Below are 144,179 nucleotides of genomic sequence, written 5' to 3' on the forward strand. Positions count from 1 at the left end.
ATCACTCCCAATGTGCTCATTTATTGTCAGTAGATTTTCAGAACAACATACTTCAAAAAATATGAGCTCCTTTTTTTCAATATTTCTTCACACCATAGATAGGAAAAATAATGCAAGCATTATCAGCTGAAATCAACTGAAAATACTTTATTTTTGCGCTACAGCTTCAAAACCACAATTTATGCACTACTGTAAAGTCTTGGAAATCGGTGGGATAATGAAAGACAATGTTTTGCTCTATTGGGTATCCCATATAACAAATGACTTTGATGTAAGATAGGTATCCATAGAGCTTAAGCTTGAAACCACAAGACAGTAGGCGTACAATTGTACAATTATAGAAGCATTAAAAGACTTTTCCTTGCTTTATCTAGTACATGTTTCAAGTGACTTTGTTTAAATAAAGAAGTCCATCAGGCTTAACAGTCTCAAGCTTGAAAACCACAGGATAGTATTTGCACACTTAGAATATTAAAAAAGACAATGTTTTTGCTCTATTGGATATGAATTTGATGTATGGTAGGTATCCATAGAGCTTAAGCATGAAACCACAATACAGTATGTGCTCAATTGTACCATTTTTGGAGTATTAAAAGACTCTTCCTTGCTTTATCTAGTACATGTTTCATGTGACTTTGTTTAAATAAAGAAGTCCATCAGGCTTATCAGTCTTAAGCTTGAAAACCACAAGGTAGTATTTACACACTCAGAATATTAAAAGACAATATCATGCTTTAAATTACATACCGGTATCAGAAATGACTTTGTTGTATTATAGAGATCAAATGCAGGGCTATTCATCTTTTAAGCTAGAAAACCACTACAATGTGTTCCTACTTTCCTCATCAATCACGTTCCTATCTCTTTCACCCTTGATTAGTCTCTATCTTACTTGACTGATCCTGTCGAGATAAGGGTAGGGAAGTTCTATAAGCCCAGATATCCTGCCATTGACTTGGCACCAAACCACATTCGCCAGAGTTTTGTCCGATTGCGTGCTTGTGGGGAGGTTCTCTTCACGAAAACAATTACCCTGCTGAATTGATAACAAACCTTTTTCAGTTTCCAAAATAGAAAAGGAGGGTAATTAAATTAATCTTGCAAGTTGCAGTGGTATTGGTAATAAAAGAATTCCCCGGTTTCCAAAGTTTGACAAATTGGTAGTTTTCATCAGCAAGTTGAAAAGACGAGATATCAATTAAGGGAAGTTTTGTATGTTTCAAGTCATATCGATATCATGGCGCTTAAAAGAAATATAGAAATTAATGATATCTTTGCACATGACAAATGGGAGAGTTATCTGCCAATGTGAGATTCGCGTATTCTTAATAGTGATCTCATATTTGAAAAATTCATTACTCTTTTATTAGTTGTCTAATAATTTCTTTCAAACGTTCACCATTCTATTTCTCCTACTTTTCTGCTTTCATACAAATTAACTTAATACAAGGGATTGGTTGCCCTTTAAAGATGGTAAAGGAATGTTACAAAAAAAGGTTTTTGAATAAAAATAGGGCCATATGTGGAAAAAATGACATGAAAAAGAATGAGAGGAGACTGAAATACCTTAGGTTGCTTTTATTCATAACATTTTGCCTCAGGCTAGATAGATAGAAAGGCATTTTATTGCAAAAAGCATCTGTAAAATGGAAAGCAGATGTGAAGAGCATGCAGACGCTGCAAATCCCCAGCTACATACTTAACCAGTTGCGAGAGTTCTCAGTCATGCCTTGTTAAAGCTCACAGATTTTTGTACACATGGGACTGTAGGATAACCCGGAGAATGTGACCCTCTCTCGCAGGGTAAACGCGGGTCAAGTGCGAAATAGATCATTATGAGATACAGCTGAAAGTCGTTATGTGTGGAATTGAGAAACAATAATGTGGATGTAGCTTCAGGGATACCTTTTCACACCCAAGATCGGAACAGAGGGAAAAGTCAAAATCTTTTTTTTTTCATTTCAATTTTGACAAAATGATCATCAATCTGGTTCGAGATTCCCTGTTCATTTCTCTTTATTTAGATAGTATTGATACTCTTTTTTATCTTTATTTAACATAACAATGACTTGCTTGAAGATAGAAACATTTATTTCACATATTGGATAGGTATGCCATTCAAACTCCATAGATTATAATTATAATGCTGTATAAGTACATGATGAAAACATGGTTTTTGCTAGTCTGAAAGGGGGGCATAAAGATGAAACAAAGAATATTTATTTCCCATATTGGATATGCATGCCATTCAGATCGAGTCAATGGATATAATGGTAATGCAGCACATCTTTGTATGATTACCACAGATGTTCCTCTTGTCTTGGAGAGTTCAAGAAAAGTTTACAGCTGAATGAAACACATAGTCAAACAGCAAGTGCAAGTGACCCACACCAAATGACAGATATCAATTGTGCTTAAGAAACTAAACAGTTCATGTTTCATGGGGAATTTAATTTTAAAACTGTATTCCTTGCACGAAAACACTTTCCAAGCCCTAGGGCTGAATTGGGGTGGAAATAATTGCTTAAAGAGTACCGTACATGATTATCTGTTGTCATATCTTTCTATATAGGTCTTTGAAAAAAATTGATTACCTGTCGTCAATATTTAGAGTACGATTTAATTTTCTATAAACTTAAAAAGAGGGTGATGTCAGTCTCTTGCTAAAAGGCCAATACCACCATTGACAACCCATACATGTGGCACTTCCAGTGTTCTTGCGAGCAGCCAGCGAGAATAGAAATGTTATTTTTAAGATTGGCTGTGAATTTTTTGAGCCATTCTTGAAGCAGTTTGTGAATGGAATTGATAACTGTCACCCAAAGGGTAAGACGGAACTTGAAAGAAGGCGGTAATAATGTTTAAAAAATGAAGTGCTGGGAATGTAAGAGCTATTCTTGAAGCTGTTTATGAATGGATATGATAACTGCATGACACCCAGAGGATAAGAGCTAGGAACTTGAAAGAGGGCGGTAAAAAATGTTTAAATAAATGAAGTGCTGGGAATGTTTCAGCCATTCTTGAGGCTGTTTATGAATGGATATGATAACCATAGCCTGAGGGGTAAGACGGAGACATAGATACCAAAGAGTTCATCATCTTTATCCCGAGGGGCTTAAAAGATCTACCACTATCGCATCCAGATGCCTTCCTAAAATCAAATTGGCAACATAATGGAGGATCCATTACGCCCCTAATGGCATAATCACCTTCACTTAACATGGGAAAATTATGATTTGTAGAATGGGCCGGGAGCAGGTGAAGTTCGTTTGGTGTTTATCATATCTTGCTCCTGCTTGACTGATCTTTGAAACGTTACCCTGGAGGGCATGGGCCATACGTAAGAGAGAATCTGTTCTGTTCTGTTCTGCTGGCAGGCAAAAATACATGTCTGTTTATGATTTGATCCTGATGATGTTTATATAAAGAGTTTTTTTTTTAAATGCAAGTTTTTTTAATAAAACGTTGACAATGAAGAGTTGTTGAGTGGATTTCAGGGTCAAATTTGGGTCATATTTGAAATATATCTATTGATTGAATATGAAATTGTAATGGCAAAACTTTGGGATTGTTTTCTGCACTTGGTTGTTAACTGCCTTTAAATAATTTGCTCTGCAAAATTTAGTCAATTTGTGCAATGGTAAAGACACACAAAATTACAGAATGCAATTTGAATGCCCTTGTCCATAGATCATTAGATCATTTGCCATTGCAGTTGATTTCTTGGAAGTCTGTGCAATCATTTTAATTTCCATTGAATTAATTAACATTCAAGCTAAACTATTTGTTATTTAAGGCAAGTGAGGGTAGAAATATTTCTCCCAGAATACTGAATTTCTCAGACTTTTAAAAATTAACATTTTTAGAATTTATATTTTTAGAATTTAGAGATAAAATGGTAAAAAAAGAAAAAAAATATCCAGTCTGTAAACCATGAGATGGGAGCTTATTTCTATCTCAATGTTTGAAGCTTTAGGCTGCATATGAGAGATAGAGAGAACTGCCTTGAAGGCATGCAGGAAATACTTCCTAATCGTGATGGATTTATGTCAGGAGAGTATTTCATTTCTTTTGAGTCTCTTCTGCTAGAAGTAGGAAGGGGTACATTACTTTATACGCTTTAACAAGGGGGGGGGGGTGATCAGAAGGGCATTAGCTTGTTATCTTTAGCTCCTACCTAATGTCCTTTTTGCTCTCAATATACTATGGGGTGTTGGGGTGGGGGACAGGGGGCATTGGGAGAGCGAGGGGGGGGGAGTAGATCTGAATAAGCACACACACTCTGTTGGCTCTCGATAGAATATGGGGGTGGGTCAGGGTTTTTTTTTTGGGGGGGGGGGTAGGAGTAAGGGTAGGGATAGTGGCTTATAGAATGTATGGACTTGTGACAAGGCCATAGAAATACAACAAGGTATATCTAAAGCAACAAAGAATGATAAAAATACCCTCCAACGAGTGTATTGATTTCCAATGAATCCCTCCAAACCTATATGACAATTAATAAACCTGTATTTTTTCTTAAATTTTATTGTCATCATCGCATATCAATAGCCCCTCAAATGCAGGAACGAAATAAAATCATAAATTTGTCAGCGAACCATTTGAGTGTGATATACCTTAACTTTGACCTTCATGTGCCCTTTTCAATCTGCCTTATCGGCAACCATAGGCATAGGGGAACATACTTTTCATCAAAGGCACATTTGCCACACATAACGGGTTGATGAAGTGCTAATTACGGTGCGAAGTATTAGCAGCGTTTGCCCTGCACTGATACGACTTTCGACCCCGCCCATCTTTTCCTATTCCAATCCAAACCAATTTCCCCCTCCTTAGGAAAGGTGAGCTAGAAAGTTAAAGGGGGGCCAAGAGAGTCTATATATAGCACAACATTTGACAGGTTTTCACAAACATGCCACTACTACCTGCCAGCATGACCATGGTGTTTAATTATGAATATTTGATTAATTTAAAAAGGCAATGATGTGTCCTTAGTAGTACTGATCTGCAGGTGTTTTTATCAGTTTTTTAAACGTGGATAAATTTTAGTTGAAGTGTACTAAATCTTACTTCTTCTGAAGCTGAGGCTGTCAAGTTTTTGAAGCAGAATTAAACCAGCAAATCTCCTTTCGATTAATTACCATGTTGATACATTTCATCACAAAAATAATGGAGAGTATCGATCAAAAGCATTCAAATTATTGAGCTATATCATGAGGATTTATTCAGTTAATTACTGTATGTTTCACTGGCCGCTATGATATGTTCTAAATTGCCCCTTTTCACTTTATGCCACCACTTTTGATAATTTTTGTTGTTGCTTACACTCACAAAATAAATGAAAAATATGCCACCAGAATCAACAGATTATAACCGAGGTCTGCGTCAGGCTTTTACGTTTCAGAGAGAACCCTTGGAGCATCGGTTGCATAAAAACAGGAAGAGTATTAAATCAAACTGAGGTCAAAAGACTTGCTGCTCTTCTAGATTTGAAAAATAACAATTTCACTGTGCTGTCATTTTGGAAGGCATTGATACAACCATTGAGGATTTGGAAGTGAGAAAGCATTTGTGCTAACAAGTTATTGGGTTTTATTTTAAAAAAGGGGATTGTTATGTAGGAAATGTTTGATTGAGGAAAACAAGATTTTAGCAATCACATTTTTAAAGTATTGAGAGATACGGAGAGACCACCATAATGGTTGATGGGAAATGGCATTCATCCACCCAGGTTGCACCATTTCGACATGAGCATCTAGCTATTCTGACTTGTAACAGAGAAATGATGGAAGTAAATAAAGTGAGAGAAAGAGATAGATAGAGAGAGAGAGAGAGGGGGGGGGGGGGGTAGGGAGACATAGAAAGTATAGAGCTGGAAATATCGGATTGTATGAAAATCACATTCGTCCATACTAGTTACTCCATTATGACATGAGCATCTAGCAATTCTAAACTTTTAACAGAGAAATGATGGAACAAAATAAAGTGAGAGTGTGTGTGTGAGAGAGAGAGAGAGAGAAGGGGGGGGGGACATATAAAAAAAATATAGCCTCCAATATGTGATGATCGAAGGAAAATCACATTCGTCCATACCAGTTGCTCCATTATGACATGAGCATCTAGCAATTCTAGACTTGTAACAGAGAAATGATGGCACAAAGTAAAGTGAAATTGAAAGAGAAAGAGAGTGAGAGGAAGAGGGAGAGGGAGAGGGAGAGGGGGAGGGGGAGGGGGAGGGGAGGGAAGGGAAGGAGGGAGGGAGGGAGGGGGAGAGACAGCTTAAAATATGTGATGATTGTAGGAATATCACATTCTTCCAGACAAGTCACTCCATTTAGACATGAGCATCTAAATGTACCAATACCTGATTTGAAACAGATACATTTTAGAAAAAAATATGTAAGAGAAAGAAAGAGAAAATAGATGAAAATTTGAAAATTAATAATGAGAAAGAAAGGTGACAGCTAAAATATCTGTCAAGTAAACATGTTTTAAATGTTACATGAGAAAAAGCAATGAAGACTGAGATTATATAAAAAACAACTTGGAGAAGATACTAAAAACTTTTCATAGATTTATAGCGTTATAACCAAAAAAATTGGAGAGCTGCAGTACATGTATTGTTTTGTGTGTGTTGCTCAAGCTCATGTCTTGCATAAAATTGGTATTATTGCATGATTGATGTCTGTTGTCTTCAGCTTACGACCCTTGAACTAGACCTTTGACCTCGTGATTGATAGTTTGAATTCCCACACCTAGCTGTTCTACTTCTTGCCCAGATCGCATGCAGGCCCCACCTGCAGATTTCAACCCCAAAGAATTCAACATGTGTGTTTTCTTGGCATGTCTTCTAGTTTTTCGCTGCTCCAAATTTCACTAGCCATATCTTTGAAGAGATGAATATTTATTTATTGATCATCATATTATAGGATGGAATAACCTGTGTAAGCTATTAGAATAAGTTGTTGTAATGGTATTAAAAATCATATGTATGCAAGATTTTCAGTAAGATATCAAAAAATTGACACATGAAAGAAGGTGAAACTTATATGAAGTGAAGTGATTTTTTTTTTACGTAGCCATCCACCCCTCCCCTGAAGAGAAAAAAAGTGGCAATAGGTGACATAAAGCCCTTCCCATCATAAGTAAGATGGATAGGCCGGATGGTTTCTTGCATGAGGAAAAACACTAAATATGTTTTTGAAATCGGATTAGAAGGAAATATCCATCCAATAATGAAGATCCTAAAAGAAATGAGAACCCTAAAAGGAGTTTTATAACACTCCACCCTCTTTAGCATCACAGCTGGAAGCTGAGGGCTGAGTAAATTACCACCAAACCTTTTCCAAGATTATATTTCAAAACTTGTGAAACTGGTCCCACTTCCCCCAACACCATCACTTGTCTAGACCACCAAAAAATGTTATTTGTGGTGGTACTTTGTTTTCACACTGGGCAAAAATATTGCTCCTATACGTCATGCCCTAAGTATGGGAGATAGTATTACCTGCTTCCAGACTGCTTTGTTGGGTGTTTGTCTGTAAATAACAAAAGGTCCCTAATACCGGTCAGATTGGAAAAGTACCATGTCCGATGTTTCTCTATACCTGTACTAAGTAGCACAAAGTCATTATTTCAAGGTTTTGTATTAAAGAAATTGATTCTTTTCAGGGGAAACATGCTCTTTGAGTCTGTAGAGATAGAAATGTAATGTTTGTAAAAAGGCAGTATTTCTTTAAGCATTGTTGAAGCTGAAAACCAGCAGTAAAGAAACAACTTTGCAAACAAAATGAATTGGATTTTATTATAGCTGCATTTTACATTGAAAATATGATTGGTTTGAAGATTTTTTCTGTAAATGCCACTTGTCTTACCAGGAAAGCAAGCATATTTGTGCATTGTTGAGTGGTGCTTGAACTTTAAGGGCATTTTGAATTAAACAAAAAAACTATCATCAAAGAAAATTTCGCTTAAAAAAATACACAATTTCCTGTATTTTAGTCTGTGATTTCCTTTTGTTTCAAACCAATAAAGCCTTTGCACAATGCTTAGATATGCATGTACACAACATCTTTTCCCAGCACATGCAGTACGTTATAAAATCAGTCTTTCTCTTTCTCTCTCTCTCTTTCTCTCTCTCTTTTTCTCTCTCTCTCTCTCCAAAAAACCCAAGTAATCAAATATTGTAGTTGAACTTCAAAGAGCTAAAGAAATTCCAATGCTAAAGCCAACTTCCGCAGAGCCTTAACCAGAAATATGAATTCAATTGTACTCATTTCTTGGGGTCATTTACCGATTAGAAGCAGCTTAGGTGGGATACCCCCGGAAAGTCTTTGGTAGGCCAGGCCAGAGAGGGAAAAAGATAGGGAGGGGGAGGGGGGGTCGTCTTACAAGGGGGAACAGGAAGGTGAAGGTGAGGTTTGCACCTGCCGCTCGCAAGAAATACAACACCTCAGCCCTTGATCCCCTTCCGACAGAAGGAGAGATGGAGAAAGAGAGAGAGAGAGAGAGAAAGAGAGAGAGTGAGAGAGGGGGAGGGGGAAAAGATGGAGAGAGAGAGAGAGAGAGAGAGTGTGTGTGTGTGAGAGAGAGAGAGAGAGAGAGAGAGGGACAGATGGAGGGAGGAAGAGAGAAAGAGAACACTAGCCAAGAGAATCTGAAAGTTACTTGTAACTGTCTTTTTTAAAATGATCTTTTCCTCTTGGTATGTGCTTTTCCCTTGCTATGTGCTTGCTCACTGATTTATCAAATAAATTCCAGTTGCACTTATTTGTCTTTGTGAACAATTAGTTTGCAGAAATTCATGAACGGATGAGAAAGAAAGAGGGTGGGGCTGAGGGTTTTAATGTGTATTTGTGTACTAGACTGAATGAGATAGAGAGAGAGAGAGAGATAGAGAGAGATATAGAGGAGAGAGAGAGATAGAGGAGAGAGACAGAGACAGAGAGAGAGAGAGACAGAGACAGAGAGAGCAAGAGCAAGAGAAACAGGAACAGGAACAGAAAAGTTACTTGTACTTATCCCAATGTAATTGTTCAATCCTATGCCCCATGCTTGGTATTGATTGATGAGATGTGTGTTGTGGTTTCAGAAATATCTTGCCACAACAATTCCACAATAGTATCACATTCGTAACCACCAGAGGAAAGAATCATTTTTTCTCTAGTAACTTTCGGGATAAAGCCTTCATGATCAAAGAAGAATGTCTGAGCTTCTAGAACTGTGCTTCTTTTTTCACATTTGTGCTATAAACAACCTCACAGAAAATTATGATATTCCAAAAAGAGTTTTAAGAAATGAATTAAAAAAAACTGGTTATTGTTTATTACGCATCGGGATTGTTCGTTCTACTAACACACTATCTAGAATATCATAATGTAAAGAAGGAGAAAAGTTTACCGAGATAATTTATGAATTTTTGCAGGTACACAGACAGATGATTGTTTGATGATCAGGCGTGGTAAAGGTTTATAGAGAAGGAGCGAAAGGAGAAAATCAAATGGGTTTTAAACAATCTTTTAAACAAGAAAGTTTTAATCTTCTAGCGTATGCATAAAAAATGAGAAAATATTGCAAGAGAAAATTGATGAAATTTTGCAAATTTGCAAACACAGCTCACTGTGTATGACATTGGTTGACAGAAGAGGACAAAATCAGTCTGACTACAGCGAGAGGAACAATAAGGATTTGCCAAGTTTTGAACAACTTCATGAACAAAGTGCTAATCTTCCAGGATAACTTTATATCTCCTAGGATAAAAGTTTGTATCTTTTAGTATATTTGGAGGATAAATCATCCTGCTAAATGGTCTACGTGCTTGAGACGGCTCAGCGTGACATGACGTAAGTCTGTGAAAAGGGACATTTTTAGTTTTACTGAAACTCCAAGGGAGTTGAAGAGACTTCCAACGATAACAACCTTTGTGTTACCCACCACACCTTGGGAGGGGTGAACAAAAGGAAAAGAAACTTTGTCATGGCTCCATATAGTTTCACTGGAGAACATCTATGTCGGTCTGGTGTTGGTCTCGTTGCATGATGTAAAAGCCCTGTATCTGTAATGAAATTTAAAAAAGAGAACATTTGTCACTAAAGTAAATTCTGGATTATTTGGAACACCTTGATTAGGTAAAGTGGTAGAACGGTAGTAAAGTTTAAATTCAGCCAGCAAGTTCTTTGGCTTTAAACTGTGAGTGCATCCACCTCCAAGAGCACCAGCTGTTAGAGCTAGGCCCTTCTCCAGTTTCCCTCGGTCCATTTCTTTAGAGGGATTCTACCATAAATCTCCTTTCTCTCATATTAGTTTCCATGAATGTGACATTGTGCCCACCTCCCATCCCTCCCTCCCCCAGTGGACTCTCCAAACTTTCCTAGGTCGATTGTAACTTCTTTTACAGCCATGTCCTCCTACCGTTCATTTCTAAAGTTCTATTGATTTCACCTACTTGAACTTGTCGGCACAGGAGCTCCCTAAACTGTAGATACAGAAGTTCTTTGAAGACTCCTCCCCTAGTAATCTTCTGTAACAACGGTTGATTGCTTGCCAATTTTGCTTGGGTTATTAGGAAAGCAAAATATACGCTGTTAATTAAATTTCTGAGGACCAATGTTTTTTAATCCTGTCCGTGGGTCTAGAAGTAGTTGAAGATAATGTCTAAACCACAGGAATGGACTGATTTTGTCTCGAACTTGGGAAACCCTTTATTTTCAACTGAAAACCAAATTACTTAATTCACTGATCCTATATCACCACTGTGAAACTGTAGAGGTAGGATAACAAATATTGAAGACCATCATGACCTGCTTTAGATTTGGTAAATATTATTTTCTTGAAATATATATATTTTCTGCTGATAGCCGGAAGAGCATTAATTATATGTAATGTCCTTTCATAAAAAGTGTAACACCCTTCTGGCTGTCGACAGACTATGTGTTATGATGAAGTTAACTTCAGTTGACACTTTGCAAAGAGAAGGTTAATGTGGAAATGCCACATGAAATGTCAAAATAATATCCTTTTTCTTTAGAGCATCTGAACATAATGAACCATTAACTACCCGCAACTTTCTCCCACAATATCATCAGGTTTCAAATTGCGAACATCCGCTTTTCTCCAACTTCTTGAACAAACTCCATCACATGCATTTCTTATTCTTATGACACATGGCATCTCGAGTTCCCTACCATTTTCCCCCTTCCGTTATAATTCCATCACCAATTCAGTGATCATCCGCGGCAGGGCTGATGGGAGATGACATATCCTCATGATATAGCATCAACTTCTGAACCATTTGCACTCTTGAAGTATCGCAAGTGAAAAGTTCAAGGCTCCCTGCGGAAACCCGATCTAACTCTGTAGACAACTCTGTAGAGATAGAATGTTCCATGCAGCGAGATTAAAAACCGATAGCCTACATTGGGGAGAAAGTTCGACAAGACTGCCAAAAGGAATAGCGAGATATTAAGTTAGTGGGGTGATGGTCACTTGTAAACAGAAAATCTAGTCCTTGAATACGATCTGATGGGCTAGATGTATTGATACATTGGGAGGTGGAGCAAGATTGTGCAGTGAGTGTGATGCTTATAAACAAAGTGTCATGGCGATAAATAGAAAGGAAGTGTTGTGTTGATTAAACGAGAGATTTGGAAATAAATGATCAGTGATTGAGCTTGAAGTTATGTACTTAGGGGTTTGTCACATTCTCTTGTATGATTCCGAGTTTCATTTCTTGATGTGACAAATGCTTTTAAAACCTGTGCTTCAATTAAAAACACCCTCTTTTCCCGAAATGAAAATGTCTCTCAAAAATGATGTAATAGAGAAATCATATAATCAATTGCCCTCTTCATCTATTCCTTTGTCTGTATATATGATGCATATTTGTTTTCAGTGCATGTAACATCAAAGTTAAAAAAAAATTAATACTAGAATATCACAGCAACATATAATCATTATAAGCACAAAAAGTGAAGAGGGAGATGTTCACTACATGTAGGGATATGAGCAGTTGCTAATGGCAACCCATCATAAGTGATGCTTTGAATCATTGATACTTTTGACACTCCAGCCATACCAAAACTAGCATTCATCAAAATCACCTCAAACAACAAGCTTAGTGAAACATAGTTTGTTCAAATTTGGACAACACCTGAACACTTTGCAGAAGTTATCAGTACTAATGTACATCATCGTAGCTTTGCTAACATAAACTTAGAGTTAGAAATTCAAGTTTTTGCAAATGTCTTTGGGGGATGTCATGGTGGTATCTATAATGGGTGGCCCACACATCACATGACATTTTCTTGTCGTCACCTGAACAGCTAGAGCCCTGAACCTGAACAGTTTTACGTTCTGGATCCACCCAGCTGACACAATTCTTTTGAAATAAACCTACTAAATCTACATGGTCCCCTACTGCGACAAATACTACATTTGAACCTGCTTCCCTTCTTTCATCTCTCTCTCTCTCTCTCTCTCTCTCTCTCTCTCTCTCTCTCTTGCGACTTGCCTCTTTCTCTCCCTCTCCCTCTCTCTCTATCTCTCTTTTCCCCTCTTTCTCTCTTTTTCATTCTCCTTCTCCCTCTCCCTCTCTTTCGCACATACTCCTGTAGCCTTCTGTGTATCTTATTTTGTTTTTTGTAATTCACCAGGAGAACTGCAACATTAAAATGTGTACAACTTTTAAGTTCTAACCAATCATAAGATTATCTGTAATAGCATTTTTACCTGCACTAGTCAGGTGTGCCAGTAAGTAAAAACATCAAGATATTATTTTCCCAAAGTTATGATATAAATATATTCCGATAGGGAATGGGTTACATGATGGCATTTAACTAACCTTCTTCTCTTTTCTTCTCCTTCTTTTTATCTTCCAGATACCAACGAATGTCTTTTCAGCAATGGAGGTTGCAGTGGTAGATGCTGTAACACCATTGGTAGCTTCTACTGTAAATGCGATGTTGGATTTGAACTTGCCATGGATGGATTCAGCTGTAGAGGTAATTGAAATATTCATTCACTAACAACATTTTTGCTGTTGCTCATTTATTAAGAACGTTTATTTTGTACTGTTTAGAGAAAATAGGACAGCCAGTACAAGGAAGTGATCTGATTTCACATTTGTAGATGACTTTATTGCAGAAAGAAATTTGAATGAGGTAGTGTTTGAAGTTCACAAAGAAAAAAAGTCACGCTAAGACCTCTCACGCTTTTTCTCTCAAAAGTGAGATAAAGTCATGCAAAGGTTGGAAGCCATTTCTATCATGTCCAAATTCTCACCCCGCAAGCGGCAACGAATGTGAACAGCATCCTCCACTTCTACCATAGGTCCTTGGTCGCACATTTTCATTTTCCTCATTCAGTTTAAATCAAAACTCCCCTTGACAATCTTTGCTGACCATCTTTGAACTTCATCAAAGATCAAAATTGATACAAAAGTTATGCGATAGAAGAAAAATCATTAATTTCAATTTCTCATTTCACAGATATCGACGAGTGTGAACAGAACAACGGAGGCTGCCAGCACACCTGCCGTAACACCCACGGAAGCTTCACGTGTGAATGCCCCTTCGGAGAGCGACTCAACCCCGACGGTGTCACCTGCACTCGTAAGACCGCTCAAAGAATCTCCTAAAAACTCTCTCAGGGGGGTGTTTCACAAAAACCTTTTTTCAATGACAATGACAAATATCAGTCACAAATCTGCTGTTAACCAATCAGAAGCAAGGATTTCAGTAGCTTATAACAAAAACTGTCATTTGTCACTGATGACAAGTTTTGTGAAACTCTCCCTGGTCAAAACAAAAGGTTGCTTGGTCAATAGAACATTCCATTTACATATATATATATATATATATATATATCCATTTATCTACTGATGTCGTAAAAATATTCCTTTAATTTAGCTCTCATTTAGATGTAGAGTACTGTATTCTGAAAACTTTTCATTAGTATTACTATTACTTGATTGCTGTGTTGTGGTGAACCATGGGTAGAATATTCTAAACCCTCCCAAAAATGAAATATCCTTTATCTGTACTCTTCTGCAACACATATATATTTATATATGCCAATATGCTCTAGGCTGTGGTATGTTGTAGCATTTTCTAAAAGCTTTTCATATTCCTTTCTCAACCATGCTTTAAGTCTCTTTCAAATCAAAACCCTTATTGTTGGTTAGCTTTCTATATATAGTCCAAACACTCTGCCCCTGAAGACAAGTTTCCATTTTATATTTCTCATTCTCTACTTTCTAGAACTGTGGCATATTAGAAAGTGTGTTTAAAAAAAGACATATACCTGCCTCAAGAATTTTTACTATCCATGCTATGAAACCAAATGCTATTTGTTTTGTGTCATTATGAATTTCTTACATCTGTATAATTACTTCTTGCAAATCTGCTGGTCCTTTTGCAGTTATCTATATGTATCTGTATTCTTTAAGCTATCCATAATTCTTCATGCAAAACATGGAAGTATTTTTCTAGCTTTATTTTATAGAAAAGTTCACCTCTTTTTAATATTCCATATAGATTTGAGCTTTCATTCTTGTAACTTTTGATATAGATTAGTATCATTTGATAGAAGGAGGGAGAAGGCCTGCTGTATATTATAGCTTAGGCACTTCTTGCACTAAAACAATTATTATTATCATTGATTCATAGTCTGAAAGAGCTTTGTTTTCTAGACAAAGTATATATACTTCTTGTATCCTCCATTCTATAGACAAGCATGTTTGAAAGTTACTTTTTGATCATTGAAAAATCCAGTCTTTATTGATATAATTAACCTATAACAGTTCAGATTTTCATTATTTTCTCAATTTATTTAGTTCCCCACCTAAAACTGGTAAAAAAGAGAAATATTCATTGAATGAACCAGCGTGAAAGAATTGTATAAAAAAAATAAAAAATTGTCAATTTGTACCCCCCAAAAAATTTATTCATATTTAACACCGCCTTGCCTACTTAGAGACTTTAATCACTAGTTACAATTAAATCTCTCTTAATTAACGACACAACAAACTGCTTTGGAAATAGACTCAAAATTTTCTGTGATCATTACTTTTTCTGCTCATGTGCAATGTGTAATTCTCAGCATGCTGGATCAAAAGATAAAGCAAAAACATCTGATATGATAGGGAATTGATAGAAACAAATTCTTGATAGGAATATCGAGAGCCATTTCCAAAAGGACAGACCTCCAAAATAAAACTTTCAAACATGCTTGTGTTTTTACAAAAAGAGAATACTCATTCATGCTGTGTCTAACTGTGTGTCACCACCAAACCATGCTCTATAATTGTACTTCTTCTGTCTTCCCTATCAAACCCCCACCCTTCTGAATATTGATAACAAAATCATTATTAAACGACGACAGCTCAAGACGGATGCGCAATCAACAACGGCGGTTGCCAGCACCAATGTCTCTCGCATCCTTACGGTCACTTCTCCTGCCAGTGTCACGCCGGTTATAGACTGGCCGGAGACGGGAGGTCGTGTCAACGTAAGTCCGACGGAGTTTCGTCAGCACCTCTGATACAAATGCACGCCCATTAAACGCCCCTTACAATTTTGTTTAATGATTATATAATATCTCCGTGCATGTATGCAAGAACATCGAAAGTTAACATCAAAATTTAGAAGGCAAAATCCAGAGGAATGATCAAGCAAAGAAGGTTTTTTCCTTGTCTGCATTGATTTTAAATTCCTGTTCAAAATTGGGTGCAGTTTGGGATTTGATTTTATTGGGGATAAAATCAAAATCAATGATTTGCTATAAGTTTGTTTTAAAAAAGGTAATCAAAAATCCCTTCTTCTATCTGATGAACTATATGATAACCAATAAAAATTATTTCCAGGTTGATGAAATCAATTATGTTCTTTATACACCTGACTCCTGTCTGTTAGCAGTTAGAATCATACATGATTTTATATATACACAACCTTTATCAAATCCTAACACAATTTCATTTTTTATAAAATTTTACATGAACTCTGTGCATGTTTTTGCTATGTTTTTTTGTTTCTATGACCCCAAGTCTTTGTAATGTCATATTGACATTATCCCTCTCTCTCTCTTTGATATAAGTGTTCATCATATGTCATATTTGCATGATTCTCCACTATTTGTTGCAAATTAGACATGTATATTTGTACTGCATGCTACATACAAAAAATGAAAGTATACCAATCTGTTATGCAAACAATATCTATTTTATGATTTAATTCTCTCTGCGAAATATCATACTTCAAAATGATAATGAAGCATTTATAATGAATTTATTTAACCTCCCAATTTTTTTTTATCTGGCATGTATACTTTGTTTCGCTTGTTCTTAAATATTGTTACTCGTTATGATTTCAAATGGTACCTGGGATTTGATATTCAAATATCATTAAAATAAAATATATAATTTAATATATGTATTATGTATGCACATGTATGGGCCATGAACTGCAGGCATATACATTTACATTTAAAAGAAATTGTATAAATGCCAATACTATGTTTATTCTTTTGTCGGGTATTGGAAGCATTTTTTCATAAATGGAAAAATATATATATTCCCTCTTTTTGTCTCTGTATTTGCTTTCTTTTACCCAAATTTAATGCACAATTTTATATATTCCTGTCTCTGTACCTTATCCCAAATTATAATTGTTTGGTGTCTTGGTTGACTTACACAAAGTTTTAATTAACATTGTAACATTTTTCAAACGTGTTCGTGCTGTACATGTGTCTCGGACAACCCCCCCCCCCCAAGATGAAATAATCCTCAAGAATATAGATTTATTTTCAAGATAAAGAAATATTTGTCCTCCTAAATATCCTGCCTGGGAAATTAGGGAATTTACACTGAGAATTTACTGAAAATTGAGATTCTTATATATATATATGAGCTCATGAAATATTTTATATCAACAGAAATCCACATTGGAACATAGTGACGGTTCAAATGCCTGATGGCCCAGATTTTATCCGATATTCCCCAAAAAGGAAAATGTAAAGCGATTTATGAAAGTTGTCAATGTTTTTAGATCAATGTTATGAAGGACTTTAGATATACAGTTAAGAACTAAATTATTCATACCCTTACCAAGATTCTGTAACTTTTTATGTACATGTTTGGGAACTTGTGTGTGTCCTGATTTATGTTTCTTTAGAATGTAACATTGAATGCTCCAACATTGACTCTGATGCCAGCTTGTTTAGGGCTCAATGTCATCAAAGCTAATAGTACATGTCAAGGGTTAGGGTAAGGGTTAGGGTCACAGTTTGGCTTTAGGTTAGGTTCAAGGGTTAGAGGAAGGTTAAGTGTCGTGTTTGGTCCAAGGTCGACGTTAAGAAATCGGTTAGTGTAGAATAACGGCTGTCGAGCAAAGCACACCAGAGCATAATGTTGTCCAGTCACCGATAAATTAATCCCATCTTTTGCGTCCTTTTAGCTTCAAACCCTTGTGCCATCAACAACGGAGGTTGCGAACACACCTGTCTCAACATGGGTGATAGAGCCTTCTGCAACTGTAACACTGGTTACAGGTTAGCGCAAGATGGGAATAACTGTGAAGGTACGTACAATAGAGGGCCTCAATGTTCCTTAAACTCTACTCTTTCAGTCAAACCTGTTATTGTATGTTAAAGAAAGGAAAAGCTTGTATAGACTATAGACGCTGGTCTAACACCCTCTTTAAAATTTGACTTTACATCAAGCTTAGACCCAGCATTGGGTTCAAACTTAGCCATAATGAAATATCATATTTATAAAGGGGATATCACAAATATTTTCCAATGTGCTGTATAAATGGAGAAAAGGAAAGAAAAAGACAATCTATATTTGCCACTCTCCACCTTGGTGTAGTAAATGGGTACCTAGTAAGAAAAAATGCTTTCAATGCTCAAGTACCTTATCATGGAAGCTCAATTGAAGCTGAGATAACAATATGATCGTAGGGCCCTCGGGAAACAGTATTGATACTGATGAAGCTACCCTGGGTAAACAGGCATAGTATCACTGATAGTATTATTATTGTTGTTGTTGTTGTCATTATTGTTATTGTTATTATTATTAGCTTCAGGGAATAACAAATTCTTTGTTGACCTTTTTTAATAATAGATATTGATGAGTGTGCTACCAGGAACCATGTATGCCAGCAGGAGTGCACCAACACCGTCGGATCATACCGCTGTAGCTGCGTCACTAACTACATGCTTGAAACAAACGGCAGGACATGTAAACGTGAGTAGAATGCCAGGGTTCCCACCCGGTTGTATCGCTTTGTATTTTAAGGCGTAACGCCTGAGCGTTGGTATAGTTAAAAAATGACTACCTGTTCAAGAACGTTTTCCCACAAGACATGATGCTCTTGATGCGTGAAACAGTGCATAATGGGCTCCAATTTTGCCCTTATTTTGGCTTTGTGAGTTCACATTTATATAAAGTACACTATTTTTTGCAAAAACATGTACATACACATATATTTCTATAAGTATTTATATATATATTATATATTTTGTATAAGACTAATGATGCATGTTTTCATTTGTTTATAACAGGATCTATCCGCTCTTTTTGAGGCTGCTTATGCATTCAGCCTGACAGCTTTGTAGGATAGATGCATACAGCCTCAACTCAAGTGCAGATGGATCTTATAATGAACTCATTTATTGCATCATTTGCATAACATGTTTAGATACTCACATATTACATATAGTACATATAGTACAAGATCTATCCACTCTTGCTGAGGCTGCTTATGCAATCAGCCTGACAGTTTCGATCGATAGATACATACAGCCTCAATTCAAGTGAAGATAGATCTTATAATGGACTCATTCATTTGCATCATTTGTATAACATGTTTAGGTATTCATATATTACACAGTATTTACATAGTATTTACACAGTATTTACATAGTATTTATATAGTATTTACATAGTATTTACACTGTATTTACACAGTATTTACATAGTATTTACACAGTATTTACATATTGATCTATCATATGCATTGGTATATTTAACTGTGTATTTACATATTTTTGATGGTGACACATTTGCAGTGCAAGCAATCATCGACATCGAGCCCATCGACCCGTGTGAGAACCACCAATGCCAGTTCAACTGCACCATGAAATGGAACAGGCCTGTCTGTACCTGCCCTATAGGTTTCGAGCTCTCACCCGATCAAAGAAATTGCCAAGGTAAGGATATGAAGGATCAATGCTTGGGTGGTGTGGTCATTCCTGTAATACATGATGTAATAAACAATGTAATAAATGATGTAATAAATGATGTAATAAACGATGTAATTAAGGAATGTAATAGACAAAGTAATAAATGATATAATGAACGATGTAATAAACGATTTCATGAACTATGTAATGAACGATGTAATAAATGATTTAATAAACAATGTAACAAACAATTAGTACACAATGTAATAAACGATGTAATAAACGATGTATCAACTACTCTGAAGATTTCTTATAAAGATAATTTTTTTTTTCTTTCTTCAAATTTTAAATAAACAACAGTTTTCATAGAACTTGGCCTTTCTTCTTATATTTGATGTTGTAGATGATTCCAGAATATACAGTTAACAACTAAATCATTCATACTCTTACCCAAGTTTTGACAATTTTTTATGTATGTTAAAAATGTATTTGTCCCCATTTATATTTCTTAGGAATATGACACATTAAAGCTTACATCTTAAAGGTACTATGTCCCATGAAAAAGTTAAATTCCAACTGCATTTGAAAGATAATACTAATTTAGAACTTCCCTGAAAAAGGTGGGGCTTGAAAATGTCTTCAAGTGGGAAAATAACGACTATTAGTTGTCAAATCGACTTTAGGGCTATAGAGCCCAAAAATAATAGTCTTGATTTTCAGACAATTGTACCGAATGGTCATACGTTTTATGCTGCGCAAAGATTCAATCAGTTTAATCTTGGCCATCACAAGTAGTGGGTTATTGATGTAGACAAATGCTCATGTACCCTTTACAACTCTTTTCATGTATGTTATTACCAAAGAAGAAAAAAAGCCAGTCAGTCACTCAATAGTGTCTGACAGTGAAGCCTAGCAAGTAAACGGGTTTCCTTGCATAATTTGAATATTAGGTCACTGCTGAAGTTTGAATTTCACAGATAGGACATACAAGACATATTCATTATTCCTGCAAAGTTCTACAAAATTTGAGGTTGGCTGCAAAAGGGACATAGTACCTTTAAACTATTCAACAAAGGCCCTAAATCAGCTAGTCCCCCTTTCATTCTTGAGTTAAATACGAACAACCCCAAAAAACATCAAATTTACAAGGTGTATGAATAATTTAGTTGTTAATCATATGTAGTTTCTATAACATGATTTCATTTTCTATTGTTTGTTCTAGATAAAAACGAGTGTAACATTGGCCAGAGTTGCTGCGCGGCCACTCACCAGTGTATCAACACCGAGGGCAGCTACACCTGTCTCTGTCGTCCCGGATTCTTCCTGAGTGATGATGGATGCAGTTGTATCGGTAAGAGAAACTTTCGGTAAAATGAATTAGTTTTTTTCATGCATTGTTAAAGGAAATGCAAAGTTTGGGGAAATTTTGAAAATTGGATGGATAGTAATTCTTTAAATATTAATATATTTGGATGCCCCTGTGGATGTATTATAACTTCTGCTTTCGAGAAATTTAATAACAAAAAGTTTCCATTAATGCTAAGTTTTACGCAACTGGGGCACTCGGTATTAACATTCATTCTTTATTTGAATGTTGAATATTTTGTACGATTAAAAGGATTGATAAATATGGGTGCTTTCTTTATTAAAACCTAGGACAGAATTCAGTAGTCAATGGGTTCAGAAATAAATGAATAAATGGTGTTGTTTGATTTCAGATGTTGACGAGTGTGCACAGCGTAGCAGTAACCAATGTGATCAGACATGCACCAATACGCAAGGATCGTACCTGTGCGGATGCAACAATTCTTTCCAACTGGGCGACGACGGTTTCTCGTGTCTTAGAAGTAAGTCTTCCTCTCCTTCGTGGTCCGATATTTTTCTTTTTACAGCTCACTCTCTCGTGACCAAATAATAATAATTAATAATTACAGTGCTTATATAGCGCCTAACACTTACTTTGTCAGAAGTCTCTAAGCGCTCTACAATAATGCAGCATAATTACCCTGGCTTTAGCAGTTAAACACAGTCTCGTGTGATTCATTTTCAGAGAATTTAGGAGTAAAAATTGTTTTTAAATTGTTTGTCTTTGTCTAAAAATTTTAGGAATATTGTGCCCCCTCTTTTACAAACTCTGTGATCTGCTCCTGACAATGTATGATATTATTTTGCATTGAAGGTTGGTTATTAAAATATAAACTTTGTTACACGCATTGAATATAAAATTATGAAGTGATCATTTTTGTATTTAGATAAAAATTTAGATTGATTGATGAAGAATTGGAGCTTAATGTTATATTCAACCTCTCTCCCCCACCAACCTGGGGCTTTTCTTCCCATTATAGTGTTGCAGACACGCCCAACTCCGTCATCTCCAAGCTTCCAGTTCCCTCCTTTCCAAAACAGTGAGCTAAGTACAGGCCAGCTGGAGCAGGGACCGCAAACAAGCTGTAAGTATTTAAATAGTGAAAACTGTATATAAAGACTGCTCGAGTGAAACATGAAAGGTGGTCTTTATAGGCAGGTGGTCTTTATGCACAGGTTTTTAATGAGAAACATTATTCTATCAGTGAAGATAGTATATAAAGACTGCTTGAGTGAATATGTAAATGCATGACCGTAACTCGACTTTATCTTTGAAGAGTACCAATAATTTTCCTCTAACTAGCTTCATTTCTATCAGTGAATCAGTTTGTAGTGAGGCTAACTTTGGACCTCAGTGCCAGTCACTCGTATACTGATTGTTATTGAAGTTTCAACACACCAATGCAGAGTGAAAATATTCTTTGGTGATCAAACATCCTTCGAAGTGACTCAGAAACATTGCCTCAGATTCTGAATCAGTCAGGAATCCCATGACTTTTACAAGCCGATCGCCTGTCTGATTATCAAGATATTTATGATTGAAAATCAAAATCAAATTTTGTGTTTTCCTAACGGTTTTCATAACACTACAGTCTATTGGGGAAAACGAGTATAGTAAAACTGGTCAATCAAAGATTTTTACTTTTTTGAAGCACTTCATGATCATTTTGAATCACAATTTTTTCAGGGCTTCATTATTACACCATATTACAGACACTGATATCACGTAGGGCCATGCATCTCAGATTTAACATTGTGAAACGATGCATTTAAGATTACAGATAACTGACAATCTGGAATATTATTGTTCACACTAACTAGCTTCTTTTTTTTCATTGAATCAGTTTGTCGAGAGGCTAACTTTGGACCTCAGTGCCAGTACTCGTGTACTGACTGTATGAACGGGGCCAGCTGCAACCAAGATCTCACCGGGTGTGAATGTCTACCCGGCTGGCAGGGCACCATCTGCAACGAGAGTAAGTCGGAAACCTCCATTCTAAGAATTTGTTTTCCTTTTTTTAATTTTTATATGGAAACGGCATTGGTTAATACAATAACGAGAAAGTGGCTGCATGTATAATGTAAGGGGGATGATAAAAGTGGTGACGTGACATGTGTGGGACCCGTTTCACAAAGCCTTTTTTAAATGACAAATGACAAAAATCAGTGACAAATCTGCTGATAGAAGCAAGGATTTCAATAGCTTATAACAAAAACTGTTGTTTGTCACTGATGACAGGTTTTGTGAAATGAGGCCCTTAATCAAGCACATGGGACACTGCCCTTATAATATTTTTCTGAACTGAAGCCACGTCGAAGGTGTAAACTTATTAGTTCCCAGAAAGCAAAATTGTGGCGCGCTCCTCGAGAATCGATAGCCAAGCGATTCCAACGTGACGATAATATTGTTGAGGGTGGTTTATTACTATAATTCTTTGAAGTCTGACTTAGACCCTCTCAAAATCATATTTTGTGACAGTGACTCCCTCTTTGTCAATCAAATTTCTTTGGTTAGAACTGCCGGCAGACACGTTCTTGTGATAATGGAGGAACCTAGCTGTACATATCACTGGTGATAGGGCTACCCTTACTGAATCGTAGCTTATTACATGACCCTCTCCACATCATAGCTTGTAACAGTGACTTCCCCCTTTCTCCCAATAGCTTGTCCATCCAACTTCTTTGGTGAGAATTGCCAGCAGCCATGCCTTTGTCAGAATGGAGGAACCTGTAACCCCATCACTGGTGACTGCACCTGTCTACCAGGAATCGAAGGTCCTCGTTGCACTGAAGGTATTTATTACAAATTATATTGTTTTACATTAGCATTAACTCAACTCCTTAATTGTCAGAAGAAAATCCCATTCTGCTGCCCTTCTTCTTCTTCTTCTTTTTCTTCTTCTCCTTTTTTTTCTCTTCTTCTTCTCCTTCTTTATTTCTTCTTCTTCTTTTTTCCCCTTTTTTCTCTTCTTTTTCTCCTTCTTCTTCTTCTTCTTTACTTCTTTATTTCTATTCTTCTTCTCATTCTTCTCCTCATTCTTCTTCTTCTTCGTCATCGTCTTCTTCTTCTTCTTCTTTTTCTCCTTCTTCTCCTTCTTCTCCTTCTTTTCCTTCTTATTGTTCTTGTTCTTGTTCTTGTTCTTGTTCTTCTCCTTCTTCGTCTTCTTCTTCTTCTTCTTCTTCCTCTCCTTCTTCTTCTCCTTCTTCTTTTTCTGTCGTCTGTTGAGAGCCAGAAGGGTCTCAAATCCAAAGTACTGAACATGAGTTAACCCTAGCTCTCAACAGAAAATACGTTCATAAGTCCAACTATCTATGACCATAGTTGATTATTGATATCTTTTGTAGATGATATCACTACTTGATAAACATTTATCTCTCTAATCTTTAGGTTGCCCTCCCGGATTCTGGGGCAAGGACTGCGTCAAGGAATGCAACTGCCCGTCCGGTATCACGTGTAACGAGAGATGGGGAACCTGCCTGTGTAGGGCCGGCTACTTTGGACCTCACTGCAGTCAACGTAAGTCCTATTTCTTCGTATGGTCTCAGTTGTTTGTTGCCAATTTACTGTTGGTAGACTTTGTTGTGAAATTTTTGACACATGTCTATCATATATGGCATTTTTTCACCTCACTACAGTCAACGTAAGTCGTATTTCTTTGTACACGTTCAATTGTGTGTTGCCAATTTACTGTCAATAGACTTTGTTGTGAAATGTTTGACACACGTCTATCATATATATGGAGTATTTTCACCCAAGTCTTCTTTATTTTCCTCTTTTTCTTTTTGTACTTTCTTTCGATCCTCCCCTTCTTGTACTTTTGATTTTTTTTCCCCCTATAAGGCAATATTTTACTCATCTGTTCAATTCCTTGTGATGCAATCCCATTGATTGGAAAAGGTATAAGTGACAACTATAGAGAGGTGGTCATTATACAGAGGGTTAACTGTCTTAAAGCCCCACTGCACTACTTATAGCTACTTGCGTCCTCTATATAGCAAACGCCTAATCGTTGCCTGTTGGTCCCCTATGATCCCCTTTTTCTTACGGTATGTTCATTGAGAGCTGATTTGATGAGATAACTACCTGTCAGTGACCTTGCAGGGAGGTCTAATCCCCCCTGGCCAAACTAGTGCAGACAGGCTTTAATTTCATTTTATCTCTCCATCTTGTCATCTTGCAGCATGCCCCGCCTTCTACTACGGCAGCATGTGTAATGAGCAGTGTGACTGTCATCCGGTCCATTCCTTGGGATGCGATCCCGTCGAAGGTGCCTGTAGGTGCAAGCCTGGATACGAAGGAGACAGATGTCAAAATGGTGAGATCCTCTCATCGATTGAAATTCAATATGACGTTTGAACAATCAAGCTTTTTCACTTAGTTTCAGAATGTCAGCTGAGAATCTTAGGAAGTTGACTGATAGCACTTAAAGTTGCTCATGCGTGGGTATATAGAGGGCAGCACACGGACGTACGCACAGGAGCGTGATACCCGTTGGCTCAGTGTTATGTAGTGATCGCCAAGTTGCCTACTTCACAAACGACTATATACCCACCCATGAACATCTTTAAAATAAGTTTCCTTCTTGCTCTCAGGAGCCAATATGTTAAAAACCCTCATAAAAGTTTAAAAACTCAACTTTGGTTGATTCTTATCTCTCTTGTTATTGCATAAGCATCACTATGTTTTGTATAATTATAAAGTATAGTTATTTCTCTTTAAAATAAAACCCCACTTATGATTTTTGTCACTCATGGAATGTGTATTCTACCTCTCTTGCTATTGCATAATCATCACTATATTTAGTTTAATTATAAAGTATGTTTATTTCTCTTTAAAATGAAACCCCATTTGTTATGGTTTTTTTTCTTTCAGGCATGGGATGTGAATTTTATCAAAATAAGGGGCAGGGTTAAAAGTGAAAAGTTGTAAAAATGCACTGCTCGAGGATCTATGGAAATGGTGTACATTGTGCATGAATAAATCCAATGACCAGGGTCATTATAAATGTAAAGCGCTTAGAGACAATATTTCATATTAAAGGGATTTGGTATCTTATCTTATATTCTAAACAAAATCCTGGATAGCTCATGCTGCAATCATAATTCATTTTTCATTTTTTGTATCACTACAGTCTATTGGTGAAAATGAGTATGGTAAAACCGGTCACTCAAAGATTTTTACTTTTTTGAGGCACTTCATGATTATTTTGAAGCGCAATTTTTTTAGGGTTTCAATATTACACCATATCACATACACTGATAACACCTAGGGCCATGCATCTCAGATTTAACATTGTAAAACGATACCTTTAAGTACTATTTAAATCCAGATTATTATTATTATTATCAAATCTTCTCTTTATTCCTGTGTTACAGAATGTCGTCTTGGGATGTACGGTGAGCAGTGCAGGCACGTCTGTCAGTGCCTTGATGCTTCCATGTGTAACAAGGTCAACGGAGAATGCAGCAGGGAATGCTCGGCAGGGTACACGGGAGAGGCCTGCGAAAGATGTGAGTAGACTTTTGTTGAGGCACTGTGTAGTATTGAGAATATGAGAGTAATAATAATACTACAGCATTTATTACCGGTATGCGCCATCGATCTAGTAAACTATTCTGATGCGCAGAGGGAGATTATTATTACCCTGGCTTTAGCACGGCTGCCATTAGTAGAATTTTGTTGAGGCACTGTGTAGTATTGAAAACGGAGGTTCATTCTCTCTTTACTCTTGATAGGCAGGAGAGGCCTGTGAAAGAAGTGGGTACTTTTTTGTTGGGACACTTTGTACAATAGCACTGGAAAAGTGATATAGGGGATCAAACCCTGACTTTCAGTCTAGTTACCCAAAAGAAGTGTGTAAAAGTTTTTTTTATCGGAACACTGTGTAGCACTAAACCTGGAAAGTAATAAAGTTGTTCTACTCACTTGACAATACATGCTTGTGACAGATGTAAATAGACTTTTATTGGGACACTATGAAGCATAGCATGCAAAAAGGGGTCTAGTAGTGGTTCTTAGTCTTTTGACTTTCGTTGTAGTTAATATAGTTAATGTAGTCAAATATATACAAAGAAATTTTGATTTGATATATTAGCTTAATGTCTATCTCCTGCCCCTTAATATTTTGACTTCAATAATTACAGTCTTGCTTGATAAAATAGTCGAAAAGATTAAAAGAATTTGACTTTACACTTTCCATCTTTTGCAGCTTGTGACTTTGGAAGCTACGGAGTGAACTGCAAGTTCACCTGCCGATGCGGAGGAAACGATTGTAACAGCATCACTGGAGAATGCTTCTGTGAGGCTGGCAAGACCGGGACTAGCTGTCTGGACGGTAAGGATCGCATCATCCTAACTCTAACCCTAACCCTAAACCTAACCCTGTTATAAAACATGTTTGCGTTTTTAAACTCGGTTATACAACAAAAAATCACTTGAAATTGCTTGAACGCAACCGTGTTTTAAACTAAATGTCTTTGAAAACCATGTTTATAGGGTGAAAAAGTGTCGCTTGAACGCACCCATAGTCTAATTGTAATGTCTTGTTACACTTATTTGATAAACCTAATAACTTGATTGCCTTGTAGATTGCCCCGATGGTACCTGGGGTATCTCCTGCAGGAGCAACTGTACCTGTACTGAGGATAAGGTCTGCGACAAGACCACTGGAGAGTGTCTCTGCCCGCTGGGATACTTTGGAGAAAACTGCAGGGATCGTAAGTACTTTAGAGGGAAACAGTCATCACCAAATATGTTGCTTTAAACGACAATAAAAAAGCAGAAACTTATCAAAAGAAGGTCTGAGCAAATGCAGACAACTTTTAACGTCATGAAGTTCGCTATGGAACAGAGACAAATTGGTAACTCTGTCATTTTAAATAGGCTGTGATGTCATAGGCTCCATATTCATGGAACTGATTTCTTTGTGTCTTTGCCTACGTTAAATTGAGGACAAAACTTCTCCATCTATATGATGAAGGCAGTATTTTTCTTTCATAAACACCATAAAAAGAGGGATATTTGTGATAAGTTGTTGTATTCATAGCTACCCAAAGATACCCAAAGATACTCCTAACTTCTAATATTCATGGTGATAGGCCCCGGGGTAGACCAGCCAAGAAATGGTTAGATTGTGTAAGGGCTGATTGTGCTACTAGACCAGAACGTCACAAGATAGGAAGATCTGACTTGAGGTCATGAAGCAGAAGCCATCACACATCTCCCAGATGGTGCGGGAGGCTTAGGTCAAGGTAGGTCAAGATTCATAGCTATTCATTACTAATGAACATATTGTGTCGTTTGTATTTTATTTCTAGCTTGCCCCAGCGGTCGCTATGGTCTAATGTGTCGTCACGATTGCCAGTGTCAGAACGGAGCTGAATGTAACTCAGAGTCAGGAGACTGTACCTGCACACCGGGATGGAAGGGACAGTTCTGTACAGACGGTGAGTGTTTAACCCAGTGACTGCCAAATTCCCTTATTCTCATAGGATTAATACATGAACCGTCCAATTCGGTTAGGCCATGGGTTAAAACAAAGAGTGTGTTTGTCTTTAATCAGGTTTTTACAGATTTGTATCAATCAAATATGATTATTTACATTTATGTCTGGGGACCGACTTTTAATGTCACCATCCGAAAGACGTCACTCACTTTCTAACTGGGGTCTGCCTGAAGGTGAACGTACCACTAGACCAACTCACATCTACCCTGTGGTGCCAATGTGATTCTTAAACAGTGATATTAACTACGGTATGCATGTATGAGATGAATCTGCAGAAAATTGATCTCTCAAAATTGTATAAGTTATGAATATTTTCATTCTGTGAATAATGTTATTGTGGCTTTCTTGTCATTCTACAGATTAGAACAGAATGACTTACTGAATTCTTACTAACTGAGGTGTACACATCCCATTGGAAACACAGACTGAATACATAAATGTAGTATCATTAAGTGTATTTGGTGTATAACAATGAACAATCTTTCTTCTTAACACATGATAAAACAGGGTGCACTTGTTGTAGTTTGACTATCAGCAACACGGACAACAAACATTTAAGTCATAATTAAAATCAGAGGAGATTGAGGAATATTTTCCTGTGTTCTGACCATCCATTTTACACTGCTTGTCTTTCAGAATGCCCTGTTGGTTTCTATGGTGTCGGCTGTGCAACGAGATGCACCTGTGAGAACAGTGCAGGATGCGATCCTGAGACGGGAGAATGCATCTGTACTCCTGGATGGAGGGGAGAACAGTGTGACCAAGGTACAAACCAATGATCAATGTTTATTTATTAATTCAATTTTTTTTGTTGTTGTTAATTTCCAGTCACAACAATGTGAGTGAATATGCATAAATTCAATAAATGAGTAAGAAAAGATTAGGGCCTAAGAAATAAATGAAAGAATGATAGTTTTTCTTTAAAAGGCCATGTATGTCACACTCTGAACATGACGGATAAAGAAAGAGGACAAAATATACAGCTCCTCATTTTACCCTCAACAATTGCTGTGGTAGACAAAGGAACATCCTCTCATTGCTATTATGTAAAAATGTGTAGAACAGGTGTCACATGCATTTTCACCTGTTCTACACATTTTTACATAATAGCAGTGAAGGGATGTTCCTTTGTCTACCTGAGGAACTGTATATTTGTCCTCTTTCTTTGTCCGCCATAGTGTCAGACTCTCTATTCTTAAGGTCAACTTTCCTAGCATTCATATCCCACCATCATCACCATGTTTGTAGTGAAATAGTCACCAGTCATGTCTATTGCATAGGTACATATCCCACTGCTGACATCACCACAGTAAGGACAACACTTCATCAAATGCACTGTTTGCAATGACTATTTTTTTTTCTTTGGGAAGGGGGTGGGATGGTCTTCTAGTTTAAATAGATAATTCTGCAAATTATAACTGGTCATTACAGACATCAGATTTCATCCTGAAGGGAATCGCTAGAATTTAGTTTAAAGGCCAATTCTTCAAAGTTCATAAAAGATTTTGTGAAATGTCATACACGCAATATAATACAAATCATATAACCTGGGCAAAGGCATGGGGAAATCAAGTTTTTTTTTTATTGGTTTGTCTGATTTTTCTGCTTCTATTGAAAGTACGGTAAGTTATTTTTGGAGTGGACTTGCCTTTTAAGTATTGTCAGAAGTCAACTTTACTTCTTGTATTATACAAAATGTTTAGCATCTTGTCACCAGGTAATTGCAGTTTTGGTTGCAAAGCTAGCTGAGCTTTGATGAAGGCAAGGAATGAGAATGTTTCTAACCCTAAATATTTTTTTCTTCTCTCTTCAGCTTGTGAGCCTGGCTTCTATGGTGTCAACTGTGAGAACCTGTGTATGTGTCTCAACAACGCTACCTGTGATCATATCAGCGGGACATGCACATGCGCACCAGGATGGAGAGACAGATTCTGTGCTAAACGTAAGTTATCTACCTAAAACATACAAACATAACAGTCATGAGGCACATTTATACTCAAAACCATTTGAAAAAAATGTAGGTATAAAGGAGAATACACTTTAAAAGTAACAAGTAATTTCCTTTCAGCTATACTTCATACTCTCAATTTATATTATAATTCCAAAGGGGACATTTTTGTAAATATAGGTTAACAACTGTATGTACAGTCTTTCTGATGATACCAAATACCATGATAGTTATACAGTAACAAGAGAGATAAATAAAATATTAATTGATTTTCCACCATTTTCAAAAGTTCTGTAAAAATCGATGTCATATCTAAATTCTGAAGAGGAATATTTGATTTGATTTGATTTGATTTGATTTATTGGTTTCTGCATCTTTTTTTTCTTTTTTCATCATACATTTTCATGAACATAATATGGTTTGATACAATATTTTAAGTGTATATATTGTAAGTAGACAGTGCTTGGAAAATATGCAATTTCAGGTAGGACATATATACCCTTAATTTCTAGTGAGCATAGCAGTGAAAGGTAGAGGTTAGTATGGCTACTTCATAGATGGTGTTCACTCTGGAATAAAGTACCATTCTACACATTTGTTAATACCTACGTAACGTGGGAAAATGAGTGCCCAAATGAATTATAAAAGTTACAAAATAAATTGACATAATCAATTAACATTCGTATGTTTCTCCCTTTTAGCCTGCCCTGATGGTTACTATGGTCTAGACTGTCGTCATCGCTGTAGCTGTGGTAACGGAGCTCATTGTAACGCTACCAACGGACATTGTAACTGCCCTGCTGGATACACAGGACAAGGATGTAGAGACGGTAGGTCTGGTAGTCATTAGCATTTGATAATGACCGGTCGTTATCAAAATTACGTGTTAGGCAAAATAAATGCCTGGTCATGTGTACGATCTCAACCAATCATTTCATTAGGATCCACGTCATCATCTTATAATTAAGACTGAGCCTGAATAACCTGGCTTCAAAGCATTAAGACATTGATAAAGTGACCAGTGGGATAAAATGCAACTTTCATAAGATGTTAATTTCCATTCTATTGCCTAAATAATGATTATTCTGTCTTTATTCCAATGATTTCATAAGTTATTATGATGAAATACCCTTTGAAGCATTATCATTTTTTTCCCTCCTAGATGAAATAGATTTCTTTTTAGTTGATCCAATTTGATACAACAATTTCAATCATATCGTTGTAAACATGTCAGAAAATACTTAAGTTGCTGCAGTAAATGTTTTGCTTGAAAAGAGGTTAAACTGTTTTCTGGTAGGGTAAAATAGCGTAAGATCATGTGTATATATGTTCTCGTTGTAAATTTATGTACGATATGTCCTGCAAGTTTTGAAAGACTCTGAGAAAGATGTATCCATCCCAGTGATTGAATCAAGACCACAATGATTGCCTAAATCATTGTTTAATCAATTCTAATCAATTCTTATCGATATACAGAATGTCCTGAAGGTCATTTTGGTGAAGACTGCCGAGGTACATGTAACTGTGCTAACGATGCTGAATGCGATCACGTCAGTGGAAGGTGTATCTGCCCCAGCGGTTGGATCGGAGTCAGGTGCCATCAACGTAAGTTTGCAACTATTCCATTCAAGTTCTCCTTGTGGTTCACTCAATTCACTCTCTTTGTTTCCTCGTTCATTGTATTTCGCCTTGCTTTCGTCATTCATTTATTCAACCTACCTTTCTCAACCTTTCTCTCTCTTCTTTCTTGTTTTACTGTTTTTGTCTGGCCCTTCCCCCTCTCTTTCTCTTCCTCTTCCTCTTTCTTTCTCTCTCTCTCGCTCTCTCTTTATATTCCTTCCCTCTATTTCTCTTTATTCTGTTTCTCTGTGTCTCTCTGTCTCTCTATATTTCTTCCTCTATTTCTCTTTCTGTCTGTCTGTCTGTCTCTCTATCCCTTCTTAATCTCTCTGTCTCGCTGTCATTTTACCCTCTGTCTTTCTCTTTCTCTTTCCTTTCCATCTCTCTTCTATCCCCCTCTCCCCCTCCATCTCTCTCCTCTTTTTCTTCATTGTGTTATTTGCCATCTCTCTCGCCCTCTGACATCCAAGAAATTGGATTAAATTAAATTAAATTAATACTTTTTTCCAATAAAATTTCATGTTCACGGACTTCGGAATAAAAAAAAAGTCTATCCCCACACTTTGATTGTTTTATTTTTTTCTTGTATATCTCATCGTTAGTATCTTCTTTCTTTTTTAAAATCTATGACATTCTTGATTCTTGTTTCCCTGTACAGAATGCCAGCCCGGTCGCTATGGTATCAACTGCCAGCAGCGTTGCATCTGCCAGAACGGACTCTGTGATCATGTGACTGGGATGTGCGCCTGTGCGGCCGGATGGGTGGGACGTGCCTGCCAGCAACGTAAGTAATCAGTCCATCTAGTACTCCACCTAAAAAATAAATTTAAACAAATGGTTATGCATGTTTCAGTTATCAATTATTTTTCTATTGATGAGACTTACTGCCTAGTTACCTAATACAGTCAAATCTGTCTATAGCGACCACCCAAGGGAAACACAAAAAGTTCTCTTTGTAGACAGGTGGTCTTTGTAGGCAGGTTCCTTTAGTACATGATTCAATGAGAAACCATTTTCAAGGGAAACAACAAATGTGGCCTTTGTAGACAAGTGGTCACTAAAGCAGGTTATGCATGTAGAGACTTATATCTGTTATAATAATAATTTACTGGTACTACGTTGTTGAGAATTATTTGCCTAGTTACCTATTTCTTTGTTGCAAACTATTTTCTTCTGGGATGGTGATATAGTTACCTGTAGTTAACTGTCTTCACAGGCTCTAATATAAGACGTAGTCCTATAATGCACACCTTCCTCATTCAAAATCCACTGCATGTGATATCATGTCATATAATGTAAATATCAACTTTAGTAGATATCCTTTTAGAGGAGGGGAATTGTTGAAGTTCTTAGGGTCGTTGAGAATACAAATATCTCTTTTGATATGGCAGAGAGGAAGAGAGAGAGAGAGAATACAGGTAACAACTCTCTTTAAAGAGAGGGTATCAGTAAGCTAGGTTTAATTGTACCTTGGTTTATCATGTTTATCTATTTATATTTGTTTGCAGCTTGTGCACCAGGACACTTTGGCATCGGATGTCTGCAGTCGTGTTCTTGTCAGAATGGAGGAAACTGTGATAAAGTCAATGGAACATGTTCATGTGCACCAGGATGGCACGGAGATGTCTGTGAACTAGGTAAGTTTCTTGGTAGAGAGGTCATGTAGGGGTCAAGGGTCATGGTATAGGTGTCAAAGTATAGAGGTCAGGATGTTCAAACAAAAGAATGTGATAAAGTCAAGGGAGCATGTGTTCATCGATGGCACAGAGACAACTGTGAACTGGGTAATTAGTAGGTATAGGGGTCAGTGGGTCATGGGGTAGGGGTCAGTGGACAGGGTGTAGGGGTCATGGTGTAGGGTTCAGACTGTAAAGGTCAAGATGCAGAGGTCAGCGTGTAGGGGTCAGGGTGCACAGATCAAAATAGGGGGCTCAGGTTGTAGGGGTCAGGTTATTGGGGTTTTGTACTCTCCATTTTATTCAATGGTTTCACAAAGGATCATTCCTGTTTCAGACTCAAAACAAGATGAAATAAAACATAAACAGGTCTTCTCTTCTCTGATTATTTGTTTCATTGTTTGTTTTGGTTTTAACAGCTTGCTTCTCTGGTTACCATGGTGTCAACTGTGAAGAGAGATGTCAGTGTCAAAATGGAGGTCAGTGTGATGCCCAGACTGGTGCATGTACATGCACTAATGGCTGGAGAGGAAGGCTATGTGAAAAACGTGAGTATTACAAAAAGAGATATGGTCACCACTCTCTTGGTACATCTATGTTTTCCAGTACTGTAGAGATAGACTGGTAAATGTTACATGTACCATTACAATGGCTATTGAGGAAGGCTATGTCCAAAACATGAGTATTATACATAAGAAGTGGTCACCACTCTTCCTTTTTACATGTATATATCCCATGTTCTAGTGATTAACTCCAAGATACATGTAGACTGGTAAATGTAACAATTCTAACGGGTGACGTGGATGGCTATGTTGAAAACATGAGTATTGCGAATGAAAATGATCTCCACTCTTCTTGTTACAAAAAAATAATTACCATTGATTAGCTTTAAGATAGACTTAGTGAATGTTACTATACTAATGGCTGAAGAGAGAGGCTATCTGCACAAACTGGGTATACACTTACATGAGAATTGGTCACTTGACAAATCCTTAAAATAGACTGGTTAATATTCTTAAATTAAGGTTTGGAACAAAGAAACATTTTACTAATGACCCAAGTTTAAAATTCCAAGTTAGGATAGAGTTTGAAATTTTGTCACTATTTTGCTATCTTCATAAGATAGCTCTCCTAGAAGATATCTGCTTCCATTCTGAGGATTTAATACTGAAAATATTCATAAATATTGGATGTAAAAGCTAGAAAGGGGTTTGGAATTAGTATAAAAGAATAAAGATCTGAATGTTGAAACAAGGTGTTTTCTTTACACTTCTTCTATATCTACTGGAGATGTGTAGTACAATTTCATGGTGTTTCTAAACTTGCTGGAACTTAATTCAATGTATAATAAAACTTAAACAAGACAAAGCAGTGCATTACCAACATCGGTACAATAATAATGTTGCAATTATTAAATGATGTACATTAGTGAACATATACATTGCATCATTATCAATGAATTGTAGAAATAGAAAGGAATCAAGATCAACTCATTCCTAATAATAATGATATACTGTACTTGTATAGCGCATATCACAATATGTCTCTATGCGCTGTAAGAAAGAGTAAGAAGGAAAAGTGGATAGAGTAACATAAGAAGAGTGAGATACACACTGTATGCTCAACATACTTTCTCTCTTTAACATTGGAAAGTATTTTTGAAAAGAAAGTCCTACCATCGATACTGAACTATAAGGACATGTGTAACTTATCTTCCAATCCGATACCCCTCTTATAATCCGCTACCCCTCTTATAATCTGCTACCCCTCTTATAATCTGTTACCACTCTTGTATCCTCCATCCAGCTTGCATCCCTGGTACCTACGGCAGCCAGTGCTCAGAGACCTGCGGCTGTGGAGCTGAGAACCCTTGTGATCACATCACCGGAGCTTGCAGGTGTCCTCCGGGCTTTGCTGGATATGAATGCAACTCACGTGAGTATATGCTAAGACACTTTAAAATGATTTATGAAAGTAATGTTCATATTATATTTTTTCTTGGGAACCTACAAAAACAAGCTATGCTTTTCAGTAGGTTCCTGTTTCATTTCATAATTTTGAACTTACTTTGTCAACTATGTACTTTATTGTGCAAACAATTGATATGTGAAATGGAATAAATTTGAATCAACCAATCATACATAGCTGCCAACCATTCCTATTTTCTGGTCTTCAAGCTATTGTTTTGAACCCTAGATTCCTCTCTTATCTGAAATATTTTTTGTGAAAAGTATACAAAACAGACTGTATTTCTAATGTTGCTTTGATAGATTCCTAACTTTTGTTTAAGAAGGTTGGCAGGTCTGTATGTCTGAATGAATCCATGTCCTAGTACAAAGAGGAAGAAAAAAGACAAATAGAGAGAGGAAGAGAGATTGGGGGGGGGGGGGGCACCAAGACTAATTTGAATGTAAAAGCGAGTCGATGAGAGAGTGGGAGAATAAACAGAAGTATATGAAGGCATGAGGATATTACATGACAGAAAATTTGCAAGACACAAGCAAGTACTCTATATTCACAGTAATAATGCTACACAGTAAATAAAACATGGAATTTTTTTTTTTTTTTTTTTTTTTTTTTTTTTGGGGGGGGCGTACTAAAACAGGATTATACATGTACCATAATTACTTACCGGTATTTACAACATGGCAAAAAAAAACATTAAATGAAATTTCAAACCAGTTAAATAAATGACTGTAGGGATAAAGAAAATGTAAGACTATGTGTCTAATCATTTTCTAGAAGTAGAAATAGTAGAAATATTAGTAGAAAATAGAAATAGTAGAGGTATTAATGCTCATCATTCTACTCTGCTTTGGGGTTTATTTTCACAGCTTGTCCACCCGGAACATGGGGCCAGGATTGTGCTGAGGCCTGTACCTGCGGACGCAACACGATCTGCAATTCAGTGACCGGGGACTGCCAGTGTAAGCCGGGCTTCAGAGGACACAACTGTGAAAAGGGTGAGTGATTATGTTTCCATCACTGCAATGGCCCATGCAGTGGTAGAGCAGTAGTCTCGTAACCAAGAGGGCACAGGTATAAACCCAAGTGGAGCGTGCTAGTGCCTTTTGGTATGGCATTAATCCTCATTACCAAGTCCCTCAGAGAGGACTTAAAGCCGTCAGTCCCCTGGTTGCTTACTTAAAGCAGTCATACTTTCTTAGCAGTCAAGTAAAACTATCAAACAAAGAACAACACTGATGGTTGAGCTGATGACAAAGCAGGTTCGAACAATTTATTTTATCTCTGTATGCCAGAGAAAGTCGTAAGAAAAGGAATCCTTTATATCTACATCCCCTATTTTGTGAAGAGTACATCCACTCATAGTGATACAAGATTTTCATTTGTAAAGAATTTTGTAATGATCAGATGTTGTTTTGCATGTACATTTCGTCTTATCAAATTTTTCTGTTACATCTTAGGAAACACACAAATGTGTTCTCAATGTTCAGAAATAATAACATTATTTTAAAGAGTGATATATGAAAGCAGAATGAACTGTAACATGTCAAGCTTGATATGAAAATCAGAACACACTGACATCACAATAAAACTGTCAGCATTCAAAAGATGTAGCAGTCAACAACAGAGTATGCATGATATATAAGATGATGCTAATATTCTGAAATGATATTTTGTATGATCCCCACTTTATAGATTGCAAGCACGGTCGTTACGGACCCGACTGCCAGCACCATTGCAGCTGTCTGAATGGAGGATCTTGCCATATGGATGATGGAACATGTCTGTGCCAGTCAGGTTTTATCGGTGCACTCTGTGAGAGAGGTAAGATACCACCCCTTCTCCCCCTCCCCCAACTTCCTATAATACTGAAGTGGTTTATCTATATTGAATTGTCTTTCCCTTACCCATTCATTGTGTGTAGACGTGGATATACGCAAAAGTACAAGTGATGATGTTCGTGATGATGGTTTACAACACATTATTTCTCACCCCCATTGTGGATTGTAGACGTAATCTACTTTATGATTGACATTTTAAATAAAAGATACAGATAATGATGAAAATTTACAGTAAGAACACTTGTACAGAATTTTGTAAGTACGAGGATGCACTTGATAGAGACACATTTCTTACTTCATATGTTTCAATCAAATCTGACCAAAATTAGTGTTTGTTTGCACTCTTCTTCCTAGGTATGTTATGAACAATTCTTCATGTTCATCATGTATTCAAGCTCCCTGTTCATTTGGTACTTCATATGCATAACGAGAGTATAAACATTCATGTAACATCCTATTTTGATTGGTTTTATCTTTCAGCTTGCCCCGACGGACTGTATGGCCAGGACTGCCAGCATAAATGCCTCTGTCAGAACGGAGGTGACTGCCACCACGCATCAGGGGTGTGCGAATGCTCCCCCGGATACACCGGCACCTTCTGTGCTACAAGTGAGTATGCATGATTCAGCTATTGAACAGATGTACATGCATCATCTTTTTCTTTTAGTTGTTACGTTGGCTTCCTTCAACCTTGAAGTTTTTGCAGATCTTTATGACAAAGTGTGTCTTAATTAGCATAGGGTGCACGTAACATTAACTTACAAAGTGGAAGTAAAAACAATCTTGGATCATCCAATACCCCAGTATAAGCATGATAGGTCAGAGTTCAATCTTAGAGGGGTACAAAAATGAGTACAGTGCACTTTTTGTATTGCATAGGTTGTTTTTCAATTGTTAGGATGCAGGGTATTTAGGGAGGATAAAAAAGAGGATGGGTTTTCAATACCATATATATGTATTAACACAGCGCTTTGAACAACGCAATTATTGATTTTGTCTTATCATTTTGTGAAGGATCATGTACCTGTAAGTTTCTGTAACTTTGGGATGATCCAATCACCTTGTAATTTCCTTTAGTGTATTTCCATTATATTGTCTTATCCGTATTTTGTAAGAAATACTTTTATTGTATTCTTTTACTTTGCATGTTTCTATGAAAGTAGTAAACAAATTATTTTCAATGATGTATACATGTAAATATAATCTTTTTTATAAGATGATGACGTGGATCCTAATCAAATGATTGGTTGAAAGCGTACACGTGACCAGGCATTTATTTTGCCTAACGCGTAATTTGGATAATGACTGGTCATTATCCCATTCTAATGACCGGTCATTAGTAAAATCATGTTATAAAACATCATTTTATAAAACAAATAAAACATGATCTTATAAAACAATTAATACACATCATTTTGTTCGGGCATTAGTAAAATTACCCACACTCGGTACCTTCCAAACAGTCCAAGCGTACCTTGTGTGGGTAATTCTTACTAATGCCTTCACTGATGTGTATTATTTGTATATCAAACTTTTTATTCTCTTGCTTTCAGAGTGTGCATTGGGAACCTACGGCCCAGACTGTTCGCAGGTCAAGGATTGCCAGTTTGGTGGAGTGCTAGATGTTATCACTGGAGAGTGCCAATGTGGGCTTGGATATACAGGGGAGATTTGTGATGAAGGTATGTATAGCCAACACCTTTTCTTAAAGTAGTCACCCACAGAATCAAAAGTGTTTTGAAGACATTCATAAAGATTAATAATGTAATTTTTAAACAAATTGTACAGAGTGCCCATAGGGAATTGTAGTATGAACTGTAAAAATAGGACCCCAAAAGCTGGATAATCATCATAACAACAACACAAAAGCATATTCCTGGCATCTACTCACAGACATTACAGTGCCGGTCTTTGTAATGATATTAATCAATCGTAACTAATATCACATTTTTCCTATTTTTACAGAGTGTCCGTGGGGAACGTACGGTATGAACTGCGAACAGGAATGTACTTGTGAAAACGGGGCTGAGTGTGATAGGATGTCCGGATGCTGCTCGTGTACTCCCGGTTTCTACGGACAAAACTGTCAATTTTGTAAGATCATCAAACTTTGTTTTTTCTCTTTTTAAGGAAGGTACATACCCCTGAGTCAAGCGTGCATGGATTATTATTCAGTTTTGGAAGATATACACATGACTTTTTATTGTTGTTAACCATCATTCATGTTTCTTAAAGCCCCTCTGCACTAGTTTGGCCAGGAGGGATTAGACCTGCCTGCATGTTCACTGACAGGTGGTTATCTCATCAAATCAGCTTTCAATTAACATAAGAAAAAGGGACCATGGGGGACCAATCACCGAATTAGGCATCGTTTGCTATATAGAGGGCGCAAGTAGCTACAAGTAGTGCAGTGGGGCTTTAAAGAACGTATACCCCCTGACTCAAGCATGCATGGATTATTGTGCAGTGTTGGAGGATACAAAAATGACATTATTGTTGTTAGCCATTGTTCATATTTCTTAAAAGACAGTGAGTCAGTTTCAAGTGGAGGAATATTTACAACACTATATTTCCCCCTATGGCTACATATCTTTTTTGTTGCTGAAACATGAGGATAACAGGTTTCACTTGAAATTTTATTTAGTTTTCATATATATATATATATACATGCTTCATTAATAGACATCATATTTAAGACCCTCTAGGTGCTGTTAAGCAAGAGTAATCCAAAATTTAAGCCTTGAAAATCCACATTTCAACTTTATATTTTTTTCTGAAAACCATTAATTTGTCTACATTTTCCATTTGTGTTTTGTACAGCATGCCCAGCGGGTACCTACGGTTCCTATTGCGGCCGTATCTGTGATTGTCATAAAGACGCTACGTGTGACACAGTGACCGGTCAATGTAGGTGTCCAGCAGGTAGAACTGGACCGGAATGCAAGCAGAGTAAGTAGACATGGCAGCACTGTCTGTAATATCGCACTTTTTTTTAAAGTGAACCAATCACCTGAAGAAAAAATAACTCTTTATTAAAAGTAATATTTGGAGCTTACAGTAATATGGAACCCACAAGATAATGTATAATGTATAATGTAATGTAAGCAATATTGTATCTAAGTATATATATTATGTAGCTCATTGTAAGCACCTTGAGCACCCTCTGGGTGGATATGTTGCGCGTTATAAATGTCTTTATTATTATTATTATTATAAGATAAGAGCAAAACATGTTTAGGTGATTGGTACACTTTGATTAAACTCTCTGAGGGATGAAATATTGTGCAGACTTTTTAAAAAGTAAATTGTCTAGTCTTTTCAATGTTAGTAGCGAATCTTTCTTTTCTAAATCACAAATCACCACATTTTATAATGCAAGTCGCAGGTATATCACATGTTGTGTATTAGACATTAAGTAATGATCAAATATCTGAAATAGCACATATAACTTGATAAAAGGAGTTCAGTATATCTTATGAAACAACAAAAATGGAATCCATTTAAATATCTCTGTATCCTTCACAACATACCTGTAGTATTTAGTAATTGCCAAACATAAATATGTCTAGAGTATGTGTCTCAAGGGTGATGGGAATGATTGCAAAACAAGTTATACTATACATGCAAATGTAAAAGAGAAGTATATAGACAAGAAGAAGAAGACAAGGAGAGGAAGAAAAGAAGAAGGAAAGAAAAAGTAAAGAAGACAAGGATGATAAATATACCTGCAAATATTATTATCCATGTTTTTCTTTTCTTCTTTCACTAGCCTGCCAACCTGGGTTCCACGGTCCAAACTGCATTCATGTCTGTGCCTGCTCTAACAGAACACAGTGCAACGCAGTCGCAGGTACCTGTGATTGCCCCCCTGGAAATACAGGGGACACCTGCACTGAAGGTATGTACAAAGGGTCAGGCTTCAGAGGGAGTGAGTAAGGTTATTGGAATAGCATGGGGCTATGAAATACTTTATGTGGTCAAAGTCAAAGAAATAACGATTCTGCTGTGATATATTTTTAGATTTTCTTGTTCTCTACATATTCCACTCTCCAACCAGGTGTAGTAAATGGTTACCTGGTAGGAATTAGTTCCTTCAATGCTTTTAGCACCTTTTGGCAGCTGGGCCATAAATCCTGGGTAATAATAGAATTTTGTAAGTGCCTCGAACTTCCCCTTGAATAAATATGTGTGCAGTATAGATGTAGCTATTATTGGATATGACAAATTCTAATATCCTTGGATTTCTGTTTATTGGAATATATGAGCTGTGCATACAAATTTGTTTATGAAATGGAAATTCAAAAATACTTGTATAATGATTGTAACACAAATGGTTTTAAAAAAGTTTGCTGGTTTACTTATGTATGTATGAACACTGCCCATTGTTGATGTAAAGTTTTCTATGTATTCTGTATGGCTTTGTTCATACTGAGTGCACACCAGGCAAGTTTGGTCCAAACTGCTCTCTCAACGAGACTGTTCAAAAGTTTGTCAATTTACATATGTGTATGTATAAACACTGCCCATTGTTGATGTCAAGTTTTCAATGTATTCTGTATGGCCTTGTTCACACAGAGTGCGCACCAGGCAAGTTTGGTCCAAACTGTGCTTTCAACTGTGACTGTTCAAACGGTGCTACCTGTGACCCCAGGACGGGATCTTGTAGATGTATAAATAACTTTATTGGTGCTCAATGTGAACATGGTAAGTCATTTCTCTTCACCTCTATGAGATTTCATTACTCTGTATTCAGATAATTCTGTTAAAAATAACAGGTGATTTTAAATTGTTTTGTATCATCTATAGCAGGGGCTTCTCAAAGCCTGGACCACCTGGAAGGCTCTGTTTAAAAAAAAAAAAAATTATTGTAACTATTCCCATTGGATCAGATAAAGACCTAAAACAAGCATCATTTTCTTCAGTATTACAAATGTCAGTACTGTAAATTTTAGGATTAGATTGTTCCCAAACAAATGGCATCCCATGTTTTGGATTATGTAATAAATGAAAATGAAAAAAAGAATCTAATTTTGTTGTTCTTTTTCTTTCAAGTCATCTAATGTATTGATTTTCTTTCTAATTCTAAACTAGGTGGTTTGTATGCTTTTCCCACACCGTCAACGCCGCTCAGAGGTGACATAGGACCCAACGGATTCTAACAAAAAACACTTCTGAAATACAGACTCTGGAAATAAAAAAACTAAAAATCCAATCATGCAGCAGCAGCATTGTCACACCCAACAAGGCTTTTGTTGATTGTCTGGACGATGCCAGCTCTTAACGAACGGGAGGCGAGGATAGAGCAGGAGACGTCTTCAATCAGATGAATGAATATTCATGATCCAGGAGGTCATCTCAGGTCACCATTTACATATTTGGTCACAAGAGGGCAGCATTTGACTCTTCTCATCAGACCATACTTTAAGGAGAATCGATTTTGGAGCTTTCAACAGTAGCAACCACAGCTAGATCATGCATCTCATCTAAAAAAATGGAGAAAGTTTTTTTTTTTCCAGAGTGTTTTTTAGAACGTTGATACTTTTAGTTAAGTTATTTGAAGGAAATGTTTGAGCCATGTCGACAGTATCAGAGATGTGTATGTACAGCTTAAATCCTTTCACACTTTCACATGGTGAGATGTATACTTACAAAAAAAACGATGATGGCATATTTATTTCTTATTTCTTAAGGTTTGTGACTTTAAGATGTTCCAAGGTGCTCGCTCAATTTTAATATTGAAAATAAATGGATACAGTGTATATCCACTTTTCATCAAAGTCTAAGAAAAATTTGCGCACTGTGATGAAGTATGCTTGGAATCGGCATCGACCATCATTTTCTGTAGCAAGAGAGATATCAATACGCCTCCCGTGACCAAACAACCCATGCTCTCTATTCCTCTGCTCATCCTCGCCGTTTTGCAAATGATTCTATTTTCATCCTGGCTTACACCATGTGATTTTTATCAATCTCCCAGCATTATTTATTGTACATTGTATGAGGTTTTCTGAATAGCAACCATAAGAAAAAAAGTATTGGGTCACTCGCTCGCTGCAAACCTCAAAAAAAGATTGATTGATTTGAGATATGCGCGCATGGTACTCTTTTAACTCGTAGAAAAAGATTGAATAGGTTGTGCATGAGGTCGATTCGCTTTTAAGTTATAAATGTTGTTGATGGTGTATCAATGAAACTGGAATCATGGATTGAGTTTGCTAATGGAGACATACAGTAATTGCACAAGTTTAGAATCCTCATCAAGTATAAATATATATATATTCATGTAGGTAATGTGTCGATACATGCAGCGTAAATGTGAAAAATATGTTGTGTCAAGATTTTAACGACTTTAACTAATGGTACATGTATTTCCTCTTTTGTTTATAGTTTTGTTGATAATTTAGATTTAAATGACCCGATACTATGTAATGCAAGGGAGAGTGGATGAGAAAATGTATGCCGTGAAATTTTGTTTTGGTGTATATGAGTGAGTATTGAATGTTAGTAGAAAATGTACAATTTGATGTGAGAGAGAGAAAGAGAGAGAGAGAATGAATAAGAGAAAGAGAGAGATAGAGAGATTGATTTCTTTGTAGCACCATCTTCCACTACAACCCTATGTTTCCTGTAATAATCATTAAGGAAAAGTTAATTCTGTCTATGCAAAGCTACTATATTTCTAGATAGCATACCAATTATGCAAATCTTGACATAATTTACTTCCAATCTCGTGTTTTAAACTATAATGAGTAGAAAGTAGTAGAAACTAACATCTCTGCAAGTATTGTTCATGTATATCTGTACAGAAGAAATCGAGGTATTTTCGACAGATGTGCGTCGTGTATCCTATGCATGTAGAATCTATGTATTCAGTAGGACCCCTGTCTTATCTATTTCATATGATTCAGGTATTTCATATAATTCCATCATCATCTTATCTGTTATATTAGAAGAGGGATGATTTCAGTGATTTTCAGATGTGTACATGTATATGCTGTATAACAAATTCTCCTCAAAGTGTATTGGCACCATGCCGCCTTTGTGTAGAATTAAATCGCTGTCTATTTATTCTCAATACGAATACAATGTATTAAACAAAGCAAGAACTGTTCTTTCTGAAAAAAAGAACGGTAGAAGTATTTTTTTCATATCCGTGATGATTATCGATGCTAGTATTGGATTTTTGTCTATCTATGATTCTGTTGTAGTTTGACAGAGGTGTATTTTACGCTGTGTAAAATAACGGTTATTTATGTGTGTGTGTATTTTTAATACAGTCCTCTGTTGTTTTGGGGTTGTTCTTTGTCGAGTTGCTTGTTTTTTGTCTGTAATTTATATGTGCTGTCTAAGGCACTGGTGAGGCTGAAAAGACTACGGTATGTGGAGCCGATCTGCTCTGTTTTTATATTTCTTTTTTCTTTTCTTTAAAATATGAAGAGATTAGATTGCATCATACATGGTATATTTTCAGGGGATAAGGCCTGCACACTTTTACGTACCGGTAAACAGATGGAGCAAGATAAAAAAAAATTAAATTTCGTTTAGCTCTGACAAAGTTGTGAATATACATTTAAAGTCTTTTTTGATAAGAGATGGTTTGTGCAGGAAAACCATTGTACCCTGATAATGTCCATATTTTAATTCTTCAAATAATTGGTCATTCTTAAACAACAAAGTAAACTTTTCTAATTACTATTCTAATATGTGTATGCTCTCAGTATAGTTATAATATGACAAACTGTATTGTTTTTAAATTTTTAACAAGTCGATTGATATATCCATGACAATTGCCGAAACTGTATGATAAGTTTCAGTAATTTTTGTATTAACAACTAAAAACAAAACGTTAAAAAAAAATTAGAAAATAAAAACAGTAAAAATTTGTTAATGCTGCTTCTCTGCATCACAACAATATATGTAGCTAGTATATTTTTATTTGACGAAACATGCGTAACGTTTTGACCTTTGACTTCTATCTAATAATATAAGCGACCAATACCGTGTGACAACTAGTCTTAACCTCAGGATCTAACATTTTATGTCGGATTCATACCATATGAATCTTTATTCTCTTTGAATAACCAACTGTATATTAAGAAGAACTTAGTCTAAAAAATATGCATTATTTATTACTTATCATACCTTACCTGTTGAAAATGTGTTTTGTAAAAGTAATGAAAATTGAAAAGCCATAAAATTCCTTCAGGACCACATTAACAAATTTCTTTTAATTGAGACTAACAAAGCTTCATTAATCAGCTCAATGTTTCGACACCATGGTGCTTTTTCCAAATGGAAACAAACTAAAAATGCTCTGAGGAAAAGAAACCAGTTCACAATACCTCCTACCCATTCAATACATTTTAGATATGTAATATCCATTTCTGTGGGTTCTTGTTCCATAAAACGTAACAGCAGTATCACGGTCAGTTGACAAATGGTGTAACTTTGCTGTATGCTCTTTTTTTTGCCTCAATGCTGCAAATTTTCAGGGAATCCAACAAGTTTTCAAAAGTTTCTTGATCCAACCGACTATTGAAAATGGTTGACCTTCTCACCCACATCGGTTTCCATGGTGATGAATATTTATATTAAAATCTGGTTGGTTATTTCCCGATATAGCAGCAAAAATCAGGTCAAATTTTAGCAGTGTAAAAGAATCTTCTGAGCCATAATCTGTCTGTTTAAGTGATGTGAAATGTCATAACAAACTGAAATGGTGCTGAATATACACTGATTACTGATGCTTGCACAGACGTCTTTTTAAAATACATAGTTTGCGGGGTGTCTCTTCATACCTGCCGACTACTGAATATCCTGGGTGGTTATTTGTGTGACATTCAAAGCGTTAACCAACATAGAAGGAAACAGTTTGCAGAATACCACCCCAAATTTTCAAAGATATTTTGTCACTGGCTTTTCTTGTTCTCATGAAATAAACAATGTCTCAAATTTTCTCGAGACTGATCATACATATAGTTATGCATATATATTAAAAAATGTGATGTTCTTTAATCAATGACCAGAAATTTCTACTAATGTAAGCATGTTAATGACGTTTTAGTATTTATGTTTAAGCTTATATATGCAACTTTTGTGAGCATTTTTAATAAGGTAGTAGTCTGAAGCAGCAATATTGACAAAGTCTGAATATAAATTATGATATTTTTGAATAACATTTTCTCAATTTCCAATCGTATTTTGTATAAAACTGAACTGGATATTTCAACCTTTTTTTTTCTTGCTGTATTTTTGGAATTCATAATAAATTGATGATCTGTTATAGATCACATGGTATGTAAATAAAAATGGATGTTGTTTTTGTGAATTTCTGTTGTATTTGTTTATTTACCGTAGATTTTTGCAGTATACACTGCAGCCAAAATTTAGATACAGAATCTAGAATTTAGGAAAGCACCATTATGCTTTCTCTTATCTCCTTTGATCTTTTTCTTTTCCATTTTCAGAAGGGGGAAGTGGAAGGGGCACTTATTACAAAAGAAAAGGGCACTTATTAAATTAAAATGGGCAACTCTCAGATATGAAGAGGGGCAATTATCATCGGTGAAGGGGGCACTTGTCAGAGGTCGTAAGAGGCACTTATAAGAATGTGGAACGGGCACCTTTTAGTATTATAAACAAAAAGGGGCACTTATCTGAAGTATCTTTCCTATGTATAAAGGGGCACTTTAGAGGTACTTGAAAACGTGGAGGGGGCAATGTGCTCTCCCCCCCCTCCTCACCGCCTCTGTGTATATGAGTATGAGACTCTGGCTATGAATATTGATGGCGATTTTAATTTAACCAACAAATTCAGCATTTACGTTCCTCTTGAAAACGTACATGATGAACAAGTTGTGCCGATCGAGCATGTCTCTTATTTCTCAAAGCAAAAGATCTGTTAATAACACGTGTATGTTCCTTCCCGTACGAGACCAAATTCTGCGGGTTGTGTTTGAATGTTGCAGCACAGAAGATCAAGTTTTGGTACAATAGTGGTAGCAATTTTCAGAACTCAGCTAAAGATATACCTATTTCAGATTGCTTACAATTAGTCACTGCTTTTTGTCTTTCCCATTTAGAATCCTAAACAGTCATTTTTGGTAGTTTTTCAGTCTCACCAGCGCCTTTGATTAGGCAACTAGATATAGGCGCTTTATAAATACCTGGATTGGATTGAAATTTGTTTCCCGCTCATTCTTACTGAAAAGTTATCTTTACAGAATTGGGAAAATGATTCCGGAAATTTGGTAAGAAATTGGGCATATGCTAAACCAGCTGAATATGAAGAAATGTGTTTTAATTTGATTATGTTTCCTTATGATTGTGCCAGGCCATGCAATAAAAATATGGTTTAAAGGTTTTCTTTTCAATCGACCAAAACTGAAAAGCAATAACGCGTAATAAACCACGGCTGTATAATCACTTTCAATCAATAATCAACTTTGGATAACTGAAGTTTTGGTTTCAGCATGGGAGAGTTCTAATAACAAGTACCATTTGAATATCAATTCATCTTCTTTGTTTCTGTTTAAATGGTTCTCTTTTCAGGGAAGAATATACTGTATTAATTCAGACAGAACACTCGAGGAAACCGAGTCCGTACTTTTGAAAAGGGTTTTATTGATACGTGGTTATATCAGTGAGATGCAATTGTAGGAAAGACTCGAGACATTTCATGACCATAATTAAAGGAAGAGACATTAATACCCTGCCTCAACAATGACAAAATGCGATTAAATCTACTGGGTTGCATCATTAATTCCAATGATCGCGTTGCTACAGTCAATTAAAATGTTGTAATTATCACTCTCACTTCTTCACTTTTCATAAAGATCTTAGATGGAATAGATAGAGCTATTGAGGAAACGTTTCGACACGACACCATTTTTGATCTAGCTGAATTCATTTCATTGTAGCAGATATCACCATGATTTCAGTATACCTTCTATACTTGTACTCTCTGTTGAGTTGAAGCCTGCTACCTGCTTTAAATTAAACATCAGAGTTTTTCGATTAAAGCGTTTACAACAAATTCGTTACGATGTCTCGGAAAGGCTTCCGCGGCTTCAAAAATGCGTTATATTTATTTCTGCTTTTGCAATCTTTTTACCAATCCTCGTTTTGTGATGAGGATTATGGATTAGGTTGTGGTGGACTAGTGGACCAGGGAAAATCATTTTACGTAGTGAGTGGACGAAATTTTTCGCTGATGCTGCCTACTCTCGAAACCCCAATACAAAGTACTCAATCACTGGTGTGGACCAAGGGAGAGTTAACATGGGAAAAGCGACACAATGATACCCTGGAGCTCACTGGAGGAAACGTTTCTTTTGATGTCACACGTTATGATTTGATTGAGGATACCAACGGCACGCTCAGTCTGATCATTTCTTTCGTTGAAAGTGATGATATGGGAAAACATGTCATCTCAATACATAATGGTGCACAGATCCCCTGTACAGTTTTGATTCTGAATTTGACTGTTGAATCTAATATTGAGCCCACTTGTTTGACTTTATTCGACAAGAAAAGGAACAAATTACAGATGACTTGCCAATGGGTGCAGGTGATCGAAAGAGATCAAGCACATCTTGTAAATGCGGGAGACAATCTGCTTTATTCCCATGAAACTATAAACATGAACATCGACGGTCGATTAAATCTCACCAACAATTTCAGTGTTTACGTTGATCCCCGAGACATGTTTGATGGAAGAACCTTGCCAGACAGATGTGTCATTTCGAATCCCGAACGAAATGAGCAAAAAGTTTGTAAGTTCCCGCCTGTAGAACGATACACGATTCAAAATGTCAAAACTGAGAACCTAACATGTTGTACTGCAAACAAGTGGTACACATTAATTGATGATGATTTTAAACCCATCACGAAAGAAATATTCACTGGCTACGATCGTATCGTTTTTTTCTGCGGTGAAGAGAAACATGAATCAAACGCAACGCTACTCTATATCATTAGAAGTTTAGATGTGGCAAAATGGAGTTTTAATACAACATCAGTTTCAGACATAAATTCGTCAAGCAACTCCACAGATGACAGCTCATGTCAAACTATCCACGTCAGTGTTATAAGAAATACTTCTGAATCGAAGAATTCGGAAGAGACAAATCTAACTAATCTGATGCTAGCTGTTATCGTTTCTTCGACCGTACTATCAACAATAGCATTTTTGTTGACTAGTTTTATGTGCTTCATTATCATTCGCGGTTTTTATCGGCGTTGCGTAAAGCCAACACGTAATGTTGGAATGATTTCAAGCACAGTAGCTAGTGATGACGCTGCGAAATCTATTGAACTGACCAATATTTCTTCTGCACGGCCTCGGCCAAGGAATGATGTACCGACTGACACCTTAGCCAGGAAGCAACTTGGTGTGGGCACCATGCGTTCTTGTCAGGAAATTCAGAGTGAACTTCCAATAATCTCCTTGCGTGGCAACTCTGAAGCTGTGGACAACAGGTCCGTTGATCATACTACAAACATCAATGAGGGAAAAGATCTTTCTCTAGAACAGCACCTGCGCGAAACCGGGTGCATTTCTACAAGTGATGCAGATTGCATTCAGATTGGAGGCGCAAGTGCACCACCTAGTGTAGTCGTCCCAAACGCATCGTTTCAAGACAGTACGTACTGTTCTGTTGATGATATCGAACATATTTCTACTAACACTTGTGCCGCAGCCGCATCCCCGATGACCTTTCAACCGCCACCTCGCCCAATTGATGGACAAACAGATCCTTCCGATCCATGCAATGTCATTCGGAATAAGAGACCGTCTGCAGTATCGGTGGAACGAAAGGATGGAAGGCACGATCCGACGGCAAACAGGTCAGGTCCCACAAGAAATGTTAACAAGCTCTACGCCGAACCCGATATGAGCCGAAAAACCAAGAGAATTGCTGCTTTGAAATCGGATTATGACGATCCAAGTGTTTCTGGTGACGACTTTCATCTGAACGCTTCGCATCCAGTCATGAACAACAGTCAGATTTATATTAACAGCGTCGCGAACCCAACTGATGAACTGTACATGAATGCATCGGGTCTCGATCTCATCATTCACAGTTAACTCTGAAATGTAAAACTTACTAAATATTAATGCATCCGAAGTAAAACTGAAAGGTCAATCCCTGTATCTCTCTCTCGATCTCTTTCCCTATTTATTTTTCTCATTGATTGTAAAATGTAGTAGGAGTGATTTATGTTTTTAATTCATGTTTGTAGACTTAGGAGAATGTTTACCCAGCGCTTTAAGTACCAGTAACGTTAAGTATACTACATTAAGACACCATTAATTAATTAAACCAAGTATTGAGCATGTATGTCAACATGTGAATTATGCTTATATTGCCTGTATGTATAGCATTCAGTCATGCCCGGCTACCAAAAATCCGTATACTTCTTAGCTTTATTCTGTGTATGTTCACATGTATATTTCTCAATATTGTACAAAATACAACTCTGCAAATGTAGAGAAAGAGAAAGACTAGATTTTTGTCTGGAATTCAGTTGAATTTAGAGTGTGTATGTGTTACTATTTTCCAGTCACAAAGTACATCATATAAAGAGTTGCGATTGATCCAAATCAATCGCAAGTTTGCAGTCTCCTATCTTCTATATGTACACATTTGCTATTGATATCAATCGCAAATAAGTTGTGATTAATATCAATTCTTGGTAAGACGGGCCCCAGACAATACAAAATGGCATATGTTATGCTCACTATTACGATTGTATAACCCAGATATGACTTGGGCAACAAAATTGTGTAAACTATTGCTGATGTACAAGAAGTTATATTGTAGTCGTGTCAAATCGAAATTGTTTGATAAAAAGGCAGGAACTTGCAAAATATGTTTTGTAATTGACACAATTTATTTGTCACCACGCATAGCATGTATCTGTATTCTAAATTAAAACACAGATGCATGGTTTGTACCGGTTATTGTAATCACCATTTCTTTATGTTGCTGTGCTGAACAACCTGCTATAAAATATTTAAATTTGCCATATCGTCGATAATATTTTTTTAAACTAAATATTTCTAGCTTCGTTGTCTTCAGTTTTGTTGTTAACTTGATAGTCAGGTACAGGGTCCCATTTCACAAAACTGGTCATCAGTGACAAATGACAGTTTTTTTTTTTATAAGCTAGTGAAATCCTTGCTTCTGATCGGTTATCAGCAGATTTGTCACTAATTTATTTTTCTTTGTCATTGAGAAAAGGGCTTTGTAAAACGGGTCCCAGTTCTGTAGAATGTGAAAAATTATTAGATGAAATATCATATTCAAATGAAGAAGAAAAAAGTTAAACACAAGTTAAATAACATCTTCGACTATTCGGACGGAGAAATTTGATATAAAATATTATTGGAACGGACAATTTTCACTTTATTCATAAAAAAATCTTTTATTTACTACCTTATAATGTTCCTATCACAACAAGTTTGCTGAAAATCATCATCCCAATCTTAACCTTGATAACAAAGAGACATTAAGCATAGTTTTAAGAAAAGAACTATCTAAGACGTTTTCTTTGAGATTACGTTTCCTGATATTTTATCATTTATGTATAACCAATAAAAGACATTAGAAAAATTGTACTACAGTGTATATGAGTAAGTGATTAAGAAAAACTTGGTTTTGTTTTAATAACACCCAACATCTAGTTAAGCATTCAACAACGAAAGCTCTTTATTGCACTTGAAATATAACAATGAAAATGAATTCAAACGCTAGTTCATGTCCGTCATGTGAGTCCTTCCCAAATTGTATCCATGGTTACAGAGTGGGTGTTACCGTTTCCTGGCCTTCTAACCAATAGGAACTTGTTTTGCGACGCCTGCGCAATCACACGCATGCATGGTTGACTCGTGATCGTGTACCATGATCAAACAAGCAAAGTGCTTTCCATTCTTTAGATACTATATTTTCTATGTTTCTTGACAAAAAAGTCTCTTGCAAAAATGCTATGTCACACTTTTGGCGATGGAGCCAAAGGAATATTTTCTTTCGCTTCAGCTCTTCACGTATCCCTCGCACATTCAACGATACTTAATGATAGTAAACAAACACATATAGCAAGTTATTGCCTGGTTTTCTCTTTAATCCAATCCATGGCTAAAACATTTTTAGGATTTTGGGGCAAACCAATTTACGCGGTAAGAGCACATTTTTTGTTGTTGGTGTCTCCCAAAATTTGAAAATTTGGCCGATTGATATTTCGTTTCGTTGGGGCGGGGGGGGGGGGGGGGTAAGGTCGGCTTCTTGGGGTCACCAATTACCACAATTTAATTTAATTTTTTATTTTTTTGTATTAAAAAAAAAAGAGGGGGGGGGGATTCTCAAAAACATACACATACAAAAGTTAAAGGGGGGGGGGGGGGTTAACCCCAAACCCCCTCCCCCCTGCGTACGCGCCTGCTAGAAGTAGTAGTAGTAGTTGTAGTCTCCTCATCATTATAATTAAACAATACAAAAAGACCAACTTGCTGGACGAATAAATAAAATCAAATGAAATCTAATTTATTGGAATAAAATCCACCATTTTGGATAATGTACATGCAAAAGTATCAAACATTTTCATTATGCAAATTGCAAAAGGAGAAGCAAATACACGCAGTTTGAGATAATCACCAATTCACCAGTGATTACAAAAGAAAAATCAATTCAAGTTAAGGTGAATAGTCAAATTTCAGATCATCATTGAAACGAAAGAAAACAAAAAAGAAGAAGTTATAGCAGGAAATAACATAAGTGTCATCTAGGAAAAAAGTTGATGTGTCTATACCGCCAAACTCTTCCTATAATTACAAATAAAATATGTCTGTTGAAACTAGTATTCCTAAATCTATATATCAGCCAACATATTACTGATAGAGATCATACAAAGCTTAATCATTATATTGCATTATATACAAAAACTTTTTTTAATAAACTGCAGTGGCATGATAGGAATGAATCCATTTGTCTTTTTGACAAACTCTCATAAAATGTACTTAAACCAGTTCGTAAATAGCTTCGGAACGCATGACCCCCAAATCTCCACAGATCTGTTACACTATGGATACGTGTCACTTGTGCATTTTAGAATAATCACTGCCGAAGTGATGGTGCTTCATGAATACCTTTTGTTTGCCCTCTTGAGAAGAATACTTCCATCTGTGTATCAGATAAATGAACTGTCGGTACATAAATGTATACTAATTACATAACTTTCATGAGCACGATACGAGTATTCGTCTCAATGGTTTTACAATTTGCGAACGAATGACCTTTATCTGCACATGCGCAAATCCTAATTACGAACTCGCTTATACAGCAGTTTAACGAAGTCTTTAGCGAAAAAACTCATGAAAGCGGCAAAACTCAGCGTTCAATAGCACAAATCTGGTAGGATTCTGGAGGCATAGACAGCCCGGTGTGACCTCGCATGCTGGGGGTTGGTTGGTCAGGAGGAAGCTTGAAATCGAATTGCTGGAAGAGGTTGGCGAAGAGCAAAAATGATTCCATCTTGGCAAGTTGCATTCCCAGACAATCGCGACGGCCTGCCAGGAGAGGAGGAAAATGCCGATATTTAGTAAATTGATAATTGGAAGGATTGTAACCATTCTTTTTTACGCAAGCCATTTACTAGAACTCTGACACCATTTGCAATAATCTATAACGCAATCCGCCCAGTGCCTCCTTGCATGGTGGATTCGCTTAAAAGTAATTTTATTAACTATCAACATTACGTGAGAAGTTTAGGCACAGACTTGAACACGATCGATACCCTATCCCCCTTAACTTTTCACATTTTCCAAAATCCTAAAGAGTTTTATTTTTGCCTATACAACGCTTCATAATTGTAAGTATCAGGTATTGATCATAAAGTATAAACTGTTCCCCTTTAAACTGTTTTCAGGCTCTGATTGTCTTTCATGGGAGAAACTCTACTATGACAGCATATGGGGGGAAATAGGCGAAATGTGAACGGTTTATGAGGATTGATGATACGGGAGTATTGTTGCTGCTACCTTGTTTGGCGTTCAACAATAAGGGATAGAGCAACGTCGATCTGGCGCTGCTCACTGGCTGCCGGGCTCACGATCAATTGGTAAAACGAATTTCCATTTTCGGTTTAATAAAATTTGGAGTGGACTTTAAAGGATTCTTCTTCTTATTATTACGAGTTCATTCCCTAAGAAGAAGAACACGAGCTATCTTACCAATGCTGAATGGCATCCAAGCCTCGTTCTTCACGACTGTTTGACCATCAGCACTGAGAAATCTGTCTGGATTAAATAGGTGGGGATCACACCACTCCTTGGGATCATGATGAACAGCCCACAGGTTAGGGATAACGATGGTCCCTTTGGGAATAGTGTAAGGTCCAATGGAGACATCTGCAGATGTCAGGTGAGGCAGGGAGACAGGGAGGACAGGACGGATGCGCATAATCTCCATCAGGGTGGCGTCACAGTAGGGAAGGTTTGGGCGGTCACTGGTGTCTGGTTGTCGGCCACGCCCGACAACTGCATCCAACTCATCTTGAACCTATTGGTGGAAAAAAAACACTTTAAGATTCAACCCCAAATACGCGTATTTTAACAAAATGTATGCTAACTTGTCGGGAAATGTTATCCCTCACCCCCACCCCTACTTCACCATGTCATGTCCAAGCGCGTAGCCAGGATTATATTTTAGGGGGGGGGCGGTAGTGAGCACGCGAAGCGCGCTCCCTAGGGGGGTGGTTGCAAGGAGGGGAAATTTCCCCCTAGGACAATTACCCCAGACAACAACCCACTAGGATAGTTGTCCAGGGGGTAGTTGTCCGGAGGTAGTTGTCGTAGGGGTAGTTGTCCGGGGGTAGTTGTCTTAGGGGGTAGTTGTCCTAGGGGGTAGTTGTCTGGGGGTAGTTGACAGGGGGTAGTTGTCCCAGGGGTAGTCGTCCTAGAGGGTGGTTGTCCTAGGGGGTAGTTGTCCTAAGAGGTAGTTGTCCTATGTGGTAGTTGACTGGGGGTGGTTATCCGGGGGGTGGATGTCCAGGGGGTAGGTGTCCTAGAACCCTTGTAAAGTCCATGATCTAGTGATATCACGATTTTAGTGCTTGTACCTAAACTTGATGAATAAGAGCACTCAATCGATAATTCAATTAATCAATCAATCAATCATTCTATACCTTCTTCTGAACATCTGGGTGAACAGCTAGGTAGAGTATCGCCCATGAAGTCACCACCGCTGTGGTTTCAGTACCAGCGGCAAAGAAATCCAACACAATCCTCCAGAACGTGTCCATGGGGTAATCTTTCGAGATGTCGTGTGCGAGGAACGCGTCAACGAAGTCCCGGATATTATCTTTCTGGAAAGTTTCTTGATGGTTGTAGAGATGAGACATGACGAAGTCCCTTAGCTTGAATATGCAACCACGGTAGGGTTTGTACCACGGAGTATGAACAAGTGATTCAAAGACAATAACTGGATCAGTTTCTGAGACGAGACCAAAGGCATCCGCCAATGCCTCCAGAGCGCCAATAAATTCGGGATCGTCGTACTCATATCGGCGACCGAAGACCAGTTGTGAAATGACATTAGCAGTTGCTTTATTCAACAAAGCCGATAGATCCGTGGGTTCACCATGGAGAGCCCTGATTTCATCAGCCAGATAACGAGACTCAAGGTTGATCTGAGGGACGAGGCTCTTCTTACCAAAGCCGAAGGAGCGAAGAGCAGGAAGAGAGAATTTTCGCTGGTCATCCCATGGCTTGCCATTACTCCAAACAATGGAAGCTATAAGAAAGATAAAGCAGATTTGGTTAAATATAAAACAGACACAAACAGCCTAAACTCTGTTTGCCTTCATACTCATTGAATTTTGTAAACAAGAAAAACTTATACGTTTGCAAGGTAAGTTCGCTTTTAAATCGTAAGCTTTTAAATCGTAAAGATTATACTTTATTATATACAAATTTCATGGGCCTTTTTGAGAATCCACAAGCGGGATGCGGTACATGGGCCTACTTTACCATTCTTTTCAGCATCTGGAATTCCCCATCTGAGATGCCCAGGTATGAATCGGTCTGAAAAGAATTCTCCTGACTCAGGCGCGGATCCAGGATTTCTTAGGGGAGGGGGCCCAACTTTTTTTTGTTTTTTGCTCCCGAAAATTTGAAAATCGCGCCGGCCGAAAAGTCGCTCAGTGGGGGGGGGGGGGGGGGGGTACAGAACACAATTTTTTTTTTTTTTTTTTTTTTTTTTTTTTTTTGCTCCCGAAAATTTAAAAAACGCGCCGGCCAAAAATTCGCTCAGTGGGGGGGGGGGGGGGGGGGGGGGGGGGGGGGGGGGGGGGGGGGGGGGGGGGGGGGGGGGGGGGGGGGGTAGTGAGCACATTTTTTTTTTTTGATCCTCAAAAAAATTTCAATTTGCACCCCCCCTTGAGCGCCAGGGGGGGGGGCCCAACCCCCAAAAAAGGTAAAAATCACGTGATTTTACATGATTTTTTTCTCAAGGGGGGGGGGCCCGGGCCCCCCGGGCCCCCCCCCCTGGATCCGCCACTGTCCTGACTTCACCAGAGCTTGTTTCATACTCTCCCTGTCGTTCAAGACAACAAAGAGAAGAGGGCCTCGCCGAACGCTGAAAACGGGCCCATACTTCCTCGCCAAGTCCACGAAAGCCTCGTGAATTAGACCCGATTTGAATCGGTATCCGATGATTGGCAGCGACCATGGCCCGGGTGGAAGGTTTTTTGGACGCCGAACGAACCATAAACAGAAGAGAAACCCTATAACTCCGAGTAATACTGACGTTGATGATAGGAAAAACATATTTAGTCTTTGACGAATGAAAATGACATTAAAATGATGAGTATACTATGAATAGTGTACGAATAATGTATCCCGTCAAATCGTAGCGAATCTGTTAGGCCAACGCACAACACCAATGTTCGATATTGCCAATAAATATAACAAACACTCCAGTGCGCTGTTCAAAGTAACAAACTGGCATTGATAACACCCAGTGACATGTGATCTGGTATTTTCACAGGCATATGAAGATGACTCCACATATTATCACGATGGACTGGGAATTTATGTCGTGTTTTTCTCTCCATTACGGATGGCACACATCATGTGCTTCATATCAAAGTCCGACTCATTAAAGTGCAGCGTGTACCAGGCAGTGTTCGAAATTATGTACGCCATCTCCATTTTACTCAGTTGTATGTACATAAACTATATTATATGTGATCATTTTATTAATGATAAGGGATAGATTATGATAGTAATACAGTCAAGATATCCATTCTTTTAACATGCATGATTTGCATACATTATTACCTTTGAAGTGAATGTCTAGCCATCAGAACAAAGTTTTTGATAATTGATCATTCAAGTTTAGACGCGGGTAACTGTGGTGGTTTATTTCTTAAATATGATTTGTTGTAATGTGTAAATGAATAGTACGTCAGAAAGACCCTAGATGTTATGACGATGGCCTGGGAAGTTATTGTGTTTTTTCCCTCTCCTTTATGGATGTAAAATGAGCTTTACCTATCACGTACTTCGTGTCAAAGTGCAGCGTGTGGTAGGCAGTGTTCGATTGTAGTATGTCTGCGATCTCCAGTTTCTATTTGTTCAATAATAGTTCTTTCAATTGTTACTATGAATCCCCTGTTCGCGTTTAAGAATTAAAAGTCGGGTTGCTGATCGATTGCACGTCGCTATACTAATAAATAGTAACACGATTTATAAGAACTTCTTACTCCACCAGACCAGGGGCCTGTTTCATAAAACTTATTATCTATAACAACTGCTAAATTTCTATGACAAATTTGCTCTCAGCCAATCAGATGCCATGATTTCAGTAGCTTATAACAGTAGCTTGTAACTTGTGATTGATATCACGTTTTATGAAACAGGACCCAGGTCCCTCTTTCGCCGTGTCATTTATTCAAATGAAAATAAAGCACCTGGGGCAGTTGCCTCAGACACCTACATCCAGGCGCGTACGCAGGGGGGGGGGGTGTTTGGGGGGTTAAACCCCCCCCCTTTGGTATTTTTATGTGTGTAAACCCCCCTAAAAATCGCTAAACCCCCCCCCCCCTTTGGATTTTTTTTTTTTTTTTTTTTAAATTATTAAAAAATAAAAATAAAAAAAATACCCCATGGCTGACCTAAGAAAGGTGACCTTACCCCCCCCCCCCCCAACGGAGCAAAATGTCAAATTTTCAAATTTTGAGACCAAAAAAAAAAAGGTGTCCTCTTACCCCCCCCAAGACTAGAGAGACAGGTCAGAAAAATGTCTATAATACGATCCTAGTTCGTTCGTAAACAGTCCTCAATACGTCCATCTCGTTTGTACCCCGTCCACAGCCAGTTCATAGTAAGTTCAGATCGGGTAGATTAGGCAGTCCAAGCCAGTCCGTAGCCAGTTTAACTCCCATTATTAACTAGTTCTACCTCGTTCCCAATACGTCCAAACACATTCTTACTAGTTCGCCACCTGTTCTAACTAGTTTTTAACCCGACCAACCCCGTTCAAAGGCAGTTCAACCATGGACGTCTAGTAAGTCCATGGTTCAACCCCGTGTGCAATCCCGTCCTGACTCGGGAGTTATAAAAACCCAGCGCGTTCTCGCCATTCCTCATTTCCGTTCAACTTCAACGCTTTAGGCTTTGCAGATCAAGACGTTCAAGCATAGGCGCCGGAAGTGGGGGGGGGCAGCTGCCCCCAATCAAAAAAGTGTGGGAGGGGGGGCAAAACGCATTTTTGCCCCCCCCCCCCCAAAAAAAAAAAAAAAAAAAAAACGCCCCCCCCCCCCTCAAAAAAAAAAAAAGCAGTAAAGGAGTAAAGATGGTTTGTATTTTTAACCCAAAAGAACATAACAATAATAAAAACCTGAATTAAATGACGTATGAAATTCCATTCAAAGAAAAGGAAAGTTAACAGGAATTAAATTTCCTAAACATTGCGCATGCTACCTATATTTATCAATGTAGGTTTTTATAATAGCGATACGCGCATATCGTGGACATATTGCGAGAGAATGGGAAAGCGTGTCTGTTTTTTGTTATAGGGGTGAGAAGCTTATGAGCCCTGAACGATGGCGTACTGATGGGGGGGGGGGGGGTATTTTTTTTTATTCGATACCAGTGATGTACAAATGTTGCTGAAATGACATGATTTTCCGGTATATTATTTCATTTTTTTTGTAAGTCATACCTTTTTATGCGTTTGTTGGAAAATTAAAAAATTCCCAAATAAGTTTACAGTCGGGCGAAAAATATGCTTATTTAGAAGCATTTATGTTAGGGTCTGCAGAACGGCCGGGCTCGGGGACTCGTGCCACCCTCAATTGTTGAAAAAGTTTGTTACAGAGAAAAAGAAAGAAAGAGAGAGAGAAAAAATAAGTGACCTGCCAATGTCACAAATGAGGTATCTAAATATGCTTATCTGACCATAATTTTAATGCCTAAAACCCCTAAACTTCTGGGGGCTCAGCCCCTTGACCCCCTACCGGGGCCCAGGCCCTGGACCCCACGCCAAAATATGCTCATCTGACCGTAATTAAATGCCTAAAACCCCAGAGCTTACGGGGGCTCTGCCCCCGGACCCACCATGGGCCCTAAGGCGGTCCCCTGTATGCTCATCTGACCGTTATTAAATACCTAAAACCCCTGAGCTTCCGGGGGCTCTGCCCCCTGGACCCCACCAAGGGCCCTAAGGCGGGACCCTGGATGCTCATCTGACCGTAATTAAATGTCTAAAACCCCAGAGCTTACGGGGGCTCCGCCCCAGACCCCACCAAGGGCCCTAAGACGGTCCCCTGTATGCTCATCTGACCGTAATTAAATACCTAAAACCCCAGAGCTTACGGGGGCTCTGCCCCCGGACCCACCATGGGCCCTAAGGCGGTCCCCTGTATGCTCATCTGACCGTTATTAAATACCTAAAACCCCTGAGCTTCCGGGGGCTCTGCCCCCTGGACCCCTCCAAGGGCCCTAAGGCGGGACCCTGGATGCTCATCTGACCGTAATTAAATGTCTAAAACCCCAGAGCTTACGGGGGCTCCGCCCCAGACCCCACCAAGGGCCCTAAGGCGGTCCCCTGTATGCTCATCTGACCGTTATTGAATACCTAAAACCCTCGAGCTTCCGGGGGCTCTGCTCCCTGGACTCTCCGCCAATTAGTGGCCTGCCAGTGTCACAAATAAGGTATCTAAATATGCTTATCTGACCATAATTGTAATGCCTAAAACCCCTAAACTTCTGGGGGCTTAGCCCCTTGACCCCCTACCGGGGCCGGGCCCAGGCCCTGGACCCCACGCCATTTTACGCTCTACCTGATTGTTAATAATCCACTTTGAAAAACGTTCCGCGGGGCCTGCCCTGCATGTAACGTGTAAGAGTGATGGTGATGCAGATTTTTCTTCTGCCCCCCCCCTTCCAAACGTTTTTGCTCGTTACGTCACTGCCCCTGGAAGGTGAGCCCCCTGGAATGTTTGCCCCCCCCCCCAATCCCAAACTGCTTCCGGCGCGCCTGCGTTCAAGCATAGGCGCCGGAGGTGGGGGGGGGGCAGTTGCCCCCCAATCAAAAAAGTAGGGGGGCAAAACGCGTTTTTGCCCCCCCCCCTCAAAAAAAAAAAAAAAAAGCAGTAAAGGAGTAAACATGGTTTGTATTTTTAACCCAAAAGAACATAACAATAATAAAAACCTGAATTAAATCACATTCAAAGAAAAGGAAAGTTCACAGAAATTAAATTTCATAAACATTGCGCATTCCACCTATACGGTATTTATCAATGTAGGTCTTTATAATAGCGATACGCGCATATCGTGGACATATTGTGCGAGAATGGGAAAGCGTGTCTGTTTTTTTTTGTAATAGGGGTGAGAAGACATGAGCCCCTGAAAGCTGGCGTACTGATGGGGGTGTATTTCTTATTCGATACCAGTGATTTACAAATGTTGCTGTTATGACATGATTTTCCGGTATTTTTTCTCCATTTTTTTGTAAGTCATACCTTTTATGCGTTTGTTGGACAATAAGAAATTCTCAAACTACAGTCAGGCGAAAAATACGCTTATTTAGAAGCCTTTATGTCATGGTCTGCAAGGTGGCTGGGCTCGAGCCCCCCCCCCCGCCTCACTTTTTGAAAAAGTATGTTAAAGAGAAAAAGAAAGAAAGACGGAGAGAAAAAATAAGTGACCTGCCAATGTCACAAATAAGGTATAAAAAAATACTCATCTGACCGTAATTAAATGCCTAAAACCCCAGAGCTTACGGGGGCTCCGCCCCCGAGCCCCATCAAGCCTAAGGTGGTCCCCTGGATGCTCATCTGACCGTAATATACCTAAAAACCTCGAGCTACCGGGGGTTATGCCCCCTGGAACCCCACCAAGGGCCCTAAGGCGGGCGCCTGGATGTTCATCTGGCCGTAATTAAATACCTAAAACCCCTGAGCTTCCGGGGGCTCTGCCCCTGGACCCCACCAAGGGCCCTAAGGCGGCCCCTGGATGCTCATCTGACCGTAATTGACCCAAAACCCCTGAGCTTCCGGGGGCTTTGTCCCCTGGACCCCACCAAGGGCCCTAAGGCGGGCCCCTGGATGCTCATCTGACTGTAATTAAATACCCAAAACCCCTGAGCTTCCGGGGCTCTCCCCCCTGGAACACGTCATTGACCTTAAAGAGGGCCCCTGGATGCTCATCTAACCGTAATTAAATACCTAAAACCCCAGAGCTTCCGGGGGTTATGCCCCCTGGAACCCCACCAAGGGCCCTAAGGCGGCCCCTGGATGCTCATCTGGCCGTAATTAAATACCCAAAACCTCCCGAGCTTCCGGGGGCTTTGTCCCCTGGACCCCACAAAGGGCCCTAAGGCGGGCCCCTGGATGCTCATCTGACGGTAATTAAAAACCAAAAACCCCTGAGCTTCCGGGGGCTCTCCCCCCCCCCGGAACACGTCATTGACCTTAAAGAGGACCCCTGGACGCTCATCTAACCGTAATTAAATACCTAAAACCCCAGAGCTTCCGGGGGTTATATAAAATAAGATGCACGAGTTATGAAAACATCCTATTTCGGTCATCTTTGTTTTTTCATTTTTATCATTCATTCAATCAATCAAAAGGCTCATTATGCAAAAACAATTCAAGAAATATCAGACTGGTAGGGAAAATAGTTTGTTTTTATCTCTATATTTTTGTATTATACGTTCATTCAGCTTTCCTTTGATAAAAAAAAATTGTATTTTTTTATTAGAAAGGGTCTTTAAGGTCCATCATCATCATCAACTTCAGTTGGCGCTGCAAAGCGCTGCTGGGGCCTTCACGAGAGCAGCCATGCAACTCTTTCACCTGCCATTTGTGATGCACCTTTCATTCCTTGTCCATTGTCAAAGTAAAAAAGGTCAATAAAAATCAGTATAAAATACAATTGGGTGTGCTTACATTCAAGATTATATTTAAAAAGTCCTCCCCTCACACACGCACATATACGAATGGGTAGCATGTAATTGTAGTTGAAAATTCATTGAGAAAACAGACCTATAACCTGATCTCCTTTATCTTTGTTACTGTCAAATGTTAATGTAATTTTATAATCATACTGGTTATAACCTGTTCCATTTGTCTAATTCTTGAACGGGGTCACGATGGATAATTTTTTTAAGAAGTTTATCCTCATCGTTCCACAGCCAGGCATTCCACCATCTACTTTACAAGTTCAGCTTTTTATCGCTCAAATGTTCTTATTTCCAATGGTTTCTATGCCTTTGGTTGAGCTTATTGAATGTGAATTCATCCGGCGTTTGATTTATTCATTTCTACATTTCATTTCACCTATAACGACATTTTTTCTCTCGAAACGATTGAGTTCAATACATTGTTAGTCGTAAAAAATAAAAAAAAACGAAACCTATTTTACTTCGTGAATTCTATTTTGTCACAAACCGAATAACAGAGAGGTTATAATAATGGAGTGTACATAATGCACAATGGTACCCACTTCAGTATTTGAAGCGATGCCAAAAACAGGCGCAACATTATAGGGGAATTTCAAAAATAAAAATTACTCTAAGAATAATAGGCAGAATTATACATTGGATTTACGAGGAGGGTCTTTACAAAAATGGTTTAATGACACATTATGGGTTATCATTACAAGAGTGGGCATGAAATCACATAAAATCATACAAAAGAAAATTCTATTGATCTGCAGTAGACTTGAAAGGTGTTTGCGCTCTTTCCAAACAATGTACATGTTTTCCTTTTGTCATGAATGACATATATTTGAATCATGATTTAGCTCATTGCATTGGACTTTGGAACTTGGACAAAAATTACAGCTGCACAATGCGAGAAAGAAAAAACAGTGTGGTGTATGCTCATGCTTGTAACCTGCAAATGCAACTGGTTTATCTGCTACAAAAGATTTAGATTCTTAATTGTAACATTTCGATATCGAACGTTAAGAGAGAAGTAGACGATTACAAGGAACTGTTCTTTTTTCGGATGTCCGGTAAACCGGTGCTTCTTCGAGTATGGAAGACATCAGCAGTTTCATGAGGTAGCATTGAAGGGGTAAAATCAAAAGCACCAGAAACTGCTAAGACAGGGAACATCATAAACCAGACAAAGATTGAAATAAAAGTTTACATAGTGCGGTGAAGAAGGCTATACAATACTGAGTATCCCATAAACCAAGGTGCTAATGCCGAGAAGGCGAATCCAGACGGACAAAACACGAAATTCTTGCTGCATCAATCGGGCGTCTTAAAGCAACGAAAATTATACTCATTCATGAAGCTAATATGGAAAAAGAAGCATTATACCGCGCTGCTTTCCATGGTAATCTCGATGTCACCAAATATCTAATCAGTCAAGGAGCTGATGTAAATAAGGAAGTCGTTGACGGTAGGACGGCATTACACTGTGCTGCTGAGGGAGGTCATCTTGATGTCACAAAATATCTCATCAGCCAAGGAGCTGATGTGAATAAGGGAGTTGTTGACAGTAGGACTGCTTTACACTTTGCTTATCAGCAGGATCATCTTGATGTCGCCAAGTATCTCATCAGTCAAGGAGCTGAGGTGAATGTGGGAGATTTTCGCGATTGGACATTATTACACAGTGCTTCTCAGGATGATCATCTTGATATCACACAAGATCTGATCAGTCACGGAGCTAAAGTGAATGTGGTAGATTATACGGGTAGGACGCCTTTACACTATTCCGTTGAGAATGGAAACATTGATATCGTTAAAGTCCTTCTGGCAGGCGGAGCGAGATCAGACGTTGTAGACATTCAAGGACACACACCTTTACAATTGTCTTCAATTCTCGGGTACCAAAGCATCGCTGATCTATTCCTCGACCGTGTAAATTCGAAGGTAAAACTATTAAAACACACTTTATTTTGAAATTATCCACCTTGGTTTATTCAATACATGCTTTTGGAACAATTAAGTGAATATTAGGCATAGGCTCCCTATCATTATTTGTTCAGACTTAAACAACTCAATTTTGTATCACCAATAGTAACCATACGTAATTATAACATCAGTTACACCTCGATGCTGTTTTTATGTACTCTATAGACAAGTTACAATGTTTGCTTAGAACGTATTCGAATTATTGGATTTAATTGATCACATGAAACTACTTGTGTCCCTTGTGTTCAAAGAAATTTGGCTTTCCTAGCATAAAAAATAATTAGTTATCATGTTTTCATGCTGCGTATTTTCTTATATCCAGCTCGTCCAGAAAGATTTAACTGATATCCATCTTGCTTTACAACACGGTCACACGTCCGTCATTGAGAAGTTCGTTTCGGAGGGAGCTGACCTCAATGTCCAGTCAGCTGACGGCCAGATATGTCTCCATGAAGCCATTAAACTCTGCTATAAGAGCGTGAAAAATGTGCAAGAAACTGACACACTAAGAAAGGTGAGTCTTACCCCAGTAACACCAACGAGACCGACACCAGACCAACGAGAGTCTGAACAACAAATTAACATTACGGCCAAATATACGTCAGTTCTGGAGTCTACATGGAGTCGTTATGGCGGTGTCACTGACATAAATATACTGCTCCTCTAGGTTATTAGTGAAAACAAAAATCTGATACCCGTGATAGGCCGTGAATGCCCCCCCCCCCCAATATATATGTTGGTGTGTGGGCGATTGTTTGTGTGTGTTGGGAAGTTTACAACGAAAATAGGGATTTCCACTGCCATGATTCCAAGAGGCAGCGTTAAGGGTGAAATTCAAAGAAAATCACAAAAATGTCAACTGACGTATCACTAGAAACTGGTAATCTAACAGAAGTTACAGATGGCCATCGTACAAATTTTTAGGTCAACTACATATCGGGTGATTTATAAAAATACAAATACAACCGCCTCTATAGCAGCTGGGATATACGAGAGATTCGCCGGAAAAATAACGATGTTTTAATCATGATGACGTCACTATATGGACCAATACTGCCTAAGCAGACGACATCCCATAAAGAATGAACATAATTGCAAAGCTATTGTTTTTTAAATTATATTGAGTTTAGTGTATATAAATGTCATGGCATGTCAAACCATTCAAAAAGGGATATGACCAGATTCTGATAACTAAAATATTTTGCTTGTAAATACACAGGATAGGGGTTAATTAACAATCAAAGAAACCAGACTTTCAAATTGAAAAACCACCGGAATGATATCAAGGACGTCATTTGTTCCCTTTTAAAACGCCGAACATACCGCGGTGTGTGCAGCTGAATATACAATGGCGTTTTATTTTGTTTTCAAGCGACAGATTCCTTTATTTTTGTGTCGCTGCATTTGTCATCAAAATAAAACCATGCGCGGGGTTGAGAGTGAGGCAATAGATTATACATTTAGCCTGACGGTAGTGAAGTAAGAGAAAGAACTCAAGAGAAGATGAAAACACAGGCACTGAACATGTGTGAGATGTCATGGAACATCGTCTGCTTGTGCAAATCATGTTCATACTGTGATCTCACACATCTCAGCAGCGTTCGGAGAGCTCTTCAGGTGCTTTGCCGGGCTGTATTTAAGCGTTTTGTAATTTATAAAAATCATTACTTCGAATGTTTCCAAGCATTGAATTTTGATAACCTTGTGGAATTAAAGTTTCAACTTTACAATAATGAAAATAAAGTTAACTTTTAAAATCAATGAATATCTACTTTAAACTGTGCGTATGATGCTCCTCCACCCTGACTATTGATGAACAAAACTGTTCTAATAAAATAAACATTATATATGTTTGTATGTTTCAGATCTCTGATGACAATTACAATGGGGAACTATCTCCTGAGCATGCCTTAGTGTTTTATCTCCTAGAGAATGGAGCCAAGTTAGATGTGAAGGATGAAACAGGCAACCTACCAATCCAGTATGCCAAGGACGAAGTGATCAAACAAATGATTTTGTCTAGGTGAATTGTTCAGGTCTAACAAATAACATTCCCGTCAGCCATGTCACTTGTAAGACAGGAGATTTATCAAAAAGCAAGGAAATAATGCGTATTTCCATCTTGCTCTTTTGAGATTAGGTAACGGAATGACATATTTAAAAAAAGAAAAGTCCACTAAGTGTTACTGTCAATCTTAACAGTTGGTCGTATATGTTTTGTTCGGACAATAGAATTGTACATTATGCGACAACTGTGACAATTAACATGTTCGGAGCTATGAATCAAGTGTACTAGGTCGACTACTTCAGCTTTGTTTTCCTTCTACTCTTCTACTCAGATAGGCTATATTTATTGCTTCCAAATTCGTTTAGAAGATATTATCTAACTGTGGTTCTTTAAATGTTTGAATTTGGGTGAATTGTATTTTACGGCATTAACAGATGCAAAGGTATGTATCATTTTCCTCTTTTCATGCGTAATCGAAGATTAGAGCCTCGTTTTTTAAAATTAATGGGCCTCGATTAGCGTCTAACATTCAACAGTAATGTTGTTCGTATTTTGCCAGTATCATGTACATGTATGTATTTCTGCTTTTGGTGTGAAAAAATACAAAAACAACCTATGCTTAATTTCAGATTAACTTCTTTAGAGGAGATCCAGTCCTATCGAGGTAAGAGCATCATTCAAACACAAACAGCTTTTCTTAGTATGATAGCTAAAAAGTGATTCTGATATCTTTTTTTCCTTCTCCGATCCATTAAGTCACGGATTAATGTCTAGCGATGATTAAATACGACATTTCAGGTGTTCAATCAGAAAGAACAAGGGATTTGACAATTCATCGTCTGGGTATTATACTTAATTTTACTACATTCGTGTTCATGTATGTCAAAGCCTCTCTTATGTTTACATTAATTGACTAAATACGAGAGATAAACGGAGAATGTGCCCTAAATGAAAGAACAATAGGAAAAACAGATACATATTGTTAAAGAAGTGTTATGGATAAAACATTATTGATTTGTCATAGGCCCTAATTAAAATATTAGACACAAATATTATATATATCAGAGTTTGGGTAATTAACATAACCTTTGGAAACAGTAATCAAGTCAATTACTTTTGTGGAAAAGATCGAAATGAAAACTATATTAATAAGTTATTGTTTTTCCATTTCAAAGATTATCCCAATGTGCATATAAATTGAATGTTTATTTTATATGTTCTTATTAGCGCGTCATTTCCTTATCATGTTTGAAAAAAAACCAGATGAACCATCAACACCTGCCATTTTCTCTGTTGAAGTCGAAAGGAATACAAGTACGGAAATCGAACTAGAAGACCATGGAGTATCACTGTTTATTCCTCCGGAGGCTGTTCATCATAATGACCCGTGCAAGATCACCCTGACCCTCCTAAGGGATCCTCCTAGTGTTGACATCCAAGATGATGAATCAATGGCCTGCTATGGGATCAGATGTGATCCTCCAAACATGACCTTCCACCAACCTCTTAAGATCAGGATACCACACTCTACCTTGGCCATCAATCCTGATCAAGTGAAACCAGACATCGTTTCTCATGTATGGGATTCAGTGAACGGTAAGTCCATCTGGTCAGATACATAAACCTACTCATTTTTTTTTTTTTTTTACTGCTGGAGTAAACGAAAATTGATTCCCTGAGATCCCTTTTCAGCAAACCAGGCAAAGCACATTCGGGACAACACTGAGAAGTTGCGATATTGGTAAGTGGAAGAGATTGGTCTTGTAACCGGGTAGTTTCCGGTTTGAAATCAAGTCGATGTGCTAGTGCCCTTTGGTAAGATGTTTGTCTAATTGGGTTTAAAAAAATAAAGTATACTGCTTTCCTAGCAGTCGGGTAAAAAAAAAAAAAAAAAAAATAAAAAAAAATATATATATATATATATATATATTCTCAGTATACTATGCCCTGTTGTGTTCTAAGTTTCCATTACAGGAGTATGTAATAGAAAGCAAAATATACTATATGCTAATTTATGGTTGTGGACTGTGAATGCTTTCTAAGTAATCTCGGGGTCAGTAGTTCCAGTTCTAGGTATTGTTGTCATCACAGCGCCATAACGTCGTAAGGAACAATTTATAACTCCAATTCTGTTGAAATTTTAAATAAAGGAAAACGGGTGAAAGCGGAGAGTTGGTGCTTGTTAGGATGGCTTATCAAACTGAAAACCATTTGAAATAATTATTATCCACAAGGAGACCATTACTGATAGAAATATTAGGTGTCACCATATTCAGGTGCTACAGTTTAAATGACAACTTGGCCCCATTGCGCAATAACACATCTTAAAACAAACGCATTTTTGTTTTGTTACCCACTGGCAATAGATCTACCAAGAACATCAAGAATGAGATCATCCAGCTCACCAGCCGAACCACCATACTGCAGATTGTACAAGAGACATCTTGAGCTGTACATTGGTCACTGTGCAGAGTGGTGGGTTCTTATTCCTCTTGAACAGCAGGTGATCCGACACCAACTTATGTGCACTCCATACATCCCAGAAACCGTAGAAAGAGGCAAAGAGATTGAAGTTCATCTCCATGTGCATGCCGATGTTCCTGGCATTGATGCGGTCAGTACTGTTAAGGTGTTCGATTAGTAAATTGTTAATTTACAGTTCTGTTAGAACTGTCAACTACTGCACATTTCCGGAAGAGCAATAGGGTAGTTGTTTAAAATCCGTCTCTCTGGGGTTATTATGTGCAAGGATTCACAGCTTGCTTACACCAGACTTGATAGGATTTTTCTAGAAGTGTGATTAAAATTGCTGTACGTCATTAAAAATGTCTTGAGACATACTTTCATTGAAAATTACTCCGAGCATGGCCTGTATGCCAAAGCCTATACAATTCATTTAAATTCAATTCATTTATTCAACAATATAAAAATAGTAAATGTACAATACAATAGAAAATTCATAGATCAACAGATCATAATCATAAACAAGGCGAGATATGGTGCCATAATCATATATAAGGTTAACATATCGTTAGGGGCAGCCCAAAAAAATTGAGATCTTGTGTACTAGTGCCCCTTTTACAAAATTAACAAATTACAAGTAAAAAATCACACGCAGACACATCCAACACACACACACACACACACGCACGTACACGCACACACACTTTTTTTTTTTTTTTTTTAACAATTTTGTTTTATTTCTCCAGATGTGTAATACAAACCATGACATACAATTGAATAAAATAAACGTGTTCAATATTGATGCTTTTACATAAACATAATTAAACACAAACTTATTTGCAGTATAATATAACTTAGCAACAAAGTAAACGTATAAGTACCTAAACATAATATGTCAATTGTAAATGTTATTTACTTATATATTACAAAAAAAAACAAATCTGGAGATAATTTTACTGAAACAATCCTGCCCCCTCCCTGCCCCCTACATCACACAGACATACTCACCCTCTATCACACAAACATACTCACCCACTCACACACATACTCACCCACCCACCCACCCACCCCCCCCCCACACACACACACAGTACTCACTCAGTGGATGTCTGCCAACATTCTCAACTTAAGAAAAATATACTAAATAAGTTATCCAGGCCGCAAAATCGAGTTACGCTTTTAACAAGCTCACGGTGGAGAAGAAAGCAAATCTTAATTAATCTTAAGCTGCTCCCACTTTAAAAAATGTGATCCTAGCTTTCCCATTTTAATTGCTATTTTCTTTTCCTCATCCCTATACTTAAAAATGCTTTTTTTCATCTTTTCTAAAGTTAGTACTCGCCCCCCCCCCCGATCTTGACATAAATGTAACATACTTCACCATGAAAATGATAGTATTACACATTTTTATTCTATATGAACTACCTACCAACCCAACAAATATATCTCGCCATTCTAAATCTTTAATTTCATCTAACTCAAAAAGTTGTATTAAAGCCTGCCATAACCTTTGAACGCTCCCACAAGATAAAAATAAATGTTTGTATGTTTCTATTTCCTGCTTACAAAACGAACATAAATTATCACCAACAAAACCAAATCTATGAAGATGCTCATTAGTGTATATGGCTCCATGCAATAATTTAAATTGAAATTCACGTTGTTTTCTAATGAGTATAGTAATTCTTGGTCTAACAAATATTTCTTTTAATTCTTTATCTAAAAAATCATAATCATTTTGCCCATCCCTTACCTGCAAATCATACGTTCGTTGCAGTGCTTTGATGAAATAATCATAGATTGTTCTTGAACCCACATCCACAAACTGTATTTTTTACTAGAAATATGGAAATAAGTATTAAAGCTTATCAAATCAACCTCGAGGAATTCTATTAACCCTGAATCATCCTTCCATAACCTGGGTATCGCATCATAAATATCAATAATCATAAGCAAATTATTACCTTTCATACCGAGGTTCATAAAATATTTAACAGGCTTAACATGACCTTTCTCAACCAAATGATTCAGTTGAACAATCCCTCTTTCAAACAAGTATCTATCAAATATACTTTTTCCATTTATACATATATTCTGATTATTAAAAATAATTGGATTAATATAACCCTCCAAATATCTTAAATTACTTGTCTCTTGCCATGCTTGCAACATTTCCATATAGTATGGTGGAATATCTAAAACGAGTTTAATCTTGTTTAAATCATAATCACATAAAAAAATAAATCTACCACCCACAAACTGTAAGCAATGATCAAAAAACAATTTCCATCCCAAACTTTTCTCTCCATATAAAAGACGTTTTATCCACATTATGCGCTGTATTTTAACGGACATTTCAAAATTAATCATTCTTAATCCTCCAAAGTCATAATCCTGATACATTAATGCCCGTTTAATTCTATCTTTCCCCCTCCATATGAATTCAAATGAAATTTTTGCAACTTCTTTATAAACCCAATGAGGGACAATAACGAGAGATGAAATATAATTTAATTTTGAAAGCGCATAAGTTTTTAGCAAATGTATTTTACCCATAATAGTTAAATCTCTTTGTTTCCACCATACAAGCAATTTTTTTTATTTTACTTAGAATTTCTTTATAATTCAAATCATCTTTTAAACTTCGATCTAATGAATAACTAACCCCTAAAATATGTATTTCCTTAACCAAATTTCCAAATAAAGGCCCATCAGGTTTGTTCTCATCCTCACCCATCCACATAAAATGTGTCTTTGTTTTATTCACTTTAAGACCACTAATTTTTTCAAATGATTCAAAAATATATTGCAACCTTCTAACCGAATCAATATCCTTCAAAAATATTGTCATATCATCTGCATATAACACTTGCCTAATTTCAGATTTTCCAAATGTAATCCCTTTAATACCGTTGTCCCTCCTTACTGCATGCGCCAAAATTTCGATGGCAACCAAAAACAAATATGGCGATAACGGATCCCCTTGCCTTACTCCCCTTTCTATTTCAAAATACCCCGTGGAGTGACCACCGTTCATAACACAACTACTTATCCCTTTATACAATAATTTTACCCAAGAGCAAAATGAATCTCCAAAACCGAACAATTTCAATATTTGAAATAAATATCTATGAGATACAGAGTCGAAAGCTTTCTCAAAATCCACTGCACACAAAAACCCTTTCCCTTGTTCCCCATAATGCATAGAATAAAATAACATGTCATCTATCAATCGTACAGCTTCCCCAATATTTCTATCTTTTATATATCCAACTTGATCATGATGAATTATTTCATTTAAAACCTCTTTCATTCTTTTTGCCAGAACTTTAGATACAATTTTATAATCTACATTCAAAAGCGTGATGGGTCGATAATTTTTTATATGGAGAGTATCCTTCGCTTCCTTCTCAATTAAGGTAATTACCCCTTGTTTTTGAGATGCCGTTAATTCCCCCCTTTCGTATGTTTCATTCAATACTTCTACTAACAAATCACCCAAAGCTGGCCAAAAAGTATAATAAAATTCAACTGTTAACCCATCATTTCCCGGGGTTTTATTCAATTTCATTTCTTTTAAAACTTTCAAGCATTCATCTTTAGTTAATTTACCTTCACAGATTTCCTTATTGTCTTCATTTAACTTTGAAATATCATTGAAAAAGAAAGGGTCGTTTTGATTTATATCAGCCCTTAAAGAATATAAATCTTTATAAAATAGTTTAATTTCCTTTAAAATTTCCTCCTTATCTCTAGTAGTTTCCCCATTTTCTTTGTACACCTCCCTAATTACACTTTTCCTTTTATTCGATTTTAAGAACTGTTCAAAATATTGCGTATTGTTTTCTCCATCTTCAAACCAAGGTGCTCTTGATCTTATTTTAATGCCCTGTCGAGAAAAATCATACAATTTATTTAGTTTATCCCTTTTCTCCTCAATACAATCAACAATATATTTAGTGGGTCCCACAACCAGTTCGCCTTCTAAATCCTTGATTTGTTTCTCTAACAGTTCTATTTCAACCCTCCTTGCTTTTGCCTTTTTCCGCGAGTATGTTATAATAAATTCTCTCATTTTCATCTTTAAAAAATCCCAAAATACTAATTTATTCAAAATCTGTAATGACCATTCAGCTTTTAATTCCTGTATTTCCTTATTCATCTCTTCAACAAAATCTTTATCCATACATAAACTACTGTTAAATTTCCAATATGATTTCCCAAAAACAAACTTATCAACAAGATCATTAAATTCTAGCCTAACGCCAGAATGATCTGGCGTAATAGATGTCAAAATCTCACACGTACCCACCAATTTTTCAACACTACAAGGTATAAACCAATAATCTAAACGGCTTTGCACCAGCGGCCAATTTTGTCGAAAAGTAAATTGCTTTACATTCGGATTTTTTTTCCTCCATATATCTTCTAAATCGTATTTATTTAAAAATTCCTTAATCAAATCAATAACCCGAGATTTCACCGGTGTTTTTGACCCCACATAATCTAATTTTTCATCCAATATACTATTGAAATCACCTCCTAATAAAACTAAATAGTCCCGATCACACTGATCAAAAATACTTTCATCTAACTTCTTCAAAAATTCAATTTGTAAAGTTTCTTTATCTCTCGTTGGAAAATAAACATTAACCAATAGCATTTTAACCCTTTGTATTTCACCTTTAAAAATAATGTATCTCCCCTCTTCATCTACTTTAATTTTTTTTTCTTCAAAATCTAAATGATTAGAAAATAAAATAAGAACCCCTCTACTATGGTTTGACCCATGACTAAAAAACACTGGCCCTCCCCAATCTTGTTTCCACCGCTCTTCTATCTCTACTGTACTATATGTTTCTTGTAAGAAAATTATACTATTCTTTTTAGTTTTGCACCATTCAAAAATATTCACTCTTTTTAACCTATCTCTTATTCCTCTAACATTTAATGTCATGAAAGATAATTTCACTGCCATGTTATTTTATGTGTAATTGTATCCAAAACCTTACATCGATAAACTCCAAAGAAACTTCCACACAATCTATTTCCACCGTGAGCAAATGTATAGAAAAAACTATCTGCAGCCAAACATATATGCATACTTATCGTCGAATTATATAAAAAATGCAAGCAGAATCCACCCCGTACCACACAACCCAACGCATTCATACACACAAGCATATTCACTACACACACAACACCCCCACACAAAACAACCAAAATCTGCTCTTCGGTGTACGTAAACATCCGAGAGCAAGAGCCTCCCCCTTTCCCTGTCAATTTAACTAGACCAATGACAGAATAAACCAATGAACATTTCTTCTTGCACAAGTCGATGAGAAATACGTTGTATTGTTATATAACCGTAATCTAATTAAACAAAAACAAAAAAACAAAAAAAATACAAAGAGCTTTTATCCCTTAACAAATGCCTTGAATTGTATTACGGAACCCGCTCGTCATAACTAAGTTAAATGATTTTCCTAAAATGCATTACAGTGAATTGACCGGCCCGCGTACCTAATTACAATACGCACCTTCTAATTAAAAATAAAAACACGATCCCAATAAACCAGTTCGGCAACCTAATAAACTGTTCGTGCAAACCGAACCCATCATGCTATCATTTACCAAGTTCTATAATTTGCATAATAAGCCTCACCCATGAATGAATAGGCTCACACACCTGATCGTTTTGTATGCACTTCGTAAAAAAAACTCCTAAAGGGCGTTCCCGACAACTCGAAAGAACACCAAACGTCAGCCCGACATAATGATAGGCAAGCATGCATACCGGATCCCAACACGTTCCTCCCTCTCAAAACATCACACCACCACCTGGCTTTAAAACAAAATACTTTTGGCTGGGTGAACAGATCGGACCATTATCCAGATACTCGAATTGTTTTCACTTTACAGAAAAAGTTTTAAATATGTATCAGTCATTTACTAAGATATGTGAATTTACATAGAATGCGTTATCGAAATAAAGCTCATTGTAATATTAAAAAAAAAAAAAAAAAAAAAAAAAACACACGCCCACACACACACACACACGCACGCACACTTATCCTCTTTACTCTAACAAAATAAAGATAAAAGAAGGAGGAAGAGAGACTACATGTACAGTGTACATAAATGTGGTAAATTAACATTATTATTTTAAAAAATATATGGAAATCAAAATGTATATTGATCAATAAAGTAACTTTTAAGTAAAAGTTTAAAGCCGGGAGGAAGCTGTTGAACAGGGTCGAATAATTGTTTTTAATTCATAAAAAATGCTGGTAAAAAGCTGAATTTCCTCTGGTACTACCAAGATAAAGTACAGAATGACATTCTAATATGTCCTCAAGAGTCATCCGTTAGCGGCCTATGGGTTTTTCCGAAATGCTATCTGAGTAAAAGTTGGGCGAACTCCCAATGTTCACCCATCGATATTTTTGAATTCCACGGAAATAAAATCAAATGGAATCACGATAATGATTGTGAAAAATAGTGTTGTTCAGTGGACCCCGGGATATACCCCAAGACAAATGTCCATGAGAACCCGGGACACTTTCCGATTCATTAGGCCCGTGTTTTACTAAACTGCTTTTCTTCCCTTCTTTGATAAAGGAAGTTCTACAGGAGGAGAAGCTTCAGTCGTACCGCAAGGCCCATCGATCGGTCCCATTTAGCATCATATCTCATTCAGGTGACGTTACAGTGGCACGTGATTGTAAGGGGAAGACGGCAGAAACTAAGGTACGAAAATAAGTTTTTTCCTAAAGAGGAAGTCACTGATATGAAGTTAGGTTTAATGGAAGCAGACAAATTAAAAGAACAAGTCAGTGAAAGTTGAGCAAAACCCGATTTAAATCAAGAAAGCTATAGATATTTGAATTTATGACCAATCGTAAACACATTGTCAACTATTTGACGGTTCTTGCGAGATACCTTCTCATTTTCTCTGTATTTTAAAACTAATCAAGACTTTCTTTATTCCTTAAAATCTCAAATGTGCACCCTAAAAACAATTATTGCAAATATGTTTCTATACAATACATGCATGAAACAAATCTACTCCGTTTTCAATCACTTAGAAAATGAAAGTTTATGAAATTTCAGTCAAGAGCATATTGCATAGAGCCTCGCAAGGTACGTCACAATGTTGCCAATTTGTGTATCATTGATGACATTACTTCACAAAATCATAATTTTCCTATGGTTAATAGAATATCGCTCAAAATCTAATTAAAATTTGTGTTTCTCTAATTTTTAGGCTTTTATCAATACCAGCTATTATCAGGGTCGACTTCCCCTTTGATAATCTCCCTGCCTGATGTTCTGATTTTTGGCAGGTCGACTACTTCAGCTTTGTTTTCCTTCTACTCTTCTACTCAGATAGACAATATACATTTGCTTCCAAACAAAATGTAAAGGTTAAATTCCAACGGCATTTTAAAGACAATACTTATTTAGAACTTCCCTCAAAACTAAAGGGTTTGAAAATGTTTTTTTTTTTTGGTGGGAAAATACCGACCATTAGTTGTCGAATCAACACTAGTGATTGCAACCACCTAAGTAATAGTCTGATTTTAAGACCCTTGTACTGAATGGTCGTACATTGTATGCAGCACAAAGATTCAATCAGTTTAATTATGGGCTCGGTGTAAAAATGTCAGAGGTAAAAATGTCAGAGGAAAAAATGTCAGAGGAAAAAATGTCAGAGGTAAAAATGTCAGAGGTAAAAATGTCAGAGGTAAAAATGTCAGAGGTAAAAATGTCAGAGGTAAAAATGTCAGAGGTAAAAATGTCAGAGGTAAAAATGTCAGAGGTAAAAATGTCAGAGGAAAAAATGTCAGAGGAAAAAATGTCAGAGGTAAAAATGTCAGAGGTAAAAATGTCAGAGGTAAAAATGTCAGAGGTAAAAATGTCAGAGGTAAAAATGTCAGAGGTAAAAATTTCATTAATGTCAGCGCTTAATTTTCTTCTTTCTGTAACTTTTATTTACCTTACTGCCCGGAATTGAGACCTTTTGCCCAAATATTGCCGAGCGGAGACGGGGGGAGGGGGTGCATCCTTCGTAATGACCCGGCTGCCTCCCCCTCATATGCCTTTGTCTAAGCAAATGATAATGGTACACTGAGCAAACTTCTGGGAAAAAAGAATGTCTAAAATCGAGTAGTTTGGCCATGAACAATTATAGGCCGAGTTGTGGCTCGATGGTGTAATCACTAAATAAAAAGGAAAGTCATCACAGCCCCCCCCCCCAAAAAAAAAGAAAGAAGAAGATAACATATCACGCCGTGAGTCCTCCGCCCTCCCCCCCCCCCCCGCCCCCACTTCACCGTCCCTTCTGAAGATTGATGGACATTTTAAAATGTGGCAATGACTACTATAAAATGTAATTTCCTACAAATGAATATTTCCAACAATTTCACTTTTTTGTGTGCTTGATACTTTGATACCTTGATACAAAGCAGAAAGCAGCCCATGTATCAAATGCTAACCGCACCATCACATTCCAGAGAAGCGCGCGCTTTGCAAAGAGTTGATCGTCGATCACTATTGCGGTATAGTCTGGGAGAACATCAATAAGCAGCTTGATACTCTGATACAAAGCAGAAAGCCGCCAATGTTACATCAAATGCTAACCGCACCATCATATTCCAGATAAGCGCGCGCTCTGCAGAGGTTCTGTTTAAGCTACATCGTTCTATAATTATTTGATGTGAGAGATTAAACACTGAAATTGACAAATATTTATTCATGAGTAACATATCAGAAACATAGTTTTACTGTACACATTTATAGCATCATGATCAAGGGCGTCAATCCGAGTTAGAGCACGGGGGGGGGGGGACACAATTACATGTCACCTTTACAGTTACTTTCAAAATTATACCACGTTATGTTGCTACACACACACTCTTTCTCTAGTTATTCTGTTTCACGGCATGTAATTTCATTGGTGACCGGTTCATTCATTGCCTTTTTTTTTTATCTTTGACGTTTCAATACATTTTGAGAGAAAGAAGACGATTCGTTGTATACCGTTCTCGACTCTTAATCCTTGTTTGAATTCAGTTCCCCCCCCCACCCTCCCGCGCGGAAGCTTTGACGTTACATTAAATTATTAAAGAACTTCTTTTCTGACAAAACATGGGGGGTACATTTCACCACCTGAACATTCGTGGGGAGGGGGGACGTGTCCCCCCGTCCCCCCCAGGATTGACGCCCCTGATCATGATACTGCTTGTATACATGGTAATATTGTTTGAAGGATATTTGGTGCAGGATTTATACAAGGTGTGCTGGCATACACTGTATACGACAGTTTCCAGCAGGTACATATTCGTACAAGTCTACACATTAAACAAAATGCATCATGAATTTTGCAGAACAAAAACGGTTGAAGTTGAGGTACTTATACTGTATTTCTCCCACGTTTCTTAATCGTAATTTTTAAATATAAAATTGCAGTGTTATGGTCGAAACTCGAAAGCACATGACAAAATACCTGGGTAGATATGTCTCAACGTTTACCACTTGTAGGCCTACTATCTGACAATATTGAACATTGTTAAACTTTTGTAATAAAGTATTGATGAGGGGGACAAAGCATCCGTGTCTTTTTATTAACGTTTTCTTGTCATAACAGTCTTTGCTGGGATGGACATGAAGATGGGTCTAATTACTGAATTTGTGGAATTTCTGTGCGATCTTTATAACTGATTCCCTGTTGTATCTCATTCAATCTTAATATTCTATGTATATGTTATGGCATACTTCCTCAAAACCAAATAAACATTAAAACATCAACCAATATAAAATATCGAAAAATGATAGAAATTAATATATGCAAACCTGATCACAAAATATAAGTTTCAAATTTATTTTCCACATTGTATTATCCTCAGGACATGTACGAAGTACAATACACAGTCATTTATAAAATATAAGAGACAAGCCCAGTAGCTTACATCTTGACATTTTGTGTGATAAAGTGCCGAGATATAATGATAGCACCAATTTTTCCCCCTACATTTTTTTTTGTACCTGACATTTTCTTTGTATCTCTGACATTTTTACCTCTGACATTTTTACCTCTGACATTTTTACCTATGACATTTTTACATATGACATTTTTACCTCTGACATTTTTACCTCTGACATTTTTACCTCTGACATTTTTACCTCTGACATTTTTTCCTCTGACATTTTTACCCCTGACATTTTTACCTCTGACATTTTTACCTCTGACATTTTTACCTCTGACATTTTTACCTCTGACATTTTTTCCTCTGACATTTTTACCTCTGACACTTTTACCTCTGACATTTTTACCACTGACATTTTTACCTCTGACATTTTTACCTCTGACATTTTTACCTCTGACATTTTTTCCTTTGACATTTTTACCTGGCACCTAATTATGGCCATTACAAGTTGTGGGTTATTAATGAAAGAAAGGCCAAAGAATTCACTCTCAGACGCTTTGCATTGTAGTTTGGTTGTTTTATTTTGAAGGCTACAAAACAGCCCCTGTAGAAACACAAAAGAGTAAAAACAAACGTAAATTAAAAACATCATAATATTCAAATAACCGATTACATAATTATATACTTCATGATCTGCATCAGCAACAAAGAAGGTGTTCAGTAAATAAGCCCATTATAGACCAGCTTCAAACATTGCATCAACTAAATAATCATCACTATTATTTTCATGACTTCAATGAACAGGTTAAATAAATAATATATCATGTCCAATATAACGGCTGAAGGACAGTTAACTTTTCATTTCACAATATAATGCCTTACATCACTTAAGTAAAACCTAAATTACAGTTGAAGTGTAAAAATTAACAACAGATTCATTCAATACATAATGCAAACAATATCTTTTTAATACAAATTAAAAACCAATAAGACTCACCGCCCACACTATATAAAAAAGGCTTGACTTCAAGGTACGCCCTTGTACATGCATGCAATACAGTCTTTGTGGTCCTATGAGGGATAAAACGTAATACATTACAATTAACATACAGCAAAATTCAAAGGTATATATACTGTACATACAATTCAGTTATAATAGACCATTAATCTGTATAAAATTGTATAAAATTGTAAAACATCGTACCACCAATAAAATTAACAAGTGTGAGTTTAGGATTTCACTTCGTGTACATGCACATACGCCACTCAAATACTATAAAAAGGATCGCATTGCAAGAACCTGTTACACACTCAAATTATGCCAAAAGGAACATCAATAATTGTTCAACGAGCATATAAGTAGGATACATGTATTACATATAAAAAATAAATAAATGTAAAATTTATAAGGATAATCGAATGATTAACTCACATGTAACTCAATTGCCCACTATGCACGTGCACCACTTGTGATTTCTCTGCAGTAATGTCTTCTCCAGTAATGTGAAAGCTGTCACCTCCTGCAACCGAACCTAAGCCCAGGTCATTGTCCAGCGTGCACTCAAGCCATTGCAAGATAGGCATGAGTGCACACTAAACAATAGCCTGCACCAAACCCAGGTCCAGCCACAGGAGGCAACAAATCTCACAATACTACATTAATGTAAACAAATGCTCATGTACCTGTTACAGCTCATTTTATGTACGCTCTAACCAAATAAAAAAGGGGAAAAAAGTGTCTGACAGTGAAATCGTGAAACTAAACGAGGTTCCTTGCATAATTTGAATACTAGGACACTGCTAACGTATGCACTTCACAGATAGGACATACATGACATATTCATAATTCTTGCAAAGTTCTAAGAAAATTGATGTTGGCTGCAAAAGGGACATAGTATCTTTAAAGGACAACAATAACCTAAAATGTATTTTGTGTACAGATAGAATGTATAAAACTAACCTTACTTTTTTTTTTACTGTGCTTTTTATGTGTTTGTTCAACATTTAGGGTTCCGGTGCAGCCGGCATGGCAAGACGCGCACGGCTCGGCGCGCTTACTGAAATTAGCAACTCGTTGATTGTATGGTGTCTCCAAGTTATATCAGGGGAAAAAGAAATAAGTCCCCCTCGGAGAGATTTTTAACATTTCAACCTTTCAGAAACTCAAGTTTACAGTTTAAGGCTTATAATGAAGGAATATAGTCTAATACTTTGGGAGTATTTATTTGGAGTCAGGTTTGAGTCATCAGGCACAAATGAAGATTCGTTAATTAAAACATATCCCACAAAATTTTAGAAACTATTATTGTTCTCCCAGGCTCCTTATTTTTAAACAAATTATCAATTCCTGTAGGTCGATCTGTTATTGAGACATGATAAGACTACAGCCCTATCCGGAAAACTGACCCCCAGGACACCCCCCCCCCCCCCCGAACATCTACCCGTGGACTTTTTACCCCAGGATAATAATTATCCTCAGGCACAGTATAACCGGGACAATAATTACCACCCAAGGCAATTAGCCCAAGAAAATTACCTCTAGGGCAATTAAACCCTAAGACGTATAGCATCACGACAATAAGGGAGTTTACAGATAGCACATGATACAAATGACCCCAAATATCCACAGATCTTTTACACATGGAGAAGTTCCACTTTGAGCATATTAGAATAATAACTGCCTAAGTCCTAGATGTGCTTCATGAATACCTTTTGTTTGCCCTCTTGAAAAGAATACTTCCACCTGCGTATCATAGAATGTACCGTTGGTGCATAAATGAATAATGTTACATAACTTTCATGAGCGCATATCCAGTATTTATCTCTGTAGGTTTTTACCTTTTTGGTACAAATGACCTTTATCTGCCCATGCGCAGATTGTATCTATGAACTGGCTTATTAAGTGAGCGTGGCTGACGTCTTTTGCATGATGATCAATTATCAGGTTTCCAAATTATGAGCGAAGAGGCCAATTAAATTTTTACACTCATCGAAAGAAATTTCGTCATCAAAAAGACATATATTTGACAGTACCGGGGAGAATTGTAAAAAGGGTGCAAAGAGACCATCTGAGTGTCTGTAGCCGGGGCCAATAATTATTGTCAATTCGAATTCGGGGGGGGGGGGGGTGGGGAGATTTTCTATGTAAAATGTCAGAGTTAAAAATGCCAGAGGTATTATTATTTTCATATAATGCTGTAATTATAGGTGTAATTGTCCCGGGGTAAGATGTCCAGGGAGGTAATTGTCCTGTGTGTAAATATCCGCAATGATTGCCCGGAAAAGAATTATTCTTTGTCTTTTGTCATGAGGGTAATTGTCCGGGCAGGTCTGCAATGTTTTAAACATGTTTGTCTCAATAACATAAGAATAATAATAACTCAGTTGTGTTGGAAAGGTTCTATTTAACATTTTTTTTTAATTTTCGCATCTTTTAAACATCTTTCTTTCTTATATAATGCAATAAATCTTTACTGAATATCTGAAACCCTGAAATCCGGAAAATAATTCCGAGTAGGACAAGTTTTATAATTTTACCTTGATACAATACACTTGAAGGTGCCATACACAAAATTATCAAGGCCAATTTCGTATGAGGGAAATAAATAATGACATAAAATCGCAAACACGGATACGGAACCGCTTTTCTTGTTACTTTTTAGAAAAAAGAAGAATGTTATTTGTTTCTGAAAATCAAATTTTCTCGTCCTTTATCAGCTTTCTCTGAAGGAAATTCACAGCCGAATGAGACATAACGTAATCTTAAAAGTGCCCCCGAGTGAGGACGATACTCCATTTGACGTGGTATCCATCTCAGTTACACAGTCTGGGAAGCAAGGGGTATCTCGATCAATGGCATTCGGCATTAGATACGAAGGTTTGTCTACAATATGTAACCCATCCCGGTATTGAAATATGGAGAGATTGACTTTAAAAAAAAATTAAGAGGTATGATTTTACATGAAACAATGAACGTTATTTTCGTCCACGTTTTTTTTTAATCGGCAAGTTAATTTTCCTTAACATTCTTAGCTCCGGCTGTTACTTTTATAAACTAGACTTAACAGATAAACTTTACTCGGGAAAATGAAAGTAATTATCAGTTTCGTATAAAGATATACTTGCGCAGGCATATCATTATATTATATTTCTTATCAGCTATTGGGAGAGTTTCTTATGATACACAAATATTTTGATCAATTGGGACATACACGCATTTGAAATTAATTGGTATACATTCCATATTCATTGATTTACATAGAATTGTCATCGTTTTTCTTCGGAAATTTAGTATGGAACATGACTGTTTTTAAAATAATAAAAATTTAAAAATTGTCTTCATGTTTTCACATTTTCTTTTAAATCTCTTTATCATCGAATACATGATTGTAGATAAAATCAAGTGTCCTGAGTTTGCTCCAGCTATCCGGTAAGCACGTCGTTATCAATCTATTCACATTTTTTAAATAAATGTATGTTAGGTTAAGGTGCATTACGAATTTTCCCCTCAAAGTTCAGTTACAATTTCGTTTAAGATATTAAGTGAGAGACAATGCCTATTGTCTGCAATATAAGGTATTCATATTCTTGATTTTGTTCTCTTCCTTTAGTAGAAAATTTAGATGTAATTTGGAATATAAATAACATTTCATAATGCAACACCATGCAGGAAATTCATGTTAACTAAGATAGAGATACAGTTACATGTATTTGTTTTTACAGAGAAATCAAAAGAACTTCTGGAAATGATCTCCAAGATAAAGATGTCCGGAAAATTGCTGAAAAGCTTTCGATAGACGACTTTTATGACCTGGGAGTTGCACTTGGTTTCCAAATACAACAACTGGATGCAATAGAGTACAAGTGGCTCAAAGACAGACAAGAGGCCATCTTCGAAATGTTGCAAACATGGAAACAGAGTCAACTACTAAGTCAAAACGTGAAAGAAAAGCTTCTTTCAGTCCTGAAGTCTGCAGAAACAGAGGCAGAAAAGACGAAAACGACAGGTTTTTACTGTTACTCATTTAGATTTATCAGCATATTCTTAACAGTCTTAAGCATACCAAAGATAATGCCTGATGATTCGAACCCGACTCCAAATAAATACTACCTAAGCTGTGTATGGATATGTGCTCATCTTTTGATTTAGTTATACATTGGTAATTGATTCTATGGGGAAAACAGTTTGACGCCAATGATGATCTTAGTCATCATTAGTGTGGCGCAATATGTCTCTATATAACAACATTAAAAGTCGCAGGCTCCTATAACAAAATAATTTTATTACGCTTCTGCGAGATGAAGAAAGGATGGAAAACGCTTCGACAAAGAAGGAGCAATGGATGAAAAGGCGCGGCCTCCGTCTAACTTAAGAATTGCAACGTGCTATAAAAGCAGAAAATTTTGATTTTAAACATTGCAATGAAGACAAAAAGGTAGAAATACCCTGATATAAAAATATTGACGTAGGAACCGTTATTATTAACAGTACAAACACTGCAATATAGACTTAAATAATAAGAACAAATTACGATTATAATGATAAGAATTCATAATTAACAACAATAATAAATAACAATAACAATGAAAAAAGTATTTACATATTTATAATGGTGATTAATAATAAAAATAGCAGTATAAATGATGATAGCAGTTGTAATTGAAATAGTATGATCCATAAAGTGCAAAGATTTCATATATTTCAAAAATACATAGCCAATTATGAAAGAAGAAAGAATGTGAAAAATAAATTTAAAATTATGCTTTCAAAAATTTATTATTAGTTTTTCACTGAATCATTTGTGATTATGCAGAAGAATCTAATTTGACTGTATCTAATTTCTTTTTTTCATGCAACAATGACGTCCTTTATATTTGGTCACCATACTTCAGATAATACTCCAACCGGGTAAGATTATGTTTAGTCACTAACCCTTACCGTAAATGTAACCTCAAACCCTACTGCAGCCCTAACTGAAAATTCTAACCGTGTGTGTTTTATTTTTTTAATGAAATAAACCAAGAGTAAGTGTGGCAGCGTTACAAGTCAAAACATCAAGAAAGGAGATTATCAAACAGGAAGTCCACCCTGATAATTAGCTGGTACACTCATAAAAGCCGGAAAATAAGCGAAACAAATTAGGGAGAGCTTGAGCAATATCCGATTGAAATAGGAAAAAAACGTATCTTTTAAGTTGTCACCAGTAATACACAAATAAGCAACACTGTGGCATATTGATTGATTGATTGATTTTATTAATTTCATATGACAATTGTTTACACAATAAAGAATATAGTTGACAAAGTAAGATCAAAATTATGAAATGAAACAGGAAGCCAAACTACAACATTCCTGAAGCATATACTAATACTCGCTATTCTGTATAGTTAGTCCAACTAAATCGCTAATTAACACATGCATATGGTGCTATTTAAAAGGTTTGGTGAACTTATTTGAATTGTCTTTGCAAATACAAAATAGGAAGAATTAAAGGCGATTTTATAGAGAGTTACAAGAGGTAATAACGTTAAATATAAAAGGTAATCTTCTGCTTTATGATGGAAAATACAATTGCATACATCTAAACTTACAGGGAACCTTCTGATAAATGAGATTAGTGGTATATCAGTGAAATAAATATAGTAAAAGTGTTTTAAAGCTTAACAAAATTACGAAAAAATAAAAAAAAACATAAATTTAATTTGATTTTCAAGGATTCATTGCTTAATTTGTTTATATATGCTTTGCTGGTCGAAGCAATCGATCTATCCTACTGCACGGCAAAAATCCGATTGACTGGATGACTTAGTTCTGTCGCAAAGCAGTTCACTAACCAGAAGTCGAGATAACCTTTGATTCTAGTATAATGAACATCATTTATTCTCAATATATTTAGTGACATTTCAGACCAAGCCTTGCTTAAATTGGCTCGACATATCAAGTGGACGGACTTCATAGATATTGGCAAAAAGCTTGGCTTCAGACGGAATGAGCTTGAGAACATCAAACACAAGACAATGCAGAATCGCAAAGACGCTAACATCCAAATGCTCTGCATGTGGAAGGCATCTCAAAGATCGGATCCTAAAGCGACGGAGACGATGACGCGCATTTGGGAAACTGTCTCCTTGGCATCTACGGCAGCCGCTGAGAATGCAGGCAATTGTTCTTCTCCATTGTTAATAGATAATAGCTCTATTACTAGTATATATTGTACATCATATAATTGGTAATTCTAATAAATGTAGACACGAACAGACATCTTAACTTAACTTTGTCTTCAATGGAATTGAACGATTACATGTTTAGTAGTCATAGAAATGATTTTGAAGCTCTGGGTTGACTATTAGGGCTGAAAATGTCGTTCATATCAGTCATTTTGATGTTTCAAAAAACCTATCTCACGAGATAAGACGAGATAAGGTGGAGTCATCTTTATACTCACTAAGACATAGGGTATAGGAGAAAACTTATGTGGTATACACACAACTTAAAGCTGAAGCCTCAACTGTCATGACTGCTATGACTGTCATGACGCACATGCTGTTTAATATTTATATATTTTACTCTCAGACGAAAGCTTGTGTATGATCTCTTCAGCGACTCCTGATGAAATAACCACACCAAGCGAGCCTATAGAGCCTGAAAATATGGATATCATTGAAACATCAGATACAGGTAGATAACAGAATGATAACATCATATGATTGGGACAATGCTAGCATTATACACATACCGTTTGTTTAAAGGCCATTCTAACCAAAACGGGCTAAAAAATGTAAAAAGGACATGTAGAATAATTTTTGACGGAGATTCCGAACATGAAAAAGATTTTTCTTAGAAATCATCAACAATTCTGGAATCTAGCTTTAAAAATGACGACTCAGAACGCCCAGAAAAAAAGCCCAGACAGCTGTATTGCGCAAAAGCATATGACGTCACTGCAGGAGCCTCTCCAGTGAAAAAGAGTGTGATTTAGGCATTAAAATGTCTTAAAAAAAATAATATGCTCTTCATAATCTTAATACGTTTCTAGCAATTTCGTCATTCCTAATTATGAATTACAATGAGATTGTAAGACCCTTAGTTGTAGGACATATCGAACATGCCCGCAATGACAAATGCGTCATCAAGCCACATAACCGTATTACCTTCTCTTCGAGGAGCGTAGCCCAGCAAGCGTGAGATCTGTGAAAAATGGATGGTTATTATCATTTTTTGGTCAATTTATATTTTTTTGAAAAATTAGAGGCTGGAATATTAATAAGTAGAGGTGTATTCATGTTTTGAAAGGCTATGTTAGTTGGGTTAGAGTTGCCCTTTAACACAATTCTAGTTGGCATGATAAATATCAAAATATAAAAAATATCAATAACAAATATCAAATTTAGAGATTAGAAAATTGATGCACTTCTTAGATGATTTTTTTTCATGGTTTGATTTTGATGAAGAGCGCGAGGAAAACAATGATGACCTTGACCAATGTGGGGGTACACCAAACACAGAAGAGCTGTGCCGCGTCGCTCTATCAGTGAAAAGTCTGCCATTAGCATGTTCACTTGGGAAAGCCCTCCGTGTTAATGATGACCTCATTGTTGGATTCATCGATCTACCCAGTTCGTCACTACTCTATAAGATCGCACGACAGCTCGTAGACAGTTGGTGGAATGGTTTGAAAAAGGAAGAAAAAGAACATAAGCTTGCTAAGCTTCTCTCGGAGTTTAACATCCAAGATGTCAAAACAGGTTCGTTGGAACTACAACGCTGAGTTCAATCATAATCGTGTTGATAAGGAAATATCATTTTTACCCTTTTAAAGAAAGTTTCAACTTCATAGTTTAATTTTATTTATTTTTCACATTCCATTTTCCCCATTTATTTGCGTCAAATCATAAAGATGTACAGATGTACAGAAGTTTTTTTAGTAGGTAAAGATTTGTATTAACATGTATGTACAAATCAAGGACAATGTTTTTGGTTTCTTTACTTGTCCCTATATTCATCAATGTTTTATATGTTTTCCTTCTTCATTATTTCAGACGGCGTCAATGTCCTCATTCATCACCATCATTATGCTATATCCATTAACTAAACCTTGACTTAACCATTTTTCAGTGTCCACAGGTCTTGACGACATCTCAAAAGCCATTGGATCCAAAACAGACCTACTAGACTTGTGTCATCGGCTGAGTGTGAAACCTTCTGACGTCTTGCAGATCATCAGCACATCTTTGACCTTGCCGCCTCACATGATTGGCCGTAGTGCTTTGAAGCTGCTTAAAGAGTGGGTACATCAAGGTGGGACTAGGGAGAGGCTTCTGAAAGTTGCTCAGGCTTTCCGCTTCAACGACGCAGCAATCAAGATAGCAGAAGGTAATGCCATTTCACAACTCCACAATGTTTCATATTACACTGACTGGTGTAAGCCTACTTGATCAGTTAGGGAAAACGTATCAAAGATTCATGTTTACTTACGATTGCCTGACTATAGGAGAAACCAACATGCTCCCTTTAAAAAAAAATCATAAATTTGGTGGGAGCTTGTGCACTTGTAACTTTTTTTTCAAGAAATAGTAATCATCAACCGTGTTGCTAGATGAACACGAAATTGAAAGGAAACAATCCGTTTACCAGTTAACTTTCAGAACTTAGAATCACGTTATGCCACTAAATATTACACGCTTGTTTCCCAATCGCTTTACAGTAAAAACACTCAAAAGGACTGCTTTTGAAAAAGCTATGAACAAATTTTTTTTTTTAAAGTATTTTTTAACATAAATAAACTGCAGTTTTATTTTTTGTCATGTTCATATGGCGATTATCGATGGCTTTTTACCTTCTTATCCTTCTAAGGCATGAAATGCCAACCAAGCTATATGCCTTTCATCTCGCATGGCATCATCGATCACAAGGGTGGAGAACTGACCCTCGATGAACTTGGTATTGCCGTATCTATCCCTGAAGGAGCTATACCAAAAGGGATGAGATCAGTCGTGACTCTTCGCGTTCCAACCCATGATACTCCTAGGATTCCTGTTCGGAAGGGTGAGGTAGTCATCACTCCAGTCATAGAAGGTTCTCTGACACAACAACTGCTCAAGCCTGCAACAGTGGTACTACCACACTGTATCATTCGCCATGAACGTAAAGACGACCCTTCTGTTATATTGTACACAAAAACAGAACCAGGTACATATAATATTTGTTCTTGTTCTGTTAACAAAAATACACCATCACTTGAAATGTAAAACAATTTGACAAATGAGGAGAATAACTGATTTCAAATCACATATAAAATATTCTTCTCGTCATGAGAATCCATTTTGAGAATGATAAACTGATGAGAGATATTATTTAATAACTACTCAATAATAAACAAAAAGAATACCATTATGTCATATGAATCAACTCGCTGAAAAACAATTGAATCAAGTCAAATCAGAACATGATCATGAGCTGAGTCGAAATTAATTCTCACTCGACTAATAGTCATTGTTTTATAAGCCTATGTAATCAGGAAGTAAGATAATTTAATCTACATTTTTTCTTAATTTTTCTTAATTCAAAGGAAAATTCGGTCGCATGAAGCTGACACCGCCCGCGTCACACATTTTGAAAGATAAGATCAAGTTTCATACACGTCATCTTCAAGTCTGGGCTCTGTCATCGACCGATCTTCAAGGACTCCAGTTGAGATGTGCAGTCTTCCAGCCTGTCTCCATGAGCCCTGCAGAGAAATCAACTCTACATGTGTACATACTTCACCCATACAGGAACTTCATAGAGGTAGTTATATCATATAATCTATATCCATCTTTAGCGGACACCATTCAATAATCTGATAATTAAAAGGTGATCTTTCGAGCTATTTAAGTTATGGAAGGCCTATGGTAACACTTTAACATTCACCGAGCAACGTCAGCTTAGAATTTCTTTCAGATTAAAATTTTCAGGGCATAATCTTTAAAAAAGCAAGGAAGGAAAGGGAGAGGAAGTGATGAGTCTTTGGGAGGGAACAAAGTTAGGAGGGAGAATGAGTGGGAAAGAAAGTAGGAGGAGGGATGGGACAGATAACAAAAAACGGCGGGAAAGAGGGAAGGATATGGGGTTAAGGGAAGTAAGAAGGATGTGTGAGGAAGGGTAGGTCCATGGTTCGAGGGATGTACGGATGGAGAAGTTAAATACAACCATGAGGAATGAGATGGGATTAAAGCAAAGATAGAAAAGTTTGAAGATGAGGGGGGGGGGGTGGAGTAGAGTAGAGGGAAGGGGTGTTACGCTAAATATTCAGGTTTAGTGCAGTGCATTAAGCTACTTGATCACGTGGATATTAGAAAATTAAACCATAAATGTGAAACAGGTATGTCACATATTTTGGGACCGAACTATTCATTAATAATACTAATCTTTTGACTGGGTTTTTATGATTTTATTTCTACCATTCAATCGTTAAATAAAAACAAATCTAAATGAGATGTATATATACGTGTAAATAAAGGTTATTGATAGGCCTTTTTTAAGGCCGCCAAAGATGACGTTAATCATCTGCATGAAATTTATTCATTTTGCAATATCTGGATTTGAGTTTTATTTGTCCAATTCCAGGATATAACTAGGAAGGAAAAGAGTTCTTCTGTGCCCTACTGCCAAGTCCCGAAGGAACTCAGATTCTCTATAGAGTCAACAGCAAAGGATCTAAAGATTTTGTTCCACGACGGGACAAAAAGTAGCCAAAGAATGGTAAATATGCACGATTTTTACCCCCCCCCCCACTCACTGTTATTAAGGGTACGCGTATGCATGTTCCCTCTCTTTGAAAATGAAAACACCCCCATAAGTCCGTGTGTGTAAAGTCAATACGGGCCGATTTTTGTGTGTGTGTGTATGATGAGCCGGACTTCGTTGCATGAAAAGTACCCCTTTACCGGAGATTTTGGGAACATGAATGCGGGCCGTCCATTCCAGGAGTGAAACATCAGCATTTCGTATAAAAAACGAACGCGGACTATAGCACTCAGATTACGTGTAGTGTGTGGAATCTGTTGATCATTTTCCCCGAATCATGCTAACAATAATGTGTACACCCTGCCGGTGCCCATCGAGAAGTTTGACCGCATTTCAACTGTATACGCGACCGCGTATCTGATGGATGTAAAACTGGCTAATTGATTTCATTTATTTATCATAACATATATGTACATAAATATATCATGTTAATTTTCATCATCATCATTATTATTATATCATTATTGTTGTTGTTGTGGTTGCGATTGTTGTTAATGTTATAAATATTATCATTATTATTATTAATATTATTTTTCTGCAACCAAGGTACCCATCAAAGGTATACTAAGTGGAAAGTGCAGCCCTTTGAACTTCGAGCTTCAGTTCTGTCCTGAAGAGAAAGGAAAGAAGAACGTCCATATCGATATACTACAAGGATCAGCAACACGTGCAGAAAAAGACTATAGCATTTCAATAGAAGGTAAGCCTATATTATCAGGAAATAGGATAGTTTGTCTATTTCACTTCATCTGTTGTAGCCAGGTACTTCAAAGACCTTACATAAAAAATTCATGTAATAAGTGACCTCAAAGACTTAACATGAGTCATTTCTGTAACAAGTGACCTCAAAGACTGTACATTTGTCATTTTGTATAACAACTGATCTCAAAGACTGTACATTTGTCATTTTTTTTTTGTAACAAGTGACCTCAAAGACCCTACAAAAGTCATTCCTGTAGCTATCTACCTCAAATACTCTACAGTAGTTATTTTTTTTAGTACGTGTAGCTTACTCAACGAAAAAAAAAAATTGTCATTTCTGTAACTTTAATATATATTTCTTTGTTTCCTCATTCACAATAAGAATTACTTGAATGAGGTTTAAAGCATTTGTGTCAGATCCATGTTTAATGTTAGCTCATACTAAATGCCCTATTTTGAGGATAAGTGGAAAGAGATGGAGAATTAGGATGCAAAATACGATACATGTCAACACTCCCCCTAGTTTAATTCATTAACAAATTTAGCTGTGGGGGTAGACCCGTTTGGATATAAAATTTGTGTTTAACCAAAACAAATCTTCTCGTATCTTCATCTCCCTCCCCTTAGAAACAAAACCATTGAGTTATGATTATTTTCTCTCTTTACACATCCTTTATACGAAATACATAGTAATTCAGAATACTGGAAAACAAAAACAAATAAACGCTTAGTCATATTGTATTTCTTTATTGCGTTTGGTGCAGATGAACCGGATTATGCTGTCGATCACACAGATTCGTAAGTAAACGAATGTCATCATCCATGAATGTATATCGACCATTCTTGTAATAATGCATATTAGGTGAAATTCGAGTCATGTATATCATAAAATGCCACATATCAAACTTTGAATCAAAATCATGGCATAGAACAAATTCATAACGATTTCTGACAGGGGACATGTGACCAGGCATTTATCATTCCTAGCGAGTACCCATTACTAGAGAGTTGTAATTACCTGTAATTACTATGGCTACTGGTCGAAAACAAGCTTTTAATGATTATAATACTCTTCGTTTATATAGCGCTTAATATTCATCGACGATGTCTCTCACTTTATTTAGTCGACTCTTGGTCTACAGATAAACGTTGTTTATCAAAGGAGAAGGATTCCTGTCAACATCTTACAAAGGAATGTACCAAACCTCCATCAACTAGTATTTTATTTTATTTATTTTTTTAAATATTTTTTCCTATATAATGAGTAACAGATGGACACGATTGCGCTATACATTTCGATATCTTCAAATATGATTTCCGGCCAAATGTTATGAATTTACTTTTCTGCAGGCAAGGTCGGTTGCAGTATGTATCCAACCATCTTCTCGAGATCCTGACAGATGGGATCGTGATCACTTCACTAAAGGACTTAAAGTTCCTTGGCTACCAGCTTGGCTTATCTTATTTAGTTGTAGAGAAACACCTCAACCACCCATACTCGTCATTTGATAGTGTCTCAAGGTCAGGCTTTGGTGAGATGCTCCGTGACTGGAGACGGAGGGTTCGACCTAGTGAGCAGGTAGATGAACTTCATCTAGCATTACAAGATGCTGGGTTAGGCCATGCAGCTGAGGTCATCCTACCTGAACGTAAGTACCATTATTATCCTCTATCCCACTTCGTAAAACTACAGTGTGTAATATTTCCCTGACGTGTTGCAGAGTTTGGAACAATGTCATATTTTCGAACTCCCTTTTACTAAGCCATAAACACAGGCACTAAGAAAAGCTTTTCACTTTTATTATACTGCGAACTTGACCGAAGCGATCTGATATGTGCTCGAACTATTTCAAATACTGCCCAATTAGTGTTAGGTGCCCATTAAATACACATCGAAAGGGTCATAATGACTTGGGAAAACAAACTGTTTCTATATTGTAAGCATCCAGCAAGGATGCAACCTGGGACCTCTCATAATCATGACAGTCCAGAGTCATCAATCTACCACAGTGCTTCCACGTATATCAATGCATGGGGACGTTAATTTAATCCCTGTTCGTTTTTTTGTAAGAACAGCAGCATAGAAGGCTTTGTTCTGTTATCGCCCACATTGAATCGCCCATACTCGAATTATTGTATTGTATTTTGCCTTTACTATTTAAATGAACCGTCAATTTTTGTTGATGTTCTTTCTCCTTTATCATGTTCACAATTTCCTTGAATTATAACACTCAATTAAAAAGTACCTCCGGATACTCCAATTATTGTACTTTCTTTCTTGTTCGCTATTTTTTGTGTACCATCGTCAATTAGCACCGCGAAATATTCTAATTATTGAATTGTCATCCTTTCTCCTCTATCTACTTTTACAAATAAACTATCATTGAGTAGCACCTCCCATTTGTTTTCCCCTTTTCCAATTTCCTATGTGCATTACCAGTGAGTACCAGTTCAAGGAGGCACTTTGAACAAGTCAGAAAAGCATGGGAGTCAAAGAAGTAGACAACCCTGTCATTGGAATGTTTATCATCATCCCACGACGAAGAAGGATCCACTATATGTATGCATTCAGCTGAGAAGATACCGTCTTCGGAAACATGTAATCTAAGTCTACATGATTCTAAGCCTGAATCTCGAAGTTGCTTTTTCTTCCCTAGCCAATGCTGCTGGGAGTCATGTAGATAACCTACATATGAAACCAATTTGTTCTTAATTATATTTAATGATTAAAGGGAAATCTAACCTAGTAAACTAAACAAAAATAAAGCTGGAAATCGGAAAAGTAGATTAGTGAAAGTTTGAAGGAAATCGGACATAAAATGAGTAAGTTATGAATATTTATGTTTAAGCACTTCAAATTGGCTACAAAAATGCTCTCAAAAGGCCCTCATATTTGTGAGGTGACAACAACAACAAAATTACAAAATAAATTTAATATTGAAGCCAGATAATTATGTGCGCAGTGTTAACACTTTCTGAATAATTAAGTACATTTGAAATCATTTCGATTTGATAAAAATCCTTATAATTTACAGCGTTTTTGATACACCCTACACTCCCAAACAGTCCCAATAACCTCATGACAGTTTTCTTTTCAATGCAATGGCATGACAAGTGCTCATGCCTCTTTAAGATGTATCAAATTTGGTTCAGTTGTCGTATTGGCTGCAATTATATGTTCTTTGTGACAAGTCTGTGTGGAAAGCGTTTCAGTTTTATCGCCACAATAATTATGTGCCTAGTATAACAACTATAGAAATTATGTTCTTGATATTAATGTTGCATGAAATATGTGTCAGTTGACTTGCTAAAATTATCATATGAATATATAAGACAATTATTGATAACCCCAATACATATTCCCATAATGTAAACTTGTTTCAGTTCTATTAGTACAATTGTTATATACATGAGGTCATAACTGTAGTAAATATGAGAGTTGTTATAATGTATGTGTGGAAACTGTTCCACTTATATTGCTACAATTCTAATAGATATGTGCTAATGATTACAGAAGATATTTTCTTTATAGCATGTTGTATAAATATTGTTTCATTATGTTGCTGCAATAATCAAATATTCTCTGGCGCTCTGCTTTTAGCAGGTTTTATGAAAACCACACCATTCTTTTCTGTTTTGAGCTCTTTCCTTCATCTCTTGGTATGTATCATTTGCTTTGATACCATCAAATATTATCATTCTTTTCCTTTCCCTTCGTCTTTTCCCTTCCATCATTCCCTGAATGATTTTTCTCAGCAGTCTATCATGCCTTGGGATATGCGCAATTATTTATTCTGTCTCTCCTATCATGTTGTTACTAATTTCCGCCCCCCCCCCCACTCTTTGTAAAACGTTATCATTTTGTCACTCTTATCCACCAAACTTATCTTCGCCATCTTCCTCCACAGTGGAATTTCAAAAGTCTCAAAGATGTTGATACATCTGCTGTTTTCAGAGTCCATGCTTCTGATCCTAAGAGGAGTACACTCGAAAACATATGCATAAGATAATAAATGGAGAAAATATTTTCTTTATTTTATGGTTGTATATGAAATCTGTTTCAGTTTTGTCGTTACAATATCATACAAATGATGATTATATCAGGAGATATTTTCTGTATTGTAAGGTTGTATGAATACTGTTGTAGTTATGTTGCTACAATAATCATATACATGATACAGTAATCGCAGTACAAATTTGATTTGATTTGATTTGATTTGATTCATTGGTTTCTGCATTTTTAAATCTTTTTTTCATCATACATTTTCATGAACATAATTTGGTTTGATACAATATTTTAAGTATATAGTTTTATACAGATAATAAACGGAATTAAACAAATGTATTGAATGCATAATTAACATACATTAGATGCAGGAGGGCTACAGAAATAAGCACAGTAGCTTGGCGTGCCCGCAGCCCTCAACTTAGATACAACAATAAACATGAAAATAAAAAAGAGTGACTTGCAGAGTAGAAAAGGAAAGGGGAGAGAAGGAGCGTTGGTAATAATACAATAAATCTCATACATCTGCAGATTATATACATATATATTATACTGTAAGGTTGTACAAATGCTATTCAACTACTATTGCTACAATATCCTATATAATATATGTGATAATAATTACAAAAAACATTTTTCTTTACTATAAGGTTGTATGAATACTGTTTCAGTTCTGTTGCTAGAATAATCATGTACATAGGATAATATTTGTAGATGTTTTATTTATTGTATTGCTACAATGATAGTACATATAAATCAATGAAAACAATGAATATATATGGCTCATCATAAGGTGATTTGAAGCTGTTAGATTGGTATTGCTAGGAAAATCATGTTAAATGAGACAATGATTACAAATCAAATTTAAGTTTTGTTATGAGGTTGTACAGTTAGCGTTTCATTTGTATTGCTAAAATCGTCATATACATAAAACAATAATTACAGAAGATATTTCATTCATTGCAAGGTTTTATGAAGACCGTTCATTTGTTTTAACTTTTACTACAATGATCATGTACACTAGGTAATAACTAACATGAATATTTGCAGTATTATAATGTTGTATGCAAACGGTTATAGTTGTATGGCTATACAAAAATCATGTATATAATGAAGCTTAATAATTTTCAGAGGATATTTTGAAATTTTGCCGTTCAATTGCTACAATAATCATATACATATTATAATAATTACAGAAGATATTTTCTTCATTGCAAGGTTTTATGATGAATGTTCATTTGTTTTACTTCAGTAATCATGTACACTATGTATTCACTGAAATGAATAACTGCGTTATTATGAGGTTGTATATATGAAAATGGTTCTCGTTGTATGGCTACAAACAATTATGTATATAAGGTAGCTTAATAATTTCAGAGGATATTTACTTTGTTGCAAGGTTGTTTGAAATTTGTTGCTGTTCTATTGCTACAATAATCATTTACATATGATAATAGTTACCGAAGATGTTTTCTTCATTGCACAAGGTTTTATGATGACTGTTCATTTGTTTTAATACAATAATCATGTACACGTCTATGTAATCACTGAAATGAATAACTGCGTTATTATGAGGTTGTATATATGGAAATGGTTCTCGTTGTATGGCTACAAACAATTATGTATATATAAGGTAGCTTGATAATTTCAGAGGATATTTTCTGTATTGCAAGGTTGTTTGAAATCTTTTGCTGTTCTATTGCTACAATAATCATATACATATGATAATAGTTACAGAAGATGTTTTCTTCATTGCAAGGTTTTATGATGACTGTTTTACAACAATAATCATGTACACTTATGTAATCACTGAAATGAATATCTTTTGCTACAATAACTATTGTTACAGATGATAGTTTCTTCATTGCAAGGTTTTATGATGACTGTTCATTTGTTTTACTACAATGATCTCGTACTCTATGTAATCACTGAAATGAATATCTGCGATATCATTATGAGGCTAATTGAAAACGGTTCTCGTTGTATGGCTACAAACAATCATGTATATAAGGTAGCTGAATAATTTCAGAGGATATTTTCTTTATTGCAAGGTTGTTTGAAAATGTTGCTGATCTATTCCTACAATGATCGTATACATGGGATACTAATTTAGTATTTACAGAATAGATGTTTTTAGGTGTGTGAATACTTTTTTAGCTCTATTGCTACAATAACTATTGCTACAGAAAATGTTTTCTTTGTTGCAAGGTTTTATGATGACTGTTCATTTGTTTTACTACAATAATCATGCACACTATGTAATCACTGAAACGAATAACCGCGTTATTATGAGGTTGTATATATGAAAACGGCTCTGGTTGTATGGCTACAAACAATCATGTATATATAAGGGAGCTTGATAATTTCAGAGGATATTTTCTGTATTGCAAGGTTGTTTGAAATCGTTTGCTGTTCAGTTTCTACAGTAATCATATACATATGATAATATTTACAGAAGATGTTTTCTTCGTTGCAAGGTTTTATGACGATTTTTCATTTGTTTTACTACAATAATCATGTATACACTATGTAATCACTGAAATGATATCTGTGCTATTATGAGGCTGTATATATGAAAATGGTTCTCGTTGTATGGCTACAAACAATCATGTATATAAGGTAGCTTAATAATTTCAGAGGATATTTTCTTTATTGCAAGGTTGTTTGAAAATGTTGCGGATCTATTCCTACAATGATCGCATACCTGGGATACTAATTTAGTATTTACAGAATAGATGTTTTAGGTGTGTGAATACTTTTTTTTTTTTTTAGCTCTATTGCTACAATAACTATTGCTACAGAAGATGTTTTCTTTGTTGCAAGGTTGTATGAGGACTGCTCATTTCTCTTACCACAATGATCATGTACAATATGTAATCACTGAAATGAATAACCGCGTTATTATGAGGCTGTATATATGAAAACGGTTCTCGTTGTATGGCTGCAAACAATCATGTATATAAGGTAGCTTAATAATTTCAGGGTACGTTTTCCTTATTGCAAGGCTGTTTAAAATGTTTTGCTGTTCTGTTGCTATATTAATCATATCCATATATGATAGTAATTACAGAATACATTTTGTTGTTGGATGAATATTCTTTCTGTTTTTTTCTTTCTACAATGATAATGAACATAAGGTAATTCATACAATAAATAGATGCTTCATCCTAAGGTGGTTTGAAAACTGTTCGATTTGTATTGCTAGAAGAATCATGTAAATAAGACAATAATTACAGACATAACCGCGTTATTATGAGGCTGTATATATGAAAACGGTTCTCGTTGTATGGCTGCAAACAATCATGTACATAAGGTAGCTTAATAATTTCAGGGTACGTTTTCCTTATTGCAAGGCTGTTTAAAATGTTTTGCTGTTCTGTTGCTATATTAATCATATACATATATGATAATAATTACAGAATACATTTTGTTGTTGGATGAATATTGTTTCTGTTTTTTTTCTTTCTACAATGATAATGAACATAAGGTAATTCATACAATAAAAAGATGATTCAACCTAAGGTGGTTTGAAAACTGTTCGATTTGTATTGCTGGAAGAATCATGTAAATAAGACAATAATTACAGACCAAATTGCCTTTACTTTGAGGCTAAATGACTATTGTTTAATTTGTATTGCTACAATTGTCATGTACATAAGACAATAATAGCAGAATATATGTTATTAATTGCAAGGTTTTATGAAGACTGTTGGTTTGTTTTACTACGATGATCATTTATATAACTGAAATGAATATAGGCGTTTATATATTAAGGTTGTATGAAAACTATTATAGTTGTATGGCTACATATAATGAAGCTTAATAATTTCAGAAAATATTTTGAAATATTTGTCGTTCTGTTGCTACAATAATCATCATGATAATAATTACAGAAGTTTTTATGATTACTGTTCATTTGTTTTACTACAATGATCATGTACTCTATATAATCATTTAAATGAATATCTGCGTTATCATTATGAGGCTGAATGAAAACGGATCTCGTTGTATGGCTACAACAATCATGTTTATAAGGTAGCTTACTAATTTCAGAGGATATTTTCTGTATTGCAAGGTTGTTTGAAATCTTTTGCTGTTCTGTTGCTACAATAATAATATACATATGGTAATATTTACAGAAGATGTTTTCTTAATTGCAAGGTTTTATGATGACTAATCATTAGTGTTACTACAATTGTCATGTACACTATGTAATCACTGAAATGAATAACCGCGTTATTATGAGGCTGTATATATGAAAACGGTTCTCGTTGTATGACTACAAACAATCATGTATATAAGGTAGCTTAATAATTTCAGGGTACGTTTTCCTTATTGCAGGGCTGTTTAAAATGTTTTGCTGTTCTGTTGCTATATTAATCATATACATATATGATAATAATTACAGAATACATTTTGTTGTTGGATGAATATTGTTTCTGTTTTTTTCTTTCTACAATGATAATGAACATAAGGTAATTCATACAATAAATAGATGCTTCATCCTAAGGTGGTTTGAAAACTGTTCGATTTGTATTGCTAGAAGAATCATGTAAATAAGACAATAATTACAGACCAAATTGTCTTTACTTTGAGGCTAAATGATTATTGTTTAATTTGTATTGCTACGATTGTCAGGTACATAAGACAATAATAGCAGAAGATATTTTATTAATTGCAAGGTCTTGTGAAGACTGTTCATTCGTTTTACTACAATGATCATTTATATAACTGAAATGAATCTAGGCGTTAATTTAGAAGTATGAAAACGATTATAGTTGTATGGCATACATAATAATGAAGCTTATTAATTCAGAGAATATTTTGAAATTTTTGCCGTTCTGTTGCTACAATAATCTCATACATATGATAAAAATTACAGAAGATATTTTCTTCATTGCAAGGTTTTATGATGACCGTTCATTTGTTTTACTACAATAATCATGTACTCTATATAATCACTGAAATGAATATCTGCGTTATCAGTATGAGGCTGAATGAAAACGGTTCTTATTGTATGGCTACAGCAATCATGCATGTAGGAGCTTAATAATTTCAGAGGATATTTTCTTTATTGCAAGGTTGTTTGAAAATGTTGCTGTTCTGTTCATACAATAATCATATACATGGGATGCTAATTACAGAATATATTTTTTAGTTGTACGAATACTGTTTTAGCTCTATTGCTACAATAACTATTGCTACACAAGATATTTTCCTCGTTGCAAGGTTGTATGAGGACTGCTCCTTTCTCTTATTACAATGATCATGCACAGTAGATAATAACAGAATTAAATATATGCGTTAGTATAAGCTTTATATGAAAACGTTAGTAGTTCTATTGCTGCTATGATCATGTATATTGGGTAATAAATTCAGTAAAATTTGCTTTACTATCATGACTATAAAGTTTGTTTGAACATTATGATTTTAGTTGTATTACTACAACGATCATTTACATGATACAATAATAGCAGCGGATAATTTTGTTGTTGCATATATTGCTCATAATGATATGTATACGAGTAAATGTTAAGTTGTGTGGTATAAGCAAACATTGATTTGTGACCTTTTGTTTTCATTTTATATAGGCGAAGAATATCATAGAAGAAATGCTACTTGAAGATGACTGCTCATGAAATGCTATCATATTCAAAATAAGACAAAGTAGCTTACGTCCTTGAAATAAGAACCAGGTATTGGTGCCACTATGTGCTTTCCCATATTGTCACATGTGTGTGCAGTGTTTTTAAACTGTATGCAGTTTTCAGCAAGATTGCATATCGTTATTGTTTGTATATATATTATTTTCCTTGTAAAAGTTTGTAACAGATTAATATGTTCCTTTTCGGTGTTTTATTCTCAAAAAATAATTGATATTGGTATATATTTTATATACTTTTTAATTTCTTGCATTTAACTAACTTTGTATTGTTTATATTCACTGTATTTGTTTCGTAACTTTGACTATTGTCTTGACTGCATTTAATATTGTTAACGTTTCTAAGATGTCTATACTGTCGATTTTGTCATTGTTCTAATAACAATATGTACAACAGTACCAAAGCCAATCGTATAATCCTCTATAAATACATTTGAAGACAAAAAAAAAGATTTCTAAATGTTAACATTAATCCTCCCCACATCTTGAGAGCATTGCGGTGATGCCGGTAACAAACAAGGAATATTGTGAAAATGATGTTGCATCTTGCGAAACTTTATATCAGCCCCAATTAGGTAGCAACATTTTTGTTGGATATAGTTTGCCTTTGTGTTGTTGAGGTTTCTGTTTCTTTTGATATACTCTACATGTTTCTATATTAATGACTGTTTTTTGTTTTGATTGTAAAAATAGCGATATTCATTTTTATTGAATGTAATGTGACCATAATTATGTACAGAGTCTTATCACAATTTTTCTTTGTTTTCTTGAGTTGTATTTTGTTTTGTTTCTATCTAGCTTAATTAAGTTCGGTTTTCTTTTGTTTGATAATAATGTTATCGCATCATACCACAATTGATTTCAGTCAATTATTTAAATTTGAATTTGACTTTGCTTCAAGCATTTATGCACCACATAGTTTGATACATAAGAAATCGCCCCAAAGGCCCATTTTTTTTCTCAACATGGCTGACTTGAATGATAAGTAATGGACCACAAAATCAATGCATGAATACTTGCTCTATATTTTCAAACAGAAAAAATATTTCATGCAAGCATGAATACTGAATAAAGAATCTCGTCCTCCTTGTGTTTGCTCCGATGTATCACTTTTTTTTTTTTTTTTGCTTGTTTTTTTTTGGGCTCCAGACTGCCAGAGAATAGAATGCAACTTCCCTGAAGTCTTTTTTCGTTGATTGATTATAAAGTGTAATTAAAATACAGATTTTTTCTTCTATATCATGCAGATATATTAGATATCATTTCGGGTAGTCGTAGTATTATCATACTTATTCCATAGCGTTATTTTTTGTGATTAAATAAAGGATACACCAACAAAAAACTAGATAGCAAATGATTGTGTAATTTTATTTCTAGACCATTTAGAAAAAGCAAATAGCCTTTTGAGAAAAATAATTTTAAGCAGTAAAACTAAAACTTACAGAAATTTGGTACATGATATGATAAATGTGCGTATGTGGGGCGTAGTGGAAAGGGTGTGTCCGAGACTGTGCGGTGATCTAAATTGTTCACATCCAACCTTCCAGCTGTGTGTTTACACCTACACATAAGGTTGATGAGGAGATGATATGATGTTTTATAGTGGCATGCGTGTGCGGTTGTGTGAGGGTTATTCGAACTGTGGGGTGTTTCACAAAGATCTTAAGTTGAACTTATCTTTAATTATGGAAAGCCGTTAGCATCTTTGAATTTTTTTTTGGCAAAATTTATTTTACAAGGCATAAAATGTTGAATCAAATCATTCATATTTTCTATTATCAAGGAGATTTCATGTTCTTGATGAGGAATTTATGAAAAGTCTAAAATACTTGGAATTTTTGCTTTTGAATATATTGTATTTTAAGGCTACAAATGGCTCTCCATAATGTTAAAGTCCAACTTAAGAGTTAGGTTTGACTTAGGATCTTTTTGAAACACCACCAGTTTTCCTATCTGCAAACTCCGACCCATAGCCTGTGCAAATGGAGGGTTCAGTGGCGGATCTAGGGGGCGGGGGGCCCGGGCCCCCCTCCCCCCTGGCAAAAAAAAAAAGAGGGAAAAAAAAGAAGGGAAAAAAAGAAGGAAAAAAAGAAGGAAAAAAAAGAAGGAAAAAAAGAGAAGGAACAAAAAAGAAGGAAATAAAAGGGGAAAGATATCAAAGGTATCAAAATATGCTCATCTCAATGCCTAAAATCCTCTAAGTTTCCGGGGCTCCAACCCCTCGACCCCACCAGGGGCCCCAAGGCGGCCTCTACATGCTTGTCTGACCGTTAGAAAATTCCTAAAAAGCCTGAGCTTCTGTGGGCCCCGCCTCCTGGACCCCACGTCAATTCGTGACCTGCCAGTGTCACAAAGTATAAAATCATGCTCATCTGACAGTAATTTGTTGCCCCGAACCCCTGAGCTTCCGGGGCTCTGCCCCCTGGACCCAACCCAGGGCCCTAAGGCGGACGGCTGGATGATTCTAATCTGACGGTAATTTAATGTATAAAACCCCTGAGCTTCTGGGGCCTCCGCCCCCTGGACCCAACACCAAATTGTGTCCTGCCAGTGTCACAAATAAGGTATACAAACATGCTCATCTGACCGTTATTTATTGCCCAAAACCACTGAGCTTCCGGGGGCTCCGCCCCCTGGACCCTACGCCAATTTATGACCTGCCAGTGTCAAAAATAAGGTATAAAATATGCTCATCTGACCGTTATTTATTGCCCGAAACCCCTGAGCTTGTGAGAGCTCCGCCCCTGGACCCCACGCTAATTCGTGACCTGCCAGTGTCACAAATAAGGTATAAAATTATGCTCATCGGACGATAATTTGATGAATAAAACCCCTGAGCTTCTGGGGGCTCCGCCCCCTGGACCCAACACCAATTTATGTCTTGCCAGTGTCACAAATTAGGTATAAAAATATGCTCATCTGACCGTTATTTATTGCCCGAAACCCCTTAGCTACCGGGAGCTCCGCCCCTGGACCCCACGCTAATTCGTGACCTGCCAGTGTCACAAATAAGGTATAAAATATGCATATCTGACGATAATTTAATGTATAAAATCCCTGAGCTTCTGGGGGCTCCGCCCCTGAACCAAACACAAATTTATGTCTTGCCAGTGTCACAAATAAGGTATAAAAATATCCTCATCTGATCGTTATTTATTGCCCGAAACCCCTTAGCTACCGGGAGCTCGCCCCCTGGACCCCACGCTTATCGTGACCCGCCAGTGTCACAAATAAGGTATAAAAATATGCTCATCGGACGATAATTTGATGTATAAACCCCTGAGCTTGTGAGGGCTCCGCCCTTGGAAAAAACGTGCAAAAACACGTTAATTTAACCTTTTTTTTGGAGATAGGCCCCCCCCCCCCCACCATGGCGTTCAGGGGGGGGGGAATGCGATTTTTTTCAATTTTTGGAGGGCCAAACAAAATAAGTGCTCACTCCCCCCCCCCCCCCCCCCCCCCCCCCTCCCCACCCCACCCCGCTGAGCGAAATATTGGCCGGCACGATTTTCAAATCTGGGCCCCCACCCCTAAGAAATCCTGGATCCGCGCCTGGGTGGGTTAAGTATTATATGATAGATATTTGATATAAGGGTGTGTGTGGGCGTAAGCACGTGGGTGTGGATATGTCAGGAAGTTGGTTTGCTTCCAGAAACCTCCATCCTGTAGGCCTGTGCAAAGCGTGGGTTGTTTGTGATGTGACATTAGGGACTTTTCGATTTGAACGTCGACATGGTAGACTGCTACGTGTGGCGTCCTTTTAAGGCACACAAGTCCCTATTATGTTACCAGGTCGATGTGTGTGTGCATGCATGGATAATGTTTTGTGTCAGGGTGGTCTGAATTTGTTTAGTTTTGAATATTCTTCTTTTCGGTAATATTTCAATTAGGTGAAATCAAAAGATTTTGGGATGCATTACAGGCGAGATGAATGAAATGTTTGCATTGAGGCACTTTACAAAGACGTACGGTATGCATTAAATTTGGTTATATTACGAAAATGCATGCAAATTACAGAAATGAGGATACTTTTAGTTCTATGTATTTATATTTGTCTCATTCCCAAAGGGAAGTGATGACTTTATTACAAAAGAAAATTCAATACAGTCAAACAGCTTGGCAACAGCAATACTAGTTATCTTATCAATTAACAAAACTCCTTAAAAGTAAAATTCATGTTCAACTCATAACAAATAACCGTACACATTGATTTGTTCGACACATAACATGACCAAACTTGTTTTCAGTAACCTTTATAAAAAAAATATCGTGTACAATCATAGGAAGAGAAGGGACTCTTCGACATCGTTAAAAATATTAATAGGAAAAAGAAATATCAGAAACGATCAGGAATTCATAACTATATTATTGTGAGGACAACAAATATTTTTCTTCTTCATTATCGGACAATCCAACCCATGAAGAGTAGCTAATAGGTGCAGATATTTTACCAGTATGCAGACTTTAGAGTGAATTTGCAGAGCAAAGTGCAAATTGAAGCCTCGTTCAGATTCGATGCGGGAAAAACGTGGTAAATTCGTAATGATGTAAAGTGCAATACGTTACACATTTCCTATCTTGCAATGCAGAATTCTGTGAACATGCTCATGACCTTTGCTAAGCACAGTTGCCATTCATTTACATGTGAAATAAAGTGGTGTTTTTTTTGGAGGCACTTTATCGCGTCATATCTGATCAGGCCATTAAAGGTAAAGACCAGTATTGGAAACGCCCCAATTTCAAAAAATGAAATGGAAGCTCTCATTACCAATCATGTGAAAGAATATGTTTTGATTAATACATGATGATAAAAAATTTGCCGGGAAACCAACTACTAATTCATATATTTGATAAATTTGTTTCTCTCATGGTCTGTGAGAGATATAGGGTAGTCCCATATACATCTTTCTGTGTATAGTGCCTGTAACTTTACGAAGAATGGGCCAAATTTCTTATCATTTTGATGATTCCAGAACCTTGCAGACGCAAGATGATCAACCTTTTCTGATCGATTCCACAACGTTTCTTTCACAATGCAATCGCATGACCATAACTGGTCTTTACCTTTAACAGCAATACTACACATTTTCTTCTTTTTAAACTATAGATACAATACCATATCATGAACCTTTTTTTTTTTCTTCTTCAAATGTTAAATTGAGGACACATCCAAAACACATATCCATGCAGTTTTTCAATAAAGGTCCAAAGAAATATTTAATTTTCTTTTCTTTTCTTTTTTTTAATTGTTAAATTCAGGACACATCCAAAACGCATATCCATGCAGTCTTAGCAAAGGTCCAAAGTATTATTTAATTTAATTGCATGACAAACCAGGGTAAAAACTTTTCTCACGAAATTTTAATCATGCTCAATTGCTCAGCAGCTGTCTGACAAATAAGAAATTTGGAGTTATCCCAGTCCAGTCTATGAATATCTATATATAGTTACTACTCTCTCTATTTTCAGTTTTTTTAAAAATATTCTGTGAAGTTATGGGCAAAGACGAGTTTCGCTCTCATTCCCCTTATGTAAATTTAATATATGAATTAGTACCGTTAAAATATTGTAAACATAAGAGGTATTGTCGAATATAAGCCACTGCAGCATTGCTAATAAATCTGCCATTTGTAGTAACAGATAACACAACATAACAGCACAAAGTATAATAGTATAGCTATCAAACAGTTACCTACTGTCCACACAAAGAAACAACATCATGCATGGGGGAGAAATAAGAATATATGACAGGAATGTTCTCTTTTATCAACAAATGAAACAATTTTAAATCTTAAACAGATAGCAACAGTGCCATACAAGACTGCATGATTTAATTGATTCTTTTAATTATCCCTACTATAAAAATGAAAGAATCTTGTGTGTATCATATTTCTAGAATCCATACCCCCCCCCCCCTTTCAAATATCATGCTAGCCTGATTAACGCATCTAGAACATTTGTTACAAGTAACAAAATGCTAATATACAATTCTTTTCTCCTTCATTTGATATCAACTGTTTTTTGATGGGGTGAGGGGAAACTTGTTCATAGGGTGCGTTAAACATAAAATTCAGGGGGAAATATACATTTGAAAATACACTGTAGTGCATTTGGTATAAAGAAAACAATCTTCCATATTGCTGCTCCCTCTCTTTAGGTCTAACCAAAGATAACTGGGGGGCGTTTCACAAAACTTGTCATCAGCGCCAATTGTAAGATTTTGTTATAAGCTACTGAAATCCTTGCTTCTGATTGGTTATCACCAGATTTGTCACTGATTTTTGTCGTTTGTCATTGAAAAAAGGCTTTGTGAAACGGGTCCCTGGTAGCTAACAGGAAGAAAATGTTTATAAAGATTTGAAAATAACGGTTGCATTTACCAATGTATCCAGATACATTACTACCAGTACAGGTCCTGCATGAATTTCTATCACTTCAAAGAGTGAACTACATGTATCTTAAAATAGTACAAGCACATTCTTCTTCGATTTAATTTAGCAGCATATTTCAAGATCCTTAGTTCATTACCTTTATTTGGCATTTCAGTTCTTGATTAACAGAAACATATTATATACCAATTTCTTTAAAAAAAAAAAGTGATACCAAGGGTGAAAAACATGTCATCAAATTTTCTGTAAACACACAAAAAAGTTATTTTCATCCTGAGCAATTTGACAATGCACGCCTCAACATGTAGAATCCAGACTTTCCACCCTTCATCTCATCAAATCTTAATCTTTACATTAATTATAAATGGTACTGTACTATAAAGACGATCCTGTTTATATCTTTACTTACACATTATAAAGTCATTGATAAACATCGATGATACAACATATTCTTCATTCAAGGCACAGAGATAAATTGACGTCACCTTCTCCGATGGTCATTGGCATGGGATCTCCCAGAGTCTCTTTTGGATGATTTACGGGAGCGCGATATAGGGGATCTAGAGCGGGACGTGGACCGCTCCCTTCTGTGTTTGCTCCTACTCTTGTGGCGAGAGTGGGAGGATTCTTTGGTAGAGTCATTGTATGGGCTATAGTGGCGCTTGTGCCGACGCTCCCGCGACCTGCTCCTCGATCTCGACCTGCTTCGGCTGCTGTAGCCGCGGGGCGGGGTCCGGTTCCGTTTCGTCTTGTGCCCGTGGCGGTGCTTGGGGCTGACGGAGCGGTCCCGCCGGCTGCGCTTGTGGTCATCCCTCTTGCGCTTGCTGCTTGATTGCCGTTTGCGGTTATTGCGAGGTGAGGTGCTCCGACTCCGTGAGCTTCGGTCCCGGGAGGAATGCCTGTCCATGGCAGAGTCGTGGCTGTTGGATCTACGACCACGACTTGAAGATCGGCTTCTGGTCGAGATAGACGAAGACGGGGTCCTTTTGTGTTTGTCTGCTTTGCCATTTTCCCTGTAAAAGAAAAAGGATGAAAAAGAGGACAGTGATGTCTCTGAATAAATGAAACTTCTCGTCTGTTGAAAATATCTTTTTATTACCAAAATGTACTCCAGTACTTTTAGCCTTGAAGAGGGTTTACTGAGAGAAAGGTTAATCATTAGTTTTAGCCATCTTTCAACAACAACAAAATCAGGAAATGGGAAAAATTCTGTAGATGTAAATTTGGAGGGAGATCTTTCATTTATTCTCATGTAATATCAGGATTTCATCTTTTGCATAACCATCCAATCCTGGATGTAAGAATAAAGATCAAACGCAAACATTGGCACCATCTATACTTTAAAATGAATTCCAGAGACTCAAATCGCTAGACCTACCTGCTCTTGGTGCTTCCTGAGGCCGATCCAGAGTGAGCTTCCTCCTTGATAGAATTAGAGTTGACTTTGTACATCTTAGGCAGACCACTTGGAGAGTCGTTGTTCAATTTGGGCGAACCTGTGTAGGGGTGAAGAAAAAAATGTCATTAATAGTCCATGGGGTCAGAGGAGACTCGGTTTATGACAGCAATAGGATGGAAATACATCAAAGATAATGTTGTTTTTTTTTAAACAGCAGTACTGGCTAAAAGAATTTGTGAACAAGAAGTAGATTGAAATACAATGTTCACAATTTTTGAAAAATAAATATTGTCATTAACAAATTTGTCATAAAAATATGATACATGAGAAACAGAAGTAATGGACTCATCTGAAAATAACTGTATGAGGCATAAATACAAGTCAAGTTCAGAGCGATGGCCATGGTAAAAAAATTATGTGTTTATGATAAACCAAATAATGTCATCATAATTTAAATCCACGTTTAAAAAACTGCAGATCTTCAGGAACCTTTTTTCTTTCACGATAGTATAAGAGCTTCTGTCACGTAAATTGAACCTTATCAGCGGACTGAACTGGAGGAATACTCACTTGGTCTTGATGTGTGAGGTGAGAAGCTGCTGGGGGTCCCTGTCTGACTGTTGGCTCCAGACTCCGCCAGGTGACCTTTGGCCCTGAGCTTGGCCTCCTGGATGACCATCCGACATCGCTCCACCTTCTTGTCCAAGTATTCATAGCTTTTCTGTAGGGATCAATGGAGGGAGGGAGTTCATACTCAGTGCAAGGCCAATCACATCATAATATTCAGTGAAACCTGTCTACAAAGACCACCCAAGGGAGACAAGAAAAGTGTTTTTATAGGCAGGTGGTCTTTATGTACAGGTGCCTATAGTACATGTTTCGATGAGAAACCATTTTCGAGGGAAACAAAAAATGTGGTCTTTGTAGACAGGTGGTCACTAAAGCAGGTTTGACTGTACATCCTTTATAACAAACTACATGTAGATCAAATGCAGGTGCTGTGTTCCATCTTCATCCTATGGAATGACAAGCCCTGGATAACTTGATAAGCAAATCGTTGATAATAGAAATATGAATAACTGAAAATTATTGAACAAAAAGGCATATATTGCATCAAATTCTACAATTATAGCGTCATATACATGCACAAGAAAATATTGAGCAATTACAATTGTATCGGTAGATTAGTATCTGTTCCGGTAAGTATTTGCCTGCCATGCTGTAAGCTTTATTAGACATTACATTACATCGTTTGTTAATAAAGGAAAACAATGCCAGGTTAATTCCTGTGCCACAGCAGGACAATATGTAAATTTAGAGGTTCATGAGTTTTACTCCAAGATTTAGCTAGGCGTTATTATCCTGAACTACAAAAAGATAACAGTGTAGAAGGCTGAACATTTTCAACCATACAATAATGTAAACAAGGGAGGGAGGGATACTTACGATCTTCCTGGTGTACAATCGGAGGATGATGAGGGAGATGTCTTCTACCTGTTCATCTGTGGCTCCCATAAGTCCATACCATGGAGGATTGCTAGGCAGAGGTAGCTGAGGAGATTTAAAAAAATAAGATTAAATGTTAACTGTCCGTGTGAAGGACTAGCTGCACATTACTTACATACCGGATATTTGAAAATTAGTTCTTTCTTCACTATCTGTAGAAAAATATCTGTTTCTGTAAGTTTTTCGCCTGCCATGCTGAACAAGCTTTATCAGACTCATGTCATAGCTGGTGCAGATAAACCTCTTTGGTGCAATACAGATACGTTCACTTAAAGGTGCCTAAACACATGCTATGGTAGAACTGCTCAAGGTGCCAGACAAGTTCAAAAGAATCCTAAACATTTCATTCTCGATTGTTAATTAATGATAACAATTGGAACCTCTTAGATCGCGAACACTATAATGGAACCTTGTCATGTCAAGAAGCAAACCAACAGAATGCAAAGAACTTGAATTGGCATTTGTCACAACTGCTCCACTGAAGATACTGTACCACTTACTGGACACAGGAGAAATATAAAAAGAAAAGGACCCCATAATTTTTAAGCATTAATACTTACTCCAATTTGCCTAGCAGAGAGGGATATACAAGCACATGCCACGGTCTCTGGGGTGTAGCGAACAAAGACGTCTGTCCTTAGACTGTCATTCATGTAGTTCCTGCACAAGAAGAGCAAACATAGTGACAGAAATTTAGATCAACGTTTTCAAGAAGAACAATATGTGGTGCTAATCGATATTCTACAGAATATGAATCAGTTCTAGGCAGTCTCCTTAACTCAGGAATATGAAGCTTTTGTTTATTGTGAACAGAAAATTGGAGAAGTTGCTCGAAATTCCTGCAACTTTACAGAATGCAACTGCTGTCAACTGGTCATGGTAAATTTGGTTTACTGCTATAAGAAAGTCCAAGTTGGAATCTCCAACTTCATGCATCTTTACAGAATACCGACCGGTTTTGTGGGCGATTGTGTTTGATGCAGCATATAAAATCAAAGGTTTCTGCTTACCAAGCTTTGGCGTTTTACCATCCACACGCCCTTCAAATCACCTGATCACTCCGCCAGTAGAAACTATCCGTCAATATTCTCATCATCGTCATAAGAAATGAAGAGTGCACTCCTGGTTCTTTCCGTGGGACAATGGTTTCACTTGCTCAATCAACCTTCTCACTGCCTTACACACTTGGTTACATGTACTCAACACTACAACTACACGTTTATACATACCTAGTACAAAGTATTCCAAACACAAAATTTTCTAGTTCTAAGGGTGCGTTCAAGCGACACTTTTTTACCCTAGAAACACGATTTTCAAAGACCATGTTTAAAACATGGTTAAGTTCCAGCGATTTTTTTTTGTCGATCGTAAAAATTAACGTGTTTAAAATGCAAACATGAAACGCTGAAAAAGATGCGTTTTGAATCGCGATTCTGCAGAATCACGGTCGCTAAAATTCGCTTGAACGAACAGAGATCTCGAACATGATTCTATAACGTCATTATCGTGGCCTGCTTTCGGTTCGGCCAACAGTCGACCGTAAACAAATTCAGAAAGCACGCGGCAAAGTTGACCTATACTTTCTGGGTCAAACTGCAGTGGCTGGACTTGAAATGAGCGAGAATCAGTGTTGATGAAAAATTGCTTGAATGCTCTCCTGCAGTAACTATGTTTTTAACAGCATTTTGATATGCGATTCAGGTTTGTGATTCTAGCTTTAAAAAAATCGCTTGAACGCACCCTACAAGTACAGACCAGAGTGCTTGCCATCAAAATACCTGCCCAAAGACCAGGGGCAAAAATCTTGAGTAAATTTTACTTACCTATATCAGGTGAGCATAACAATGCTATTCAAAATTTGAGGGATCGGCACACAAACTACGGATAGTAATATTTATGTCAACAGTCATTGCAATACAGGATTGGCAAATAATCTGTCATATAAATCTGTGTTGTTGTTTTTTACGGGGGGGTTGGAATAAACAATTAAGTTTGATCAAATAAAGAAGCAAGTTGAAACCACAGCGAGTAAAAATTCCTTACTCGATTGCTAGCTGCCTGGGCAAGTACTTTGTAATGTAGCAGCCTGGTTAGACTTTCCTTACTTAGTTCTAATAGTTATTACTTAGAAACAATAGTTCTAATGCAATTACAAGGAATATTAACAAGAGGGCATGAGCCAGCAGTATGATAGGGATTGTGCCATTTTTTTCTCAACCATCTTCAAGAAATTAGATAAATACATAGGACTAGACTGCCTATCAGTATCATATGCCGAGTAGACATGATCTAATGCATTTATTGCAAGAGAAAATTGCTAGCAAACAGATGTGTAGGCACATTGCCGTTTGGGAATACCATTTCACTGCCTATTCGTTCAAGCTCTTAAAAACCTGATCACAACACATTCTGACCCTTCCCCCTTTATAATATTCCGTTTTTTAAAGCTTATATATACCTAAAGGGTGTATGTGCCAGAATAGCTGGCAGCAACAGCCATGTCTTTTGTTCAGTCTTCCTGAATACCATGTTTCGATTTGTGATTCGGCTTACATTATGCATTCATCACTACCATCTTACTTTATTGTGCCTCATCAATGATGATGATCATCATCAAATCTGCAGTCTTTTCTAAAAATGTCTCTCCATCCACCATTGACCATCTCTTCAGGCGAGTGTAGGTTATGAAGGTTGTCCAAATTCACTGTCTGCTATCTGCAAGGTTATACAAGCTCAAGAAAGAACAGACACCATTGCACAATCTTTAAATCAACACAAAGAACTGCATCCTTGGCCGTAGCAGTCATCTCCAGTTCAAGCGCTTCACAGAATAATGTGAAGATGATCATCTGACTTCTGAACAGTCAATGTTTCCTCCAAAGAATTTCCTTGTATGGATGGTCTACATCTCGAGTCTAGTCCCGGGTAGGACAAAGCTCTTTCATCAGGGTTTCATAATCTCCACATCTGTCATCAGGTTTTCAAGATCTCCACATCTGCAAAAGTCTACAAAATCATGTACGGGTACTGGGACATGAATAACACATGTTTCAAAGCACGTTAATACATTTGCAATGGACATGGAACTTATCATCATCAATAAATCTAAATCTCTAGTAACAGTGTGTTACACAAGAAAGATGAATTTGATCATGCTTTTGTGTAACAATAATCAGAAAACATGCATATCTTCTTCTTGGAACTCGTTCATGCAACCAAGCTTTGAGCTCGATTGTGACATGCTGCAAGTGATGTGTTTTTTGGTTCTGAAGTTCTGGCCTAGCACTGAAACAGGTTCACCTATTTCGTACCAAGCTTTGTGTGAACTGTGATGACAAATTTTTGGGATTCCAGGGGCAGGTCGCTTGAAGCTCATTCTTAAATGAGCCAGGTTGACCTTCAATCTGGATGATCTCTGGGTGACCTTGCATTGTTCCACTCCAGTCGTGTCCAGAATTCTGTCAAGGGTTCGTTTCCAAATGTCTTGATATTGTTCACATAAGGTCCAACGCCGATGGTTTCATGGAAGACTTGAAAGGTTTTTAATCACCGATCTGTAAAGAGTCTATAGAAGAGTCATCAACACAATTGAGCATGTGCGATGGCTATTTCTAAGCAACTGTACCTTACTTAAGCTCACTTAAATATGCTAGCATAATAACATATGTTTAATTAAACATCCAACTTAGCATCTACACTAGAAGCATGATCTCTTGTATCATTTCCTTGAAACTGCTGAGTAACTAATAAGATTAAGGAAAAAATGTCATTCCAAACCTTTCATTTTTCAACTAAGTTTTACATTCTTTTGCCTACATATACATGTAGAAGCAAATCAATTTGTGTAAAATATGAACATTCCTATTGCCTTTGTAAATGGAGCTTAATATTCAAAAGATTTAATTAGATGTACTTAATATGACAACTGAAATACTCTGTAAAAATCTACTTTGATGTCTAATTATCATATACCACCCATTTGCTCAATTATTGACATCTTGTAATTAGTAAACACATTTAAATACGTTTTGAAAATCAATTTCTTAACATCTATGCATGAGGAAATTCAAATCATCTCCACCAACTACAACTTACTGTACTCATCACAGTCCTTAAAAAGGCAACAAAAAGAATTAATTTTTGAATGAAGCAAAGCAATTAAACAAAATAAATAAAAACAAATAATGAAAGAACACCACCCTGTGGTATACCGTACTGGTATACCTGACAAAAGTGATGTCCTCTTGTGTGTAGACAGGCAGTGAGAAGACCATTCTGTAAGGAACCCACGAGACCAACGGAGTGCACACCTCCTTTACTCAGACGACTGAGAGGAAATGACCAGGGGGAGAGCTTGGACGGACGTAGCCACATGCCAGTCGGTCAGCTGTCCAGTCCTTGTGGGGCAAGGCCCCCCAGCTGGCTGGCTGGCTGAAGTGACCTGGTGATGTTGAGCAGGCGTGTGCGAAGGTTGTGTGCGTAACACACGCCGTTTGGAGAGAAGTGATTTTCTCTACTTACCAACCTACATCTTTAGATGGAGGGGGATAAAATAAAATAAATAGGCATTAACCACTATCCTATATTTTTATGGAGCCTACTTCCATTACAACATGACTTAAACAACTACTAGAAGTATACTTGTGAGAAATAAGTAGTAAATGGTTATGCAAACTCCAAAGAACAAACATTACATCTCTGGAACACGAAATACAATAGTAAATCAAACAACATTAGGGCAATTGTCTTTGTTACTCCCCACCCATGGTTTTGTTTATCTACAGCAACAAAATAACACTTAATTAGTGTAACTGGAAGCATTTTGAACTAAGTTGTCAGTCAATTTCCCAGCATGCAAACAAGAATTGATCATGAAACACTAAACCGTTCATAATAAAGAGATTTTATCTGCCATAACACATTAAAAGAGGATAATAATCCATTATTTCCTGCCCTAAAATGTCAAAGCACACACAATTTAACATTTTGAAAATAGTTTAAAATTTCTTTTGATAACCCTTTAATTAACTTTCACATAGCTTCACAGACTCATGTTTAACTTCTAAGCAATTTGCATGACCATACAAAAGCACAGCTGTCAGAATTTTAGTAAAAGAAAGATCTTTTTTAAACAGAAAATATGTAAGGCACATTTTTTCAAAGAGTTGTATATTTGCATGGGTGGTGTGGTCAGAAGTGAATGGAACCTGGAACATATACCCTAAAAAAACCTTTGTAAATTATCATGAATTAACATCTATGAAAAATGGTTGTAGCAAGCAGTTCCAGTAAGGAATTCTAAAACTCAACTATCAGATGCCAAAACAAAGTATCTATTTGTTATTTTACCAAAGTAAGTTAAAAGCCCAAATAACAAAATGTCTTTCTTCAACACCCTTGACTGAGAATGCTATTTTTCCGATACATGAGACTTATGTGTAAATTGCTGAAGTTTTTCCCATTAATATTAAGCTCATGATTTTTAACTACGCTACATGATCTACCAAGTTCGGTGAGAAAATAACCGATTTGTACATGGGAGGCCTGTAAGGAATATTTAACTTTTACTGCCAAATTATCTCTGTAACTATAGATAACGAGTTCATTACGCCCACCCATGACACCAAAATCCTTCCTTCCTAAAAATCACAATTTGGAAGCTATATTATTCCTATCATTTTACTATTCAGCTGCATGTCGGTTTGGTCCTACATGTACACCATTATTCCCACCTTAAATCTTTCTTAAACGCATCATGTTGAACTAAAATTAACCATCAAACCCGATATTTACTGAAGGAAAGTATTACCATCCCATCCCCCTGTTCCCTTTAGAGAAAGTAGGAATCAAAACAACCCGATCCTTCCCTTTCTTACGATAAATTTAATTACGATGCCTTTATTTTGGACATTATTCACTTCTGATCACAACACCATATGCAGGGCATAGAAACAAGAGATGTGTACTCACCATGCCGTCCGGACGAGCTGAGTATTGGACTCACACTCCAGCGCCTGTATGTACGTCACTATCATCTTCAGTGACGAAAGGGCAGGGAGGGAAGAAAAGGGCACACAAATCAAGTTAGAAAATGGGATCTTCAATTAAGATGGATACATGAGCCTTCGACTATCAACACATTGGAATATAATAAATACTTCATAAAAATATCTGCTAGTGGAGAGAAAGCATGTTATTGGTGCAGGTTATTCAATTGTTACACAATACATGAGAATTATTGTCGTCATGAGCATGAAGAAAAGTCAACAAATCGTTAAAAAACAACCGACATGATGGAATGATGGGAGGAGAAAAACAACAGATTATTGGTTATTCAAGGGTAAACAAACATCAGAAATACATGTAAATAGGATGAGGGTTGCTTGCATAGATATTCGACTTACACACAACTTAAAATCTGTCTATGAAACAGCATTTAAATTCTCAAGATATGGACTACAATTTCTTTTCTCTTATAACATGTGTACCAAGAATTCTTATTTCATTCATTTGGTATCAAAGCAAAGAATATAACATCAGCAAACAATTTTCTCTTTTTTTTTTCTTCCATGAAATACTTTTATCTCTAAATAAATCCAACGAAAAAAGGAAATTGAGTTCTCATTCTTGTCGCAATCACTTGTGATTTGTTGTGAGTTGGTCAAAATACTTTGCAAGCAACCCTCTAGTATTGATATTTACCTTGTGCGGATGCTTGACGTGGACGCAGAAACCAAGTTCCTTGAGTAATCTTCGTTCAGCCTTGATCACCTGATTTTTCAGGTTGATATATTTTTGGTCGGATATGATAGGTTCAGAGGCTCTGGAGGGGGAAAAGATGGGAAGAATATATAACATACTCTACATGTTTCATGTAATATGACAAACTAAATGCATCATAATGACACATGCTGAACAAATTATTACAATCATTGAAGTAATAACACATCGTAATTTAATTTGATTACGACAGACTGCATGTATTTCAGCAGAACCCATATATTATTGAGATTACACAGCTAATTTTGAAAATGGCAAGTAGTACAACGATGTCTTATTGTTGTATTGAAATGTGAGAAATTGTCAGTGAAATTGCTTGCATGGTCGCTCATTGAGCAAAGACAGGAACTGGGCCCTGTAGCATAAAACATACTACTGATGGTAACTTTGCTATCAATATTAACTACCATGGCAACATCACTCAACAGCCAATCAAATCAAGGTTTTCATGGAAGTTACTATAAATGACAAGGTTACCATCAATGCTAAGTTATATGGAATGGTGCCCAGATCTTAAAATGGAGCAAACATCAATCGACACATGCCGTCATTGCTTTTCAGAGATATCCCCTTTAAAAAAATTATTGACAAATTTCATGTTTATCATACTTACTTATTGTTCCTTTTCTGTCGTATATGATGGAACACATTTATGACATCTCTCAACCTCCTAGGTGCCTCCTCTATCTTTGATGCTAGGTTGATGCAACCCATGGCAACCGTCTGCAGATGAAAAGAACACAAGAGAATCAATACAAAATAGAAATTGTTTTTAAGTTATTAAAAGATATATTATCAAAAGTTTTACTTAATTTATATTCAGAATAAAATGCAACAAATCAATAAGGTTTACTGTTGCAGATATTTAAAAGCATATTTTCTATAGTTTTCTTGACAGCTTCAACTTTACATGTACCTTAACAGGAGAGTAGAATGCAGTCTAAAAATTTGTTTCCCGGATAAATTAGCATGGATGCTACTCACCTCCATGTTATGCTTGACCAATGACTTTGAGTAGTAGAACCTCTGAAACAGTACCTGTCCTGTAGCCATAGCAACCTGGAGAAATATGAAGAAAAAAAAATGTTATGTCTTAGCATCAAAGTTGGTCATTTATTCATTCCTCTTCCTGAGTGATCATCACGATATTGACATAAAATGTTGCACACTTGAAATTCATGCGAGTGATGTTTTGGTGTCAGCCTTACGTGGAGGTTGTTCTCATAAACCAGGAAAAAATAAGGACCGTCTGCATTTAAACAGACCTTTTTTTTCATCCACGCTCTGGGGGTTTCCCATTCATGCGCTGGCAATGTGAAAAACAGATTCCGGGTAATAAATTACCCCCAATTCACTCTCTACTTTTAAGTTTTATGGGTCGTCCGTCTTCCCGAAGAATAATCACTCATAAACATGAGAGTCTCTACAAAAAGTCATGGTGAAATGCAACAAGAAAACCATCGCAGAATCCATTTTTCGCATCACCAACGCGCGGATCGGACATCAGAATCGTCAGCGAATATGCGGATGCATGATCCTTATTTTCGCGGAAGCATCTGTCCGCGTTTACGAAGACAATCCTCATTTATTGCTGACGATCCTTATTCGCGGACCAGCGCCCCTACTGGAAACTGCCACTGGGCAACAATCTTCAGATTATGATCATTGATTCATTTAAATTTATTGTCACAATTTGTTTCTGTTTAGGCTAACAATAACATGAACACAATCACATTCACAAATCAAAACATCTAATTTGAACATTACTGATGGACAACACAAATTTCACAGATTATCAAACGTGATGAAGTTCTAACAACTGACAAATCTCAAAACTGAAGTCAGACTTAAAGTATAAAATCTTGACAATGATTCAGTAAGTTTTTTAATTTTTTAATTGGGATGCACGCACTAAAACTGAAAAGTCGATTTACACGTAGTTTTACATAGGCCTAGGCCTACTACATGCATGGTGAATGGCTTTTTAAATTTTACCTGAGGAAGTTTGAGAAGAATCCCAGCCATCTGAATGAATTCACATCCAAGGATTCTCAGATCCATTTCTGTCTCCGTTTCCAGGCCATCATTGGCAGAAGGGGTTTGCGAGAGTTTTGCGTCAGGTATAAGGACATTGTCAAGCGTAATAATAACATTTCCATAGGATATTTCTGACGATTTCGCTAAAGTTGAAGGCTTGTCGTCGTCCGCCATACTTGCAATCGCTGACTAAACGTTGAAGCGCATGCGCACGTAGATGAAACCAGTGATTGCGGATTAATATCGAAAAATAATTTTATGTGATTCTTCCATTCAATGGATTGGATCTCTCAATTTTATTCCATTTGGGGTTTAAATCAAATAAAATATTGATCATCTGTATGTTTACGTTTTCATTTCACATTAATTTTTATATCAATTACCTATTTTTGGATGAAATGAAGGATCTCTTAGACGATAGTGATAGAACTAGTTTAATTGCTCACGGAATATATAAGTGGAAAACGATCGTGACGTCACATCTTCCCGGTAACAGATCACGTGGCCGGACATTTTCAAACAATCGTAACAAAGAGAAAGCAGAGCTGATTCATAAACTGAGTACAGGAATTTAGATTAAATAGCTTGATGATATCATAGAGTACGGATGCCAGTAAAATCCATGATTAGAGCAAGGAGCTTCAAACATTACACAATAGAGCCAGTCGCAAATTTGGTGAAAATGAAGAGAGGGGGGGGGGGGGGGGGGGGGGGGGGGGGGGGGGGGGGGGGGGGGGGGGGGGGGGGGGGGGGGTACGTGCTTGATCTAAGGGGCGCATAAAAAAATATGCAAAAGTTCGAGAGAAAAGAGGGAAGAGAAAACGGAAACAATAGGGAGATGATAATGAAGAGTAAAGCGCAAGCGCCCCGATGTACTGCTATGATGTGTATGAATAAACAGAAGCATGAACATTACATACAACAAAAGTGGAAAAGCAAACTCATCATTATGTGCAAATCGAGAGCGCATAATTGAGGCGCATCGATGACGAGAATATCATGGAAAGATATGAAATCTAACGGAAAAACAAAAAATCATAACTTGTTAACTATTGTGATCGATATTCCTTTAATTGTAGCAGAATATGACGTAAAATATCTGACTAAAACTAATAAGGAGTTCTCGATGTGGAATTGCTTTTCAAAAAAGCCGTAGCTTGGATTGTATGTTCCAGGAATTTTTTTCTTCTCCATTTCATTTATTTTCATATTTCTCATGTTACATATACATTTCAAAATAAAGTTGTTTTTGTGTGATACAATAACAATCAATAATACATAATAAATAACATAAGGATAAGTGGTCAATATACTGATTTAGGAGAAATAATTATGATGGGACCTACATGAAAGCAAGCTTATAAAGATGTAGGCCCCAGTAGTTTGTGGTAATGAATGGAGGACGGATATAAATAGTGACCAGTCCAAATGAATCAAACAATTAAAAGGGAAATAGTAAAGAAACATGGGGTGGTGCTGTTTATCCCTTTCTTACAATGTAGACAAAAGTACACGTACTTAAATTAATGGACAATGGGTGCTCAGCTGGTAAAACGAACATCACAGATAATAATAACATGATTACATTTGTATATTACATTCACATATTAAGCATAATAACAAAAAACGTGCTTGAATTTGAAACATGGTTTATAACCGCGTGGGTTGGAATTTTACGCTCAATTTATCCATTTTCTTTGCTTTATCCTTGGATATTGTTCGTTTTCTACCAAAATCGTTAATCATATATTTTTTTTTTATAGCTTTCATATAATTATTCAGAATAAAATTCATTTGATGGTATGAGAATTTATTGTTTTATCTTCAACGATGGAGAGTGACGCTCGAATCTCGCTGGCCCAAACTCTGGAAATGAATACTGCCCTCTTACGTTGTACCTTGTATCATCTGCAACTCTCTGAAACATTGCATCATCGCTGTCTTTGCACACATATCCAGTTCAGTGGAATTGGAGTGTTGTGATTGGCTGTTGGGGGAATCGACACGCGACAGTTGGAAGAGCTTGGTCCTGATTGGTTGAATTATGGATCTGATCGAGAAAGAAGAGATTGTCGATATATATTATATATACAGTCATGTAGGACCAATAGATTAGGACAAAAAACTGCATGCTGATTTTTTTTTTGAGTGAATCTATATTGCGTTTCCAGTAAACTCGTCTAGAATTAAAATATAATTTTTTTTTATACGACTCCGCTGTTTTCACGAAGTGACGGTAGTGAAAAAAATTGCATTCTATGTTAGCTACTTTTCCACAGTGACTGTTTATTGAGAGAATTATTCTAGAAGTGTCAGATTCCGGGGTCAGATTAGTTAATTGCTTCAATAAAACAGTAATTGTTTGTGATAGTAAAAACCAAATTCAGTGAAGTGCTATACATGATTATAAAGACATTAATTATGACTGAAGAAGATGAAAGGAAGAGAAAATGGGGAGAGGCATGAGTCAGAGAGAGAGAGAGAGAGAGAGAGCTGAGGGGCGTGATGGGGATGGGGGGGGGGGGGGGTAGAGATTAAAAAAGGGGTAGGGACTAGGGACAGAAGGTGGCCTGGGATGGCCATCTATCTCACTTGAATCCTATAGAATTATATGAAAAGATTATGACAAAACATTTTGTGCTAGTAGTAGGCCTACTAGGCGTTGCACTCTTGAAAGCACGATCTAAATTCTGTATTGATAGTACACTGCAAGTTTCTAATGACCCCCTTATTCTCACCCCCCCCCCCCCCCCTCTCTCTCTCTCTCTCTCTCTCTCTCTCTCTCTCTGACCATGAAGTATAGAGTATGATCACATGTGCATTATATCGGGCATTATTATCGTGTACAGTCATTCATTGACCAACCACGCACGCAGCACGTCAGTGCGTAAAATGTTCCCCCGCAGTTTTTCTCCTAAACTCTCACTAAATCGTTTGATTTGATGATTCATAATTGCGATAATCATTTTTACGCCTTGCTTCTGTTGAGACCGGAACCTACTTCTGATACCAACATTGTGAGCTCACTTCATTTTCATCATCTCAGGCACAAGAGTATATATTTTGGAGTCACTTATTGGTGTGTCCACTTTTGAACAGCGCGGGTACTTGGATCACGTCGTCTGCTACGGGATCTCTCCAGCTTTGATCAGTTGTACACTGACCGTCACCATATTGCCGACCGCGAAGCTACGGCTAACTCATCGCTCGACACACCGCTCAACTCATAGCACGTTAAACTATTTTTCTAGTGGCTATAGCTTTATACACATAGTTTTACAAGCATAATGGATTTTGTGATTATGGAAAAGGCGACGGCCTTCATACTTCTTCTTCTTTCGCTCTTCCAAGTACTTATATCAGCTCAAGGTAAGTGCCAATAAAAATAGATTTCTATTTCAAGAACAGAACAACAAAAGAATGACTGCATGCCAAAAACATAAACACATGATTGACTCAAATATGATTAAACAAAAGAGCTACCGAAAATGATTGCAGAGGTGTTTCCATCGTTGTTGTTTTGTTGATGTTGATATTTATTTTGTTTGTTTGCTTGAGACTGTTGTGTGTTTTGTTTTCAAGTTGATTGTTCCATTTCGCTGCATTTTTGCACTGACCTGTGCGACTTTGTAAATTTTTGGAGGACATGTCGTTTTGTAAAATGGCAATTATGTATCTTAAATGGAATTGTTGCCTCTGTAGAGTGTGGACCATAACTTGAATACAATAAAATATGTATAAACCATATATTCTCAAAACAAACAATATCATATACATTGTATCAAAGTTTGATTAATTAAACATACAGGTATATGTTTTATGAAGTGGCTCAATGATTCATAATTATTATTCGGGAGAATTATTCAGCTTTTCAATGATATAATGTCAGTTATTTGCCTCTTGGCAATAACTTGGTTAGGAATCAGCTTGACATTATTTGTATGCATGTTTTCTATGTGTGATACATTGTATGCCTTTGACATTTTAGTATATGACAAGGCTCAATTCTGTACTATAGTTTTTAATGAAAATAAGCAACGAATTTGACATGACAAAATGTAGCCTATAATGCACTGCTATATCATACCAGAGTTGTTATATTCAAGACCAAATTTGCTCAGATGTTACTGCAGGCTTATCTTGCATACCACAATAATATTTTTGTCTATGTGGGTTGCAAATTGATATAGGCTTTCCACCATTATTTTTGAGAGAGAGAATAAAGCAGGTTAACATATGAAAAAGAGGTGATTGTGTACGTTAAGGCATCAGCCACTGAATAAATATTGCATTATTAATATGTAGGCTCATAAATCATCTACTTTGCAACTGAAGTACATGTAGTATTGGTTGAAATGAAAACTTGCGGAGACCACGATCTCAGAAATGCAAACGGCCACGATTAGAAAAACTTGCAGTTTTTCAAGATGATAGTGAACAAATTTCAGTCCATGTAACCAACAAAAGCCCTCATAGTATTAGTAAATGTGCGGGCTCAATTGCAGAATACCCTAATATTTGTAATGAATAACCTTCAAAATCTGAACACAGTTTAGAACAAAATTCCACAACGAATTCAAATGAAATAGTGAAACATGTTAACAGGACCCCGAATTTGAAACAAAGTGGGGACAAGAAATACAAAATACCTGTTATATTCCATAGGAAATTGCAAAAACGTGTATAAAGTACGTAAAACTTGTGTTGTTGGCCTAGATGTCATTTCTTTGTCAGACACCAAGCGATGACACAAAACAGTTTTCCGATCTACACTAGACACGTTTCCTTTTGTTTCTCGTTAATCCAGTGATGGAGACTCCTAAAATAGGCCTGTATTTGTTTGTAATATTGTTGCGGCCTGAAAGAGTTCACAATGAAATAGTATTACTATTGTTGTGGTTTTGGTGTTTTTCAGTATTGGACTGTGGAACAAGTTCGATAAGTTCGATTTCTTATTCTTCTTCTTATCTTCTCCTTCTCCCTCTTTTTAAGATCGATCAACGAAGTTATGAGAAGAAAATAATTCTATCTATCAAGAATCTTACTGTCACAATCATTTCATGAGAAGACTTAATATTTACGACAGCTTCATGGTCAAAAGTTTGTACATACAGTTAGGCCAGAAAGTTTACATACACCGGGAAGAAACTATTTTACTCGAATTTTCACAACTGCACTCATTCCTATCAGGAGTCAAATATATACATTAAATGTCTCAGAGTGATTGGTGACGTAATAATACAAGTCAAGGACCAAACTTGTCTATCTTCCTGAAGTGAAAAGTTGGCAGGAATGAGTGAAGTTGTGATAACTGTTTTTTTCCTTCAACTCGAGGTGTATGTAAATTTTCGGGCCCAACTTTATCTCCTTAGCCTTACACTGTAAATCTGTAACATGTCATGGACCTCGGCAACTCCAGGGAGCTTCCTGGAGTTAGAACCTAGGTAGAGACCACTCTTGCACCCATGGGCAGAAATCCTGCAGGAGCTAACTATACCAGGGGAACGCACCCCCCCCCCCACCCCCTCACACGCACACTGCACGCAATTTGGAAAGGGGATGAAAGCGATATCGAAATGACCCCTATTATTTATTTTTTTTCTTATTATCATGATGCGAGATTTGAATGACTCAAAAGAACTGTATCCCTAAAATATGATACTATAATAAGCTAAGCAAGTCTTCAAGATAAACAATGTGTCCTCCATGCATAAATTATTCATCATATCCCGATGCATGTATTGTCAGTGGTCAAACTGCCATACTACATGGTCAAATTTCTACGATTTATCACCAACCGAAATTGTACAAGAACAAACCAGCCATTGATCATAAAAAGAACACATTTCGATATAACCATGGCGTCGCCCATGGCCATAGTCTCTCTGAACATTACATTGCCCTGTTTTTGTGGCTTGCTAATTCAGGAAAACAGACGTTTTTTAACGATTTATTGTGTCTCCATAATAAATCCAGAACGGAAGACTAAGGACACTTTATTGCTTTCAAAATAAGTATTGCCCTTCCCCCTTTTATCTAACGATTTATTGTTGTGAATTGACATGAGGTGCATTGTATTAGAAATCGTGTTTTGTGATAATCGAATAGTTATATTATAATGATATGATAAAATTGTTGTTACGATTGAACTGGGCAATGGTAATGGAAATGGGGGCATAATGAATAGGGAGAACGACATATACAGGAAATAGAAGAATAAGAAAAGAAAGAGATGGAGAAAAAGACCAAAAGATGAAGAAAGAGGAGAGAGAGAGAGAGGGGGGGGGGGATGGGAGAGGGGGGAATGGGAGAGGGAGAGAGAGAGAGAGAGAGAGAGAGAGAGAGAGAGAGATATATATATGTAGATAAAAAGGGAGGGAGAGAGAGGGGGAATGGGAGAGGGGGTAGAGAAAGAGAGAGAGAGAGAGAGAGAGAAAGAAAGATAATATTATGTAAATAAGAAGGGAGGGAGAGAGAGAGGGGGAATGGGAGAGGGGGTAGAGAAAGAGAGAGAGAGAGAGAGAGAGAGAGAGAAAGAAAGATAATATTATGTAGATAAGAAGGGAGGGAGAGAGAGAGAGGGGGAATGGGAGAGGGGGTAGAGAAAGAAAGAGAGAGAGAGAGAGAGAGAGAATTAGAGAGAGAGAGAGAGAGAGAGATAGAATTAGAGAAAGAGAGAAAGAGAGAGAGAGAGAGAGAGAGAGAGAGAGAGAGGGGGGGGGTAGTAGGTCCATGGTTATATTCCCTGGTGGTCGGATGTTAATTTTTTTTAATTTGCCGTGAAATACGCTAGATGACCTTATATCCTGATTCCATTCGGAACTAATTACAAACGTCATTGAATGTATGATTAATTTAATTTGACATAAAAACCACCAAATTCGTCATATCAGACTTATTCCAAATTTATGACACATAATTATAATCACCCTTTCAACTTTCAAACAATAACTTACGAACAATATGAGTATTAACTTTTCAGTGACCTGTTCATTTCCCCTGTATAAACAATAACTCCTAAACCATGACTGCGTTATAATTATGATTACCTAAATTTGTCCTTAACATTTAAATGAACCCCTTAATAATGATGAATAAAAGGGGTGGATTGTATCTTTATATCATTGTAAATGGCGCCAATTTTCGGCTTGTGCACTTTTTTCATGATCTCATTTCAAAACTAAAGCGAGAGAAAACAAAATTGTTGAAATGTAATCTATTCACTAACTAATTATACATGTCATTGGATGTGTAATTAATTTAACTTGACATGAAAACCACCACCTTCGTCATTTCAAACCTATAGTCCGAATTAATGACACATACTTATAATATATCTTTCAACCTTCAAACAATAACTTCTAAACTATACACAATAATGTAACAATATGAGTATTAACTTTTCAGTGACCTGTTCATTTCCACTGTATAAAAATAACTCCTAAACCATAAACATGTGCTTAATGATTACGTCAATGTATCCTTAACATTTAAATGAACTCTTAAATAATGATAAATGCAACAGGCGGAACGTATCTTATTTTCATTGTAAATGGCGCCAATTTTCAGGCTTTTGCACTTTTTTCTATCATGATCTCATTCCCAAACTAACAAAATTTTGATGGAATGTAATCTATTCCCCACCTTCCGGGAAATGTACTTTCCAAACAATACCAAAGTAAGTAGGATTTACCAGGGTTTACACGTCACCGACAGATTATCATCATTATTTTCTTCGCATTCATGCAAAAGGAATGAACAGCAACGATCCGACATTATTTTGCTCCAGAGACAATCTCTTAACCATGCAGTGAGGTCCTTTTGTAGGTAGAAGTTGGTAATTCTATCTAAGAAAATTACAACCTGACACGATTGAACAGATAATGCTACACAACCCTTTCACTTTCGCACATCCATTCCCATTATTTATTTCGACCACTTATAAGAAACGTCTGGCAATTTTCACATTATTTTCTATTTCAATGAAGAGTGTAGATATTAGATTGTGTGGTAAATTTTGAATATGAAGAATTGTTAAGTTATCAGCGGAGAAAATCTTAACGAATTTCAACTTGTCAGCGGTGAGTAATAATTTGGGTCCCTCTCCTCTGTCAGGGCGTGAAATCCCTCTCCTAAGTCATCAACCTCCGTTATATTGAGATGTCTGTCATCCACCAATTACATCGATTTGAGTTTTTCATGGTTCTCCCTCACTTTTTGCCCCTTTCTCTCATTCTCCCCCTTTTAATCTCTACTTCTGACTCTCTCTCTCTCTCTCTCTCTCTCTCTCTCCCTCTCTCTCTCCTCCTTCTTTCTCTCTCTCTCTCTGTCTCTGTCCCTCTGTCTCTAATTCTCTCTTTCTCTCTGTCTCTCCCTTTCTCCATTCCCTCTGTTTCTCTCCCTCTCTCCCTTTCTCTCCCTCTTCCAATCTCGTGTATACTCTCTTTCATCTTTCTGTTTTCTTTGTCTTTTGCCTCTATCTTATTCTCGTTTCAAATCTCGAGTACTCTCCTCTGCCCCCCCCCCCCCCATCTACATCCCCACCCCTCTGTGACATGAGTTAATCACGAATTTCGTTTTATAAAGGGGGAGGAGTTATGGTAAACTAATGACTGAGTTATACACCTATTTAACTTAATAAAAAAAGGAAATGCCAAAACAAATGTCCAGTATTCTACTAAGAAATGTATCCATGATTCTTAGGAGACGTTCTTATTCGTCTCGAAAGTTATGATGGTTTTTTTTTTCTTTCATGATTTTATTCGAATATGAACAAGGCCTACGTTGTCAACGAGTCATCCACACACCGCAACAAACTTTTCATGTACAATCGATCAATATTCTTAAAAGTACTTTCAGGATAGTTTTTGTCCATATCCCACACAATAGTACTTGCACCATCATTATGAATTCTCATACCGAAACTCGATTGGACATAACGTAATCATTAATATTTCAGTGCTAATTCTGGTTTGACTCGTGAAAATAATGTCAGGGTCGTTGACTCGTTGTTCTGACTCAAATCTAGAACATATTTTGACTTGTGACATCCTCTCGATTCTTTGCGGCTAACTGATCCGTACAACAATGCCCTTACATAATCACTTCAGCCCTTCTTTTTTGTTAATAATTGAGAAAATAAAATACATCATACGTTTGTAAAAACTGCAGACTTGTTCGAGCCAACTTCCATCTCGTGTCAAGATAAAAAGTTTTCCGAGGGCACTATATGGATCAAAATAGCGGTTGTGGCCAGCAGAAACAAAATAGAATATTGTTATGAATTATGATGAGTCATAATTTACAATATCCAAATTAATGCCGTTTTTATCCTTTGTCTATTTGCACGTGTTTGTATTATGAAAGTAAGCTCTTAATTTTCGTGTCTGCTGTTTGCAGAGCTGTAAGGCGAATAGTTTCAAAGTCATGAGTTGACTTGTGTCATCCTTGGTAATGTCATGTGGAAGTTTGAGCCCCCACCCCATCCCTCCTCCGCCCCCCGACGTGTACGGAGGTCGTCATCGTTGTAATTGTTGAGTGACTTCTCAAAAAAGCAAGTACATTGTAGATCGCTTTTGATAAGCACCTATTGGACCAACAACTTTAAGTCCTATCCGAGAGATTCATAATACCAAAGGGCAGTGTCGACTGCATCGACTTGGATTCGAACCCGCAACTTTCCAGTTTCGAGATCCTGCTCTACCAATTTGCAATGGTCCATGCTTATTTAGTGCCCATCCTAGGAGTTATGAGAGCCCGGGCCATCCTATATTTTTTTTTCATTCCAATTTAGCCTCATATTCTCCATCCCTCTCCGCACCCCCTCTTTCACTCTCTTCCCATCTTACTTTCTTACTTTCTTCCTTTTGTTCTCGTTTACTTTCTGTTCTTCGCATCTACAATAGCTCAACACTGAATACCACATTATTTAGCCAGGATACGATAAGTTTTCATATCAGTCTATCAAAGAAACAGCAAACGACAATCGACGTATCTCGTTTGTATTGTATGGACAGTTATCTATGTTTGCTAGTGGCCAAGTAAAATATTATTGCGTAAGAAGTAAGAACCACACACAGTAGCACAATATTACGTCTGATTGTGAAAACAAAATTACAGATTAACATACCAGTTGGTATTCTTATTTGTTTTGCCCATCATACTGACCACACATCAAGGTTAAGTGTTTGCTAGATAAATGTTGGCATTATTATGAGAGCTAATCATTTTGCCACATGTTTTCTTACTTGGAATAGAAAACACGATAGATATGACTACTCGATGCGTTTTCCAAAGGAACATCGTTTTTTATCATATGAGATAATAAACAGTTGACTTTTGTACGCGTGACTGCTGTGCTTTCTCATTGGATGTTACTATCAAGAGAGCAATCATTGCTGTCTTATATTATTTACAGTGGTGTATGTTTTTTTTTGGGGGGGGGGGAGGACACCCCCCCCCCCCCACTCAGTGTTATTTAGGGTACGCGTATACTGTTCCCTCCCTTTGAAAGCACCCCTTATCTCAGGACTGCCAACATTTCTGAACCCCTCTTTCGCGGGCTTTTCGCGGGCTTTTCGCGGGCTTTTTCTGCCTTGGAGACCCCCTAAATCCAGAACACTGCTCAAAGTACCCCCTTGGTATGATATTCAAGATATTTTACAATCCCCTTTTAAAATTTCTCAGGAGTCCAAAGAGAGAGAGAGAGAGAGAGAGAAAAAAAAAAACTTTTTAATATTTTACCTGGTGCAAATCTGCTTTATTAAAAAAACAGGGACTTGATAGTCCCTGATTACAGTGTGCTGCAGTTTTACGGTTTGGGGTGCAGATTTGAACTTTTATAAGCCTTTTCAGCACGATGGTAAAGACTTTCGAGAAATGGCTTGGGGGCAATTTCGATACCGAATTGTAAATATCATATGAATGATGTTCAGAACTTCAGATTATGTAATACTTCATTGTAATGTTCGGACACGTTATATAACTTAAGTGATGACATTGGCAAGATTGTTTGGGTTATTTTTTAAATTTAATTTTAATACTTGATTTACTTAATTTTTGCCATCGTGTAATTTTTCCTATACATTGTTTATTTTGTACTAAATATTACAGTATGACCTGACCATGTAGGATTGACCTTACTTTTTACGTTCATACACAATTTTCTGAGTACTATCCCATATTATAAAAAAGTGCATGGTGTGGATATTTTCTCGGCTCAAGTCAATACAACTGGAGGGATACACAGAGGATCAAGAAGGGGGCAAATTGTTACCTCTCCCATAGACCGGGGTCAGATTAACCTCTCGTCACCCTCCGTGGACAATATTGCCATGTCTTTCAATCCACCAAGCTCCAAGACTGTAATATTTTGATTACCACTTCAATGAAAAAAGTGTAAAGCGACAGAGAGAGAGAGAGAGAGAGAGAGAGATGGGGAAGGGGCTGGGGACGAATCTGATTCATGGGAGGCTATGGACGGTGAAGAGGGCAAAGGAAGAGGTGTGGAGTGAGAGAATGAGAGAGGAGAAGGTTGAGACTGAAAGAGACAGAGAGAGAGACAGAGAGAGACAGAGCAAGACAGAGAGAGAGAGACGTACAGAGTGAGTGAGAGAGAGAGAGAGAGAGAGAGAGAGAGAGAGAGAGAGAGAGAGAGAGAGATAGAGTCTAGAAAGGGATAGTGTCAGAGGAGGGGGTGGAGAGAGAAAGAAGGAAAGATAGAGGGATAAGTGAGAGGAAAAAGAAGGGGACAATGTAAGAGATATGAGATGGAGATAGAAGAGAAAGAGGGGAGGGGTGAATTAAATAATCGAGTAAGAGATATAGAGAGGGAGAGAGAGAGAGAGAGAGAGAGAGGGAGAGAGGGAGAGATTTATTGGTGGAGAGACCGACGGGGTGGGGGAAAGAGTTGTAGGTCTATCAAAAAAAGACATTTAAAATGAATTCATTGATGCAGTGCGCAAGTTTCTTGAACTGAAACCTCGACACAACTACATTCGATGAGTGAGCTAATCTGGGGGTAGCCCCGGGACCTCGTTTGGCAACTATAATCACCGGATTATAGGGCTAATCCAACTGTTGCCGCGCAGTATTAAGCGTCCTTGACAACGGCCCTTGGTTACATCTATCACTTCGTTTCAGGGTTCTACGACACATGTCCCGACAAAAAATTGTATCGAGATTTCTTTCGAAACGTCTCTCGCCATGCGTTAATAGACGAAGTAAGACCAGAATAAATATTTATTCAATTATTCATAAGATGAAATTTAGTAGTCTGGTCGGGGAATAATCGAATTCCTAACTTCCTGTTCAAGCTGACTTAAATTTGATCTGTCATTCTTTAACATTGTTGTATGTTGGAGGCTTGGCGAATGAAATCAATCAATCAATAACTCAACCTATAGACCAAACAAAATACACCTAACCACAACCTATCTTCTAATTGCAACCTTTGATGCAGATAAAGCCTCGATGAAACATTGCTGGAGGGAAAGTCGGGTCATCGTTTTTAGGCTCTAAATCTGTGTCGACTCATGATTATAAAGACTGACTTACATCAAAAGTTTTGAACATTATTGCTCACTTCTGGAAAAATCTTGAACAAATAATGAATTAAAAAAACAAATTATGAAGTTCAGTTGAAATCTAATTTGGAATTGATAACAAATACCATTTGAATCATCAATTGCCAAAATAGGTGCTAATATAGACATGTTAAAACTGACTTGATGCTCAAGGATGAATGCTCATGTTCGGTACAGCTAAGATGAGAGGTTGCGAATGTCAAGTTCTTACGCACCTCATGAATGTTTTAACGTCGTCTGAAGATGCGGAAAGCAAAGTCACAGGGGAGATTAATCTTCGGTTTATGAGGTAGACGGGCGTTGTTTAAAAGTTAGCGGAACTACCAAAAATACGTTGAGGATTCATCGAAGACTCATTCATTTTGTCGAAAGAAATACTCCGTTATCATGATGTTGAACTTTCAACATCTGCGTATCCTTAGGAGTTGTCTGTTTCATCACCTTTTCTGAATGACTTTCGAGAAGCGAAAATAGATATTCAAGAGAGTAATGCGAAATTAAAAAGAAAGTCACCTTTTCTAAAATCATGTTGTTCTTGGAATTCCTAATATCTTTAGTAGTTACTTGTAAATTTGAGAAGCTTTTTCAAATGACTTTAAGAAAAGCATAAACAAGATTACAGACTCAATAGAGAGTAACGTGACTTAGGAATAAAATCTCGTATTGTCAGAGATTTCATAAGCTTATCAGAACGACTTTTTAAAGAACGGAAAAGAGACTCTCAAAACATGCAAAAGAATGAAAGACTCGAATAAAAAATGGCCACATCCTGGTCATAATGACAATTAGAACTGCTGGTATTGAGGTTAGGCAATTCATGTATTTAAATTTAGATTAACGGAAGATAGTAGATACATTCAAACCCTATATAGTTTATCCCGCATCATTCAAGAACGGTTCAAAGGATCATTATTTCAAGAGCTATGAACCGTTAAAAGTTCTTAAAATAATGGGGGATTACATGCAGTATGTATGTTCTTCCGCTATTCTTATTAAGCATCCTATTGTGTTACTGCCCTCATCCCGAACATCCTTCTCTTTGTCGTTGTTCAACCCATCGCATTCCCGACATCCCCTCAGTAAAATCCTTGCTCATCCGTGTCCAGATGACTATCTATTGTCCACAGGAATAAGGGTTATGAGCCCTAGGATTTCCTCGAATATAAAAGAGACGTCTTCTAGTCGGTCCCACCCATGTACTTTCTTTCTCACCCGCTCATGCTTCTGTATCTGGGCCCTGTTTCATAAATCATATTATCAATAACAATAAGGGAGTTTACAGATAGCACATGGTACAATTAATGACCCCAAATATCCACAGATCTTTTACACATGGAGAAGTTCCACTTTGAGCATCTTAGAATAATAACTGCCAAAGTCCTAGATGTGCTTCATGAATACCTTTTGTTTGCCCTCTTGAAAAGAATACTTCCACCTGCGTATCTTGGAATGTACCGTTGGTGCATAAATGAATAATGTTACATAACTTTCATGAGCGCATATCCAGTATTTATCTCTGTGGGTTTTTACCTTTTTGGTACAAATGACCTTCATCTGCCCATGCGCATATTGTATCTGTGAACTGGCTTATTGCTAAATGTCTATGACCTCATTCCTCTCAACCTATCAAATAACTCGATTTCCGTAGCTTGTATTAATTTTATAACAGTTATTGCAACTTGTTATTGATAACACGTTTTTATGAAATATGGCCCTGTTCTATCGTCTTGATGATATAATATCCGCAGGAACAAGGGACAGACTAACTAGACCCTGGGGTTTCTCTGATTACTAAATAGGTGCCCTTCGTTTACTTGCCTGGATGATAATTCATTGTCTGCATGACTAAAGGTTTATGAGGCCCCTGGTTTCGCTGGATACAAAAAAAGGATGAAACGGCCTTGTTTAGCACCTCCGCCAATCTGCCGAACCGACTCTAAAACGATTCCAAGTCTTGACTTTTAGGGGCTTTCGATCTCGGTCTCGTCGGTGTGACCACGGATGTTGGATAATTTAGATTCTGTCCGTATTTATGTATTTTTTTATTCTTCAATCATCTAGTCCTCCTCCCTTACGCCGCATACAACACAGATCTCGCGATCCCCGAAAATACACCTGTCGAGGGTGATAATAAAGGGCAAGGACTGTGTCCGGTTTTAGCAAGTGGCTAATCCACCGAAAAGCTCAAAAGAAGAACACCTTAATTTATTAAGACTGATAATCTAATAAAGGAGCAACTGTGTTTATATCTACGCCCGGACTTCAAAGGACAACAACACAACCCCGAAAAGGGGGCGTCTGCAATCAAATATCGTCAAAAGACACTTAAAAGTTAGGAGGAGGAGGGGGGGGGGGTGGTGACCATTACTATAACAAGCACTGAAATTTATTAAAATGAATGGGTGATATTACTCCAAGGTTTAGGACAAGGGGCTCTAAGACCAGCGTCGCCATGGTCCGTAAAGACAAAGGAGGTCCAACAGTGGCATTTTGGCGTTTCTTTGTGAAGTTCATAATTTGCGGAGTGATTGGATTTAGGGGGGGGGGGGGTGGAATGCGCCACGACCTTAGCGAGCTGGGCCTTGCGGATTTTCGTTTTATAACGGGCATTATATGCGTCACTTTACGTCTCAGGGTTAAGATTATATTGTATGAATTATTTGGATTATAGTGCAGCAGCGAGTGATTAATGGGGAACAAAGATGGGAACAGCTTTCGAATAACCGACCACGAAAATTGACCAGCTGTCCATTGATTGACCAACGCTTCACCACTGGAGCTATTAAAAAATCCGAAGATTTATCTTATATTCTAAGCTGATTCCAACTCTAATCCTAACTCTAACCCTAAACTTTACCCTAACCTTTATCCTATTTGTTGATCTTCTACCCAGGGTCCAACCTTTATTGAGTTATTCTAAATATAAGCCTAAAGTCGAACAGCTGTGCTAGCTAATTCTCGTGACTAGAATGACAAATCGCTAAAACAAATTTCTGTTCCACTTTTTTTGTTCGAGGGGGGGGGGGGGGGGGATTTGATGCTGGCTCCCCTTACGCCCTGATTGGGTGTAGGGGGATAATACACCCTCTCCAAAACGGACTCACATACTCACATGGAGCCATTTCCTCTTCTTTAAAAAAAAAAGCAATGACAAAGGGCTGTAAATTTGTAATCTTTCCTAGGAGTACATGTGCTTGCCATACTTTTCACAGATATTCCGATTTGTTGACAAGTTATGGAAGTGGGACGGATGCAATTGCGGTCATTGAAGATGTTTAGGTCAAGTAAATCCATTCGTAGCTTATCGACAGGACCTGTTGGAAATGTGGAGGAGAGGAAGGGGGGGGGGGGGTCCTTATTATTTGATATTTACCTGTATATACGTACGAATGGCATTGGGCCACTTTCAGCTCGAGGATTCTTTTATATTGTTCTACAGAGGCTAAAAATAAGCCAAGCTTTAATTGATTTACGTCAATGAATAGAATTATTAATATAAATAAGCGGATAGTTGACGAAGAGAATAAAGAGAGGACGAAAAACAAGGATTCAATTTTACTTGGCCTGATCACGCGTTGTTGTTGTTTTTTATTTTGTTTGTATTGTTTTGATAGTCAATAATGCTAAAGTATATAATATGAGACGAACTGCTTATACAACAAGTTGTTTTTCAAGATGCGTTTTCGTCACCACTAGTTACACACATTCTCATATTTACAGTCAGTTCTGATAAAGACAGAACCATCTCGAAATGGTTCGGTGCATTCGAACAGTTATCCGTCTCTCAGACAGATAAAATATTACACCTGTCATCAAAACCGGTATTAGTTTGTTGGTACAGCGATTCGACACAGGGATATACATGACTCGTCTCTTTCTTAAGATGCATTTTCTCATTATGTTGCAAACAACGTTTACTTATTGTACAGACAATATTAAGTACAGTCAGTACCGATTGAGATGGAACCGATGAATGTTCAACTATCTCGAAACAGTTCGGCGCATACTATACCGGATATCCGTCTGAAAGGTCAGATATCGCACCTGTCATCATACCGGGTATTAGCGTGTTGATAGAGCGATTTGACACGGGGATAAAAGTGACTTGTGTCAACCGGTGTGCAAGATCGTATTGCACATGTTCCGAATACCTTTTCACAACTTTTATATAGGCCTGTAGTCTTGATTACCTTACCCGAACATAGCTGCCAACCAGTGTTGGACCTCTATAATAATGGTCACCACAAATAATGGGTCTACAATAGGGCTAGCCAGTCGTCTAAAGAGTAACCTTTTTTTAAATGTCGACAACTTGCGGGTTCACCAATTTGGAACTATGGGAAAAGCAGAGCCATTTTTCAGTGACATTGATGGCTCTGAATAGTGCTATCCAGTCGTTTTTCACACACCTACACATACACGCACGCACCCTCCTACTTTGTCATCTCCTTCGTTCGCTGCGTTTAAATTTCCTTATAGAGGTGTTGGTGATTGCATATTTATAAATGTCTGTCATTCGTAATCTAAGAAATCAGAAATACAGTGAAACATGCTTTAATGACCACTTTCCACCTGTATAGAAAGGTCATCTTGCTTATGACAGCTGTATTTTCGTTTCCCTTGAAGAGGATGTTTCATTTAATCCTGTATCAAAGGAACATTTGCTTATAGACCACCTGCCTATAAAGACCTCTTTTCATGTCCCCCATGAACGTTCCTTATACACAGGTGTCACGTAATGTAACGGGGGGGGGGGGGGAGGGAAATAAAGGTAAACAATGCTGATTTCTTTCAACACCTTCACTTATGACGTTTCATATTTGATCGGGAACAGAATGTGTGCCAAGCCAAGACAGAATCATATATCTTATATCAAGTTCAGCTCAACCAATGTTAGTAGATTGTGTTTCGCTTTGCTCCAAATACCACGTCACACCACCCATGGGTGGATCTAGGTGTTTTTTAAAGAGGGAGAGGAGGGGGGGGGGCAACATTCCTTCCAATGAATTATCAGGTGTTTTGCCTTTTTACTCCAATATTGTCTGACAACTAAAAAAGAAAGGAGGGAGTCATCATGATATATTGGCGCTTTTTTAGTCTAAAGGCCTGCTACTTCAAAAGAAAGGGGATTGGACCCAATTTGGGACATGAGTATTTCACTTGGATTTCAAGAAGAAATAAGGAGGGGGACACGGTCCCATTTTGCCGCCTCCCCCTTACAACCTGCCACTGACATTACCTCCCGATGCAATGCGTGAAAAGAGATGAGGGTTTAAAGATAGAACATCGAATTAAGAACCGGCAACCAGACGCTCTTTTTAACTGGTGATTATACTTACCGTTAATTCCTTATTAATTTCCTGTAATCTTTAACAAAAAGTGTCAAATAATATGTGGTACGAAGCCTCACCAATGTAAAATTAATATCACCCTGCAGATAAGACGGTGAAATGTACCTGATCAAAATGTATATAAGAGGTGCGGTGCGTTTACATTGTAATGATTGACGGAGCAGTGAGTGCTACGCATGCCCCCGCGAAGAAAAACAAATGTTACTATTTCAGAACGCAACGGTGAATTTGATTGACATTCGATTGTATTGACTTTGAAATGTTACCTGTCATTGAAGATAAGGTGACAGGACGTTCTCACGTCGCCAAGTAGGTCATTCGAAATATTGATGGGTAATTGTGTTAATAATGTTTCATCATTTTGTGATTCTTGCCGCCATTCATGTCAATCATCTGTATGCCCACTATGATACAATTTAATTCATGACACTCAAAGCGTCGCGCAATACCGGGGAGGGATGGAGTCAGGGCAACAACAACAAAAAAATCAGCGGACAAATTCATAATTTTTGTCACCAAAATTCATTTTGTTTAGCTTGTCAGAATAACTTTTTTTTCAGTTATATAGTTATTAGGAGACTTTATTTAAAAAATAATTTTGTTAGTTTGTTCTCACAAAATTTCTGCTAATTGGACCAATATCCTCATGCAAAATAATATTAGGCTAGAGACACCCCTGGTGACTGGTGGCATTTTGCGGCAGCTCCCTATTCGACATGAAATAATACTTTTAGTTTCAGTTTAGTTTATTTCCTATTTCACATTCATATTCATTAATCATAAGGAATGAACTCTTTCAATAGGTGTAAAAATACATGCAATAATATCAGGCCATGAAAGTAACACATATACGGAGAGATAAAATACAATTGCATGGTATTTAAAGTGTTGGCACTTGGCGGCCGGCAGCTACCAATTCGAAATGATATATAACACCTTTGGTTTCAGTTTAGTTTATTTCATATTTCGCATTCACATTCATATAACATAAGCAATAAACAGTACGAATGAAAACAATTATGTTTCTCTCAATAGGTGTGAAAATAATTGTATAGGTGTTGAACTGACCAGGAAAGATGGGGGGGGGGGTCGCCCCTTGATACGTTGGTTTCCCTTATCCCCCAAAAGGATCGATGCCTCTATATACGTTTGACCGTTTAGATGCCTTTCAATCCACGCTCCAAGACATTTGTATAACCCAGGCACTTTAAAAATGATCCCCTGTATTTCAAATAGGTCAGTACGACCAAAGCATAATGTGCCCCTGTAGAGGGGGTAATGACTCCGTGCTGCTTTTGTATTGAATAATTGATCAAATTCATTTGCGTTTTACTTTTCAATAAAAAAATTCTCCTATAGGTTCCGGCGATTAACTCAAATGCCGAGGTCTGAGATAGGCCCTCACAAGTGATCGACATAAAGGTTTTTCTTCTACATAATAATGACGGTTGATAAAGGTCATTAACGAACTTTTTTTCTCGCAGGTTTTGTATTTACCTTTTTCTTATTCTAGAACATTTGCAAATGGTTTTCCATTTTTCCATATTTTAGAACATTCGCAAATGGTTTTATATACCTTTTTTGAAAAATATATACCGCAGTTGTGACTGCAAGATCATCTAACAGTCTATTATTGGAGCCAGAAGGGCGTTAGTACTTTATTACAGGGTTAACGCCTTTTTGGCTCTGTACAGAAGGAACATTTCTTTATCATATTTTACTTCTCTGTGGGCATGTTGTTAAATAGCCTTGTACGAAACATCGCAGAACATTGGCTTGAGCTTTATCCAATCACTTAAACACAGCGAGCGATAATTAGAAAAGGACTCTCTGTCGATTAAAAGAAATTATAAGTGTTTAGCTATAAACGAAGTCAAATTCCGGAAGGAATTTGATTCCGGCGGAGTCATACCGTATCGCCTATTGTAAACGTCAACTACCCGTATACCATCACCATAACACTTTTTAGCAGAAGTCTGTTACATGTTAGTATTTACTATTTAGTCTTGACAAAGTAGTTCGTGAGAAACACTTTTCTGTTTGTATTAACTTTTTGGTCCTGATGAAATTTAAACAAAATTAAAGCCCCATTGTCCTACTTGTAGCTACTTGCTCCCTCTATATAGAAAACTTCCCCAATCGGTGCCTGTTGGTCCCCCATGATCCTTTTTTTCTTATGTTAGATGAGAGCTGGTTTAATGAGATAGCCACCTGTCAGTGACCTCGCTGTGTGGTCTAATCCCTTCTGGCCCAGTAGTGTTGACGGTCTTTAATAGTCCCTTGGTCCGATGGGATAATTTTCTTTGGGATAGATGTCTGTGATAGTTGTCCGGGACACAAACATCCATGGGGTACGTTGTCCTGTGGTAAATGTCTTTCGGGTTAGTTTTCCCAGGATGAAAGTTCCTGCTACTTGTCCTATTACCAATTATCCCACTCTGTTAGCAAATTTGTATTCGTTTTTTGTTTGTTTAATTATTTGTGATAATGAATTTTATCCTCACATTTATCAAACCGAAGGCATATATTTTTGCCCGGCAAATTCAGACAATGCTTGCCTCTCCTACAGTCTCCTGCCTATTCCACTTTCTTGCTCCGGCGGGCTCTGTCTGTCAAAGGGTTAAATTTAGAAATAGCTGAAACTGCACATGGTTTAATGACACTGTTGACTTCATGTTACAACCAAAAAGGTCGTAATTTGACGAGAAAGGATGCTCGATCATAGATGACCTTACACGACAGATTATGATGACACGTCACGACGAATATTCGACGATCGCTGGTATGTGCATCACAAAACTTAAAGATATATACCGGTAGTGGTAAAATAGCGGTTCAAGGGTTTTGGGTGCAAAATATCCATTCAATAATTGCCTTCAGAGGTTTAGATGGCAATACTTTAACCTAAATTCTTAAAAAGGAGAATTATATGCACAAATGTTCGATGTTGAAATGGCCGTCGCGATATTTATCAATGCAGGCCGGATCAATATGTTAATTTACCAAATATATCAATTAATAGGCGGTTTCCCGGCAAAATTTGTATCATCACGTATTAGTCAAAACATATAATTTCACATGCATGGTAATAAGAGCTTCCATTTCATTTTTTGAGAGGGGGCGTTTCCAAAACTGGTCTATACCTTTAAATGTTGGAGAAAAGTTTAACTAACTGGGCGTGTGTTTTCGATATGAAGGCTTGAAGAATGGAGACTTCAAAGCATAAATTTGAATGAAAATACATAATGATAACATTTCTCATTTATATCATGCTGGGACGGATGGGGGTTCACCCGATCATATAGGACCCCCCCCCCCTTCAATTTTGGCCGTTTTCAAATTACGAATTATGTATTATTTTGGTGAAATTATTCAGTTTAGTCTAGCCTAGATAAACGAAACGGCTACGTTTGTTACGCCTACTTGGGTTCATTAGACATGAATGGGGGCATACATCGCTCCTAAATCGTGGAGGGGACTTCATGTCCTTCATAATTCCTTGACACACCAAAAAGGGGGCGCCAATTGGTATGGAAAAGGTTGTTTTTTTCCTTATGAAGTTTCTTTTTCAATTTTTTTCTTCTACTGATTCACATTTTCACTTAACATCTCGATATCTTGCTATAGTCGCATGAGTCCTACTTCACTCTCCGTGCACTCGCTCCATTAAAAAAAAAACAAGCCCTGATCACAGTTAATACATGTGTTTGCGCTTCGCCTATTTTTTCTTTTTTAAATGTATACGACCGGCTCATCAAAGAGAATTACAATATCCTAAATCTGACATGGTATCTTCTAGAATTATGTGACCTTTCCGTGACGCAAATGACAGTGACACTACTGACTGTTGTATCAAGATTTGCCACATTAATTATGGCATCTTCAGTATTAACAGCTCATTCCTTGCAGCACTTGTCAAATTTTCTCCCGATTAGCGAATTATTTATTGAGCTACGATCGGGACAGGTATTTGAAACCACACGCCTTTTGTCATGGGGTTACGATGATTATATATAGGCTTGCTTGTACCTAGCCCTAAATATAGAATTACAGAAATACTAACCTTTGAAAAGGACTTTTCAGAAGTTCAGAATCAGATCAACACTGGGTCTCAATGTTTTAATATCTCTTTGATCTTTTTGTCTTTTAAAGGCATTGTTTAACAATGTTAAATCTGAAATGGATGGCCCTAACTGTAATATTGAAGCCCTTCAAAATGATCTTTAAGTGCCTCAAAAAAGTATAAATCTTGAGTGACCGGTTTTACCATACTCGTTTCCCTCAATAGACTGTAGTGTAATAAAAACTGTTAGGAACACGAAAAATGAAATTTCGATTTCCAATCATAAATGTCTTGATAATCAGACAGGTGATCGGCTTGTAAAAGTCATTGGATCCCTGAATGACCTATAGGTTTATGATTATGATTGCAACATGAGCTAAATCAAGGATTTTGTTTCAGAATCTGAGACAAAGTTACCCAATCCCTTTTATGTATTTTCGTGCGGCGTTGTCCCTTCTCAGACTTGCCGGGTTATACCATAATGTAGGCCTTACGTTTACGGTACAGAGATGTCGTGGTCTAGTGGTTATGTCACCTGGCTCTGAATCAACAGGTCGGTAAATCAAGGATTCAATCTCAGCAGTGGTAATGCTTAATATGTCCTTTGGTAAGACCAATTTTCCACTCGTCACCCAGATGTAGTATATGGTTAGACCTGCATGTTAGCACGAAACACCGTTGATTCGTGAGGGCCATACTTATAGTGGTTGCTCAGTTTCATATTTTGTACAATTTCTTTCTTCCCCTTTCTTCCCCTCACTCGAAGAATCTAGAAACTGTTATTTTTTTAAATAATATAACAGTTTGCTTTTGATGACAGATTTGAAATTTTAATATCAAAGCATATGAAGAAGTCACTAACTGTGTGAAACTATTTTTTCCAAAGGATGTTATACTAAAAGGGGATACTGCCTCTTATGGGGCCAGAAACAAAAGTATTTTGATAGAAACATGAAAATTGAAAAATATACTGATATCATTGAATAATTTCATAATAAAAACCCACAGATGATTTGACGTTGACAGACCGCACAAGAAGTGATATGGGCAACTTTTGTTTTATGACGGGTTTTTATCGATCTTCCTATACTGGGGCATTATTAGCTACGCCGAATGTTAGTTTAAGAACTCCCTTGTCACGGGCAATATCATAAGAACTACTCCAACAAACGATAAAGAGGGCGACCCCAGTGATGAATAATGTTAATAAATCGGAAGGGATAGGTGCAGGGGCGTCTCGGGACCTTTTTTGAATGGGGGGAGGGGGAGGGCGGGCATGTTGGACCAAATTTGTCGAAAAGGTAGGCTGTCAGTGAAATATATTCAAATTTCCAACTTCGAGTTTACCTTTTGACGCACAATCCTGGAAGCGATGTACTTTACAAACACAGAAAGGCTTTTAAAAAGGTCATCTGATTTAGATTTTGAAGTTTGCCGAAAAGGGGGAGGGGGGGGAGGGGGGGGGGGGGGGGGAGGTTTACCGGATCTCCATATTTTTCGCATTACCCTCCCCTTAACTAGTAATAACAAAGCATAATAAATGTATAGGACGGTCAAGAAGTATTCAGATTTGACGGTAGCCTATGAAAGTGTCTTAGCAACGGGAAGGTTTTTAAATGGCTTTGAAGGGGGGGGGGTGTCACTCCCTAACACCCCTTAGCGACAGATAGACGAAGAAGCCTGGGGATTGGAGGGGCAGATCCTACCCTAGACCATTTAGAGTCAGACTCTGATCGTACCAGACAGAAAGAAGTGCGTGGTATATTTTATAAGAGGCTGGGGGGATAAAAGGGCTAGATTACCCCAGTTTCCTAAATCTTTGTGAAGTACATCGCTTCCAGGACCGTGCGTTAAAACGTAACATCGAAGTTTGAGGGGTTTACGGCGATAAATTCTGTGAGACTGAAATCATAATCATTTCTCCCTTGAGATATGAAATAAAAACGTAAACATTTGCGGAGGATTTCTTTATGATAACGAAAGGCATTTTTCTAGATACGCAATCTCAGAAATGGTTTTTTACAAAACTTGAAAACAAACTTTACGTTTTTTAAAGATTTAATCATATCGGATACGGTCAAAAATTCCGATGAGATTTAAAGCTACTTTACAAATACTTCAAAATGATTCTCTTTTTTTTTTAACACAATGTAAATATTAAGTTCTTCGAACAAGCAACTGTTCTTCGTCATCTTAATTTATATGACTGGTCAAAATAGAAACAATTTCACATTTTTCGTTGTTCGTTGATCATATTAACCCTTTTCAAATCACATCGGTTTTAACATTTGGGAAATACTAAATACAGAAAGAGGAAACCAAGTCACATATTAACAGTAGTCTATGCGGAAGAGGAGAATCGCTTTGCGCAGACGCAGACGAAACGCTCGAACGATGAACTTTTTTCCCGCCTTTGCACTTTGGGGTAAATAACACAACCACTGAAAGTTCATACCATTTACCAAATGATACGTTTCCTTATGATCATATAGTCTTTAAAACGATAATATTTTTTCTTAAACACAATCAAACGCATGTTATACATCCAGTGGCCATAAGTTTTCTGTCAAAAGACGAAATAAGAAACAACATTAAGCAAAGAGAGCGAACATAAACAGCACAAAAACAATAGTCGCCCTCTTAAAGAAACAAAATCATTCAACCTTTTGGACAAATTTTACTTGCCGTAGAGCTGAAGACTTGAGTACAATTCATTAAACCTGTCTCTGCCCCTTCCAATTTGCATTGAAGTGATGTCATATTAATTCACCCTCTATTTTTCACTCTCAATTAAACAATCTTTCATGTATTTTTGGTTACAATCATTTGTTTTAGTTTCTTAGTATGGAATTTCAATTCTCAGTCGGAATTCGTTACATAAACACTGTATCAAAATGAAAAAGTCCGGAAGCTCCTTGTTGATAATGCCAAATTTCGACCACCGAATTAATTTTCAACGCTTTCATGTGCAAACTTTCATCATCC

General features: G+C 37.0%; 4 protein-coding genes across 5 annotated transcripts; 2 read left to right on the forward strand and 2 right to left on the reverse strand.

The window, feature by feature from the left end:
- The first annotated feature begins 12,859 nt into the window (after window positions 1-12,859).
- LOC115918685 (multiple epidermal growth factor-like domains protein 6) lies at window positions 12,860-46,405 on the forward strand. Of its 2 annotated transcripts, XM_030986982.1 has the most exons (34): window positions 12,860-12,998; window positions 13,485-13,607; window positions 15,379-15,504; window positions 17,448-17,570; window positions 18,116-18,238; window positions 19,063-19,203; window positions 20,399-20,527; window positions 20,895-21,023; window positions 21,522-21,626; window positions 22,386-22,517; window positions 23,206-23,334; window positions 23,930-24,058; window positions 24,723-24,857; window positions 25,918-26,052; window positions 26,751-26,876; window positions 27,130-27,258; window positions 27,859-27,987; window positions 28,683-28,811; window positions 29,860-29,988; window positions 30,696-30,824; window positions 31,471-31,599; window positions 32,273-32,398; window positions 33,123-33,251; window positions 33,710-33,838; window positions 35,097-35,225; window positions 36,125-36,253; window positions 36,951-37,079; window positions 37,577-37,705; window positions 38,650-38,778; window positions 39,062-39,190; window positions 39,917-40,045; window positions 40,866-40,994; window positions 41,672-41,800; window positions 42,188-46,405. In XM_030986982.1, exons 1-34 carry the CDS (start codon window positions 12,977-12,979, stop codon window positions 42,253-42,255), a joined length of 4,194 nt encoding a protein of 1,397 aa, XP_030842842.1. In that variant the 5' UTR covers window positions 12,860-12,976; the 3' UTR covers window positions 42,256-46,405. The 2 variants fall into 2 exon arrangements, with proteins under 2 accessions (XP_030842842.1, XP_030842843.1); XM_030986983.1 differs by lacking the exon at window positions 15,379-15,504.
- Window positions 46,406-52,881: 6,476 nt separating this feature from the next.
- On the reverse strand, window positions 52,882-57,104 carry LOC100893396 (cytochrome P450 2J2). Its single transcript, XM_030987445.1, has 5 exons — window positions 56,662-57,104; window positions 56,124-56,218; window positions 55,280-55,887; window positions 54,327-54,654; window positions 52,882-53,663 (listed from the first exon to the last, which is right to left on the reverse strand). Exons 1-5 carry the CDS (start codon window positions 56,919-56,921, stop codon window positions 53,485-53,487), a joined length of 1,470 nt encoding a protein of 489 aa, XP_030843305.1. The 5' UTR covers window positions 56,922-57,104; the 3' UTR covers window positions 52,882-53,484.
- Window positions 57,105-67,782: 10,678 nt separating this feature from the next.
- LOC115924695 lies at window positions 67,783-82,842 on the forward strand. Its single transcript, XM_030987446.1, has 4 exons — window positions 67,783-68,134; window positions 68,905-69,152; window positions 75,623-75,751; window positions 82,648-82,842. The coding sequence occupies exons 1-4, from the start codon at window positions 67,783-67,785 to the stop codon at window positions 82,840-82,842; spliced, it is 924 nt and encodes a 307-aa protein (XP_030843306.1).
- A 24,831-nt stretch (window positions 82,843-107,673) lies between these two features.
- On the reverse strand, window positions 107,674-119,397 carry LOC115924560 (cyclin-L1-like). The gene is made up of 10 exons (XM_030986984.1): window positions 119,155-119,397; window positions 118,144-118,218; window positions 117,773-117,882; window positions 117,082-117,202; window positions 116,350-116,414; window positions 110,940-111,039; window positions 110,320-110,424; window positions 109,444-109,594; window positions 108,853-108,970; window positions 107,674-108,487 (listed from the first exon to the last, which is right to left on the reverse strand). Exons 1-10 carry the CDS (start codon window positions 119,368-119,370, stop codon window positions 107,956-107,958), a joined length of 1,593 nt encoding a protein of 530 aa, XP_030842844.1. The 5' UTR covers window positions 119,371-119,397; the 3' UTR covers window positions 107,674-107,955.
- Window positions 119,398-144,179: the final 24,782 nt, after the last annotated feature.

Source organism: Strongylocentrotus purpuratus, unplaced genomic scaffold (genome assembly GCF_000002235.5).
Source record: "Strongylocentrotus purpuratus isolate Spur 01 unplaced genomic scaffold, Spur_5.0 spur5_scaffold_16, whole genome shotgun sequence".
Taxonomy (NCBI): Eukaryota; Metazoa; Echinodermata; class Echinoidea; order Camarodonta; family Strongylocentrotidae; genus Strongylocentrotus; species Strongylocentrotus purpuratus.

Excerpts from the sequence above, each read along its gene's own strand:
- LOC115918685 (XM_030986982.1), top strand. The coding sequence starts at position 12,977 with ATGGATGGATTCAGCTGTAGAG. Across the intron at positions 21,024-21,521 it reads CGGTTTCTCGTGTCTTAGAA|TGTTGCAGACACGCCCAACT; the intron begins GTAAGTCTTCCT and ends TTCCCATTATAG. Across the intron at positions 23,335-23,929 it reads AGGTCCTCGTTGCACTGAAG|GTTGCCCTCCCGGATTCTGG; the intron begins GTATTTATTACA and ends TCTAATCTTTAG.
- LOC100893396 (XM_030987445.1), bottom strand. The coding sequence starts at position 56,921 with ATGTTTTTCCTATCATCAACGTCAGTATTACTCGGAGTTATAGGGTTT. Across the intron at positions 56,219-56,661 it reads ATGAAACAAGCTCTGGTGAA|AAATCCTGGATCCGCGCCTG; the intron begins GTCAGGACAGTG and ends CCCTCCCCTAAG. Across the intron at positions 53,664-54,326 it reads TTGGATGCCATTCAGCATTG|GCCGTCGCGATTGTCTGGGA; the intron begins GTAAGATAGCTC and ends CTCTCCTGGCAG.
- LOC115924695 (XM_030987446.1), top strand. The coding sequence starts at position 67,783 with ATGTTTGAAAAAAAACCAGATGAACCATCAACACCTGCCATTTTCTCT. Across the intron at positions 68,135-68,904 it reads TGTATGGGATTCAGTGAACG|ATCTACCAAGAACATCAAGA; the intron begins GTAAGTCCATCT and ends CACTGGCAATAG. Across the intron at positions 75,752-82,647 it reads GGAAGACGGCAGAAACTAAG|CTTTCTCTGAAGGAAATTCA; the intron begins GTACGAAAATAA and ends GTCCTTTATCAG.
- LOC115924560 (XM_030986984.1), bottom strand. The coding sequence starts at position 119,370 with ATGGCGGACGACGACAAGCCTTCAACTTTAGCGAAATCGTCAGAAATA. Across the intron at positions 117,203-117,772 it reads CGACAGAAAAGGAACAATAA|AGCCTCTGAACCTATCATAT; the intron begins GTAAGTATGATA and ends TTCCCCCTCCAG. Across the intron at positions 109,595-110,319 it reads GATTGTACACCAGGAAGATC|AAAAGCTATGAATACTTGGA; the intron begins GTAAGTATCCCT and ends TGATCCCTACAG.